The following is a 144,179-nucleotide window of genomic DNA, read 5'->3' on the forward strand; positions in this document are numbered from 1 at the left end:
TGTTTCCGCTTTTGGACTATTATGAATAAGCCTGCTATGAGCATTCTTATAAGAGTTTTTGTGGACATATGTTTTCACTTATCACTAGTAATATATAAGGGTTCTAATTTCTCCACATCCTTGCCAATACTTGTTATTATCTTGTCTTTTTTATTTTAAGTCATCGTCATGGGCATGAAGTCATATTACTTTGCTTTACATTTCCTAATGGCAAATGAAATTGAGCACCTTTTCAAGTGCTGATTAGACCTAATACATCTTCTTTGGAGAAATGTCTTTTCAGAGCCTTTTCCCATTTTTAATTGGATTATCTTTTTATTATTGAGCTGTAAAAGTTCTTTATATATTCTGGATATAACACCCTTATCAGATATATGCTCTGCAAATATTTCCTCTCATTCTGTAGGTTTTTCTCATACTTTTTGCAGAACAAAAGTTTTAAATTTTGATGAAATTCAATTTATAAACTTTTTCTCTTTTCTCTTAAAGTTTTGGTGTCATATCTAAGAAACCATTACCTAACACAAGGTGACAGAGATTTACTTTCTTCTATGGGTTATAATTTTACCCCTTACATTTATGTATTTGATCTATTTTGAATTAATTTTTGTGTGTGATACAAGGAAGGATCATAACTTAATTTTTTTTTGCATTTTTTATATGTAGCTTATCTAGCACCATTTGTTGAAGATCATTTTCCCCCCATTGAATTGTCAAAAATCAATTGATCATAAATGTAAGAGTTTATTTTTGGACTATAAATTCTATTTCAATGATATGCATTTCTATCTTTCTGCCAATACTATACTCTTTGTAGTAAATTTTGAAATCAGGAAGTGTGACTCCTCTAGTTTGGTTCTTTTTCAAGATTGTATTAGCTGTTCTGGGTCTATTGTATCTCTGTATGAATTTTAGTATCAACTTGTCAGTGTCTGTAAAGCAAACAAGCAAACAAAAAAAGCCATCTGGGATTTTTAGTAGTGGTTGCACAGTATCTGTAGATCAATTTGAGGAATACTGACATCTTAACAATATTGTCTTCTGATCCATGATTATGGGATATCTTTCTATTTATTTTGATTGTATTTAATTTTTTCCATGTTTTATACTTTTGAGTGTACAAATCTTGTACTCTTGTTAAATGTATTTATTACTATCTATTATTTTTGATGATATTTTTGATGATATTAGAATTGTTTTCTTAATTTCATTTTCAGATTGTTTCTGATGTATATAAGTATAATTGATTTTTATATATAGAACTGATACTTTATCCTGCAGCCTTGCTGAACTCATTTGCTAGTTCTAGTGTGTATTACTGGATTACTTAAGATTTACTATACACAAGATCATGTCATCTGCAAATAGAGATCATTTTACTTCTTCCTTCCTAATCTGAATGCCTGTTATTTGTCATGTCTAATTGCCCTGACTATAACCTCCAGTAAAATGTTGAATAGAAGTGGGAAGAGCAGACATCCTTGTCTTGTTTTACCATTAAGTATAATGTTGCTGTAGGATTTTTTTGGTAGATGTCCTTTATCATGTGAAGAAATTTACTTCTTTTCCTGGTTGTTGTGTTTTTATCATGTTTTATCATGTTTTGTCATGAAAGGATACTAATTTTGTCAAATTTTTCTGTGTCTATTGAGAGAATCATGTGATTTTTACCCTTCATCCAATTGATAGATTATATTACATTAATCAAATTTCATAAATTAAACTAACCTTGAATTCTTAGAATAAATCCCATATGTACATGATTTATAATTATTTCTATATGTTTATGGATTCAGGTTACTAGTATTTTTTTGAAGATTTTTGCCTCTGTATTCATAAAAGATATGGGTCTATAGTTATCTAGTGATGTCTTTGTCTGTTTTTGGTATCAGGGTAATCCTGGCCTCATAGAATGAATTGGAAAACATTCCATCCTTTTTTATTTGAAAGTTTGTGAAGGATAGTTATTAACTCTTTAAATGTTTGGTAGAATTCACCATTGAAGCCATTTGGGCCTAGGCTTTCCTTTGTGAAAAGTTTATTTATTTACTCAATGTTTATTTATTTTGAGAGAGGGAGAGAGACAGAGTGTGAGCAGGAGAGAGGCAGAGAGAGAGGGAGACACAGAATCCAAAGCAGGCTCCAGGCCCTGAGCTGTCAGTACAGAACCCGATGCAAATCTTGAACTCACAAGCCATTGAGATCATGACCTGAGCCAAAGTGGGACACTTAACTGACTGAGCCACCCAGGCACCCCTGTGGGAAGTTTTAAAATTACCAAGCTTTGGGGCGCCTGGGTGGCTCAGTCAGTTAAGTGTCTGACTTCGGTTCAGGTCATGATCTCACCGTTCATGGGTTTGAGCCCCGCGTCGGGCTCTGTGCTGACAGCTCAGAGCCTGGAGCCTGCTTTGGATTCTGTGCCTCCCTTTCTCTCTGCCCCTCCCCCGCTTGTGCTCTGTCTCTCTCTCTCTCTCTTTCTCTCAAAAATAAACATTAAAAAAATTTTTTAATTACTAAGCTTTTATTTATTGTTAGTCTATTCAGATTTTCTCTGTTGAGTTAGTTTCAGTGGTTTGGGTCTTTCTAGGAATTTTTCCATTTTATCTCTCTAATTCGTTGGCATGCAGTTTTTTAAGGTATCCTCTTATATTTCTTCCTATTTCTTCTGCATGTAGCTGTCCACTTTTCCCAACACCATTTGTTGAAGAGGCTGTCTTTTTCCCATTGGATATTCTTTCCTACTTAGTTAAAGATTAATTGCCCATATAATAATTTATTTCTGGGCTCTCTATTCTGCTGTGTTGATGTTGTGCCAGTACCATACTGTTTTGATTACTATAGCTTTGAGTTTTTTTAATGCTTGGAAAGTTGTAATACTTTAATCTATCAGCAAATGCCATCATTCCCAAAAACAAAAACCAGACTCTTTAATTATTAGTGTTAAAGCAGTTCATATTTAAAATCACATATTTACAGAATTCAGTCTTTTGTGACTGATCATTGTGTCATGTAGATGAGATATGCCCTTGATAATTTGCTACAGTACATAATGAAATACATTTTTCTATTAAAAAGAGATCATTTCAATCTTTTTGGTTCACATTGCCTTTTTAAATCAAGATATAGTTAGTATTGATAAAACAATGTTAACTTATTAACAAAAAAGTATTTTCATTGATTGAGTGAAGAAAACTATATGCACCATGATAGTCTGAAAACCTGGAGGGTCTACTTAAAGCACTCAAAGCCTATGAAGCTGAAGAACCTATATTGAAAAAAAAAAAATAGTCACACTTGGGATTTGTGTTTCTTTGGACAGCAGGTAGTTGAGTCTTTTTTTTTTTGTTGTTGCTCCATTTAAATATACACCAATATATTTTAGTATGTAATTTACATATGAACACAATGTAATAACTATTTTGTTAATGGAGATGATCACTGCAGCTTTGTAATATAACTTGAAGTCTGGAATTATGATACCACCAGTTTTGTTTTTCTTTTTCAAGATTTCTTTGGCTGTTCGGGATCTTGTGTGGTTACATACAAATTTTAGGATTGTTTATTCTACTTCTGTGAAAAATTCCGTTGGTATTTTGATAGAGATTGTATTATATGTGTAGATTGCTTTGGGTAATGGAGACATTTTAACAACATCTGTTCTTCCAACCCATGAGCATGAAATGTCTTTCCATTTCTTTGTGTCCTCTTGAATTTCTTTCATCAGTGATTTATAGTTTTCAGAGTACAAGTCTTTCACCTCTGGTTAGGTTTATTCCCAGGTATTTTATTATTTTTGGTACAATTGTAAATGGGATTATTTTCTTAATTTCACTTTCTGCTGCTTCATTATCAATGTGTAGGAATGCAACAGATTTCTGTACATTGATTTTTGTATCCTGCAGCTGAATTCATTTATTAGTTCTAGCAGATTTTTGGTGGAGTCTTTAGGATTTTCTGTATATAGTACCATGTCATCTGCAAATAATGAAAGTTTTACTTCTTCCTTACTGATTTAGATGCCTTTTATTTCTTTTTGTTGTCTAATTGTTGTGGCCAGGACATACAGTACTACATTGAGTAAAAGTGGTGAGAATGGACATCCATGTGTTGTTCCTGACCTTAGAGGAAAAACTCTCAGTTTTCCTGAGAGTTAATATATCATACTCAGTATAATATTAACTGTGGGCTTTTCATATAAGGACTTTATTATGTTGAGGTCCATTCCCTCTAAACCTACTTTGTTGGGGAGTTTTATCATGAATGGATGTTGTACTTTGTCAAATGCTTTTTCTGCATTTACTGAAATAATCATATGTTTTAATCCTTTCTCTTATTGACGTGCTGTATCACATTGACTGATTTCATATAAGCTTTTACATATTGTATTATGTTTTTTATTTATTTCAAAGGACTTTCTAATTTCCCTTGTGATTTCTTCTTTGACCTGTTAGTTATTTAGGAATATGTTGTTTAACTTACACATATTTGTGAATTTCCCAACTTTCCTTCTGTTACTGATTTCTAATTTTATTAGAAAATTTGCTTAGAAAACATGCTAGGTATGACCTAAATCTTTTTAAATTTACTGACACTTTCTTCGTGGCCTACTATATAATATATCCTGGGGAATGCACCATATGCACTTGAGAAGAAAGTGTATTCTGCTGTTGTTGGGGGGAGTGTTCTAGAGATACCGAGATCTAGTTGATTCATATTATTGTTCAAATCTTTTATGTCATTCTTGATTTTCTGCCTAATTCTTCTATCCATTATTGAAAGAAGGGTATTAAAGTCTCCAACTATAATTATTGAATTGTTTATTTCTCCCCTCCTCACATGGCCTTTCCAGAAGTCTCATCGTCTATATTCTAAGATTATATATATTTTTAATTTTGATGAATCCCAGTTAATCTATTTTTTTTTCTTTTATGCTTTCTGCTTTTCTGTATCTTATCTAAGACATCTTGCCCTTTACTCAGGATCACAAAACTTTTCTCCTCTTATTTCTTTTCATAAGTTTTACTGTCTTAGCCTCTATATTTAGATCTATCTGGGTTATTTCTAGTTAACTTTTTTTTATATGTGGAGTGAGGTAAGGGCCAAGGTTCTTTTTTTTTTTTTTTCCTTTTTATACATCCAATTGCTCCAGTATTATTTATTGGAAATATAATCCTTTCCCCATTGAATTACCCTAGTACATTTGTAAACAATTAATTGGACATATATACATGGGTCTACATCTGGACTATCTATTGTATTCCATTTATCTGTAAGTCTATCCTTATTCTAAAACCATTCCATCTTGACTAATGAAGCTTTTTTGTACATCCTAGAATTAGGAGCATAAATTCTACAGATTTATTCTCCTTTTTCAAAATGTTTTGGCTATTCTGTATCCTTTGATATTCCACATATATTTTAGAATCAGCTCATTAAATTATACAAAGGATGCCTATGTTATAAGAATACCATAAAATTCAAACTGAAATTACAGGAAGGAGGGATATAAAATCATTTACCTGGAATCAGTCCTTCACCCTTTTTGTAAGAGTCTGTGTAAAGACTAATACTGCAGAATCATAGAAGTATTGTAGTGTAGTGGTGGGGTGGAATCTGAAGCCCTTGTTTGGGACTCAGTTCTGCTACATTCATCATTTAAAATCCCTGAATCTTGGGGCATCTAGATGGCTCAGTCAGTTAAGTGTCCGACTCTCGATTTCGGCTAACATCATGATCTCACGGTTGTGAGATAGAGCCCCACATCAGGCTCCATGCTGGGCATGGAACTTGCTTAAGATTCTCTCTCTCCCTCCCTATCTGTGCCTCCCCAGCTTGTACACACACTCTGTGAAAGAAAGAAACAAAGAAAAAGAAAAAGAAATTTTTTTTAACAAAATCTCTGAGTCTTGATTTCTCCTGGACAGAATCAATAATTTTATCCATTCTTTTTTTTTTTTTTTTCTCTCTTTATGAAAGAGAGAGGAAGAAAGAGAATTCCAAGCAGGCTCCAGGCTGTCAGGGCAGAGCCCAATACTGGGCTCCTTCCCACAAACGAGATCATGATCTGAGCTGAATCAAGAGCAGGATGCCCAACCAACTGCCACCCAGGCACCCTCCATTCTTTTCTGATTATGCAAACTATACCAAAATTCAGTAGTTTAAGCAATAACCAATTTATACTACAGAGAGAAATACTTTGTAACTGGGGAAGACTTGTGAAAACATAAGAGATTATTACTACTGATATTTTTTTTAATCCAGGGCACCTGGGTGGCTTAATCAGTTAAGCATCCAACTTCAGCTCAGGTCATGATCTCATGGTTCGTGGGCTTGAGCCCTGCATAAGGCTCTGTGCTGACAGCTCAGAGCCTGGAGTCTGCTCCAAATATGTGTCTCCCTCTCTCTCTGCCTACCCGCCGCCCCCCCCCACCCCCCCGCCGTTTGCACTCTGTCTCTCTCTCTCTCTCAAAAATAAATAAAACATTAAAAAAAATTTTAATCCAGACGAATTTAATTTTTTCTAATTCTAGCCTATTAACTCGGAAAGGAGTAAAATAACATCTAACACAATGCAGTATGAAACGTTCTGAGCTAACATATTCCTAACCATTGTCTAACTAGCAATATCCCATGCACACTCACCAGAGAAAAAAGGGGGCATAAATCCCTCTGTCCCCTCTCTCCAGAAAAGACAAACTGTGACAGGTCAGTACCCCTGGGAGGAAGAATATAAAAAAAGAAGATGTCAACGCAAGATGACACAAAATAGAGACAAGGAGAAATGTAGCTCATTCATTCTTTTCCCCAAAATAACTGTGGCTGTCATGCTTCCCACACCTTGTCAAATACTCTTGTGTGGCTCACGGATGATCCAGGTTCTATCCTGTCCCTACAACTAACTTCTACATCACCTTGGACAAGTCAACTTCACCTCTTTAGGCTTCAATTTCCTTATTTTTTTCCAAGCTTAATTATGATTTGGCTAACTATATATTTAGGTATACAATGTGATGTTTTGAATTTTGTGTATATTGTGAACGTATTAATACGATTGATCTAATTAACATATCTGTCACTTCACGTAGTTTTCGTTTTGTGTGTGTGTGGTGAAAACATTTGAAATCTACTCTTTTAGCAAATGTCAAGTATACAGTACACTATTATTAACTATAGTCACCATGCTGTACATTAGGTCTTCAGAACTCACTCATCTTAGAACTGAAAGTTTGTACCCTTTGGTCAATATCTCCCATTTTCTCCCACCCCCACCCCAGCCTCTAATAACCACACTTCTACTCTGTTATTGTAAGTTCCATTTTTTTTTTAATTCCACATATAAGTGAGATCATGTGTATTTGTCTTCCTGTATCTAGCTTATTTCACTTAGCATAATGTCATCCAGGCTTATCCATCTAGTTGCAAATGGCAGGATTTTCTTCTTTTGTAAGGCGGAATGGTATTTCATAGGTACTATGGTATCTCATAGTAATAAACAAACACATAAGAAAAATTCTAAAGGATGAGTGGCTCAGTGAGTTAAGGGTCTGATTCTTGATTTCAGCTCGGGTCATGATCTCACAGCTTTGGGTGTTCAAGCCCTGCATCAGGCTCTGCACCAGCAGAGGGATTCTCTCTCTCCCTCTGTCTCTCTGCCCCTCCCCCCTCATGCTGTGTCTCTCTCAAAATAAATAATAAAAAAAGAAAATTTTAAAGGATGAGATTTTAAAATGAAAACAATATTTTAAATGTCTGATTAGCTGGATACCTCCTGTATCATTATCAGTATCTCAAGTCACAGTATAGACTTTGTCAATAAGGATAGTAAATGTCAGTCCATTTTTCAGATAGTATTCTTAACCTAAAAGTTTTGTGTGTCGGTTTTTGTTGCCGGGTTTTCTTTTTTCTCTCACTGGGAGAAAGAGGCATGTCTGCCTAGCCATTTACATGTTCATTTGTCCCTGCTATACAGTTTAGCTGAGAGTCAACAGATAACCTTTGTCTCTTACCCACCTGTGTTCTAAGATATAGCAGTTAGACATATGGAGATCAGAATGATAAGTAGTATGTACAGAAAAGAGTTAACATGGCAGGCCTAAGCTACTATCCTTGAAAAACTCCAACTTGCAAGGTTGCTCCTTCTCTGGCATCTAGAACTTAGATTTCAGGAGGGTTCCCACCCATTAACTGATAAATGTGCCTCACTGAACCCAACTGTGTAAATAATGTAGCTTATGCTGAACATCTGCTTTCCTTCTGGTAGTCTGGAATTTGAATATATGCTAGGTAAAGAATACTGTGTGACCAGCCCTCAAGAAAAACTCCAAGCATTGACTTCTAATGGACTTCCCTCATTGGCAACATTATATATGTATTGTCACAACTTGATGCTGGGAGCATTTAGAGTGTCCTGTGTGACTATACTGGAAGAGGACTTTTAGAAGCTTGTGCCTGGTTTCCTCCAGACTTCACCCAATGCACCTTTTCCCTTTGCTTTGCTAATTGTGCTGTCTATCCTCTCTCTGTAATAAATCAAACCCATGTCTCTGACTTATGCTGAGTCCTATGGGTCCTCCTAGAGAATAACTGAACGTGGTTGGTCTTGGGGACCTCATGACATGGCCTGCTAACAATTCTTGACATAAGCTTACCTCAAATTGCAGCCTTCCCTTTGTTGGGTTATTTGAAAAGAAAGAGCCTTTGTCAAACTTTCAATTTGTGTGTGAAAACAAAAATAACCCTCCCCCCCAAAATAAAATAAACCCACATACTGTATCTTAAGAACAATATTCAAAGAAGGCAATACAGGGCACCTGGGTGGCTCAGTTGGTTAAGCACCTGACTCTTTATCTTGGCTCAGGTCAAAGTTTGAGCCCCACATCAGGCTCTGCGCTGACAGTGCAGAGCCCGCTTGAGATTCTCTTTCCTTCTCTCTCTGCCCCTCCCTCACTTGCTTGGTCTTTCTCTCTCTCTCTCTCTCTCTCAGAATAAATAAATAAACTTAAAAAAATAGAAGGCAATACAAATCTGTGCCGCTAGCTGATGCAAGTTTTGTTTTTCCATGACTTTTGGGCTTACTCTGTATACACAGGATGAACTCAATAAATGCTTACAAACTGAATAACATACATTCTGCAAATGTAAAGTGAAAATGGAATCGTTTCATAAATTTTTCCAAATGTGTAACTAAAGCAGCTCTTAAATTCACATTAGGGAAAGTGTGTGTTTTTTAATTATGCTGCCAACTGTCCTTTAGATGAACCAGATGCACTTTGTCCAGACCTGCTCTGACACTGCCTAAAAGTAAACATCTCTCACTCTTTAATGTGGACTCAACTATAATGTTCCCTGTTATGAAATTAGTTTGACTTTAGACTCTTCTACTTTGGTATATATTGAAATAGTTCTTAAATTAATTGAATTATGCCACCCTAGTTGTAACCATGATGCTGAAATAAGAATGAGACAGTCCACATAAAATTAAACAGAACTCACAGGAATTGTGTTGAATTAAAAAAGAAAAAGCCAATACCAAAAGGTTACAGACTGTATAATTCCATTTATACAGCATTCTTGAAATAACAAAATTACAGAGATGAAGAAAAGATTAGTGGTTGCCAGAGCTGGTGTATGGGGGAAGGAGGTGGGTATAAAAAAATAAAATAAACAGAATATGATTATTAATCAGGAATGGAGAAAGATGAAATCCTATATGTCACTTATTTTTAAAATATTTATCATTACCCATTTGATCTTTTTCATTTCCAACCATATATAGTTTTCACCTTGGTGATGACCTTGCTGGGTGGAAAACATAATATCTTTAATACATGAGTTAAATCTAAGATGATGTTCAAATGGACTGCAGGTAACTGTTTATGTCAATAATAAATACAGTAGATTACTTTTAAAACCCATACTTTGGACTTTTTATTACAGATGCAATTGCTGGCTTACCATAAATCAATGTGCTTAAAGTGCCATATGATATCAAATGTTTAGCTTAACAGCATAAAATTGAGCCGAAACTGTAAAACATGTTTTATAGGTGCTATAAAGTCTTGAGGCTGGAGGTCCTGATTTTTGCATTACTCTGATCCATCAAGTCCACTGAAAATTCCAGATAGCCAATATACTTGGGAATTGCAAATTGGCTTTCAGAATTTTGCTCACTTTGGTTATTATGACCTCCAGAGACAGTATCTTCTGTTTCCTAACATGAAGAGAGGCGCACAGGCTAGCATAGGACCCACAGATTTAAAACCTTGAATCCTTTACAATGCTCTTCTGTTACTCCATCTTGCCGAATCTGGCCTCTCCCCCACCCCCACACCCCTCGGCCCCAGTCCCTTGTGGGCGCCTCTTTAGCATCTGAAAAAAGGCCAATTGATAGAGCTAGAAGGTATTCACTGTGTATCTTAAAATGTTTGTTTTCTGCCAGTAGTGGACGTGGACGCTCCTTCATTTAGCAAATGGAGTTACCGCTCCACTTCACAGCATTCTGTGGTTAAGCAACAGAGAAGAGGTGGGGTCGGTGAGGAAGTGAAGATGGAGAGATGTGAGGAACCTTTAAGATACAGAAGGAATCAGAGTTGGTGCTGAAAATGGGTGAGTAAGAGAGAGAAGTCAGATATGATGCCAGGTTCTTGGCGGATGGTGGTGCTGTTGCCTGAGAGAAGAGGAGAGAGAGAGGGAGCTGGGGCAGTGAGTAAGGGAGGATACGTTGCATTTGAGATGCTCGTAGGTAATCTGCTGGCAATTTCCAGTAGCAATTGGTTATATGGATCAAGACCAAAATACAAATTAAAGGAATCAACTGTAGTAAGCACCATTGATAGTGTTTTCTGTTGTTGCAAATGCAGTCCCCTCCATTATAAAACCGTGTATCTCACGGATCCCTCCAAAGAATTACCAGATTCAGCCCTCCATCTTTATTTATCCATCCAGCCATTAATTTCTAAGCTTAAACCATCTACTGCTCACCTTTTAGAACTGGGAAAGTCTGCTACTTTTCCTCTTTAATCTGTGGAATCCAGAACATGGATTCTAACTAATGCCTTAATATGTTGTCAGACATCAGCACTGACGAAATGAAAATAGTCAATAAAGAGGACTATCACAAGTTAGTAAAGGGGCAAAATGGAATAATAAAAAAACGTACTAATCCAAAAAAATGGAAGGAAAAAAATGTAATACAAAGCGGGTGGGTTAATTAGAAAACAATATAAGTCACTATAAACTCAACTAAGTCAATAATGAATATAAATTCTCTAAATCCAAGTTAAAAAGCTCAAACTGCAACACTGGATAAAAAAAGCAATAGACACTCTTTTTATTGAAGTAGAGTCGACACACAATGTTACATTAGTTTCAGTTGTACAACTTAGTGATTGGACACCTCTATACGTTATGCTATGCTCACTACAAGTATAGCTACTATCTGTCACCATAAAACATTATTACAGCACCACTGACTATATTCCCTATACTGGCCTTTCATCCCCATGACTTACTCATTCTGTAACTGGAAGCTTGTACTTCCCACTACCCTTCACCCATTTTGCCCACCCTTCTAAGTCCCTCCCTATGGCAGGCACCAGTTTGCTTTCCGTATTCATCGATCTGTTTCTGCTTTGTTTGTTCATTTGTCTTGTTTTCTGGATTCCACATATAACTGAAATTATATGGTATTTGTCTTTCTCTGTTTGACTTATTTCGCTTAGTGTGACACCCTCTAGGTCCATTTATGTTTTCACAAATGACAAGATCTCATTCTTTTTAATGGCTGCATAATATTATATATGTATATATACACTTCTTTATCCATCACTCCTCTTTATCCATTAATCTATCAGTGGACACTTAGGTTGCTTCCATATCTTAGCTATTGTAGATAATGCTGCAATGAACAGAGGGAGGCATATATCTTCTCCAATTAATGTTCTCTTTTTCTTTAGGTAAATATCCAGTAGTGGACTTACTGGATCTTATGATATTTCTATTTTTAATTTTGAGAAGGAACCCTCATACTGTTCTCCAGGTTACACTGCCACCAACAATGCACCAGAGTTCCTTTTTTTTTCCACATCCTTACCAACACTTGTTATATCTTCTCTTTTGGATTCTAACCATTCTGACAGGTGTAAGGTGATATCTCATAGTGGTTTTGATTTGCATTTCCTGATGATGAGTGGTGTTGAATATCTTTTCATGTGCCTGTTTGCCATCTGTGTATGTCTTCTTTGGAAAAATGTCTATTCAGGTGTTCTGCCCATTTTTAATTGGATTATTTGGGTTTGTTTGCTTCTTTGTTTTTTTGATGTTGAGTTGTATAAGTTCTTTATATATTTTGGATATTAACCCCTTATTGGATATCTCATTTACAAATATCTTCTCCCAATCAGTAGGTTGCCTTTTGCTTTGTTGATGGCTTTATTCTCTGGGCAAAAGCTTTTCAGTTTGATTTAGTCCCATTTGTTTATTTTAGCTTTTGTTTCCCTTGCCTGAGGAGATAAGCTAGAATAATGTTGCTAAAGCCAGTGTCAAAGAAATGACTATGTTTTCTTCTAGAAGTTGTATGGTTTCTGGCCTCATATGTAGGCCCTTAAACCATTTTATTTGCATTTTTTATGTTTATTTATTTTGAGAGAGAGAGACAGATTGTAAGTGGGGGAGGGGCAGAGAGAGAGGGAGACACAGAATCGGAAGCAGGTTCCAGGCTGTGAGCTGTCAGCACAGAGCCCGACGAGGGCCGGAACCCACATACTGCAAGATCATGACCTGAGCCTAAGTGGACGCTCAACCGACTGAGCCACCCAGGCACCTCTGTTTGCATTTGTTTTTAGATATGGTGTAAGAAAGTGGTCCAGCTTCATTGTTTTGCATGTAGCTGTCCAGTTTTCTCAACACCATTTATTGAAGAGATTGTCTTTCCCCCGTTGTGTATTCTTGTCTCCTTTGTTGTAGATTAATTGACCATGTAAGCGTGAGTTTATGACTGGACTATACATCATGTTCCACTGATCTGCTTGTCTCTTTTTATGGCAGTACCATACAGTTTTGATAACTAAAAATTTGTAGTATATCTTCAAATCTGGGATTATAATACCTCCAGTTTTGTTCTTCTTTCTCAAGATTGCTTCAGCTCTTTGAGGTCTTCTGTGGTGCCATACAAATTTTAGGATTGTTTTTTCTAGTTCTGCGAAAAATGCTGTTTGGTATTTTGATAGGGATTGCATCAAATCTGTACACTGCTTTGGGTCTACTTGCTCTTTTAAACCATGGCTTTTTTTTTTTTTTTTCCTGTGCCCCAGAGCAACCCGGGCTAGTATAGACTGCGGATCTAGGGGCTGCTGAGGTGACAGGCTGACTTTGGCACCTGGACCCTGTTCCCATGTGTACTGTTAAGGTGGAGAAGGAACACAAACTGGTGTTCGCCAGCCCCTCTGAGCCTGAAGAGAGTTCCAGCACCTCCCCTGCCATTTGGCAAGGTTCTAGGGCTGGTTCTTTTATACTGTAGTTACTCTTTTAAACTGCTCTTTTTTCCTGTGCTATAGGGCAGATGAACCTACTCAAGGTTCCTAGGTACTATCCCTCACCACTGCAGTTCATAGCATCAGGGGTGGGGGTTCCCTTCATTACTGTGTCTCCATCTCTCTTGCCATTGTCTATGTGGTCTCTCTACCTTTTGTTGTGCACAATCTATTCAGTCAGACCTCAGTTCTTTTTCAGGAGGAATTGCTTTAGAAATAGGTGTAGAATTGATGTGTCAGTGAGAGGTGAGTTCAGGGTCTTTATACATCCCTGTGTTGGACCCTCTCATTCAACTATAGACACATTTTTAAGTTTATTTATTTATTTATTTATTTATTTATTTATTTATTTTGAGAGCGACTAAAAGAGAGAATGGGCAGGGGAGGGGCGGAGAGAGAAGGGGACAGAGGATCCAAAGCCAGCTCTGTGCTGACAGCAGATAGCCCAATGCGGGGCTTGAACTCACAAACTGCAAGATCATGACCTGAGCCAAAATTGGATGCTTAACCAACTGAGCCACCCCTAGACACATTTTAAATACAATAACATAGAAATGTTGAAACTGAGATATTGGAAAAAGAGTCATCATGCAGACATTCACCCTAAGGAGCTAGTATAGCTATTCTAATATCAGACAAAGTAAACTGTGAGGCAAGAAGCCACACCCCAAAGAAAGAGGGACACTTTATAATGATCAGGGAGTGAATCCAGTAGAATATAACACAATCCCAAATCCTTGAACATCCAATAACTTAGCTTCAAAATACAAAAATTGAAAAATTGACAGATCTGAAATCCACTGAGGGAAATCACTGATTAAGTTCAAAACTGATCTGAGTGAATTACTACTAATTCTGAACTCTTTATCACAAAGCACATGACTTGCCTAAGCACCAGTCGGCCATGAAGTTGCCTCAGGGACAGTTGGATAGGGGCAGCAGCTGGACAGTGAGCTGTATCCATCCTGCTAGATCTCTTGCTTAGTGAGATCTCTAGAAAGCATCTCCAGCACTTCAGTTGAAACACTATGCAGCCCTTTGTAGCAATGTGGATGGAACTGGAGAGTGTGATGCTAAGTGAAATAAACCATACAGAGAAAGACAGATACCATATGTTTTCACTCTTATGTGGATCCTGAGAAACTTAACAGAAACCCATGGGGGAGGGGAAGAAAAAAAAAAGAGGCTAGAGTGGGAGAGAGCCAAAGCATAAGACACTCTTAAAAACTGAGAACAAACTGAGGGTTGATGGGGGGTGGGAGGAAGGGGAGGGTGGGTGATGGGTATTGAGGAGGGCACCTTTTGGGATGAGCACTGGGTGTTGTATGGAAACCAGTTTGACAATAAATTTCATATATTGAAAAAAATAAATAAAAAAAATAAAAAACATATACAGAGAGAAAAAAAATAAAAAAAGTAAAAACATCAAAAAAATAAATAATTTACATTCCTCAAAAAAATGAAATTTAAACACAAAATTTGTTCAAAGAGATCCTCTGAAATTTAACAAATGAAAGATTAGGTTATTTGAAGATGAAGGAAGAAAAAAAAAATAAAATAATAAAACACTATGCAAATATTACACCCTTACCAAGACTGTTACATTCCATCTGCAATTTTCTAAGTGAATTCTTTTCAATATCAGCAGATCACCAGGCCAGGTCCCAGCCTTAGGATTCTCCAGTCCTGGTCTTATTGCCAAAAGATAAACATAATGTGCAGTTGCATCTTGGTACCTGGCCCGTCAGGAGTCCTCATCAGAGACTCATAACAGTGAAGAGCTCCAGGATTATGGTCCAAAGGATCATAAATATGTAGAGGATTTTAAAATGTGGGTCTCTTCCCCAGTAAGGAGCACATTACTCAGTTCCCTGTGTCATCACTAATTTCTGCCCAAGAGCTGTTTTTCATGAGGATCCCTTGACTTCTCGATCCTGTCTGTGGTCATCCCACACATATGACCCTAATATACATTGCCCACTTGGGCAAACTCTCAAGTGATTGGTCATAATGTCTGCATCAAAACTTTTTTCCCCAGGAGGAGTAAATTACTCTGCTACATTTGCCTAACTTTAATCTTCAAAGATGGGGACGATTCTTTTGGGGTATCCCTTCTCCCACTGCCTCTCTGAGATGGGGCTTTGATCCTGGAGTTCACCTACTTCCTTTCACCCAAGGAAAAAAAGCCTCCTCCCCTTACTAATCTTTAGTCCCTGGGACCTCCCTTAGGTTCTAGCCACTCCCCTTTCCCCAGAATTCTTTGTATTTCTGCCATCTCTGTAGGATCCTGCATAATCTGCCTCTAGTGGTTCAGGGAGTAAGCTCAGCTTCTCTTGCTGAGGGTAGGTCTGGGAGGTGGGTGCAACAGTGGGCAGGCTATTAATAAACATGGCTAGATATTATCTTGAGATATTCATCTGTGGAGTTTTTTCCCCATTTCCTTGTACAGTGAGCAAGTGACCCCATGGAAGAGTAAAGTTCATAGAGAGGAACTGAGAAGAGCTGAGAATGGTTAATGCTGAGCTTTGTGACTCAGCATTACAAATGTGACTTCAGCATTCTCAAAATGCTGAAATAGCTTTTGAGAATCAAAAGGTGGGGCTTGGGTCATGAAGCACATAAAGAAACATGGAACAAGGAGAGAGGCTAGAGGAATTGTCAAACAACCACATCCCGGTGTCTCTAGAGGCACTAGTGTAGGTCTCCTGGATGGGTGAGGGGAGGGACAGGGAGGAGCACACAGGAAAGAGTAGGTCAGCACTCAAAACCTGGGGAGCATCTTGGAGCATTTCCCATTACCACCCCTTCCCCCAGGAGGCCCTCAGCTGGCTGCATATCCCTGGAGATGTTTGCTCTCATACTCCCCTGAATGGTCACCCTTTCCACTAAGTGTTTTGAGATTCTCATGAGCCCCATGTACACTAAAACCTTGGATTGCAAGTAACTTGTTCTGTGAGTGTTCTGCAAGATGAACAAGGATTTCTAACAAACTTTAACTTGATAAATGAGTGATGTCTTGCAATATGAGTAATACTTGATGCTGGATGTCACGTGATCACAACTGAGCCAATGTTTCTTGAAATTCACTTTGATATACAAGTGTTTTGAATTACAAGCATGTTTCTGAAATGAATTACACTCACAAACCAAGGTTTTACTGTATATGTTAGGAATACTCTCCGCTCTAAGCAACAAAAAAAAATGTGATCAACAGTACCTTAAACATCAGAGGTTTGTTTTTTCATGTAACAAAAAGGCTAGAGGTGGGCAGTTGCTTCATAAAAATTCAGATTCCCCAAGAACCAGTCCCTGAGAACAGGATTCAGTTAGTTCTGGAATGATCTCCAGGGATTTGTAATTCTAGAATCTTCCCAAGCAATCCTAATTTGCAACCAAATGTGGAAGCCACTGTTCCCTAGTTTACTGCACCTGCTATGCTCTCCCCTATTCTGAGTGTTCAGAGCCCTTTAGCTTCCCCAGGAACTAGCAGCACTATCAGTGATCACCTGATATTATTCATTCAAATGAATTCATTCAAAGTAATTGCTCACCTTTTAAATGGCAGACACCAGCTCTATGAGAGTTGTGAACTGGGCACTAGAAACATGAAGGTTTAATAACATTCTCAAAGTGGGTAGAATTTCCATAGAATCTATTTTAAGTACTTTTTTTTTCCATTGAGGAAGGATGGGGTAACCATCCAAGTAAACATGGTGCATTAAACACACTTTTTTGCCTCTATTTCCTCCCAAAACCTCATTACAATATAAAGATTTTGTTAAAGGCAACAAGAATGGAAAGAGAGATGTGAACACAGTGTTGGCAACTGGAAAAGAGATAGCCAATGATGAATGACTCAGAGACTGGGCATGGGGTGCAGAGAGGAGGCAGAAAGCTAACAGATCAGCCTCATAGAGCCCCTGAAAGGCATAGGATCAGAGGCACCAGGAACTGCTCAGGAAGTGGGGTCCCGGTTCAAAGCCTGTACTAAATGCAAGGAGATCCCTAGATCACTTCTTCACCCCACCAACCAGGCATCTCCCTCATCCAACAGAAAACATACTGGAGAAGGAGACTGAGGGCAAGGTGGCAAGCTGAATGAATGGTGACAATCACTAGTAACTCTTCCCCATTGCTTCTGAGAATCTTGGTGGCCCAGCTTGGACACCTGAGGCAGCAGCCTCAAAGTTTCCTTCTTAGGGAAACTGAGTTCCTCAAAGAAAAAACTTACAGGCAATGATTATTGGGAATCCTAATCAAATATAGAAATTCAGAGGAAACCAAGACAGCACAAAGAGCAGAATAAACTGTCAGGAAAATCACAGTATCTTCAGAGAGGTAATAAAAGATAATTGTATCAACAAAAAAAGAATAGACTGGCTTGTAGAAAAAATGTTTCTCAGTTTTAAAAAAATGTAAAAACAAGAAAATTTTTTTCAATAGAATCCAACCATGTTTTAAAAGAAACTACCTGAGAATGTACTCCACCAAAATGAGGGAATAAACCAGGAAAAAAGAAGACACAGGATCCAAGAATAAGGGATCCAACACAGGGAAGTTAGATAATACATCAGAACAGGCCAGTGGGCTCCAGAGGGATTATGATAAAAATTTAAAAATAACCAGATTATTTGACATATTTGAACTATTATGAGATTAATGGTTTTGACAAAGAGTTGGAAGAGCATTAGGGACAGGTATTAACCAAGACATAAGATTATTTTGAAATCCAGGGATTTCCTTTGTATAATAATGTTTTGTTATTAGTTGCTGCATGCCTTAACTGGGGAAGATACTTACAATAATCACAACAGTGTTAACTGAAGAGTGATTTAACCAAATATTATGATATATTTATATTGGAAAAAGGAGGAGAACAAGGGTGCTAAATCCTCATCTTTCATAGGAGGAAGTCAAGAGTTTATATCTAAATCTTAAAAATCAATAGGGAAGCATATTATTTAGACACATGGAAGAAAGATCCAGAAGAAACAGCTTAGCTAGTTGAAAGTGACACTTCCGTGTCTCTGATGAGAAGGGCCATGTGGGAAATGGTAGTCTGTCAGACCACAGGGGATTTTTCTGGTCAAAAAATCCCAGACTTTAGTGATTCTTTCTCTCTAGTTCACTGAGTTCAGCCAAAGTACTCCCTTGAGATTTGCCAAGTAGAAGCCCTAAGGAACACACAAACACACACAATGAACTTCATCTGAACTTTGTTCATCCTTTTTTTCTAAGCCAAAAGTGTCATAACAAATAGGGAAAGAGCCAGAGCCCACACAGATAGTTGGGGTGTTAGCACAGCAGGTCTATTCCCTGAGCCTCTCCCATCTGTGTTTCCCATCAACATGAAGAACTGTGAGTGGCTTCACTAGCCACCCACCATAGCGGGCACTCAGTACATGTTTGAATGAATGAAAGAAAGAATGAATGAACAAGAAAACTCATTATTTTTCATGCATTGTGAATGCCTAACAAACTAGGACCAACACTATTTTGCCTCTGTGCTTCTTTCTGATTCACTCAGATTTAATGGCCTGTTGTGTGCTTTGTTATATATGAAGTGGGCACCCCTAATGTGCAAAGAACACTCCTGCTTTCAAAGATATTACAATCTGTTTGGGAAGGCAAAATGTAAATAGATGAGTTTAAATAATTAGCCACAGACAGTGGGTGCAAGAGGAGATGTTACTATGGGATTTGAACTCATAACCTGAATGAGGGTCTGATGCAAGGAGGCATGAATTTCCCAATACTAGCTGAAAAGAGTTGTTTCCAAGTATTTTGCTCACACTGAAGATGGGAAATGGGAAGATGGGAAGAGAGTGTCACAAAAGTCAACAAAGTTGACAAAAGTCAACAAAGCACATTGGGGCGCCTGGGAGGCTCAGTCAGTTAAGTGAAGTGTCGACTCTTGATTTCGGCTCAGGTCATGATCTCATGGATCCTGAGTTTGAGCCTGCATAGGGCTCTGCACTGATGGTGCAGAGCCTGCTTCGGATTCTCTCTCTCTCTCTCTCTCTCTCTCTCTCTCACCCTTCAGTGCTCTCTCTTTCTCAAAATAAATACTAAAAAAAAGTCAACAAAGCACAGATTTGGCTGGCGCCCTACAATCATTCTCATATTTGCCTTAGTGCTTTCTCTTTAAAGCAGGAAAATAACAGTTCCTCTGGTGATGAAATCTCACCAGTCTTGCTGCCAGGAGGGCAATGATAGAGGTGTTGCTGTTTTCCAGCTCTGCTTACTCCATGGCTGCAGATGCCAATTGATTTCCCCCTTTGGGGTATTTCTTCCCAAAGAAACAATGGAACAATGATCAAACCATTATACATGAGTAACTAAGAGAACTTTCACTGCTTTGAGCTCATTTTGGTCTTTTCTAAATTCTGGAACTCTGCCTCAACTCCTGTGTCCTCCCATGGCACCACATCCACTGCCAGCCCCACCAGGTCCCACGAGAGTAGCCCCTTCCATGTCCTAGGAGGAATAACCTAATAAAGGAGAATTCTTTGTCTCACTCTGCACTTCAGATTTAGAGGCTTAGAACTTGAGGTTCAGACCTCAAAACATAAAGTCTTCATTTCCTTAGCTCTGGCTACTTTACTATTATTTACTTTTGCAGAAATATCCAGAGATACAGTACTCTTTAAGTTTTATAAATATTTCATTTTAACCAAATGCATACCCTTGGCATTTAAATGTCCCTGCCTTTGGGAAATAAGATCATTACAAGAGGAGCTGAACCTTTAAAAGGCCCTTGAACTCTATAGGATGGTTATTTCTGAGGATCTGGTTGCTTTTGTGTGTGTAGAGTGCTCATTTCTGTGTGCATCCACAACAGAGCCTGGCATAAAAAAGTCCCTGGATAATTATTTTTAGATGAATGATTCATCTGATTGCCATAAGCTTATCTTACCACAATATGAAAACATTGGAGAGTTCTATTTTGTGTTCTCTTCAAATATACTTGGCCGTCCTGCAAGCTTACATAGACTCTACCTATTTTGTTTGAGGCTGGGAACCAGCTTACGCTGATTAATCTAGTGCCTGTATGTCTCAAGTGTAAGGAAAAAAGCCTGTCTCCTGGCTCTTCCAAATAATCTCCTCTGTGAGGCCAGCACCAGGAGGATGGGGCTCCAGCTACCATTTTCTGTGAACTGCACAGGCTCGTTAGCATGGTTTGTGGTGTAGGAAAATCTCTGTGTGGGAGAAAGCAGCTGGATTTCTCCCCTTAGATTTCATTGGAAGAAGGTCAGCCACCACCATGCTCCATTTAAGGATTCTGCTCTGGAGGGTGAGCACCTACTATGTGTCAGTGAGAAACAAGACAGACACAATCTCTGCTTTTAAGGAACTTGTAGTCTCATGGAAGAGGCTAGAAGTTAGAGTCCTGTGGGGCACCCAGAGGGACACTTGGCCCAGACAAGCATGGACAGTGTCCTCTAAGAACTAAAACCTGGCCAAAGCAGGTGGGCCAGGAGAGAGCTCCAGCAGGGGAACAGCATGTGTTAAGGCTCATAGGTAAGAGATGCTGTCACGTATTGGGGCTAAGTCTGGAACAGAGAAAGCAAAAGGAGGAAAAAGAGATGAGAGAGGGTGAGAGACACATCACAGAGGGGGCACATCACAGAGGAAGCATGTTAGGAGGTTTGGGCTTCATGTTGAGAGAAATGGGAAGTCACTGAAGTATTTTAAGCAGGTTAGGAATATAATTACGTTTGCATTTTAGAAATATCAAACCGGGGCACCTGGGTGGCTCAGTCGGTTGAGCGTCCGACTTCGGCTCAGGTCACGATCTCACGGTCCGTGAGTTCGAGCCCCACGTCGGGCTCTGGGCTGATGGCTCAGAGCCTGGAGCCTGCTTCCGATTCTGTGTCTCCCTCTCTCTCTGCCCCTCCCCATTCATGCTTTGTCTCTCTTTGTCTCATAAATCAATAAACGTTAAAAAAAATTTTTTTTAGAAATATCAAACCAACAGAGCAGCTGTGGAGATGAAGAAAAACAGCAGAATTTAAGTCTTTTAGGAGACAGAATATATAGTTGTGAGGAGAATGGATATGGTGGATGAGAGGTCGGGGGATTCACGATGAAGCTACAGGCTCCTAGAATTAACAGCTGGATAAACAGACATGCCATTCCCTGAGCTAGAGCTCACAGAGGAAAAGCAGATTTGAAGAAGGTAGGAAGATGATAGATTCAGTTTGAACCTGTTGAATTTGAGTTACCTGTAGAACAGCCAAGAAGAGACAAATAAATGTCCATCAGATGGCTGTGTGTTTAGGTGTAGAGTTCATCAGAGAATCTGGGCTGAAGACATGGACTTGGACAGCATCAGCACAAAGAAGGTAACAAAAACCATGGAAGTAGATGTAAAAGGAGAAGAGAATTCAAGGACAAACCCCCGAGGAGCACCAAAATTTAAAAGCAAGATTAAAAAAGAGATGGGGAGAGCATAGGAGGCTCAGTCAGTTAAGCATCTGACTCTTGATTTTGGCTCAGGTCATGATCTCATGGTTCATTGGATGGAGCCCATTCAGGCTCTGTGCTGACAGCATGGAGCCTACTTGGGATTCTCTCTCTCTCTGCCCCTCCCCTGCTCACATTTTCTCTCTCTCTCAAAATAAATAAATAAGCAGAGAGAGAGAGTGAGAGAGAGAGGAATCTATAGCATAGATTAAGAGGAAACAGCCAGAGAGGTGGGGGAAAAAAACCAGGAGTCACAGAAACAAGGGAGCTAGACTTGTAGGTGTGGGTGGACAACATTGTCTAGTGATGCTGAGAGATTAAGCGACATAAGGGTGGAAAAGTATATGTTGGACTTAGCACCAAAGCAGTTGTTTTGAGTTGAATTGTGTCCCCAAAATTCATATGTTGAAGTCTTAATCCCTAGTACCTCAGAATGTGACTGTATTTGGAAATAGGATCTTTGAAGAGTTAATTAAGTTAAAATGAGGTCATATGGATGCACTTTATCTGATATGACTGCTGTCATTATAAAAAGAAGATATTAGGACATAGATAAACAGAGAAGGATGACCATGTGAAGACACAAGAAGGCAGCTATCTGCAAGCCAAAGAAAGAGGTCTCAGAAGAAACTGGCCCCACCAACACCTTGATCTCAGACTGCCAACCTCCAGAACAATGAGAAACTAAATTTCTGTTGTGTAAGCCACACAGTCTATGGTACTTTGTGGTGGCAGCTCTTGAAAATGAACACAGCAGTTGTGGTGACTTTGATGAGAGAAGCTGCTTTGAGAGCAGCGTCATGGGAGGTCAGGTGGCAGGGACTGAGGAGTGAGCAAGAATGAGGAAATGTCCAACAGTTATAGAAAATGATTTTAAAATTCTGGGGCACCACAGGGTGGCTCAGTTGGTTGAGCATCCAACTCTTGATTTTTGGCTCAGGTCGTGATCCCAGAGTCATGAGATTGAGCCCCATGTGGGGCTCCATGCTGAGCATGGAGCCTGCCTGAGATTCTTTCTCTCCCTCTGCCCCTCTCCCCCATTCACACACACTCTCTCTCTAAAATAAAAAAAAAATAAATTAAATAAATTAAAAAATTTTTAATGATTTTAAAATTCTGTCTGTGAAGGGAAAGAGAAAACATGGTGATACCTGGAGGAAGCTGTGAGTTAATGAAAGGGTGTTGTTGACTAGTTAGTTGCTGGACTAGTTAGTTGATTTAAAAGTAATACAGGGTGCCTGGGTGGCTCAGTCACTTGGGTGTCCGACTCTTGATTTTGGCTCAGGTCATGATCCCAGGGTCATGGGATCAGGTCCTGTGTCAGGCTCCATGCTGAGCATGGAGCTTGCTTGAGATTCTCACTCTGTCTCCCTCTGCCCCTCTCCCCAGCTTGCATGCATGCATGCACTCACTCTCTAAAATAAAAAATAATAAATAAAAAATTTTTAAGTGATACAACTAGTCATTAATAGCTTTCCGACTGAAGAATCAGAGCATATTTCAAGAAGGTCAGTTTAACATTCCAAGGATAGAGTTTAACCAAGCTAACACATCCATTCTGGTCAGGTCCCTAGAGCAGCACTCTCCAGTAAAGTAGGCACTGGCTGCATGTACTTATTAAAATATAAATTAATTATAGTTGAGTAAAATTTAAAATTCAGTTCCTCACTCACGCTTGCCTGCTTTCAGGTGCTCAACAGCCACAAATGGCTAGTGGCTACCATATTAGGCAGGACAGATTATAGAATATTTCCATCATCACAGGAAGGTCAATTCGACAATCCTGCCCCAGAGTTATTTAAGTTGTTGTCAAGTGAAGAGCTGCTACAAACCCCACAGTGTCACACGGTACAGTTTCAATGAATAGGGGAAGGTCAGCAAGAGAATGCATGTCATTCCCAAGTCACATGTCATTTGAGAAAGATGCTTTAGGCCAGACACAGCTGGACACAGCCTGGTTTATGCTCCAGAGAGAGAACCCCTATGGCCCTCCCTTTTGCCATGGACTTTGAGATTGAGAGCAGGTGGTAGAACCTGACTAAAGGTGTAACTGGAGGTTTTTATGGCCAGGAAGCCTAGTAGTGGAGATAAATTCCTACCAGCTGACTAGGGGTCCCTGTCCTGGGGGCCAGGAAGGAAGCTGAGTCATGAAGGTCCTGGGAGAGACTCCTGCACCCTGTGGCTTGTTGCCAGGAACCGAAAGGGACCCAAAAGGGTCATCCAAAGGACAATCCTACTTATGTCTCCTCAGTAAGTCTCCTTAAGTTAGACAAGGACTAGCCTCTCTGGAATTTCCACACACTAGAAAGGATGAAATGGTTTACTTTTCTTTAACCATTGTATTGGAAGCTTTTGTTATTGTCGTTAAAATTGATTTATTTGTTCCTTTTCATTTTTTAAGACATAGTCATGTCTGACTGTATTTTTTTCTTTTGTTATTGTATTGAAATATACATAACATAAACTTTACCATCTCAGTCATTTTTAAAATTTTTTAAGGCTTATTTTATTTTTGAGAGAGAGACAGACAGACAGAGCATGAGTGAGGGAGGGACAGAGAAAGAGGGAGACACAGAATCTGAAGCAGGCTCCAGGCTCTGAGCTGTCGGCACAGAGCCCGATGCAGGGCATGAACCCACAGACTGTGACATCATGACCTGAGCCGAAGTCGGACATTTAACCGACTGAACCACCCAGGCACCCCTACTATCTCAACCATTTTTAAGTGCACACACAGTTCAGTGGTGTTAAATACCTTCACACTGTGCAGCTGTCATCACCATCCATCCCCATAGCTATTGTCATCTTGTGAAACTGAAACTCTATACTCATTAATCAATAACTACCCATCTCTCCTTTCCCCAGGCCCTGCCAACCATCATTATACTTTCTGTCTTAATAATTTTGACACTCTACATACCTCATGGAAGTGAATCATACAATATTTGTCTTTTTGTGAATGGCTTGTTTCACTTAGCATATCATCGAGGTTCATCCATGTTGTAGCATGTTGCAGAATTTCCTTCCATTTTGAGACTGAATAATATTCCGCTGCATGTATATACCAAATTTTGCTTATCCAGTCATTTATTGGTGGGCACTTGGTTTGCTTCCATGTTTTAGCTATTGTGAATAATGCTTCTATAAACATGGGTGTATAAATATCCCTTTGATACTCTGCTTTCAATTATTTTAAGTATATACCCAAAATGGAATTGCTAGGCCATATGGTAATTTTATTTTTAACTTCTTGAGGAACATCTATATTGTTTTCCACAGCAGCTTATCATTTTACATTCCCACCAACAGGGGTTCCAATTTCTCCACATCCGTGCCATCTTTTCTTTTGTGTTTGTTTGTTTGTTTGTTTTTGTTTTTGTTTTTGTTTTTGTTTAGAGCAGCCATCCTAGTGAGTGTGGGGGGGCCTTACTGGCAGTTTTTTGAATACTCTAGTTGAAATATGTCCATCCAAAACTGCCCACAGAGCTGACCAAACCAAGGTCTGTAACCTCAGCTCACACTATCAGCATGGTTTGCTGCAGCCCATCATACTAAAGGGGCCTATTACAAACAAACAACATGCACAAACACACACAAACTTTAAAGAAGTTTTCATTTTTAAAAATGTGATTGTGGTTAAAAAGTCCTAACAGTATAGAAGTATGTAAAATGAAAAGTAAAATCTCTTCCCACTGCTCCTGACCTCCAGCTTTCTGCCTCCCAGAGAGAACCACAGTCAACAACTTCCTGTGTATCCTTATGGAAATTTTCTATTCATTCCCACACACACCTTGTTTTACACAAACTGGCATAACTGATCAGGATGACACTGCCGATCTCATAAGTTTTGTCTTTTGCAAACATATCCGTGTGTAGGGGTGTCTGAGTGGCTCAGTTGGTTAAGCGTCCGGCTTGATTTTGGCTCAGGTCATGATCTCCCAGTTGTCAGATTGGGCCGGGCATTGAGCTCTGAGTGGGGCTCTGTGCTGGGTGTGGAGCCTGCTTTAGATTCTCTTTCTCTCTCTCTCTCTCTCCTTCTCTCTCTCTCTCTCTCTCTCTCTCTCCTTCTCTCTCTCTCTCTCTCTCTCTCTCTCTCCCCCCCCCAAAAAAAATATATCTGTGTGTATGTATACCTACACACAATCCACTCCCATGTCATGGTATCCCCCCCAAATCACTCAAGGGCTCTCACCTAAGAAGAACTAGTGCAGTCACCTGTGGGTCATGTCTATATGAACCCACGTATGTATTTCACACAAATGAAATCTTACCTCTATATACTTTCTGTAACTTACTTTTTTCTTTAACCTTAAATATATCAGAGTGTGATAATTTATGTGCCAATTTGACTGAGCCATGGGGTACTCAGATATTTGGTCAGACATCATTCCTGGGTGTGACTGTCAAGGTGTTTCTGGGTGAGATTAACATGTGAATCAGTAGACTGAGTGAAGCATATTACCTTTCCCAGTACAAGTGGGCCTCATCCCATCCTTTGGACGTCTCTATAGAACAAAGGATGAAGTAAGGGAGAATTTGCTCGCTCCCTCTGGCTGTTTTCCAGCTGGAACATCGGTCCACTTGGGCACTTGAACTAGAACTACACTACCAGCTCACCTGGATCTCCAGTTTGCGGATGGCAGCTCTTTTAATGATTCTCCATAGAATTCATGACCTACTCTCGCTGTCCTGACTTCAAGCTGCTCAACATTTTCATCTGATTAGCTTTTTCTCCGAGAATGGGTCTTACCTCTACCAGTATCATCGCATTAGAAAGGACTCTCCTGGGCCCCCATAAAAGGCCCCTTGGGGACAGCAGAGCAGCCTATCAGTGACCCACTGGGGAAATGGAGCAGATGGCAAGTGGAAGGACATTCCAGACAGACTGCCTACGTGACATAAACGGCAGGTCAGAAGGAAAGACCCTAATGTGTTTCCTTCACCTTAAAGCTCCATATTCTATTGTTTGTCCTTCCCAACACATCAGAATTTGATCTTTTGTTTTTTCAAGAGAAAAATGCACAATTTTATTTACTTTTCAATAAGCTTAAATTCTTCGGGGGTACAACATGGCAAGGAATCTATGTGCAATGGCCTTAGCAGGAAGTCTGCTTCACAGTTTGGCAAAAACCATGCCACTGTTTCCATGGCATGAGTTGTCTTTCTCCAGATTCCTCCCGGTTTCCTGCCAGGAGTCACTGAGTTGTACTTTATGCTCATACACACATTTCTTGCCCAAATGGAATTCAGCTTCATGTCAGGCATAAACAAACAACTTCAGTTTTAAAAAGAGTTGTGTATTCTATCTGGTTCTGGAGACATTGCCAGCAAAAATAGCCCTGGACCACAGCCTCCCCGACATAGTTACTGCTTTAGAAGTCCTATTCCCGGCAACCTTCCATGGGTTCCAAGATGATGGACAGAGTAGATTTGATCTCTTTTGATAAGATAAGAATCTCTCTAATTGGAGAGGAACAAAGTACTTTTTCAATACCATTTGTCCCAAAATAAACTATGTTGATTGCTGAATAGAAGGTTGGTACAATATTATCTTGTTGTTACTATTTATTATTTTGTGATGAGAAATTAGCACTACAAAAAAAGTAATAGCTCCACTAATAATTACACCAGAGAAAAATAACTTCACTTCTCCCTGTTATGGTTTAAAAGAGCATATCAGTTTACATGGACATTGCCTCAAAATTCATAATTAATCCCCAAATGATGTAAGTAAAAGTTCTGTGGGTCAGTAAAGAGGAAAAGAGAAATTAATTTCATGAAGTATTAAGATTGCTTAAGGTAGGGCCCATAGCCATGCCCCCTCGGGCTTTGTAGGATCATTTTCTCAGGCAAAGTGGAGTTAGGGTTGGAGAGAATTCAAACAGGACAAAAAGCACATGGGGTACAGCAGGACATGGTAGTTATTATTTAGGAGGCCTCATGCCCCTTGAGTCAGTAATAACAATATTTAGCACTCCTGGGGTGCTGTTGAAACCTTGGACGCCCCTCAAAGCCCTACCATAGGCCCAGGGCACCGAGTTGCTGAGAAAGGTTATTGCTACAAGTATCATGTAACCCGATGTTCTTCTCGCTGATGAATAAATTGGGGAGAGGAAGAAACCAATCCTGAGTGCCACATGTTGCAGTAACACCCTCCTCACTGAGCTCCTGGGTGCCTTTTCCTATATGTTCCTAGCAGGGCAGCAAGACTGACTCTCTCCAGACACAGTCTGATTGTGTCACACCTCTGCTAAACACTCAGGCCTCCTGTCAATCTTAGAACAAAGACCAATCCTAATAGGGTGTTCAGGACTTGGTATAGACTCCTGCCCACTTCACCATCACCTTCTACTTTTCCTCCTGCACACTGGTCTTCTGTAAGCTCCTCAGGCATCCCCTGAGGGCACTTCTTGTCACAGAGTTCTGTACAGGCTGTTCCCTACTTTCCAGCCCCACCCACCCTTTGCCTTGGCTCATGGCTCACACTAGTACTTGAGATCAAAACTGAAAGGTCTGTTCCTTAATGAACTTCCTGCCCCAGATTAGTTTACCTCTCCCAGAACCAAGTATCTTTTCCTCAAGAATTTATCACATATTGCAATTATGCAGTCATGTGCGTGATTATTTGATTAACATCTTCCTCTTCCATTCAAATGTGATCTCCATGAGGGCAAAGCTCACGTATGTTTTGCTTACCATGTTTTTTCCTAATGCCTGGCACAGGTTCATCATAGACTCAATAACTGCTTGATGCCTTAATAAATGGTAGAGTGCTGTTCCATCCCTTATAAACGTAATATTTGGGTTCACTACCCACCATTGCAGCACAAGCTATAATCAACATACAGATTTTTATCTGTATTTTTATACTGTAAAGGTTGACTTATATACCTTGTTCTCTGGAATTTAATAGTATATTGATTACTTCAATTCATGCATCTCCATCCTTCAAAAAGAAAGAAAATGATCATAAGCTCATGGTACTAAAAGGGACTCAGTTATTTTCACTGGACATTTTTTTCCATTTTATTTATTTATTTATATATTTTTAAATTTTAATTTTTATTTAAATCCAAGTTAGTTAACATATAGTGGAATAATGATTTCAGCAGTAGAATTTAGTGATTCATCACTTACATATAACACCTCAGTGCCCATCCCAACAAGTCCCCTCCTTAATACCCACCACCCATTTAGCCCATCCCCCCACCCAATACCTCTCCAGCAACCCTCAGTTTGTTTTCTGTATTTAAGAGTCTCTTTGGGGCCCTTGGGTGGCTCAGTCAGTTGAGCATCTGATTTCAGCTCAGGTCATGGTCTTGTGGTTCGTGGGTTCGAGTCCTGTGTTGGGCTCTGTGCTGACAGCTCAGAGCTTGGAGTCTGTTTCAATTTCTGTGTGTGTGTGTGTGTGTGTGTGTGTGTGTGTGTGTGTCTATGCCCTATCCCACTGGTGCTCTGTCTCTCTCTCTCTCTCTCTCTCTCTCGAAAATAAATAACACATTAAAAAAAATTTCAAGAGTCTCTTATGGTTTGCCTCCCTTTCTGTTTTTATTATATGTTTCCTTCCTTTCCCCTCTGTTCATCTGTTTTGTTTCTTGAATTCTACATATGAGTGAAATCATATGATATCCATCTTTCTCTGACTTACTTATTTCACTTAGCATAATACCCTTTAGCTCCATCCACATTGTTGCAAATGGCAAGATTTCATTCTTTTTGATCACTGAGTAGTAGCATTCCATTGTATATGTATACCATATCTCTATCCATTCATCAGTCGGTGGACATTTGGGCTTTTTCCATAATTTGTCTATTGTTGATAGCACTGCTATAAACATCAAGGTATATGTGCCCCTTCGAATCAGCATTTTTTTATTCTTTGGATAAATACCTAGTAGCACAATTGCTGGGTGTTGGGGTAGTTCTATTTTTAATTTTTTGAAAAACCTCCAGGGGCGACTGGGTGGCTCAGTCGGTTAGGCGGCCGACTTCGGCTCAGGTCATGATCTCACGGTCTGTGAGGACGAGCCCCGTGTCGGGCTCTGTGCTGACAGCTCAGAGCCTGGAGCCTGTTTCGGATTCTGTGTCTCCCTCTCTCTGACCCTCCCCCGTTCATGCTCTGTCTCTCTCTGTCTCAAAAATAAATAAACGTTAAAAAAAATTAAAAAAAAAAAAAAAAAAGAAAAACCTCCATACTGTTTTCCAGAGTGGCTGCACCAGTTTGTATTCCCACCAACAGTGCAAGAGGGTTCCCCTTTCTCCACATCCTCACCAACATCTGTTGTTTCCTGAGTTGTTAATTTTAGCCATTCTGACAGGTGTGCCTGGACATTTTAAACATCAGGCAAATGTTGAGCAGTCTAGTCAACATAACTGAGCTTCCTAATTTTTTCTACCATTAGAGACCCTCTCACTGCCCCAGAAATCTAGTGAAATGACACTTGAATCTTTATTCAGTCTATTAGACAAAGAAATTTCTCCTTGCTTTTCATGTACTATCCCTTTGACTGATCGGGAAATGAAAATCAACCAGTGTACGTGCTCATTCTTCAGAGCTCTCTGTGCAGCCGATGGGTTCCAAGACCTCTTTCCTCTGAAATAAGCCACCTCAATTTCCAGTTTAATTCCTTTATCTAAAGTGGTTTTTCTTCTCAACTTCTGTGGAGCTGTCAAAGACAATGTTGTCTGAAAAGAATAGCAGGGATAAGCCAGCTCTGCCAAGTATTAGATACATTATAAGGCTGTGATACTGTTGTGACTGGTGCCAAGACTTCTGTTTCAGTGGCCAAGATCCACTGGGCACCAGAGAACTAACAATAATTGGAGACCCATGATGTAAATCCTGCACACTGCCTGGTCAAGGCAGTGATCCACTGTGGCTCCTAGGAAATAGTTCTTCACTTGACCCACTTGAGGCTGCCTCTAGGCCAAGGCCCCTGTTTAAGAAGCATGGTTGCCTGGTTTCCCATAACTTCTGAACCTCTCTCATCTTCTGGCCATTATCCCTTTTATCCTCTGAGCCAAAAGCTTCATCTCTTCTCTTCCCTCACAATATCTGTGGTTGGCCTATTGTTGGGAAGACTACTTATTGCCCAATCAGATCAGTGAGGAACCCCAATTGTTAGTGACTGACCTCACCACGTCAGTTCTCAAGGGCAGATGGTGCTCATTCTTCATCAAACCCAACAGTCTGATCTTCACTCCAAAGAGAGAAGAGAATGTTGCCTCTCAGCCCTGGAGAAAGTTATCTTCACATCCAGAATGGACTGAATAACTCTTTACCATCCGGAAAGAAAAAGACAATAAAATTTGAGTATTTGTTTAAAGAGAAAATGTATATCCTGCTTTTCAGACCATGATCCATTTAATACCCATAAATATCTCTAACACACCCACAAAAAAGGTGATCACATTCATTATCTTTAAGATTTCCCCACAGAAAGACACTCATTTTTTGTATTTCGCTTAATGCTCAATTTATTAAAACCTATAAGTTTAATAATCAAAACTTTGAAAATCAAATTTTCCTTTACATTCAAGCATTGGTTATTTACTTAAATTACCTTAAGTTATTTAAGCTACAATGACATTTTAGCATAACTAATTTCTGAACAGTTCAAACATAAACATGATGACCACAAAACACTTAAAACTATTCTAAAATATAACCCAACTTATTTCCTAAGAATTGTTGAGAGAGAGAGAGAGAGAGAGAGAGAGAGCACGTGCAAGCAGGGGAGGGGCAGAGAGAGAGGGAGAGAGAGAGAATTCCAAGCAGGTTCCACCCTCCCAGCACAGAGCCCAATGCGGGCTCCATCTCATGAACCATGAGATCATGACCTGAGCCCAAATCAACAGTTGGACTCTTAACTGAGTCATCCAAGCACCCCATCTCTTAAGTACTTTTTACACTTCTTATGCCTTCTCAGGTTTGTGCAAAATGCAGTATTACTTATTTAAATACGTTCCAAGGACCATTCAATATCCCAGGTCGAAAGAAAAGGTTGGCGTATCACTCAGTGTCCAGTTGAGAAAACCAAACCCACTTCGGGTATGTCAGACATAGGAAATTTAACACAGACATTGGCAGTAGCAGGACACCATCACCCTCCAGCTACCAGAAGAGCAAAAGGAAAGTGGTGTTACCAGGGTGCACAACCACTGCGTGTCCAGGGCTCCGGAGCACCCCTGCTGCCACCACCGCCTTGCAGGAAACCCGAAGACCCCCTCCCACCAACACACAGAGCCCATCCCGTCAGTACCAGAGCTGAACTCAGTGGTGCCCTTCACTCTCTCTCTTCACAGTCAGTAACAAGCATACATCCATACTCAGTGTTGGTAAGGAAATGTAGCCAGGTGAAGAAATAAAAGCCTGCATGTATTACTGTTCTCCTACTCATTACTATCAACACAAAATTAAACATGCATGATTGCATTCACTCTTTTACTATAACTTCCTTTTGTTCACTTTATATTAACCTTTTAAATATCTTTTTTAATACCTTTATCAAGATAGCTGAGGCTAGGAGAGCTTATGTAACGTGTCCAGGATGATATCAGTAAGCAGCAGATTTCAAACCTGATCTATTTCTAAATCTCATATTCTCTCCATTACACAGCACTTTGTGAAACAGAAGCTCTGGTTCTGGTCATTTATTAATTTACTCTATGAACCAGTCCTCCCTTACAGCTTAGGACTTGTCTTTCCTTCTCTATCCTCTGTCATGTGGTTATAAGGTGACTTAAGTATGTCCTGTCTGTTCTGGACATGCTGCTAAATGATCAAGGGAAGAAAAATTCCTGTAATTGCATCAAAGTGGGAAGTAATTATTTTAAACATTATTTTTATACCTTCAAGAACCATTCTCTCAAGGCGTCAAGTTACCTTACATTTCAAGGTCAAGGTCAGCATAAAGAGTAGAGTACAGCAAGAGAAATTATCTGAACAATGCAAGCCAGCACAGCTACAGTAAATGAGGATTCAAATCTTGCCAAGCTATAAATTTCAGAATAAAGGATCTGCTCTTTCTTCACAGAATTGGCATGAGGATCAAATAAGAGCCCACTTGAAGTATCTGTCATAGAGCAAATACTCAAAAATGTTGGGGATCATTAGTAATATTACTTCTGTCTGAACCAGCCAGTTCTATGGATCGCCTATAATGTATACAGTGTTTTGATGCAAACTGGGGGTTAGTATAAATCAACAATCCTGTTTGTCAAATAATAAAAATAATTATTTCGAAGATAAACTTTATTGATAAAAATGTTGATTAAAGTCACAAGGTGCTGTTTTGAGTTAGAGGAAGAAGATGGGCTGGCAGAGGGTGGGGTGAGCCAGCTCAGAGAGACAGGGTACATGTGATGTGCTTCAATGGAGAGATTCCACCCCCACACAACAGTCTGAGAAAACCAAATGAGTCAAATAGTCACTGAGTTCAGAAGTATGACAGGGTAAAGTAAATTAAATGTACACCCTTATTAAGTAGTAAGTCAAATGGTCTAAAGCATTTAAAATGAACTTGTCTTCATCAAGAACCCAAAGGGCTATCTTGTTTTTAGCACACAAAGACTTTACCTCACCCCAATCCTACTTCTTCCAAATATAGCACACTTTAATTACTGTGGTTTCTTCATTCAGAGGGATTATATTCCCAAACTGAGGTCTGCTGAAGTCTTCAGTGGCCTCCCATCTGTGGGGATGGCAGATCCAATAAATTGCAATCAGCCCAGTAGGATGTAGTAATTCCATAGTAAAGAAAATTGAACAGTCCCTGTTCCACATATTATAAAAACCTTAAAAAAAAAAAAACAGGAAGAAAATTCTCAAACTGCTGGTACACAGCCAATCTGTCTTAGTCAAAGCTGATCTCAGTTTCTGTAGACAGTGGCACAAATTGACAATAAATAATTCCTTTCGGTTCCTAATTCCTCAAGTACAGAATAAGTTAGCTAGGATAGCTCAGTGTGACCTAACTCGTAACTGCAGCCAATTGGATAGAACTTTTTAAAGATAATTTTAAAACATTATATATAATTGAAGTCTTTCTATGAAGCTTAAAAGCAGTGTTGCAAATAGGTGTTAGGTTAAATGCTAAAGTGAAAACCTAAATATATTGTGTTATAAGTATTACACCTACTATATAATTATATGTGTTATATAACTGGCACATCTATATCATCCAAGTGTTTATTGAGAGATTAGGCTCTCAGATTTATTAAATAAGTCTTTCTTCCTGCATCCTTTTTTAAAATGTTTATTTATTTACTTTGAGAGAGAGAGAGAGAGAGAGCAGGGGAGGGGCAGAGAGATAGAGAGAGAGGGAGAGAGAGAATCCCAAGCAGACTCCCTGCTGTCAGCACAGAGTCTGACTCAGGGCTTGAGCTCAGGAACTGTGAGTTCATGACCTGAGCCAAAATCAAGAGTCAGAAGCTTAATGGACTGAGCCACTCCAGAGCTCCAGAGGAGCATGAGACTCTTGATCTCATGGTTGTAAGTTCAAGCCCTACATTGGGTGTAGAGATTACTTAAAAATTTTCTTTTAAATCTTAAAAAAGAGAGAGAGAAACAGTTTTCTAAATATTTCATGAATTAAAGAATAAATCGCTTAAAAATGATAAAATATTTAGAAGTGGATGCCCCCAAATTCTATATCCCATATGGAATGAAACTAATGCAAAACTTAGAAGAAATTAGATATATTAGAAAAGAATAAACATTTAAAACTTTAATTTTTTAATGTTTATTTATTGTAGAGAGAGAGAGTTAGAGAGAGACAGAGCATGAGTGGGCAGGGGCAGAGAGAGAGGGAGACACAGAATTCAAAACAGGATCCATGCTGAGTTGTCAGCTCAGATCCCGATGCAGAGCTTGGCCTCACGAACTATGAGATCATGACCTGAGCCAAGGTCAGACGCTTAACTGAACTACCCCTAAAAACTTTAAAATATAAGCATTCAGTTCAAGAAACTATTGAAATAATAATAAAATAAAATACAACAGAACTAATAAATATAAGAGCACAAATGAATGAAATTAAAAAACAAAGATAACTAAGGGCACCTGGGTGACTCAGCTGGTTAAGCCTCTGACTCTTGATTTCAGCTCAGGTCATGATCTCACAGTTAATTGTGAGATTGAGCCCCGAGTTGGGCTCTGTGCTGGATATGGAGCCTGCTAAAGACTCTCTCTCTCCCTCTCTCTCTGCCTCTCTCTCTCACTCTCTGTCAAAAAAAAAAAAAAAAATTCAGTTAGAAATTAAAAAAAAAGCTAAATAGGTTTAATAAAATCAAAAGCTGACTCTACAATGTCTTGTAAAATGGATAAACTCACAAAACTGGTCAATTACAATGAGAAAAGGCATAGATCAACATACAATATGGAAAGTAAATATAAATATTGGCATAGGAAACTTTTTAATGTCATGAAAGAATACTATGAACAATATGACAATAATAATTAGATATACTAAACAATTTTCTAGGAAAATATAAAAAATCAAGGAGAATAAAAAACCTGAAAATATCTGTATGTTTAAAAACAAATTGAATCATGGGGTGCCTGGGTAGCACAGTCAGTTAAGTATCTGGCTTCAGCTCTGCCATGCTTATGCTCTCTCTCTCTCTCTCAAAAATAAATAAACATTCAAAATTTTTTAATAAATTGAAATAAAAATAAGTTGAATCAGTAATTTAAAAAAAAGTCAACCCCTGAAAAAAGCAACAATCCTTCAAATGGTACAGCTACTTTGGATGATAGTCTGGAGGTTCCTTACAAAGCTATAAACATAATCTTATCATATGATCCAGCATTCACGCTTCTTGGTATTTACCCAAAGGAGCTGAAAACTTAGCCACACAAAAATGTGTACATAAGTGTTTATAGCAACTTTATTTATTATTACCCAAACTTGGAAGCAATTACCAAAACTTGGTAGGCAAATGAATAAACCAACTGGTGCATCTAGACAATGAAATATTATTCAGTGTTATCAAGCCATCAGCTATATAAAGCCATGAAAAGACATGGAAAAAAGTTAAATGCATATTACTAATGAAAGAAGCCAATCTGAAAAGGCTGCATACTGTACGATTCCAACTATCTGACATTTGGAAAAGGCAAAACTAAGGAGACAGTAAAAATATCAGTGATTACCAGGGGCTAGGGATTGGAAGGGATGAACAGGCAGATCACAGAGGATTTTTAGAGCAATGAAAGTATTCTGTATAATATGATAATGGTGCATACATGTCATCATACATTTATCAAAACCCATAGAGAATGTACGACACCAAGAATGAACCCTAATATAAATTATGGACTTTGGGTGATAATGATGTGTCAGTGTAGGTTTATCACTTTATAATAAACTTACCACTCTGGGTTGTGGGATGTTGATAGTTGGGGAGGCTGGAGCTTTGATGGGAAAGAAAGGGAGTAGAAGGAACTTTCTGTTCTTTCTGCTCAATTTTGCCATGAACCTAACACTGCTGTTTAAAAACAAGGAAAGTCTACTTAGAAGAAAGCAACAATCTTTGATGGTTTCACAATTGTTTTACCAAACATTTGAAGAAAGATAACAAAAATTTTAATAAAATATTAGCAAACTTGGGTGTCTGGGTGGCTCAGTCAGTTAAGCATCTGACTCTTGATTTTGGCTCAGGTCATGATCTCACGGTACATGAGCTCAAACCCCGTGTTGTAACCTGAGCCGAAATCAAGAGTTGGATGCTTAACTGACTGAACCACTCAAGTGCCCTTGAAAATCCACTTATGACAGAGGTGGTATTACAATTTAGACTAAAAAAATGTTCTGGGGCAACTGACTGTAGATTTGGGAAGAAGATCACTTTCACACACATATTCAAAATTACGTATGATAAAGACTCACATGTGGAAAACAACATCTTAATATCTTTAGAAGAAAATAAGAGGTTATTTTTATGACATTGAAGTGGGAAAGAAATTTCCTAAATAAGATATAAAAGCAAAAGCCACCAAACAAAAATTTGATTACATTAAAATGTAAAACATATGTAGAACAAAAGTCAATACACATAAAATGAAAAAAAAAGACAATGCATAGACTGAGAGAAGATATTTTCAAGGCATGTAACTGACTACATCAAGAGCCCCATCCCACTCCCACTTTCTTGCTTCCATAGGGTTTATCAATGAAGAGCCCAACAGACTGGAGGCAGGCAGATGTTATGAAGTCAGAGCATCTATTCTCTCAGTATCCATGGGTGTTCCCATAACTGGCTATGACTTTCAACCAAAGTCCACAGCTCCTGAAGGAGCCCTCTCCACATAGCCTCACTGTCCCCAGGTTCCTTCTGTGTCCTATCAGCCTAGGGGTACAATGGCACCCATATTAGGAGTTTGGTTTCCCTAAGCCCTGCCCACACCTTTTTTACACTTGCTCCTAATTGCTCAATTTAAGTTTGCCATCTGCTCTCTTCTGGGACACTGACTGGTGTACGTGGTACAAATTCTGCTTTTAACCTATTAGGCATGTTACTTAACGTGTCTGACCCCAATTACTTCATCTATAAATGGTGCCGCCATGGGAATTAATTTAAATGATCTACATAAGCTCCTCAGTGCAGTATTCAGTATTATGACCAGTCAGTAAATTGTTACTATTATTATTGTGGTGGTGGTGGTTATATTGTTGTTTCTAATATTTCTTCATTGCTACTCAGTGATCTAAATGTCACCTAACCATAGCTGGGCAAAAACACCAAAGCTGAACCTAAACAGGATAGCTAAAACATAATTTGCTCTCAGGCTTAAAGAACTTCTCAGGGTTTTCCTAAGCTCACTGTCATACTAATCAATGTGAAACCTTCTTCATCATGTGGAATTACATAATGTTGTTGTCTTCTGTCTACCTATGGTGAATGGGACAGTCCAGTTCATCTCCTGCAACAAAAGAAGCCTTCATTATTTGCAAGATGAGGCCGCACCAATCATTCACATTCCACAGACACCTGCAGGTATGTCAGCCACAGCAGTCAATGATGCTCTTACACATGCAAGTCTCCATAAATAGCAGCCAACACAAACCAGGGGTGGAGGCTGGCCAGCACCCACCCCTACACCTGTGTGCAACTCTTCCAGTTGTAGACCTCATGGGTCAGTTCTGCCAGTCAGTCACCATGATGTGGGTCCTTACGTACCTAATGACATTCATGATCAGGAAGATTGTCTCCATTTCAATTCAATTTTATATACATATTTGAAAAATACTACAAGTTACAACATGAAATAAATGCTTTAATTGGTATGACATACTGAACTATTTAAGGAAAATTATGCAATGTGGTAAAACAACATAGTAAACACCTGTGTCATGGAAGGGGGTGGCAAATTTTAAGCTGTATGTATTTATAAATCACATATATCTGTCTCATTTTATTTTTAGGGGATATTTATTCTCCTCCCGTTACAGTTGCATAGTGTCTAAGATCTGTTAGAGTGTTAGACCATAGAATTTGTGAGGAATGAGGAAGGGGACCATTCTAGGGTGATAGATATGATCTGTATTCTGGTCAGAATGCTGGCTACATGGATCTATGCATTTTTCAAAACTCGTAGAACTGCACACTTACTATCTGGGCATTTCCCTATAGGTATTAACTCAATTTTAATTGTTTACAGGAACATGTAGAGGAATAAAAAAGTTAAAACACAAATTCTAAAAGGTTACACTGGAAGGTATATCCCATTGTACCAGTCTCTTTATGATGGAATACAATCTTGAAACACTAAGAAAATCAATCTCATCCCCCCAGAAGTTTGGTAAATAATGGAAGGTAAGAGGAGGTGAGTCAGAGACCTCAGAGTAGCAGTGGGAGTCAACTGAAGATTAGGCCTCTGCTGGGAGTGTAACGCCTACATAATTACAGGGTCAACGCCTCAATTATCTGTGCTCATTCAGAGTGGGGTTGACCCAATGACACCCTGGGCTTTCTGGAAAAGGCTTTGGCCCCTAAGGGATCCCAATTTTTTTATGAGCATGTGCGCAAAAGCCTCTAGGGTTACCCCTGAGGGCCCAAACACAATTAGATCTATTCTGAGGTGGCTGAATGGGAAAACTATGTTATTGACTGACAGACCCTCAAGGTTCTTCAACATTTTACTCAACAATTTGGATGAGGGCATAGAAGATGCATTTACCAAATGTTCAGAAGCCACACACAGGGGTGAGACCACCGGTAAGAGGGGCCAGAGGCTCATAATTCATATCCCCTAAACAGGAACAATGACGGGGCCCAAGCCAAAAACTTAAACTAGAATAAATTAAAAACAAACTACCATCAGGTGCAAAAGCCAATTGCCAAATCCAGGGTGGGAGTGGGGACACCTGACTTGGCAGAAAAGAAGCCCAATGGTTTTCACTGATCACACATGCAGTTGTGCATCAATGGTGTAGTACAGTTGGTTAAAAATTGAACACATTGACAGATAGGTCTGCTAAACTCAACACTGATGCTCTCCTTTTGTCACAGGTGCTACATCTTAAGAGTGACATTGACAAAGTGGAGTGTCTGCCAGAGAGGGGGATCAGGTGGAAGTAGATACCTGCTCTACCAGAAACATTTTAGGAAATTCATTATTTAAGCTGAAAAAGAGTAAAGAGGTACAGGTTAGGTGACCGACCATCTTGGTTTGCCTGGGACTGAGGGGAGTTTCCAGACACAGAACTTCCAGGTTTAAAACCTGTGCGGTCTCTCTCCCTGGCTTGCAGGTGGTCACCTTCTCACCGTGTCCTCACATGGTGGAGAGACCATGGTCTGTCCTCTGGTCTGTCTCTGGTCTGTCTTCTGCTAATAAGGACACTATCCCTTCATGGAGAATAGTGTTGCCCTCATAACCTCATCTAAACCTGATTATCTCTCAAAGGTTCCACCTCCAAATATCGTAACAGTGGAGGCTAGGGCTTCAACATATGAATTTAGAGGGTGAGGAACACAAACATTCAGTCCATAACAGAGAGATACCAAGCTATGGGTGCCAGAGCCATGAACCTCAATACCCACCTCCAGACACCGAAGGCAGAAGCCTAGGAACCAGAGTTAGAGGGGTCAAGAGTCATGATGAAGGGTGGAGTGGTCAGACAGACTCAGGCCAGAATCCCACCTTCACCACTTCCTGGCTGTGTGATTTGGGCTTATTATTAAATTAAATACCCTCTGAGCCTTAGGTCTGTCATGTGTAAAATGACCAATCTAAGACATGGCATTGTACCCGACCTAGAGTAAGTCCTCAGGAAAAGGTGGTTAACAATTGTCATCACCATAGTCGTCAGTATCAGGGAGCATGCTCACATACATCCCAATGACTTCTCTTCTTTCCAGGACTTCATGCTCCTTGAGGCAGGCAGAGCCCTCACAAGTACCAAAAACCTGACGGAAAGAGGCCCTGTCTGGTCAGGGGTTAGTTTTCTCACATAAGAGAGTCTGGAGTCCTGCAGCCACTTGGGGATACCACTAGAGAGGCAAGGTCCTTCTCTCTCCTGCTCCACCTCCCTCGGTGCATAGCTTCTGTGGTGGCAGAGTGGCTGCTGTATCTCCAAGCCTACCGTCTGCATTCCAGGAAGGAAAAAAGAAAGGGGTGAAGGGCAAAGGTCCATAACAACACCCCAGCTAAGCCAAACCTCTATTTAAAAAATTTTTTTTGATGTTTATTCACTTTTGAGACAGAGAGAAAGAGAGAGAGAGAGCACGAGTGGGGGAGGAGTAGAGAGAGAGGGAGACACAGAATCCAAAGCAAGCTCCAGGCTCTGAGCTGTCAACACAGAGCCCAATGCGAAGCTTGAACCCACAGACCGGGAGATCATGACCTGAGCCGAAGTCGGACACAACCTACTGAGCCACCCAGGTGCCCCTAAGCCAAACCCCTTTTGAAAGCCATCCTGGGGGCGCCTGGGTGGCTTGGTCGGTTAAGCGTCCGACTTCGGCTCAGGTCACGATCTCGCGGTCGGTGGGTTCGAGCCCCGCGTCGGGCTCTGTGCTGACAGCTCAGAGCCTGGAGCCTATTTCAGATTCTGTGTCTCCCTCTCTGTGACCCTCCCCCGTTCATGCTCTGTCTCTCTCTCTCTCAAAAATAAATAAACGTTAAAAAAAATTTTTTTTTAAAAGCCATCCTGGAAGCATTGTGTGGAAACCCCTTGGATGTCATTGGACAGGATCAGGTCACACAGCTACCCCAGCTGCAAGGGCCCTGGCGCAGTATTCAATGGATACATTGCAATCCTGAACAATACTGGGGTTTAGCTAGTAAGGAAGAAAAGGAGAATGGATATTGGGTAGGCAGAGAGCAGTGTCCCCCCCCCCCCCCATCTACCTCTTCTGCACTATACATTCGTCACCTCCCCACCTCACTTCTCAGGGAATGAAAAAAACCACTAGTCCTAATGGCACAGCCTGAGTATGCAGCCCTAAACAGGAGGGCACACGGACATCAAGAAGAGGGTGAGTGCAGGCTGTAGTGCTGTGTCTTGGAAAGGAGCTCTGTGACTCCCAAAGCAGAGGTGGTCACAGTTAACATTGAGCCCAGGAGATTTTCCTTTAAGAAAAGCAGCCCAGGGGCACCTGGGTGGCTCAGTCGGTTGAGCGTCCGACTTCGGCTCAGGTCACGATCTCGCGGTCTGTGAGTTCGAGCCCCGCGTCGTGCTCTGTGCTAACTGCTCAGAGCCTGGAGCCTGTTTCAGATTCTGTGTCTCCCTCTCTCTCTGACCCTCCCCTGTTCATGCTCTGTCTCTCTCTGTCTCAAAAATAAATAAACGTTAAAAAAAATTTAAAGAAAAAGAAAAAGAAAAGCAGCCCCGTTGGACATGGAAAAAGGATTGGGTAAGTCTTTTTTTTTTCTCAAGACTTTGGTGGAATTGGCATAACTATTAAAAAGAATGTTCTTTAACGCAGGACCCTGTGTTCTAAAAACAAAAACAAAATGATTGAAGAGTGGGCTAAGAGGAAGCAGCCTTGTGCAGAGTGGGTAATATATGGCTTGTGTCGCGATGAAGAAATACAAAACAGCTAGTCCTGGTTAGACGATTGACAGTTCTGACTGTCTTGCTCAGCCCATGTCAGCCCATGCCTGGAAGGTGCCAACGAGTGTACCTACACTAACCAGGTTGCCTCCGGGCATCCCCCACACAGGCACTCAGAGATGAGATGTATACGAAGGTAGTTCTCCATCATGTCAACTGCAACTTCCTGAACCAGTGGTGTTTGAAGTCTGATCCCTGGGGTGGTACCAGCAGCATCAGCATCCCCTGGGAACTGGTCAGAAGTGCAAAGCCTCAGGCCCATCCTGGACCTACTGGGATTCTGATGCATATACAGGTTTGAGAACCACTAGCCTAAGTCACTGTCCAATAGCAGGGATGTATTCAATAAGAGCAATCGTTCTATGGCTTTCTAACACATTTCACAAGAGACCCATTAAAGCCAATAAAAGAAGGGGCACCTGGGTGGCTCAGTCGGTTAAGCATCTGGCTTCAGCTCAGGTCATGATTTCACAGTTTGTGGGTTCCAGCCCTGCGTCAGGCTCTGTGCTGACAGCTCAGAGCCTGGAGCCTGTTTCAGGTTCTATGACTCCCTCTCTCTCTCTGCCCCTCCCCTGCTCATTCTTTCTCTCTCAAAAATAAATAAACATTAAAAAAAATTTTTTTAAGCCAGTAAAAAGTTAAATCAGGACTCTGAACTATGTAATAAATTCAGAGAGTTTAGGGTAAGAGATGAATCAGGGAAACCCTCCACAGACCTGTAATTAAATTTGTAGTTCTTAATGTTACTTTTTTTTATTATTCTAATCACAACATGTCTTTTTATCTGTCTTGAAAGTTATAGCAAAAAATGATTTATTTACAAAAATTGATCTCATTAGAGTTTTGGCCCCAAGTATAGGGATAAAATGCACTGAAAAGTTTTGCATATTCCCGTCATTGTTATAGCCTTACTTAGTGAGACAGGCCCCAGTTTTAATATCATATCTATTATGGGCTGAATTGTGTCCCCACCAAATTCATGTTGAAGTCCTAACCCCGAGTACTTCTGACTATATTTGGAGATAGGACCTTTAAATAGGTAATTCAGGTAAAATGAAGTCATTAGGGCAGGCCTTAATCCACTATGACTGGTGTCCCTATAAAAAGAGGAGATTAAGACAGACACACACAGTGGGAAGACCACGGGAAGAGACAGCAAAAGTGGCTATCTGCAAACCAAGGAGAGAGGCCTCACATGAAATCAACTCTGCCAGGACATTAATTTCAGACTTCTAGCCTCCAGAGTTGTGAGAAAATTAATTTCTGCTGTTCAGTCCACCCAGTCTGTGGTGCTTTGTTATGGCAGCCCTAGCAGACTGAGATGACATACAAAAAGACTTATGAGTAAGTAGGGCCTTGCCTAATAATTACTGTTGTGGCAGACCTTTGTGCTGTTCCAAATATTTCCAGCTTGCCACTTCCTGGGAAACGTAATGATATTGTACCTTCCCACCCCCTGAAGAACTTAGGCATGGCCACATGACATGCTTTGGCCAATAAAATGTGACAGGAATTTTAAGAGCCTGAGCACGATTCCCCCTGCTCCTTTTCCCCTCCACCACAGCACGGAGCACCTGCTCCCTGGAACAAGTGATACAGGCCAGCCCCCAGCCAACCTGTGATGGAGTGGTAGTGAGAGCAACACAATATACCTTTGCTGTTTTAAGTCCTGAGACTGACGCATTGTTCACTATTGCAGCATACCCTAGCCCATCCTGACTGCCACATTGCTTTACTCACAGTCTAAAACATGAGCCATCTCATTTATCAAATTTCAAACATTTGATTGTCTCATTTAATTCAGAAAATAGGCATAAAAATTAAACTATCAGTCTTTTTTTGTTTGGATTTTTTAAAACCCCAAAAAAGCTGAAAAATAAATAAAATGTAAAGTAAATAAAAAGGAACTACTGAAGTATAAAATAATAATAAAATAAAATAGGTAATAAGTCCATGTATGATACCTGCATGCTGGGGAGAGAGGACAGGGCTTCTTGTAGAGGGTGGGAAGATGTCACTGAGATTAGTCCAAAGGAAGGACAATCCAGCAAGCCTCTCTGCAATGGGGAGGCACAGCTAAAGGAGAGTATAATCACAGTGTTCCATACTGGTTCTTCCTTCTGATTATCATCTAATTTACCCCCAAACCAGCATCTTATACAGAAGAGGCTGAGGCCAGTTAGGGTGGCTGAGCTGGGCTAGAAGTCTTTCCTCCTGCCTCTCGGACCAGAACCCTCTGCACTCTTCTGTACTTTAAGTCCTTTAAGAATCAAAAGGTAGAGGGGTGCCTGGGTGGCTCTGTTGGTGGAGCATCCCTTGATTTCAGCTCAGGTCATGATCTCCTGGTTCATGAGATAGAGCCCCACATCAGGCTCTGCACTGACAGCATGGAGCCTGTTTGGGATTCTCTCTCTCTCTCTCTCTCTCTCTCTCTCTGCCCCTCCCCTGCTCATGCTCTCTCTCTCTCTCTCAAAATAATAGCCCATAGTCCATAATAGTGTCTGCTTATCCTAAAGTCTGATCATTTCTGTTATTTACCAGTGAAAACCATTTTTGAACTAGTTATTTATTTCCAAAAAAATAATGTTCATATAATCTAACTCACTTTGTGCACTGTGGATTCTTTTATTTGTAATTTTTAAAAATTTTCTTTTAATGTTTATTTATTTTGAGAGAGAGAGAGAGAGAAAGCTTGTGAGGGAGAGACTGTGGGAGAGCAGGGGAGGGGCATAGAGAGAGAACCCCGAGCAGGCTCCACACTGCCAGCACAGAGCCCTACTCAGGGCTCAACTCACAAATATGAGATCATGACCTGAGCAGAAATCAAGAGTTGGACCCTTAACTGACTGAGCCACCCAGGAACCCCTGTGTACTGTGCATTCTTCTCAGCCTAGGCATGTGGAAACTTCTGGGGGAACCTCTAAGAACAAAATGTCTCTTTCTGGGCTTCAGGGTCTTCTGCCTTTTTCCTTTACCTCAGGTAGCCGCTGGCACCATCCCAGTCAGCTTCACTGCTGTCCTGAGCTTGGCCTTCCCTACAATTCATTCAGGCCGCCACCCCTTCTGCCTGGAACAGTCCCCCAACTTGATGTTCTCACAACTTGCTGACTCTTCTAAACCCACCACAAATGCAGCTTTTCTGGAAGAACTTCCCAACTTGAAGCTACCCCTACTGCGTCATTACATTGCAAGGAACTTGCCTGACGTCTGCTTATATATAAGTTGTCTAGGCGATTGTGTCATCTATTTATCAGTCAGGTGATTTACTGTATCAGTATTCTGTTCTTACTATTAGACACATGCCCTGTCATGTACTCTGTGGAAAGAATGGTGAGAAGGGAAAAAAATACAATGTGGGTTTTCTAACACATTGTCCTGTTATCTAGGCTGCTATACGTGGGCAGATGCAGTCCTCTGCGGTATGCGGAATTGGTTTTAGTTGGCCCTGATAACATACTCTATGAAGTTTAGTGGTGAGCACTAGCGTCATAAACAGAGTTTCAAAAATCGATCACTCCAGAGAGTTCATGGTATACAAATATGAACAATTACTAGGGATTTTTCTTTGAAAAACATGAAATCCTAAGTAGTACCGCCAGGGGAAAAAAAAACTTTAAAATTCTTTATTTCACTCTGTAATGAATATAGCATCTTCTCAAGAAAGAATAAACTTTACAATTTCAAGCTTTACTTAAATATCTTTTGCTTGGAAAATTAAAACAGTCCCAACTTGTCATTTATTTTACATCACAGTTTATAAATCAAGTAGAACGTTAATTCATTCTTGGAATGGCAAATATCCTGTCCTAAGTGATTGATGGAAGGATCAATGATGGAAAATGCCAAGCAAAGTTCATTAGAAAATGTATAATTGATCTATAAAGATGTTGCATTCCTAACTAGCATTACATGCAAAAATGAGGACTTATTTGGAAAATTGCAAAATCCAACACCTTGGGTACTGACCACGTTCGTGTCATTACATTTTTAAAAACATCTGTTGGCAATTTTGTGTCAAGATGGGCTTGTCAAATCTTTTCGAAAGAAGAAATTTTTCTCAAAGCCACACCATCTAAATTACTTTCAGTTTTAACTGTGAACATATGGTGGATTTTAAAAGAATTGTTTCACACGGTAAGTGGAACAGAGAACGGCCTAACAGTTCTATTAATCTGCTCAAATGCTGCAGTGACGCCGAATCAAGAGTGGTCAGGCAAATAGGTTGTCCCCACTCACTGTGTACCTTAGCTAACAACCAGTGTTGCAATCACCAAATAATTTGAATATAGGAAGCTTGATGCTTTTTATTTTCTTTAGATGCCACCAGTTTCTGGCCATCCCAAATGCTCCTCATACAACATCCTAAGGCCCAAGCTGTTGAGTTCCTCCTGAGGGCCTGAAGTCTAGCCAGGCTCACTGAGATATGAGAAATGCCCACACATCAGAACCAAGAAGGGGCGCCTCGGTGGCTCAGTTGGTTAAGCGTCCGACTTCGGCTCAGGTCATGATCTCACGGTCTGTGGGTTCGAGCCCCGCGTCAGGCTCTGTGCTGACAGCCCAGAGCCTGGAGCCTGTTTCGGATTCTGTGTCTGTCTCCCCCTCTGCCCCTCCCCTGTTCACACTCTGTCTCTCTCTGTCTCAAAAATAAATAAACGTTAAAAAAAAATAAAATTAAAAAAAAAAAAGAACCAAGAAAAACTAGAATAAAAGGAAGCTTTCATTAGTGGTAACAGAGACAACCCACTACTCCCCTTTAAAAAAATTATCCTTGAATTTCACACTGAAGATTGAGTGGCTCCTTCAGTATTCTTCTCTCAAAACAAAATAATCCCAACTCCTCTGACCACAAAGTCATATTTTCCCATCATTCTTTAGGCTTTTTGTTTTGTTTTATGTAATCCAAACCCCTCCACCTTGAGTCTCTGGTTGTGGAATGTACAAAATAGTGCTTGGAGAAACAATGGGCCACACCTGAGTGTGGACCCCTTTCCTGACCCTTGCTGGTAATGAGACCTTGGGCAAATCATGTAACCTCTCTCTGGCTTCCAGTTTAGTCCTCTAAACTGTGGAGATTGAAGGAGGTAATTCTGTTACAGAAAGCATGTAGCATCATATCTGAAACACAACTCCCCAAAATACTATTTTCCCTCTTTCCCCAAATCAACCCTGTAGTGAAGTCAGTTGTCTATAACTGTGCTGTCTAGTATGGTAATCAGCCACAAGTGGCTATATATATTTAAATCAATTAAAATTACATAAAATTAAAAATTCATTCTTCACTTGCACTAACCACATTTCAAACACGTGGTAACTACACGTAACTAATGGCTCCCATATTAGACAATGCAAATAGAGAAACATTTTCACTCTAAAGTTATTTTGGATAGTGCTGGTTACCTTACGCACTTGGATTTGGAGGTTTCCAAACATAGCAATTTCAGTCTCTAACTAAACTATGTCATGTGAAATCTTTCCTTGGTGACAGTAATAAATGCAACTACTCTATTTTATATCACATCTCTTTTATTTTTTTTTTTAGTTTTTAAAGTTTATTTATTTATTTTGAGAGAGAGAGAGAGAGAGAGAGAGAGAGAGAGAGGGAGCAAGCAAGGGAGGGGCAAAGTGAGAGGGAGGGAGAGAATCCCAAGCAGGTTCCACACCTGTCAGTGCAGAGCCCAGTGCAGGCCTTGAACTCACAAACTGTGAGATCAGGACCTGAGCTGAAATCAAGAGTCAGACACTCAACCAACTAAGCCACACAGGCACCACCTTTTTATTTTTTTTATTTTATTTTTTCTCCAGCTAAGACAGCAGAAGAGTGGATTTATTGTACGTGGGTCACATTCAACCACAAATTAAAACAGAATTAGTCCCAAAGGTCACAGGTCCAAAGCAAAGGACCAGAAGGGACTGTTTTGGTATGAGCAAGGCAAGTCTCTCAAAGGTGGTGGTTGCAATTAGATGGCAATGGATGTTCTAGATCCACCGAATCAAGTTCTAGAAAGTAGGCGTGTAGTCCAACAATTGGTACCAGTGTCCCTGGCGTCTGGCTTTCCTTATTTCTGCTCCTGTGGCTCCATGGGTGTACAAGCTAGCGGTTTACTCAGACTTCTACCTCATCTTTCTTCTTTTACACTTCAGCCTGTGCATTCACTTCTTCCTCCACTTGGCTCTCATGGTGCAGAGGTTTCCAAGAAGATGGCGCTAAGGCTGAGAAAGCGCCAGAGGCCCCTCACATCTTTAATAGAAAGAACCTTATCTCCAGTTCTGCATCTCAAAGAATTCATTCTTACTAGTTCAAGCTAGAAAGGCTCCCTCCTTAATCTCAGATTCAGACACCTATCACAGCCATCCCAACCCAGACCTGCATTCTAGAGCCGTTGGCACTGCGGGTGCCCTCTGCCTGGCTACTGAGGATCTGGTGGGGTGTAGGTGTGATGCTTCAAGCCCTGGGTCTTGTTCCCATCTCTGGAAACTTGCTGCAGCTGGTGTGAGCATCAGGTAGCTTATGGGCCCATGCTGAGGACAATGAATTTCTCCCTGAGTCCTAGGTATCTTCAAGGGAGAGATCAGAAAGCCAAATGTTGTATGCAAACAGCTCACTGTCGAGCAGGGCTTCTTTTCTTTCCTTGCCAGCAAAGTGCTTTCCTCCAGGGGTTTTAGGACAATTACTACATTACAGGCCTGGGGACATAGCATGGGAAATGTAAAGATCTATAGGACTTAACTGAAACAAAAACTAACGTCACCTTAGAGCATGCAGGATGCAGATCCAGGGAACCAGGTGACCCACACTTTCTTCACAAGTGTCCCTGGTTCCAAGGCTCAGAGAAAAGGATCATCTCAGTCACACCTGAGCTTTGGTTAAACAGCTTTCAGTAGTCAAGGATTGATTATCCATATACTCCTCCCAATCCCACCTCCCTTCACTTTCACCTGCTGAAGAGAACAGAAAAGGGATATAGAATCACATTTTCTGGCTTGCTAATAGCTCTAATAATAGGTTAAGAAGGCTAAAGAGTACAATCACCCACTTAGCCATTACTGTGTGCCTAGCACCGTTGGAAGCGCTTTATGTATGTACAGATATTAGCAGATGCAAACCATTAGGAGGCACCAAAAAAGTGCAGAGCAGTTGAGTCACGCCTCAGCTCACACTAGTGAAGCTGGGGGTCTGGCTCCAAGTCCAAGCTCCCCACTGTTGTGCTACCAGCAAGAGATGATGGCAAAGAACCAAAGACTTGCAGTTAAAGTAAACCCCTCCCACCCCCAGCTCCCTCTTGCAGAGGCAACCACTGTTAGCAGTTTCCAATTGTCCTTCTAGACGTTCTGCACAAATGTCCAGAAAGGAGTTGTGGTGTTACATTCCGTGGCCTCACTCATGTATGAATAGGAAATGTTTTCATCATTTTCCTAATAATTGATATCATCTGTGCTTTCTAATCATTGATTTCATCTGTGTGGGGATGCTTGCAACTGGTGATATCAGGGGTGAGGGACGGGGAGAAAACTAAGTTGTCAATAAAGAGTACTCAGTTCTTTACAAAACAGTCCATCCATCCCAGTGCTTCTGGATGGGACTTTTTGCCATGGTCCAGGTTCAAGTCTCTAGCGGATTCCTTCTCTTCCTGCAGGGTCTTTTCCCCCTCCCACTCCTCCTGATCTGCTCTTCTTAGAGAAGAGCCTGAGAGACTGGAGCTGACCGTTTTCCAGCCTGGGAGCTGTCACTCCTTAAGGACCAGCCTGGCCTTAACCAGCTTAACCTTCACCAGCTGGCTCAGCCCAAAGTTGGTGGGATCTGCCAATAGGGTCTTCTCAAGGTAGGGAGTAGCTGAAGTAGTCCCAGACTGTCCTCCAGTGCTGGCACAAGCAGACCCCTTACACACACACACACACACACACACACACACACACACACACACACACACGGCAGCCTTATAACTTTGGTTCCTGCTAGTAGTATCCGCCTTAGCAGAAAAATTAGGAATTCTTCAACTGTTACAACAAAATCATGCTCAAGTTGGCTTAAATAATACATTTGGTTTATTGGTTCTTAAAACTCTAAAGTCTAGAGCTAGGGCAGGCTTCAGGTGGGTCTTGAGTCAGCAGGACTTCATTTCACCTTGAAATCATCTCCAAGGACTTGATTTCTTTCCATGCCTCATTCCTGCCTCCCCCCCCCCCCCCAGTTGTCTTCACCCTGATGCCTACTTTCCTGAGGGTGGCAAGATGGCACCAGCACCTTCTGGGGCTACAGGTTTCCTCTCGAAGGCGCAGCAAGGGGACAGCTCGCTCTCTAGAGGAGCAGCTTCCCTCCAAGACCTCACCAACAATTCATGACTCACTCACCCAAATAGGGGCCTGAGTCTTCACCTGAACCACCCCCACCCCCGCAATGACCAGGGGGTGAAGGTCCTGCTGACCACTTACAGCCTCCTCTCCAGCCCCAGCTTTCTGAAGACCTGTCCCAGTTCCAATGTCACTGTGCCACAGGGACCCCCATCAATGCTGGCTGCGTTTCTCCCACTTCTCTCCACGGTCCCCAATTTCACTGTGTGCGAAACCGAAGTTCCAAGCCTTGGAGAACTGAAGCAGGTTCTCTCTAAAATCCGAAGGGTTTCGAAATCGCAGCAACTGCAGAGGAGAGAAGCCGGCTCACGGACTGGGCTGGGGGCGCGGCGCAGGGTGGCGGCGGGCAAGTTGTGCTCCGTCGGGGAAGGAGTCTCCATTGCCCCCCTCATCCCCTGCCAGCGCAGCCGGGGCTGGACATCCCCGGCCCCGCGTCGCGGAGGCGCCGCCGCGTCCCGGCATCGAGCCGGGAAGCTGGGGCCCGGGCGGAGTGGGAGTGGGGCGGGGCGGAGGGGCCCAGGGGCTGGAAGCAGCGCCGAGAGGGCGCGGCCGGGCACGGACCCGGGCTCCGGGCAGCGGGCCGCCCCGAGGGCGGAGGGGAGTGGCCCGCCGCGGCCTTATTTCCTCGAGCGCCGGCGCAGCTCACTTGGAGCCTGTCCGTCGAACGCCGCGCCCGCCCGCGTCCATGCCGCCCCGCCTGCAACCGCCGCCCGCCTCTGGGACCGGGCGCCCGCGCGCCGCGGTTCTGCCGCTCGCGCTGCTGCTGTCGCTCGCCCTGCAAGGGGTGGCGGCGGCACCCGCGGGGGCCGGGGAGCCCGAGGACTCCCTTCGGCGCCGGGACCCGGAGCTCCCGCGCGGACTCCTGGAGCAGGCGGCGCGCGCGGCGCTGCACTTCGTCAACTTCCGCGCGGGCTCGCCCAGCACCCTGCGCGTGCTGGCCGACGTGCTGGAGGGCCGCGCCAGGGTGAGTGCGGGCGCCACGCGGCGGCGCACCGTGGGGGCTGTGACACTTGTGTGCGCTCCTGCCCGCCCAGCGGCGGATCCGAGAGTGGGTCTGTGAGGAGTATGGCGTTGGGGGAGATCGGCGGCCGCGAAGTGTTCAGGCCGTGGAGCGGTCCGTGGTTGTGCGCAGTTCGCAGAAAGCTGGGTGGCCCTTTCGGCATTTATGAGACCATAGATTTTTTTTTACAGGGCAGCTCCCATTCCTGGGAAAGAGGTGCATGGGGAAACTGAAGAACAGGCCCCAAAGGCAAGGCTGGATCTTGTCTGGGAGTACCCAGAGGTGGTTGTGAAGGGGGTGGTCGCTGCGCGGCCCACCATGGCCCCAGCAGAAGTCCTGGGCGGGATTTCCAAAAACTATGTCAGTTCCCCTGCGGACTGTGGACGGAGTGCCTTTTAATTGCAGGCGACCCTGCAAGGGCTTCAGGATAATGTGGTTGGAATTTACGCGTTGGCCTGGGCAGAAACCTTGGTAATACTGGCGTCTGCTTTAAGGGGAGTGGACCAGAGCTGTTTTCCCTGTGAATGCAATGAATGAGAATTTGGCAGCTCGTTATTTGGTTGCTAATTTCCAGGCTCTGGCTATAGGAACCATGAGATCATGACCTGAGCTGAAACCAAGAGCATGACCCTTAACGACTTAACCGACTGAGCCACCCGGGAGTTCCTATAAGTTCTGAAGAGTGGCAGTAGGATTTTTGTTCTAGATTGCTCTAGACTTGGTGTCAGATACAGAGGTGGAGAGGACATTTTGGAAACTCAGCCTTGGTTCGTCAAAGACTTAATCTTGTACCTGAGGTTGTTAAATTTATTGACCGCTGAAATAAAATTTTTCCTAGAAAAAGGCAACCTACTCTCCTCACCTGTTTTGACAATCCTTACTGGCTCAGGGAGAAAGTTGTTCAGTTTTACTAGTCCAACAGAGAAGTGCAGAAACAGAGCTTGAGAACTTTCTATCCAAGTAGCCACCTCCCAGAGCCCAAAAAGAGTGTCCCTGAAGATTTGCTCCCTGGTTTTCATTGAAGAGGGTTCCTTACAGAAAACCAAGCTCGGTTTTCAAATTCAGGAATTATTTTCTTCCTTCCAAAACCATAAAAGCTAAATAATAACACTTTGCTTTTTTATGCATTTAGTCATCCCCTTGAAAGAAAGATTAAATACTTGGCATCTTTCACAAAATAATCAAACTAAGCTCTCAAAACACAAGTGAGTTAAGTAAAAATTCCTCTTCTCTTCCACAAAGAACTCAGTGTTTTTCATCCGTAATAGTATAACGTTCCTGAATTTTAAGGAGATTCTCCTTTTGACGAAAACAAGCAAACAAAAAACCGGTGGGGGAGTAAATCAACACATTAGAGGCAGATATGCATGAGATGGGGGAGGAAGAGTTAATAAGTAGGGGAATCCAGGGCATTGACCCTAAGAAAGGATAACTTCCTATTGTTATTTGGTTTACCTTTACATTTCTTCTGAAAATGGTTATACATGTTTAAAAAATTTTTTTTTAATCTTTATTTTTGAAAGAGAGAAAGAATGCAAGTGGGGGAGGAACAGAGAGAGAGGGAGACACAGAATCAACCCAAAGGAGGCTCCAGGCTCTGAGTTGTCAGCACAGAGCCTAATGCAGGGCTCGAACTCACGAACCACCAGTTCATGACCTGAGCCTATCTGATGCTTAACCGACTGAGCCACCCAGGAGCCCCATAAGTGTTTTTAAATCAAGGAGCCAGGAAAGCGAGCTCAGAGACTTTCAGGGCCAAGAATTTCCAGAGGCTAAAGTGTTTTCAGTTTTTCCCAGCAATTTGGTGAAATTTTCCCTCCATTCCTCTGCCACCTCGAAACATCACCACTAAGTGAAGACAGACCCCCACCCCCCCCCTTCAAGGGTGATCAAGGCAGCCAGGGGCAAAGTGTGTCTTAAATTTGTGGCAGTGGCCTGCCAGAATCCTGCGGGGTAGCAGAAGCAGAGCAGGGGGCGGCTTGAGTGTGTGTGCTGTTTCTACTGGGGAGCTGCCATGGGCTGCCTTTCCAGAATGTGGGTGACCAGTTGGTGTGGTGTTGTAGGGAACCCGTATTCTAGCCCCTGTTTTACCTCCAGTGAGCCACACAACCTAGAGAAGAAAGATCATGTCTTCTCTGGTTATACCCTCATTTGGAGTGGAAATAATCCATGTTCTGCCGACCATGCTAGGCAATTTTTAAGAGTTCTTTCTATAAGATGATACAAGTACCAGTGGTCAAGTATAAAAATGTGAGTTACCATTATACTGTCTGAGGGTGATCCATTTATCTATGAGTTATTTGTTGAGCACTTACTATGTGCCAGACACTGGGCTACACATTATGGCCCCAATTCAGATTGGGCTGGGATCATCGGGGAAACCCTCTTTGAGATTCACTCAGTTTTGAAGCAGTGTCTCAGCTACCTGAATAAGGAGCACAGACACCACCTGCATGGAACTTTCAGCATAGTGGCTTAAGGAATTTCTGCTTTAATTACAAGAACAGTCATAGTATGGACAAGAAGTAAAAAATAGTAGATCCCCAAAACAGGTCTGCATTCTTGATTCAATCAGTGCATTTCCAGAGTGAGTGCTCACTTGCTACACAATGTCCCTCATCCATGACTGAGCCCAGGGTGAGCAGGTGGCTGGGTATGTGTGAGAAGTGTAGCCAGTAGGGAGCCCTCTCCACCCATGAGGTCCCTGCACCCCTTTGTAAGATGAGAAGCAGGGACCAAGTCAGGAGTTTTCAAAATAATGGCCCCCATAGTGGGTTAAGAAATCAGTTTAGTAGGTTGTAGATGTTTTAACAAAATTGTTTAGAATACAAACTACTGGGGTGTGTTGCAAAAGTAAGAGTAAATAGTATCTAAGATGTGTTTCAAATATACATGTATGAACTAGGTGATTATGGAGAATGAGATTCTTGATTTTGGTTTCAGCTAAGAAGATTTTGAAAGCCAGTAAACCAAATGATTTTTAAGATCTCTTCTAGCCTGGAAATTTCCTGGATTCTAAGTGATTTCTTAGTTCTGCAAAAATCCCTCATTTTAGAAACACTGTTGCCCTCTCGTGGTGAAATGCAGTGATAGCTGTGGTAGGAAATGTAGCCAAGTTTTGAAACGAAATCAATGCTAGCTGCTGAAAGAGCCATTCTGTTTTGTTTACTAATTGTAGGGAGAGACCACACACCACAGCTTGTGTTCCCTCACTGCCCTACCTGGTGGCATCTCTTTTCTGGCTTTACACTACCCTCCACCACCAAGGGAACTTCCGTTTTTCTGATACCATGTAGCACAGCCTCATTACCCACAGTGCAGAGTGGTGGGAGAGTTTGGGGTTGATAACCAGGATATCCTGGATCAGCCCCACTCCTGACTCCTCCCTCCCCTTAAGAGGTTGCCCCTTACAGTGAGACAAGTCTCAGCAAGTACTGAGACCACTTCCCCTAGCAGTTGATGAGAGGCCAGCCAGCCCTTCCCTGACATTTAAAGATCTTTGTGTGCACATACTTCATGAGAAAGGCACCCATTCAGGAATCAGCCATTGTTTGAGGATTGGTCACTTAGGGTGAATGCCCTCTTACATTTCTTGGTTCATTTGTTTGGGGGAGGGAGGTTAGGCCCATATGTTTCTATTTAAATTAAAATTTGGGCCCATATGTTAGGCCCAAATGTTTCTATTTAAATTAAAATCAATAAATATAAATGAATCACCTATTTTTTGGTACAGGGCAAGGGCCTTTTAACTGTCACCCCTTGCAGTTTCTGTAGCAAGAAAACTCAGCCGTTATGGATCATCCATGTCTTTCATTTTGGTTTACTTACAGTGCAGGGGAGCACTTGCAAAGGATACAACGCATAATCCTCTACTTTTACCCTTTTTTCTTCTTTCTTGCTCAGTCTTGACTCACCCACACCCAATTCAACAGCAAGAGTTTTAGAGACTTCATCAATTCCTTCTACAAATTTACCTTGGATTTTGTGGACATGACACTTCTATTTCACACCCACACTTCACCAGTTTACCTGACAGTTAATTTGCAATTAGATAATAGGCACACCTGGCAGGAGCAAGTTTGGGAGCAAAACAATGGACTTTCTGTAAGTCTCGGGCCACCAGTGGGACAGACAGGCTAGGCTACTGTGGGTACCCACCCACAGAGCCTGTCTGCTGAGCCACAGGCATTTAGGAGAGCACTTGCTCTACTAAGAAAAGCCTTCCTTTATCACTTTCCAATCTATACTTTCACTTAAGGAAGTCTCCTAACTGCTTTTACAGCCATCACGAAAGAACCCGAGTGGGATTTGCAAGATGAGCATAGTGTTCCTCAGTGCCCTCACCCTGCTCTGGGAAATGAAACATAATGATCCTGAGACCACAAAACAGAGATACACTCTCAACTTCTTTCCCAGGCATCCCTTGTGCTGAAAAGGCACAGGTGCACCCAAGGTCTCCACCTATCCTCTCATTACAGCACCCATCTGGTCTGCAGGCTCTGACTGCAGAGTCTGGGTTTAGCATGGGATGGGAAAGGCCATCTGGCCCAGATGATAAACTTAGGCCTTGGCCTCTTTGGCACTTAGCCCCACTCACCCAAGCCAACTGCACCCAGATGAGCTAGTAAGTAGGAATGCTTTTGACCAGCTTGTAATGAATTGTTTTTGAACCATAAACATTTTTTTACCATCCCACAACACTTTCCACTTGTCTTGCCACATGTGGTGTCATAGCCAGGGATGTGTGTGATCACAGATTATGAGCAGCGGCCCCATTTAAAGATCACTGGTGGTGGGTCATGAACCTAACCACCAGGAGTCTGGCTTGGTTGCACATCCTTCCTTGAACAGCCGAGGCTGTTCTGCTGGAGATAGAATATAAATTCTCAACACTAAAATGACTGATTAATGAGGCACAGAATGTTAAATACACACACACACACACACACACACACACACGCACACACACACAATGTCCCAAATCCAACCTGACCTTTGATCTCAGTGTATGGACAATGAGTCACCCCAGAGATTTATCCTCTCACATGCACCCTTGGCATTTAGTTGCCTTTGCAGTGGTGCCTCAATTGAAGGAGTTTTTACAGAGCTGGTCCCACAGGAGTGGTTGAGAACAGTAGCCATAGCAAGTCTGCAATCTAAGTGACTTCTTTTGGTTATTCAGGATGTTTCTAACCAGTAAAGTCAAGTTATCAAGGGGTCTTGTAACTGTGTGCAAGGGGTATGTAAAACCACGATGGTCACAAAAGGACCTGCCCATGCAGAACACATAAAGAATCACTAATATTAGTGGGTGGCTCAGTCAGTTAAGCGTCAGACTTTGGCCCAGGTCTTGATCTCCCAGTTCATGCGTTTGAGCCCCGCGTCAGGCTCTGTGCTCACAGCTCAGAGCCTGGAGCCTGCTTCGGATTCTGTGTCTCCCTCTCTTTCGGCCCCTTCCCTGCTCACTCGCTCGCTCTCTCTCTCAAAAATAAACATTAAAAAAAATCTTAAAAAGAATCCCTAACATCTATAACTAGTTTCATTGCTGTAACAACCACAAACTTTGTAGGTTAAAAAACTCCACACGTTTATTTTCTTACAATTCTGGGGGTCAGAAGTCCAAGTGAGTCTCCCTGGGCTAGATCAAGGTATTGGAAGGGCTGCATTCCTTCTGGAGACTCTAGGGGAGAATCTGTGTCCTTGCCTTGTCCAGTTTCTTGGCTCATGCTCCTATCTTCCAAGCCAGCAGCAAAGCATCTCCTGAATACAACACTACCATCTGCTTCTTTTCATTTTCTTAATGTTTATTTTTGATAGAGAGAGAGAGACAGAACGTGAGCAGAGGAGGGTCAGAGAGAGAGGAAGACACAGGTGCCTCATTCCTGTCTGCTTCTAATAACTCTTGCAAATATTCCACCTGGATAATCCAGGATGTCTGCCCGTCTTAAGATCCTTAACTGGAGGATCCTCAAGCCTCAGGTTGGTGAAGTCCCTTTGCTATGTTAAGTAGTATATTTACAGGTTCCAGGAATTAGGAGGTGGGCATCTTTGGGGGCCATTATTCGGCCTACCTCACCCTGTTTCTGGGGTAGCTGTGGGCTCATGCAAGTACTTACCACACTTCTGGACATGGGACTGTCCCCAAGAAATGGCAGCTCTTGCTCACACCTCTTGTCTGGCTGATCTCTGCAGCCTTGGTGATCTCCTCGCCTCCAAACCTGTCTGCCCTTTACACACAGTCTTGGTACTTGACCGTAGGCAGCTTTGTTCTCGCTCCTCAACAGGAGTATGTCTGTTTCTATAATATGGAAGACAACCTCTGTTTCCTCCATTCTTCTGACAGAGGGTCCTTTAAGAGACAAATTATTATGTATTTGTTCAATGAAATTAAAGGTAACTGGAAGGGTGATGGGACCACTGGCCCTCTGGAACACAAGCTAGGCCAGGCCCTGACCTACTCCAGCCCTTCTAGAGGAATGAGGGGGACCCAACACTTAGTATCCCTCTTACAACCACCTTTTCTAATTAGCCACACCCTGAGCTAGAGGGGAAACCAAGGGTAACACTGTCTCTGGCCATTTCCACTTTAACTTCTTTAGTAGGGTCAAGAACTTGTAACCAGAGTTGGCTAAACAGCATTCTGTGTCTTTCTGTCCACTGCTACTTAACCTAATAAAGCAAAGTGTCCACGTGCAAAGGTCTCCTTGGACCCCATGGGATGGGGCGTGATCTGAAGGTCACTGACTTTTGCTCCATAGACTATTTGCTTTATCTGACATTGCCTAAGAGACAGAAAATGCAATAATTCCAGAGTATAATGTAATACACTGAAGCTCTTTCTGTCCAGAACATAAGAACACAGCAATTTTTATCCACAAGTGATTTGTTTGCTTGTCTCCAACTAAGCCTGACTCATAAAACTAACCTTACAAAATGAAGAAGTTTGCTTTTACTGAAATGGCATGGCATTTATATTTTCTTACCAAATGTGAAGGATGGAGGGGACATTTAGAAGTGGAGTCTTTCAGGCCAGCAAGGCCCAGTGTGTGTGGGAGGGGATATTAGAATCACCTGGGAACTGGTTGACAGCTAGAGGCATCCCCACCACCCACTCCCTTGACCTGAAAGCATGACACTTAAAGTTGTCACCACTGCCTCTAAAGCAACATGAAGGGACTGTGGTTAACAACCAACTGCAAAGAGAGGAAAAACAAGGACAGCGTTTCTCCAAAGCACAGGGTTTTGTTTTCTAAGGATTAGCTTTTGGCAGAATCGTGTCTTTAAAAACCCCCAGAGTCCCAGCATTTTCATGGCCTCCCCATGGCAGGTGACAGCAAAGCTTCTTGGGGACGCCATCCCTGCTCTTTACTTGGCTCCAAGTTTTGAGTGAGTTTAAAGGCAGTCTTAGGTTTCTAAAATGGAATAAATAAATATTCTCTATCCCTCATTAAGTTCCTCAGGTTTATTTCTAATATCCACATCAATATTTCAGTGACTTGACTTTAAACAAACAAACATGGGGTAGTATCTAATATAAAGATAGTCCAGATACACGCTGGAAGAAAAATATTTGATCCATTGACATGAAAACAAACCTTTGTGTTTTATATTAAGCAGCTTTTTTACTGAAAATAAGCCATGACTTCGTAGAGTATTAGAATGGATAGTTTTAACTTCTTGATGCGTATGTAAATGTCTTTACGTGTCAAAGTAGCTCTCCATGTAATAGGAGGCAGGGAATGAACTTTCTTCAACGTTTTGTTAATTGGAACTATTTCTGTCCAGAGTGCCTTCTTAGAATGCTCCTGCTTGCAATAGAGCACATCCTGTGTTGTCATAGAGCTTACCGATTACACTCCCTGAAACAGGGGCTAGACCCACCATCTTCACTTTTTTTTTTTTTTCCCTAGAGTATTTTTTAAAATTTATTTATTTAAATCCAAGTTAGTTAACATATAGTATACTGATGGTTTCAGGAGTAGAATTTAGTGATTTATTACTTACATATAACACCCATTACTCATCCCAACAAGTGTCCTCCTTAATGCCCATCACCCATTTAACCCATCCCCACTCCCCACCTTCTAGCAGCCCTGTTTGTTCTCTATATTTAAGAGTCTCTTATAGTTTTCCTCCTTCTCTGTTTTTATCTTATTTTTCCTTCCCTTCCCCTATGTTCATCTCTTGTGTTTCTTAAGTTTCATTTGTGTGAAATCATATATTTGTCTTCCTCTGACTGCTTTTGCTTACCATAATGCCCTATATAGTTCCATCCACATTGTTGCAAATGGCAAGATTTCATTCTTTTTGATGGCTGAGTAATATTCCAAGTAATATTCCATTCTGTGTGTGTGTGTGTGTGTGTGTATGTGTGTGTGTATATATATATATATATATACACACACACATACACACACATACCACATCTTGTTTATTCATTCGTCAGTTGATGGACATTTGGGCTCTTTCCATAACTTTGCTATTGTTGATAGTGCTGCTATAAACATGGGGGGGGTCATGTATCCCTTCAAATCAGCACTTTTGTATCCTTATCCTTTGGATAAGGCCCCATGACCTAATTGCCAGAAGCACTACATCAACCAAACCTTGAGTTCACATTCCTCCGTTGCATTTGGTCCTCATGATAGCCTCTGGCCCTCAGAATTGTCCTGTTCTCAGTTCCCCATTCGGCTGTATTCTAGTGACTGTCACATGGAGAGGTACTTGTCACTTCTACCCCTCCCTCAGGGCCCCAGTGATTTCACTCTGCGCCTAGAGAGAAGGCCTGAAATGGTCATCCCCAGAGCAGCAGCAGCAGAATCCCCTGGAACTCATTAATGTGCAGATTCTCAGGGCCCATCCCACGTTTGCTGAATCAGAATTCTGGAGGTGAGGCCCAGCATGCTGTGCTTTAGCAGGCCTTCTAAGAGTCTCTGTTGCAGCTTGTTTTAGAGCCATCAATCCAGAACAAAGTCTCCATAAGAGGCCTTCTCTAAGCTGGCCCCAATCTACCCTCTTAACCTTGACTCCAAGTATATCCCTCAATGAACTTGCCAATTTCCCAACCTGGCTGCTCACCTCCATGCCAGGGCTCACACTCCCTTCCTTGTACTGGGTGCCTGCTCCCTTTCTCTCGGTCTCTCTCCTCCCTGGAGAATTCCCCACCTGCACTGGCTCGTGCACCCCTTTATACCTTACCTGCCACAGTGTATCCAGGGCTGCTTGCAAAATCTCAGATCATCTTCACTTCCATGCTGTTGTGGGTTGTGGTGTCCTCAAAAAAAATATATATTGAAGTCCTAAGCCGCCTACCTGTGATCATGACCCTCCCTGGAAATAGAGGCTCTGCAGATGCAGTCAGGTTAAGATGAGGCCATGCCGGATTAGCGTGGGCTCTACATCTGATGATTGATGTCCATAGAGGATGACCACATGAAGACACAGAGAGGAAAATGTCATTTAAAGACAGAGCAGAGACTGAAATGTTGCCGCTGCAGCCAAGGGATGTTGGGGGTTGACGGCTACCACCAGAAGCCAGCTGGGGAGAGGCATGGAGGGATTCCACCCAGTGTCTCCAAGGGAGCATGGCCCTGACAACAGTTTGATTTGGGACTTCTAGCTTTCAGAACTGTGAGAGGATCAGTTTCTGTTAAGGTACCCAATTTGTGGTTCTTTGTTACAGCAGCCCTGGAAAACTGATACACATGCCGGGTCTGGCTGTCTCCCTTCCAGGCTTGGTGGTCTTGTCTGTGGGAACCAGTCAGTCTCCCTCCTCCTGCCCCCTCCCCTCCCCCCACCCCATGCACACATTACAGAGCTTTCTTTCCACCCTCTCTTGGAGGATGCTGGTTCTGTTAGTACAACCTCCGAGCCATATAAGGGAAAAGCAGCAATCAGGAGCCAGGCTTTATTACTTACTAGCTCTGTGACTTTGGGTGGTTGACTCCATTTCTTCATCTTTAAAACGGGCAACGGTAGTATCTACCCCAAAGGGCTCTTGTGATGTGATCATACAAGGCACTGTGTAGAACCACAAGAAGCATGTAGTGAAGGCTCATTGTATATATTATAGCTTTATCATTGTCCTTTCCTGGTGGCTTAGCAGGGTGCTTCACATGCGAGTACTTGATACTGATTGGGTAAGGATTCGAGGGGCATTTCTCTTACCCTGCCCCCAAAAGCCTAGTGTGCTGAGTTCAGTCATCCTTTGTATACTTTCCTTTGTACGCTTTCTCAAACAGGACTTTAAAAGCAGCCTGTTTCCCTCCCTACTGAAAGGGAAGCCCAAAATCAAGTGCTAATCATTCCCCTAAAGAGCCCTTGTGAGGCTCAGCATATGGAAAGTGCACATGGGAGGTGGCTGCCTTTCCTTGTGGCCAGAGGGGACAAAACCAAGAAACCTAGAAAATACACACACACACACACACACACACACACACACACACCAGATTAGATATAATCCATGTCATTAGTCGTCCCTGATTATAAAGCATTTTGTTCCAGGCTATAGCCCATAAATCCTCCTTTATACATAATTAAAAAGAAATCTGTAGCAAAGAGCTGCTAATTCATTCAGGTTATACAGTCCCATGGTCGTTTGCTTTGTTTGCTGACTTTTCATGAAAGAAAGAATATTCCAGAAAATATTAGAACAGTGTGTTGTACCTCTTGCTGTGCTTTAAGAAACAGAGATAAAACTTCCTAATGTGTCTCCTATTTGGACACATGGGCAATGTGGGGACGTAAGGGTATGAGCACTGTGACCTGCTATTCCAGGAACACTTCTTCCCTCAGAAAAGCCAGAACTGTTGTCCCAGTTTTAGGTTGGGCTCTTTCAAAAAATGTCTATTTAGCCTTTTCCTTTTTTTTTTTTTAATAGCTGTGAATGAATGGATTAGCTTTGCACCATGTGGCTGTAGCAACCCTCGTGCCAGCTGCAGAGGGAGGACCACCCAACCTGAAGAGGTTGGCTCCATGCCGGGAACAGAACTTCTAAATTTGAAACCACGTATAGTGAGTTTACCACACTCCTCAAATCTAATCCCACTAACTGTGAAAAACAAAGACCTAAGTTTCAGATATGGGGTGAGGATATCCATACTGTGTTACTTTGGACTTAACATTTTTATTTATTTTTTAATGTTTTTATTTATTTTTGAGAGAATGAGAGAGACAGAACATGAGTGGGAGAGGTGCAGAGAGAGAGAGAGGGAGACACAGAACCCAAAGCAGGCTCCAGGCTCTGAGCTGTCAGCACAGAGACCGACACGGGGCTTGAACTCAGGAACCGCAAGATCATGACCTGAGCCAAAGTTGGAGGCTCAACCGACTGAGCCACCCAGGTGCCCCTCGACTTAACATTTTTAATTTTTATTTTTTTTAATGTTTGTTTATTTTTGAGACAGAGGGAGACAGAGCGTGAGTGGGGGAGGGGCAGGAGAGAGGGAGACACAGAAACTGAAGCAGGCTCCAGGCTCTGAGCTGTCAGCACAGAGCCTGACGTGGGGCTCGAACCCACGAACCGTGAGATCATGACCTGAGCCAAAGTTGGATGCTCAACCGACGGAGCTACCCAGGCACCCCTGGACTTAACATTTTTAAATGACTTTCAGTCTTTTTAAAAGCCATTTCATGTGCTCTTGGTCCCAGGTACAAAGCTGAGGGAGGATCATGCCTCAGATCAGGGTCTGTTTTTGTCTTTGGTCTGTGGAGGCTCCCCTCTGGAATTTATTCTTCTATCTCCATTCCCATTCACCCCACCCTCCCACGGGCATCCACTCAAAAAAGTCTGGTTGTATATTCATCTGTTTGTAAGTATTCTTATAAAAGATACTGTTGGTTTGGGTGCAAATTTTTATTTAAAATTTATTTGCAAATGGTATCCTGCCATACATGTTTTTGTTTCTGTTTTCACTCACAGCATTTAGAATCTACGTACATTGCTGTATGGGCTAGTGTGCTTCCTGTCCCCGCCCCCCCATCCGGCTGAACATCACTCTGTGGCGGGCACTCCCATTTTACCTGCCCACCCCCCAGGGATAGACACCAGGTCGCCTCCCAACTCCTACCCCTTGAAGCAGTGCCTCGAGGAGCCTCCTCCTGAGTCCCCTGGAACCAGTATCACCGTTTCTCTGGGATGCATACCCAGAAGTGGGGTATTAGCTTGTAGAGTATATGGAAGCTTCATCTGGCCAAGTGAGCCAGACTGCCTCCTAGCCAGGCTGCGCCGGGCTACTCTGCCACCAGCCGAATGGCAAGCCCCCAAACCTGGCCAGCAGCTAGCCTGACCCACTTTCTAACTTATTGTCAGTCTAATAGTTGTACAGTGATACCTCATTGATTCTTTAATTTGCATTTCTGATTACTCATGAGTTTGAACCAGCCTTCAGAGCTGTTAGCATAGTTAAGACATGTGAAGTGCTTAGAACAGTACTCAGCACAGACCTAACAGGGTGTCTGTTGTTGTTCTGTAAATACAAGCATCATTTAAATGACGGTTTAATAATGTTGTCCTATTATGAAGCTTATATTCTAGTGGTTATTTCTGGCCTTGAATTCATTCATGGTGTACCTTCTAGTGTAGCACTCCTTTCTGTCCACTGTCCACTTCTCTCCATGTCTACTGTCCCCACCTTGTTTCATCCACCCCCTCCGCCAGCCTTCGGCAGTCACTCTGGACACCTCCGCACTCCAGCACCAACTCTCCACACCACAACTAGAGGGATCTTTTAAAAATCTCTCCTTTCTGTCCGTGGTTTCCCATTTCTCTTATGATGAAGTCCTCAGCATAGCCTGCCAGGAAGGGCGGCCCCTCCTGGTCCCAGCTCCGGTCTCTCTGCCCTCTGGCCCCACTCGCCGTCCCTCAGGGCCTTCCTCCTCACTGTTCCTTCCATGTGGAATGATTTGCCTGCACCGCCCCCCACCCCACCAAGTCCCTTCCTTCTCAATCTTCACAGTTGAGCTTAGATTTCATTTCCCTGATTCTTAGACGGGAGCGGCCCTCCAGTTCTCCTGTCACAGCTCTTCCGTCCTCTGTAATCAAATCACCAGCTCTACAGTGATCCACTTGAAGTCCTTCTCCCCTACTGATTGCCCTGAGGGCATGGGCTACCACTGTTCTGCCCCTGTGTTCCAGCACCCAGCACAGTACTATGAATCCTGCACTGGGTGTTGAACAACCAAGGCCAGGTTACCACAGAACAGTTTTAATCAAAGACAGCCAGAGTAGGGACGCCTGGCTGGCTCAGTCAGAGCATGCGACTTTTGATCTTGGGGTTGTGAGTTCGAGCCCCATGTTTGGTGTAGAGATTACTTTAAAACATAAGACATTTAAAAAAATTTTTTTAATATTTTTATTTCTGAGAGAGAGAGCGAGAGAGAGAGAGAGAGAGAGAGAGAGAAAGAGAAAGCCAGCAGAGGAGGGGCAGAGAGAGAGGGAGACACAGAATGTGAAACAGGCTCCAGGCTCTGAGCTGTCAGCACAGAGCCTGACATGGGGGTCAAACCCATGAGCCATGAGATCATGACCTGAGTCAAAGTTGGGTGCTTAACCAACTGAGCCACCCAGGTGCCCCTAAAACATAAGATATTTTAAAAAATAAAAGGGTACCTGGGTGGCTCAGTCATTAAGCATCTGACTTTAGCTCAGGTCATGATCTCATGGTTCATGAGTTTGAGTCCTGCTGCAGGTAACGCAGAAGCCCCACTTTGGGTAAGCACCAATTCTCTCTCTCTCTCTCTCTCTCTCTCTCTCTCTCTCTCTGCCCCTCACTCACTTGTGCCCTCTCTCTCAAAAAAATAAATACAGCCAGAGTGAAACACAGTCCTGCAGCAGCCAGGCCAGAGGAGCATGAGACACTGTCCCAGATAGAGAAGGCACTGGCTCCTGTTGCTGGTGCCCATAGGCCTTATCTCACGAGGACCGGCAAAGCTACCTCAGAGGAGCTCGTGACTCATCAAGGGAGGAGGGAGAGGCCTTTTTGGGAGATAAAAGCGCTGCGTCTTGATAAATGATAAAGTCCAACCCAAAATATAAAAATCTTATTTTGGACAAAACGTAGATGCTTTTAAGAGTGCCTCATTAAAACAAACTAAGGAAATCAAATCAGCAAGGAAAATAACTCTTCAAATGGACAGGCTCCATTCTGACTCAGCTCGCAGCCTTTGTTAATCAAGTTGTTTCTTTCCCTACAAAGAGTATGTACCTCACTTTGCCCCCATGTGTTTTCCAAAAAAAAATTGTTTTCAAATACTATCTTGGGTAGTTTATTTAAAATCTGCACAGTTGTGTCAAGGATAAGAAAGACCTTTGTGAATCCTTGTGTATGGTGAATAAGCATGCCCTAATGTATTATTGATCTGAAGGTTGGTGGTCCTCAGGATTCTTCTCTATGTACACGTATGTCTCCCCTGGGGGTTTACATCCAATTCCCTGGCTTCACCCACTCTACCTCCACTGAATCTACCTCTGTAACATTCAGCTGCCCTCGGACTCCTCTCCCATGTTCCTGGGGACCAAAGGTTGTACCTGTCAACTCTGCCTCCTCCTGCTTTTCTCATGAATTGTCTCACTGCCCATCCCACCCATCCCCCCACTAGCAGCCTGAGGGGGTCCCTGACTCCTGTGCAGGAGGGCTGCACTCAGGGGGCCTCTATGCAGATGAAAGGTCCCCCATGTAGCTGGGGAGAGGGCCCCAGGGCTGGTGCAACAAATGATTCAAGGCATAGAACCTGCTGGCAAGCAGAGGTGCTGCCTTCTGTGAGGAATGGTTCTTTGTGGGTGCCGGTGTGGTGTGGGAGTCACAGGCAGCAAGCCCACAGTTCCTGTGTTTCTTTAACTTGGGCAGCAAAGACCCCAAACTTCTGGAGTTTTGGAGACAGGGAGCTCCAGGCAGGAGTAAACCAAAGTAAAAGCAACCTTGAGACCGTGTTGATATTCTTCCGTAGCCTGGAACGTGGCCAGACTCTCATTTCTAGCACAGATTTTTTTCTCTCCTTCACGTCTATAGATTTTACTAACGATAAGTGAACATACACTAAACTTTTACCCTGACCCAGGCACTAAGCCCTTTTAATACCCTATCTTAGGCTTCCCAACACCCTAACTACTGTAGTTATGTTTACTGGGACACCCCCAAGTTCAGGATGAAGTTCCAAATTCTCTTCATTTAAAAAAAATAAAAAAGATGTGAGGGATGCCTGGGTGGCTCAATCAGCTAGGCATCCGACTCTTGGATTTTGACTCAGGTCATGACCTCACGATTCATGGGTTGGAGCCCTGCATCAGGCTCTGTGCTGATAGCACAGAGCCTGCTTGGGATTCTCTCTCTCTCCTTCTCTCTCTGCCCCTCCTCTGCTTGCATGCTCTCTGTCTCTCTCTCTCTCAAAAAAAAAAAAAAAAAAAAAAAAAAAAGACTTTCCATGACCTTATGCCAACCTCCCCACACAGCCTTTTTTCTAGCTTCATTGCCTCCCCTGGAATGGCAGCCCCTATATTCTGTTCCCACACCCTTGCCTGGCCAGTACCTCTTCCTCAAAGAACTGGTTCAGGCCCTACTCTCAGGCATAGAAAGCCTTCCGCACTTAGCACCCTGCACCTGTGCAGCCGTCAGCCACACTGATGAGCACTCTATGTCTCTCTTGACTTGCCTGTTCCCACACAAGAAGTAGGTCTCTGGTAAGGCTGGACTGGATGTTGTATTTCTTTGTATCCCATTCCCCACTCCACCCCCACCCTGTGATTGGCATGGTCTGCAGCAAACAGTGAAAGAGAGTGAAGATAAATTTGTGTGTATGAATTCTGTAAACTGAAATCAATATTTCAACTTACACCAGAACTTTTTCAAGGTTGAAAATTAGCTCTAAAGAACTGCCCCTGTGTAGTGCTCTTGGGGCTCCCTCCACCCCAGGAACATCTATACCTTCACATGTTTAAATATTCTTTACACAAACAGTTGCCAGAGAATCCTATCCCTCCATTCTCCAGCTTTCTAGAATTTTTTAAGGATCTGAACTAGGAGTGGATGATATCTGCCTATTTAAAATCACAGTCCTGTTTGGTTGTTGTGTTCCTGGGCTAAGATTCAAAGGAAATCAATGTTTCCAAAGTCTACCTTAAGACTATATGAAATAACTTCAGCTCCATGCAGCAGAAATGTCCTCTAGAAAATATTCCTTGTACTGAATGATCATTTTTCTCTGAAAAAAAAAAAAAAGGTTAATGGCAAATAGCATAAAGCTCTTCTAAACCGTTTACATTGCCTCAGTGATATGGCTTTGTATACTCTAAAAATAGGCATTGGAAGTGATTACCAAGTCTAAAAGGCTAAACAGGCATTCCCAAAGTTTAGAAGTGTGCCTGCTGGTGAAAGCTGCTGGGGGAAGGAGAGGCCATACAGCTGAGGACTTCTTCAGCGTCAGGGTCGGTACTCCATCCTGTCCCAGACTTCCTGCCTCGCTGGCAGGTCCTGTCTGCCTGCTGGGTCTGGGGGCGGCTGCTTCCCTGCTGTCCCTTCCAGCTCAGCTGAGGCCCCCTTCAGGGCAGCTCCTCAGCCGCCTTAGAGAAAGTAGCCACTCCTGCCCCACCTCTCTGTCTTCACTTTTCGCCATCAGAAAACCCCTTATTTATTACCGGGTACACCCTTGTTCCTGGCTCCCCTGTTGACCACCCCTGCCGCCCCCGCCTGCCTCACAGCTGCAGCCCTGCGCCCAGGGAAGGCCGTGGAGAGGTGCTCACCCCCAACCCGCATGCACGCGTCTGTTTCTCATCTAGCTGCTCTCACAAAGTCACCTGGCTGCCTCAGTACAACCGTTTCCCTTTCTCAACCCCCCTTTGTAGGTGTCAAACTACCAACCAGAGTGTCATGATGAGACCAAAATTTGAGATATTCTCTCCTTCTAAAACGTCATTGATTTTATTCCAGTATAAATGCTATAGCTGCCATTTGCATGCCATGGTATCCCAAGAGAGTGATTCTTGGATAGGAAGATGTTAACAGAACTTCTAACAGGCTAAGATTCGGTTTCTATGTTTCAGGTTAATCCAAAGAAGGAATGTCAGGTTGACCTGGTGTTTACCACAGATCGCTATAACCCAGAGGTAAGCTGCCATAATTGGTGAAGTATCCAATTAGCAACTCCTATGGATTTATTTTTTTAAAGGGGGAAAATCTGGGGGTGCCTGGGTGGCTCAGTCGGTTGAGCATCTGACTTTGGCTCAGGCCATGATCTCACAGCTCCTGAGTTCGAGCCCCACGTCGGGCTCTGTGCTGACAACTCAGAGCCTGGAGCCGGCTTTGGATTCCGTATCTCCCTCTCTCTCTGCCCCTCCCCCAGCTCACTCTGTCCCTCTCTCAAAAATAAATGTTAAAATTTTTTTAAAAAACAAAAGGTGAAAATCTGAATATATAGTGACCCTGGAAGTTTGCATTTGTTTTGTTCTGCTTCGTTTTCTATTCTCCAGAACTAGAGAATGGAGCTGGGCAGGAACTCAGTATTTAAGGCCTTCGACGTCATGGCCTTATGCAGGGCTACTTTTAAAACAGCCCACAGAGCCACCATCACCTCCTTCCTTTGCCCCTGGGAGGAAATTTCACAGTCCCCTTGGTGTCTCTTCTAGCACCTCTGAATGCTTAGAATGACTCACTCTCAAATGTCAACCTGCCTTCCTCCTGTCAGCTGGTGACATTTCTTGTTAGCGGGCCGATTTAGCACGAGGCCAACCCAGGAGCTTCCATACAGAAGTCTTCTGTAAAACACAGAGCGGTACCAACGTATGCCACAGGCATTATTAGTCCCTACAATCCTGACCGAGCAGGCCAGGTTTGCCAAGTTTCCTTTACCCGTCCATTCTTGGGAAGGGAGTAAACAGAAGACTCACACAGAAATTAGAGCCAGATGAACTTCCATGTGCTGGGCCAAACTGGGCGTCAGCAGCTGGAACATGGGTGGAGAGAAGACCAGCCCAGATGCTCTCTGTGTGGTGCTGAGTCAGAGCAGGCGGCATCACATTCAAGTGTCTCAGGGGGGCAGAGCTTCCTTCCTGGGGGGTGAGGGCAGGACCCCCACCTTGCAACCCAGACTGAGTCTTCTGGAGGAATGCTTACCAGTCTATAGAAACAAGTTGTAACAAAATAACAATGTATTCTGACTTTGCTACTTCACCTAAGAATTAAGCATTTTCTTAAAGTTTAAAGAAGACCCTTTTGATTCTAGCGTTGCAAACTGCAAGTGTTAGATTAAAGCTAAAGGGAAAACATTTCCTAGATCATTTTGACCGGCAATAGGTTTCTGTAAAGAGCATAGCTAGCTAATTGAAATGTTCCATTTCAGAGGATGAGAGTGCTTTGCTTTGATTCTGTGGAGCTGTTTTGAGGGGACAAAAAGGAAAGTAAAAAGAAAACAAAACTGGTTCCTTTTCTCTTCCCTGGAAACGGCTTAGACATCAAAGGAGATTGTGTGCCAGCCCTCTCTTCTTCTGCCTTCCATAAGCCTCTTCCAGATGCCCCCTTCACCTTTTTTCTATGTTGTGCCGATAATTCAGATTTTAATGTACCACCAAAGCTCCTTCTCATTCAAACTAGCACTCAGGGGATTCAGGGTGGGGGAGAGGGGAATCAACCACTGGAAAGCATACCTCAGTTTTTTTGAGTTAGCACTGTGCTAGAAATGGGCTTATTAAGTAGATCCAATTTTGATTGAAATTTGTTTGTGCTTTTCTGTTTCTTTTTTGGTTGAAACCAAAAAATAGTTTTGGTTGGCGTTTCTTTTTTGGTTGTTACCATCCAGGTTAAACGACCATCCAGTGTAAACAGCTGTAAAAGTACAAAGATGTGAACTGCTCAACCAAGCACTCTGTAACAGGAGTTCTTAACTAGGGTCTGGGTGGGGCCATGACTAGTGGCCACAAACTTCCTCAAATTCTAGGCCCAGTGTTGATGCTCTGAGCATACATGCAATTTTCTGGGAATAGGTTCCTGGCTTTTTTGTTGTTGGGGTAAGGAATCTGTGACCTGTAAGGATGGAGAAGGACTGTCTGACAGTTGAGTCCTACATTTGATGTTTACTTACAGCACCCACTTGTCCAGATTCAGATGTCTCTGGATTGGAAACCAAGTGGGGATGATCCCAGAATACTCAGATGTCTGCATTTAAATGTGAATGCAAAAAACATCCCTTGAATTAGTCCCATTTGGGTGGCATCTGCCTACATTCCTTTCAGATGAGATCCTGGAGTAGAGAGATGGAATTAGTATAGAGGCAGGGCTCTGGCATCAGACAGGAGCTCAATTCCTGGCTTACCGTTTACTAGCTGTGAGACATGGAGTAAATTCCTCTTTAGATTCAGTGTCTCGCTCTGTAAAATTGGAATAGGAAGACCAACTTCATAAAGCAGTATGAGGCTGTTGTCATGTTTGTTAATGGGGACAGCGTCATCTTTTAGTTTGAGTTAGCAAGCTTGAGGTCCAGCTAAGCATTTTGTTGGTCCACGGTAGAGGATAAAGTACCCACTATCCTTGAGGTTTGAACCAAGCAGTACTCAATAGATAACAATGATATTTCTTTGGAGTAAGCCCAGCATGATTATATAAGGGGGTTGTCAGAAATCACCTTAAGAGCAAATAGTGAAGGACTGTTGTATTCAGTTGTGAGCACACAAATCACTTTCTACAAAGCCAAGACTCCTGCATCTATTAATGCCAATGCATCCTGCCACATATAGGGAATTTCTCAGTCTTTTATGTATCTGTGTATTGGAGTGGGTGGGGAGGGATCAGTAGCCATTGTGTTTAATTCCAAAATCTTTATTTTAGGAAGGTGAGGAACGTTTGGGGAAATGTTCCGCTCGAGTGTTTTTCAGGAATCAGAAACCCAGACCGGCCATTAATGTGACTTGTACACGACTCATTGAGAAGAACAAAAGACAACAGGAGGATTACCTGCTTTACAAGCACATGAAGCAACTCAAAACCCCCTTGGATGTAGTCAGCATACCTGGTATGAATCAGTGTCTGGAATTTCTATATTAAGGAATGTATATAATTGCTAAATCTTAAAAAGAATGATTATTTATGGGGCGCCTGGGTGGCTCAGTCAGTTGGGCATCCAGCTTCGGCTCAGGTCATGATCTCACAGTCTGTGAGTTCGAGCCCCGCGTCGGGCTCTGTGCTGACAGCTCGGAGCCTGGAGCCTGCTTCGGATTCTGTGTCTCCCTCTCTCTCTGCCCCTCCCCTGCTCATGCTCTGTCTCTCTCTGTCTCAAAAATAAATAAAAACATAAAAAAAATTAAAAAAAAAAGAATGATCATTTAAATTTTTATCCCCATAGTGGCACTTGAACTCATCTTAGAAAGTGGTAGACCTTGCTACTGACACAAAATGCAGAGGTATCCTTTTCCTATTCTTTATCTCCAGGAAGCTATAGTAACGCCCTCAAGAGCTATCAGTACCCCTTTAATCTCCCCACTTCCCATCCTAGACAAGGGTCAGGGCAAGAGCTGAATCTTCAAAGAAAAGGTAGAGGTCTTTGTAATAATAGGATATGCACGTAGGGGTGCAGTTTTCCAAGTTGAGCCCAGAGCCTGAGGCAACGTTTCTAAAGATTTCTGGTAGCGGCTTTGGAAATTTTAAGTGATTAGACACCATTCCAGACCCCCACTGTGCCCATCACAGACTTCCACACCAGAGCTAGGAGAGCCAGCCTGTCTCAGGGCCTTGCTCGGAGGCTGCAGTGGAATCAAGTTTATCTCCTTTTAGGTCAAGAGCTAATGGGCAGTGGTGCCGTCTTTAATAAGAAATGAGCCCTGCCCTCTGAAGTGACTCAGCTGAAGCGCAGCGCAGCTCGTTTGTTCTGGCGCTCAGGAGAGCATGTGGGCGGCCGTTGAGACTGCACTTACTGGAAAATCCAATTTTCCAAACCACAAAAGTCATCTCTGGACTTGTGCTTGGGTATTGAGCTCAACATATGACTGCTCCAGCACCGCGCCCCCCCCCCCCCCCCATCCCACACTCTCTCGCAGCTCACTCGTTTGCCCAGCAACTACAACAGACCCGTGTCAACGTGGAAGGAACGGAGGTCTTCACTCTTGAGTGCGTCCGTGCTCTGTCCATTTGTGGAGACCAAGTGTTCTTAAAAACCTGCAGGCAGGGGTGCCTGGGTGGCTCAGTTGGTTGAGTGTCCGGCTTTAGTGCAGGTCATGATCTCACAGTCCGTGGGTTCGAGCCCCGCATCCGGGTCTGTGCTGACAGCTCAGAGCCTGGAGCCTGCTTTAAATTCTGTGTCTCCTTCTCTCTCTGCCCCTCCCCTGCTCATGCTCTATCTCTGTCTCTCAAAAATGAATAAACATTAAAAAAAAAAAAAAAAAAAAAAACAAAAAACCTGTAGGCAGAATACTGCTCCTTACCTTTCTAAAATTCAGAAGCTTTAGGATGTTTCTCGTAGTAATTCTCTGACAACTCCACTTGAATTCTGTTCCAAAGAATTATGAGGAACAATTCAAATCTTATATTGTGGTAGAATTTGTATGTATTTAGTAGTGTCTGAAATAAATGGGCTAATGACTAATGCTTAAAATCTACAGTTATTTAGGGATTTTTTTTCTCTTTTAGCATTGGCTGGGGAAATAAGATTTTATATATCTTCCTTAGAACACAAATTTTAGAAGTGGTATAGGACCTTTTCTTTGAATATTTGCTACAGGATCCCTAGTTTTTGGACACTTTTTATTTTTTGGAAATATTTATTTTTGTGAGGGAGAGAAAGTGCACTCGCAGGCACACATGCGCAGCTAGGGGAGGGGCAGAGAGAGAGGGACAGAGGCTCTAAAGCAGCAGCAAGCCTGACTCGGGGCTGAAACTCACAAACCATGAGATCATGACCTGAGCCAAAGTCGGATGCCTAACCAACTGAGCCACCCAGGCACCCCTGGACACTTTATGAAAGTGCAGATTAACTGCATTATGTTCAGTTAATAAGTCCTATGTGCCCACAAGAATCATTCTGTAACAATGTAACTTAATGTGGCTTGAAGCTCCAAAAACTTTTTTAATAGAGGGCACCTTTTTATTAACAGAATTTACAAGTTCTGTTAGCATATTTAAAATTATTTTTAATGTTTACTTTTGAGAGACAGAGAGACAGAGCATGAGCAGGGGGAGGGGCAGAGAGAGAGGGAGACACAGAATCTGAAGCAGGCTCCAGGCTCTGAGCTGTCCGCACAGAGCCTGACATGGGGCTTGAACCTATGAACTGCGAGATCATGACCTGAAGTCAAACACTCAACCGACTGAGCCACCCAGGCGCCCCTCTGTTGTCATTTTAAATTCAGCGGAAGCATATGATGGCACTATTTATAGCTTGTCTGTAAAACTATTAAAATGGAAAAGGCTCGGTTTTAGACAAAAGTCAGTCAAAACTGTGGCAATCTCCTCGGATTCACCAGTTCAAATCCCAGCAGCTTCTATTCAGCATTTACTCCTCCAGGACGTTGGGGTTTTGTAGTCCAGCTTGCTCTACAGTTGCTAGGTGAGGCTATCTGAATCCATTTCAGGATATCCTTGCTCCAAACTATTTTTCCCCAAAAAAGGTATTTGTGGGTTTTTTTTTTTTTTTTTTATGAGTACAGTTTTCACTTTTTCTGATGAATTTACGAACTTCCTATACATGAGCCCAAGTACTCTACAAAGGAAAAGACTGAAGACCTGGGAACAACCAGCCAGAGTCCTGTCACCTGAGTGATTCTATAGTAGCACTGCCAGCATTTATACTTTCAATTGTCCACGCTGTTCACAGTGTTTGGGGTAACCGGCTTGCTTTCTAGTAACGGGTTTTGTTGAACTCACAATGGCACTGGAAGATGAATCACGTGATGGGGAGCTGGATGAAGGAAGCTTTCACTGTCTACCCCCCCACCCCTACCTACACAACAGGAATCCAGGGCTCAGCTCAAATCTCATCCCTGTGAAGTTTGCCCCAAATCTCTCCAGCCCAAAGGTCCCTCTCCCTTCCGTGTGCTCTATCAGATCTTTGATCCTCCTTCTCTTGCGGAAGGTATCAGCTGTGTTTCTGCACTGTTGACAAGTAGAGGGTAGAGACCCATCTTCGTGTCCCTCCCATCACCCCTGCAGTCTGTGAATGATCTTTGAATTGATTACCATTACAAACCAGCCAAGTTCCACAGTACAGAGAAGAATTTACGCTAATGATTATTTTACCAAGAAGGATTAGTTTCCTAGTAAGTTTGTTCTTATTCCTTACATATTATACTATTATCGGGCTTATATTTAAGCTAAGGATATCTCCACCATTTTTCATGAAATGTTGGTCCATGAACAGTTATCTCATAAATTAATCACTTACTAAAATTTGAGTTCCTAAAAGTCACAAAAAGTAATGTGTTAATGTACTAACCCCACCTCAAGCAGTGTAGTTAAGTAGGTTTTTATAAGTGTTTGCTGAAATAAAAAGATTGCAATTCCAAAAACAATACCACAGAAAAAACCCTCTTGATTTCTGCATGTGTTCAAAATCACTGACAGAAATACTACCAATTCATTGATTAGCTTTAAAGCCAATGATCAGATAAAGATATTTGGAGATTGGCAAAGACCATCGCATTGACTGTAGACCCAGACAGAAGGTAATGTAGCAAAAATAATTGATAGACTTTTCCATCTAATTTAAAGATGCTTCTCAACTAACAAGACTTCAACTTTGAGTATCATTATAGCTCTTACTTTGCATTAATATCATACATTTGTACTAGTATACTATACTAGTGTACTAATATAGTACATTAATATAGTACAGCAAATAAGATTTTTATAGTAGCTTTACTCAGTAGGACAAATTGAAGCACATAAATCTTCATATGATGTAGAAACAGGTAAGAACAAGTCATGTGTCCAGCTCAAGGCCTTGCTGTAAGAGATGACGGATGTGACTTAAGGTTACGCCCCTATTTCAGTACTGAAACATTTGAAAGTTTGTCCCCAAAATGTCATAACACAAGTGTGTTTTCGTTTTCTTTCTCTCAGATAGCCATGGACATATTGATCCCTCTCTGAGACCCATTTGGGATTTGGCTTTTCTTGGTGGCTCTTATGTGATGTGGGAAAAGACAACCCAGTTTTTACATTACTACATGGCACAGCTCAGCAGCGTTAACCAATGGGTAAGAAAAAAACTGAAAGTCATTTTTATGTCACAAGAGATACAACCAATGCAGTTTTCTAAAACTAAATTAATGTGAACTTCTAATTTTATGCCAACAGTTTCATTCATTCAATAAATATTTCTGTGCCTGCAATGGGCCAGGTATAGTTTTAGAGACCGTGGACATAGCAGTGAAGAAAAAACACAGTGTAGCTGCCCTCACTGAAACTCTAGTGAGAGAAGACAAAGATGGTGAACTAATAAATAATTAATATGTATCAAAAGGTGGTAGTAATTGCTATATAAAAAAAGTAAGGGAGAAGGGAATGCAAGGTGTTGTTAGAATTACTACTTATATTGTCTAAAATAAGGCCCCTCTAATTTGAGCAGGGTGGCAGTGGGGCAGAGGCCTGGGAGAAGTGAGTGAGCCAAGCCTCCACAAGGGAAGATTTTTTTCAGGCAGAGGGAACTGAAGCATCAATGTGGCTGATGGGTTGGAGAAATAGCAGTGAGGTTACTGTGGCTGGAACAGAGTCAGCAAGGGGAGGGTACTGGGAAATGAAATCAAATGGAGAGGACCAGCTCCTGTAAGGCTTCGCAGGCCAGTGGAAGGACCTTGTATTTTACTCTTCAGAGGTTTTTAGCCCAGGAGTGATATGATCTGACTTACAATACCATCATTGTGGCTGCTATGTTGACACCAGACCACACAGAGACAAGAGTGGAGTTAGGGAGACCAGCAAAGTATTGCAAAAATCTAGGCAAGGTCTGGGGGTGCCTTGGACCAGGTGGTAGCCATGGAGGTGGTGAAAAGTGTTTGGATTCTTTATATATTTTGAAGTTAGACCAACCCTATTTGTTGATGTGGGTATATCTGAGAATGAGAAAAGTCACGGAGAAAAAAGTCACGGAGAATGAGAAAAGTCTTACAACTTTGGCCTGAGTAACTGGAAGGACAGAGTCTTCATTTACTGACTGGGGAAGACTGCAGGAGGAACAGATCTGGGAAGAAATTAGCTTGATTTGGGGCATTCTAAATTCTACTAAACTACCACATGTGTAGTATCTAAAGCCACAAAAGTGGATGACATCACAGAGAATGTGTAGATAGAGAAAAGAAGGTCTGTATTGAGAGAGTCCTGCTACACTTGTAACTTTAGAGGTTGAAGATACAAGAAAAGAAGGTGTTTTAAGGATGAGGCTTGGCTGTATCCAGTGCTGCTGGAGAATTGTATGTGAAGAGGCCTGAGACTGACCATTTGATTTAGGCTGTCAGAAGTCATTGGAGAGCTTGTCAAGAGCTATCTCACTGGCACATTGCAGGCAAAAGCCTGAGCGGAATATGTTGGGAGAGACTGGGAAAAGAGAAATAGACATTCCATCTCTGTCAAGGAATTTAGCTGTAAAGGGGAGTATAAGAAAGCAAGGGGCGGAGGAGCCAAGATGACAGAACAGCATGGAAGTTTTTTTGTGTGTCTCACATCCATGAAATACAGCCAGATCAACACTAAACCATCCTTCACACGAGGATCAACAGAAAACAAGGGGCTATAGCTACAGGATGGGTGAGCATAGGGTTGAAAGAGAGTTTGTTTTCTGTTGTATTTTTAGGCTGGGAGATTTAACAGCATATTTATGTCGTGCTGAGAAAAATCCAGTCGAGAGGGGCAAAGTAGGACTTACAGGAAAGCAAAGGAAGAATTGTTGGAGTTCCTATCTTTGAGTAGGCAAGAGAATAGGATCAATCTAGGAGCTGCTTTTAGACAGGAATGTGAGGAATTCACCTGAAGGGAGGGCAGACAAGCAATGGCATAGTTGCTGATAGGGGGCTGGATATCCTGGCGGGAGCCCCTGGAAATTCTCACTGCTTCTGTGCTCTCAGCGAAAGAGACAAAGTCATCAGGTCGGAGAAGGATAAGAGCGGAGGTGTTGGAAGTGTGGGGGATGCATGGACCTGGCATTGTGCGCCACTGCAGGCCCCTTGAAGATCTGGGCTCGTGAATTTCAAGGAGGACCAGTCATGCCGAGATGTCTGGGTGTGGGCATGGAGTAGGCCAGAGGTGGATGTAGCCCAATATGGGGTTCCTGTCAGGCAAGTGTGATGTAGACAGAGAGAGGGGCATTTGCACAGTAAACAAAGTCAACTACTCCAAGAGAGGCAAGCTCAGATAACCTTAAGTACAAATTTCTAAAATCCATTTTCTTCATGGATGCATGAAGCCATAGATTCACCTATGGATGGATCATCAGTGAATATCTTCTGAGCACAAAGATTTGCCCATCATCGAATAAGCATTTTTAAAAAAAAATTTTTTATTTCAGTATAGTTGATACTCAATATTATATTAGTTTCAGATGCACAACATAGTGATTGGACAATTCTACACATTAGCTAATGCTTACCACAAAAACTGTTGTTAGCACATCTATAACCATTCAACGTTATTTACAGTATTATTGACTGTACCCCATGTGCTGTACTTTTCATCTCCACAATTTATTTATTTTATGACGAGAAGTTTATACCTCTTAATCCCCTTCACCTAATTCACCCATTTGCCCATTCCCCACCTCTGAAAACCACCAGTTCTCTGGATTTCTGAGTCTGTTTTCTTTGTTTTGTTTTTCTACATTCAAATATAAGTGTATGTGTCTTTCTCTGCCTTACTTATTTTATTTACTTTTATTTACTATAGTACCCTTCAGGTCCATCCATGTTGTTGCAAATGGCAAGATCTTCTTCTTTTTTATAGCTCAGTAATATTCCATTCCATTCCATACCACACCACATCTTTCTTATATATTCATCTATTGATGGACACTTAGATTGCTTCCATATGTTAGTTAATTGCTGCAGTGAACAAAAGGTGTGTATATCTTCTCCTCTTAGTATTTTCATTTTCTTTGGGTAAATACCAAATAGTAGACTTATTGGATTATGTGGTATTTCTATTTTGAATTTTTTGAAGAGCCTCCATACTGTTTTCCATAGTGGTTGCACCAATTCACATTCACACCAGCAGTGTGTGAGGGTTCTCTTTTCTCCACCTCCTCGCCGACACTTGTTTATTTCCTGTCTTTATTTTAGCCATTTTGACAGGTATAAGGTGATATTTCATTGTTGTTTCGATTTGCATTTCCCTGATAATGAGTGATGTTGAGTATCTTTTCATGTGTCTGTTTGCCACCTATATATTTTCTTTGGAGAAATGTCCATTCAGGCCTCTGCCCAATTTTAATCAGATTGAATTTTTTTGTGTGTTGAGTTGAAAGAGTCCTTTATATATTTTGGATATTTATTCCTTATCTGAGAAATCACTTTTAAATATCTTCTCCCATTCAGTAGGTTGCCTTTTTGTCTTGTTGATGTTTTTCTTTGCTGTGTAAAATCTTTTTATATTGGCGTAGTCCCAAAAGTTTATTTTTGCTTTTGTTTCCCTTGCCTCAGGAGATCTATTCATAAATATGTTGCTAAAAGCAGTGTCTAAAACATATTGCCTGTGCTTTCTTTTAGGAGTTTTATGGTTTCGGGTGTCACATTTAGGTCTTCAGTCCATTTTGAGTTTATTTTTGTGTGTGGTGTAAGAAAGTGGTCCAGTTTCCTTCTTGTATGTAGCTGTCCAGCTTTCATTTGTTGAAGGAACTGCCTTTCCTCATTGTAAAGTTTTGACTTTTCATAGATTAATTGACCATTTAGGTGTGGGTTTATTTCTGGGTTCTCTGTTCTGTTCCAATGATCTATGTGCCTATTTCTGTGCAAGTACCATGCTGTTTTGATTACTGTGGCTTTATAGTTTATCTTGAAACCTGGAATTGTGATACTTCTAGTTTTGTTTTTCTTTGTCAAAATTGCTTTGGCTATTTGTGGTTCCATACAAATTTAGGGTTGTTTGTTCTAGTTTTGTGAAAAATACTATTGGTATTTTGACAGAGATTACATTAAATCTGTAGATTGCTTTGGGCAGTATGAACATTTTAACAATATTAATTCTTCCAGTTCCTAAACATGATATACCTTTCCATTTGTTTGTGTTGTCTTCAGTTTCTTTCATCAGTATCTTAAAGATTTCAGAGTTTAAGTATTTCACCTCCTTGGTGAAATCTATTCCTAGGTATTTTATTCTTTTTGGCATAATTGTCAGTGGGATTGTTTTCTTAACTTCTCATTCTGCTACTTCATTATAAGTGTATAGAAATGCAGCAGATTTCTGTAATTAGTTTTGTATCCTGCAAGTTTACTGAATTCACTTACTTTGATCATTTTTTGGTAAAATCTTAATGGTTTTCTACATACAGTATCATGTCATCTGCTAATAGTGAAAGTTTTACTTCTTCCTTATCAATTTGGATGATTTTATTTCCTGTCTAATTGACGCAAGTAGGACTTCAGTACTATGTTGAATAAAAGTGGTAAGAGTGGACATCCTTTTCTACTTCTTGATCTTAAAGACAATCTTTCAGTTTTTTACCATTGAGTATGATGTTAGCTGTGGGCTTTTCATATGTTGAGGGATGTTTCCTACTTTGTTGAGAGTTTTTAATCATGAATGGATGTTATATTTTGTCAGATGTTTTTCCTACATCTATAGAGATGATCATATGGTTTTTATCCTTTCCCTTGTATCATGTTGATGTGATGTATCATGTTGCTTGATTTGCGAATTTCGAACCACTGTTGCATACCTGGAATGAATCACACTCGATTGTTGAATGATCTTTTTAATGTATTGTTGATATCAGTTTGCTAATAATGTTAAGTATTTTTGCATCTATATTCACTAGAAATATTGGCCTGTTAGTTTTCTTTGTAGTGTCTTTATGTGGTTTTGGTATCAGGGTAATGCCAGCCTGGTTCTGACTTTTGTTGGGAGTTTTTATTATTACTGATTGAATTTTATTACTAGTAATTGGTCTGTTCAGATTTTCTATTTCTTCCTGGTTCAGTTTTGGAGAATTGTATTTCTAGAAATTTATCCATTTCTTCTAGGTTGTCTAATTTTTGGCACACACTTTTTCATAATATTCTCTTCTAATCCTTTGTATTTTTGTAGTGTCATTAGTTATTCTGCTTCATTTCTGATTTTATTTGAGATCAATATTTTTTTTATTGATGATTCTGGCTAAAGAGTTATAAATTTTGCTTATTTTTTCAAAGAAGCAGCCCTTGGCTTCATTGATCTTTTCTGGTTTTTGTTTTTTTGTGTTTTTTTAGTCTCTATGTCATTTCTTTCTGCTCTAATATTTCTTTCTTTCTTCTATTAGCTTTGGCTTTGTTTGTTCTTCTTTTTTTAGTTCCTGTAGGTATAAGCTTGTTGTTTGAGATTTGTATTTCTTTTTATCATTGGTTCCTTTAAAAAGCTATTTTCCATATGAAGTTCCTCTTTTTTTTTTCATCATTGGTTTTGATGTCTGTTATTTTATTATCAGTATTAAATTGATTAATAAAATTTAACAAAACTTTTTAAAGAATATGTGACATTCCTTTTGTACATTTTGTTAGTTCCTTTATGCCATTCGATAACACTAAACAAACTTGACTTTATTAACCCCCAAAATAAATCCCTTCTTTCAGGAAAAGTTATTCAAGAGATACCAATTGGGGGTACCTGCGTGACTTAGTCAGTTAAGCATCCATCTCTTGATTTTGGCTCAGGTCATGATCTCACGGTTTGTGAGTTCAAGCCCCGCATCAAGCTCTGTGCTGTCAGCTGCTTGGGATTCTCTCTTTCTTCTCTCTCTCTCTCTTCCTCCCCCACCTCTCTCTGTGTCTCTCTCTGTCTCTCTCTCTCTCAAAATAAATAAATAAACGTAAATTCAATTGGTATCTCTCTTTTTTTTTTTTTAATCTCAGATGTTTGTTTATGCAGGCATTCTTTGTAGTCCGCTTACTTTGAAATATCTTTGTGTGTTTTAAATAATAATTCCAGTATAGCTGGGGCATCTGGGTGGCTCAGTTGGTTAAGTGTCCAACTTTGGCTCAGGTCATGATCTCATAGTCTATGAGTTCAAGCCCTGCATAGGGCTGTGTGCTGACAGCTCAGAGCCTGGAGCCTGCTTCGGGTTCTGTGTCTCCATCTCTCTCTGCCCCTCCCCCACTCATGCTCTCTCTCTCTCTCTCAAAAATACACATTAAAAAAATAAATAATAAATAAATTATAATTCCAGTATAGTTAACAGTATTATATTAGTTTCAGGTGTACAATATAGTGATTCAACATTTCTGTACGTTACCTCATCATGATAAGTACATGCTTGAATCCCCATCACCTATTTCACCCATCCTCCCACCCTCCTCCCCTCTGGTAATCATCTGTTTGTTTTCTATAGTTAAGAGTCTTTTTATTTTTGGTCTCTTTTGTTCTTTACTCATTTGTTTTCTTAAACTATACAAATGAGTGAAATCATATGATATTTGTCTTTCTCTGACTGACTTATTTCACTTAGCATTATACCCTCTAGCTCCATCCATGTTGTTGCAAATGGCAAGATTTCATTGCTATTATTCAACTATATGTATATATACCACATTTTTTTATCCATTTATCTATCAGTGGACACTTGGGCTGCTTCCATAGTTTGGCTATTGTAAATAATGTTGCAGTAAACATAGGAGTGTATATATCTTTTCAAATTAGTGTTTTTATATTTTTGGGTAAATACCCAGTAGTGGAATTACCAGATCATATAGTATTTCTATTTTTAATTTTTTTAAGGAACCTCCATACTGTTTTCCACAGTGGCTGACCTGTATGTCTTTCTTTCTCTCTGTCTTTTTTTTTTTTTTTTTTTTTTTTAGAGAGAGAGCATGAGCAGGGGAGAGGGGCAGGAGAGAGAGAGAGAGAGAGAAAGAGAGAGAGCGAGCCAGCAGGCAGGCTCTGCGCTCAGTGCAGAACCTGAAACAGGGCTCCATCCCATGACCCTGGGACCATGAACTGAGCCAAAATCAAGAGTTGGATGCTCCACTGACTGAGCCACCCAGGCACACACCCTGTGTGTCTTTTCTATAGAAATGTCTGCTCATGTTTTCTGCCCATTTTTAATTGGATTATTCAGTTTTTTTTGTGTGTGTTGAGTGGTATCAGTCCTTTTTATTTTTGGATACTAGCCCTTTATCCGACATGTCATTGGCAAATATCTTCTCCCATTCCATAGGTTGCCTTTTAGTTTTGTTGATTGTTTCCTTCATTGTGCAGAAGCTTTTTATTTTGATGTAGTCCCAATAGTTTATTTTTGCTTTTTTTTTTTTAAATTAAAAACATTTAGAAGAGAGACAAGCTTGACGCGGGGCTCAAACTCACAGACCGTGAGATCATGACCTGATCCTGTTGGATGTTCAACTGACTGAGCCACCCAGGCACCTCTATTTTTGTTTTTGTTTCCCTTGCCTCAGGAGTCATATCTAGACAAATACTGCTATGGCCAATATCAAAGAATTTACTGCCTGTGTTCTCTTCTAAGATTTTTATGTTTTCAGGTCTCACATTTAGGTCTTTAATCTGTTTTTAGTTTACTTTTGTGTATAGTGTGAGAAAGTGGTCCTGATTCTTTCTTAAATATAGCTGTCCAGTTTTCTTACCACATTTGTTGAAGAAACTGACTTTTTCCCATTGTATATTCTTGCCTCCTTTGTTGAAGGTTAATTGACCATATAATTATGGGTTTATTTCTGGGCTTTCTATTCTGTTCCATTGTCTGTTTTTGTGCCAGTACCATACTGCTTTGATGACTACAGCTTTGTAATATATCTTGATACCTGGGATTGTGATACCTCCAGTTTTGTTCTTCTTTTTCAAGATTGCTTTGGCTATTCAGGGTCTTTTGTTGTTGTTTTTCCATACAAATTTTAGGATTATTTGTTCTAGTTTTATGAAAAAAGCTGTTGGTATTTTGATAGGGATTGCCATAAATGTATAGATAGCTTTGGGTGGTATAGAAATTTTCACAATATTGTTCCTTCCAATTCATGAGCACGGACTGTCTTTACTTTTTTATCTGTAGTCTTCGATTTCATTAATCAATTCTTTATAGTTTTCAGAGAATAGGAACTTTACCTCCTTGATTAAGTTTATTCTTAGGTATTTTATACTTTTTGGTGCAATTGTAAATGGAATTGTTTTCTTAATTTCTCTTTCTGCTGTTTCGTTATTAGTGTATAAAAATGTAACAGATTTCTGTGCATTGATTTTTGTACCCTACAATCTTACTGAATTCATTTATCAATTCTAGTAGGGTTTTTTGGTGGAGTCTTGAGGATTTTCTATATGTAGTATCATGTCATTTATAAATAGTGAAAGTTTGGAGTGGCTGGGTGGCTCAGTCAGTTGAGCATCTAACTCTTGATTTCAGCTCAGGTCATGATCCCAGGTTTGTGGGATCAAACCCCATGGTGGGCTTTGTGCTGAGCATGGAGTTTAACATTCTCTATTTCTCTCCCTCTGCCTTTCTCCTCAACTCATGCTCTTTCTCTAAAATTAAAAAAAAAAAAACAAAAAAAAACAAAAAAAAACAACTACAAATAGTGAAAGTTTTACTTCTTCCTTACCAGTTTGGATGCCTTTTATTTCTTTTTCTTGTCTGGCTGCTGTGTACACCCTCCAGTACTGTGTTGAATAAAAGTGGGAAGAGTGGACATCCTTGTCTTATTCCTGATCTTCGGGGAAAAGCTCTGTATTTAATCACTGAGTATGATGTTTGCTGTGGGTTTTTCATACATGGCCTTTATTGTCTTGAGGTATGTTCCCTCTAAGCCTATTTTAGTGAGGCTTTTTATCATGAATGTATGTTGTGCTTTGTCAAATGCTTTTTCTGCATCTATTGAAATGATCATATGGTTTTTATCCTTTCTCTTTTGATGGGATGAATCACCGTAATTGATTTGCAAATATTGAACTACCCTTGCAACCCGGGAATAAATCCCACTTGATTGTGATGGATGCTTTTTTAAATGTATTGTTGGATTCAGTTCCATAATTTTTGTTGAGGATATTTGCATCTTTGTTCATCAGAGATATTCACCTGTAGTTCTTTCTTTTTAGTGTCTTTATCTGGTGTTGGTATTGGGGTAATGCTCATTAAATGAATTTGTAAGCTTTCTTTCTTGGTAATATTTTGTTGAGGGTGTTTGTGTCTATGTTCATCAGAGATACTGGCCTCTAGTTTTTTCTTTGTAGCATCTTTATCTGGTTTTGGTATCAAGGTAATGCTCATAAAATGAATTTGGAAGCTTTCTTTCCTCTCCTGTTTTTTGAAATAGCTTTGAGAAGAATATGTATAAACTCTTTTTTTAAATGTTTAGTAGAATTCACCTGTGAAGGCTTCTGGTCCTAGACTTATGTTTGTTGGAAGTTTTTTGATTACTGATTCAATGTTATTGCTAGTGATCAGTTTGTTCAAATTTTCTATTTTCTTCCTGATTCAGTTTTGGGAAGTTACGTGTTTCTAGGAATTTATCTATTTCTTTTAGGTTGACCAGTTTGTTGGCATATAATGTTTCATAATATAATCTTTTATATTTCTGTGGTGTCAGTTGTTATTCCTCCTCTTTTAATTCTCATTCTTTTTGAGTCTTCTTTCTCACTCTTTATTTTAATGAGTCTGACTAAAGATTTATCAATTTTGTTGATTTTTTTCAAAGAACCAGCTCCTGGTTTCATTGATGTATTGTTTTTTGTAGTGTCTATTTTGTTTATTTCTGCTCTAATCTTTATTATTTCCTTCCTTATACTGGCTTGAGTTTTGTTTTTTTCCTCACTCCTTTAGGTGTAAGGTTAGGTTGTTTGAGATTTTTATTGCGTCTTGAGGTAGGCCTGTATAGCTATCAACTTCTCCCTTAGAACAGCTTTTGCTGCATCCCAAAGATATTGGACTGTTGTATTTTTATTTGTCTTCGTGTATTTTTTATTTCCTCTTTGATTTCTTGGTTGATCCATTCATTGTTTAGTAGCATATTTAACCTTCATGTGTATGTGGTCTTTCCAGATTTTTTCTTCTGGTTGCTTTCTAGTTTCATAGCATTGTGGTAAGAAAAGATGCATGGTATGACTTTGATCTTTTTGAATTTGTTGAGACTGATTTTGTAGCCTAAAATGTGATCTATTTTGGATAATGTTTCATGTGTACATGAAAAGAATGCGTATTCTGCTGTTTTGGGATGGAATACTCTGAATGTATATGTTAGATCCATCTGGTCCAATGTTTCATTCAAAGCCACTGTTTCTTTGTTGATTATCTGTTTGGATGGTCTATCCATTTATGTAAGTTAGGTGTTAAAGTACCTTACTCTTACTGCATTACTAGCAGTTACTTATTTTATGTTTGTTATTAGCTGGTTTATATATGTTTGGTGCATAAATATTTACAATTTTTATAACTTCCTATTGGATTGTTCCCTTTATGATTGATTGCATACTGTCCTTCTTTGTCTCGTTAAAGTCTTTGTTTTCAAAAGTATTTTGTCTGATATAAGTATTGCTATCCTTTATTTTTCTCTCAATATGCATGATAAATGCTTTTTCTATATCTTCACCTTCAGTCTACATGTGTCTAGGACTGAAATGAGTCCCTTGTGGGCAGCATAGAGATGGGTCTTGCTTTTTTATTCATTCCATCACCCTTTGTCTTTTTTTTTTTTCTTTAGGTTTATTTATTTATTTTGAGAGAGAAAGAGAACAGGGGAGGGACAGAGAGAGAGAGGGAGAGAGAATCCCAAGCAGGCTCCGCACCAGCAGCATATTTTTTGTTGAGAGGTTTCTCTGAGGCCGCCACAGGCACACTGATGGATGGGACCAGTAGTCAGACCCGGTGTCTTCAGTCTGCTTCTCTGTCACAGCTGCAGGCATACCCAACATGGCAAGACTTGATCCATGGGCAGCTAGCAAAGAGGACTAGCTGCAGGAACTGTAGGCTTTCCAGTGTGTGGGGTTGTTTCCCCACCTCTCCAAGGGCAGGAGTCACTTTGGAGTGGTGGTACCCGTCCCAGCTGAGAGTTGCTTGCAGGGTGTGGTAGGGCAGGATCTGCTTTGGAGGGACACCTGCTGCTGCTGGTGAGTTGCTTGGGGCAGGACCTATCATGTTAGCAAGATAGATGGAGAGTATTAGCACTGGCTCCTGCAAGTGTCCTACTATCTAGCCTGGGGGAGGGGAAGAGAAATGGCAGTACCAGCACTTTTGTTCCTGGAAAAATCTCCTGAAGATCCCTATTCCTCCAGGGCATGTTCTTAGATTAGTAAATACATGTTTTTCATGTAGCCCCAGGTACTTTTCAAACTGAAGATTATATATTGTGTTTCAGGCCAACCATATTACTGTATTTCTACCTTTATGTCTTAATATTTGTGAGTTTCTACCTTTATATCTGTTAATGTTTGTTGAATGTATTTAGGTGCTCCTATATTGGTTGCATAGGTATTTATAATTGTTACCTCGTCTTGTAGGATTTGTCCCTTTATCTTTATGTAGTATCCTTCTTTGTCTCTTGCTATATAGTCTTTGTTTTAAAGTGTATTTTTGTCTGATGAAAGTATTGCTACCATGGCTTTTTTGTTGCTTCCATTTGCATGGAAGGAATATCTTTTTTTTTTTGATCATCCCTGAATGATGGGAGTATTTTTTCCAGTATGCTTGTGTCTTTAGGTCTGAAGTGAGTCTCTTGTAGGTAGCACAGAGATGGGTTTTTTTTTAATCTGGATTTAAAAATACCTTTTTATTGGGGCAATTAGGCCATTTACATCTAAAGTTATTAATTGGTATGTTCTTAGTGCAGTTTTGTTCATTGTTATGGTTGTTTTGTATTTCTTCTCTATTCCTCTTGTTCTCTTTCTTTGTGATGACTTTTAAAAAAAATTTTTTTTAATGTTTATTTTTTGAGAGAGATAGGATGTGAGCAGGGGAGGGGCAGAGAGGGAGACACAGAATCTGAAGCAGGCTCCAGGCTCTGAGCTGTCAGCATAGAGCCCAAGGCGGGGCTGGAACCCATGGACCCTGAGTTCATGACCTGAGCTGAAATCGGATGCTTAACTGACTGAGCCACCCAGGTGCCCCTGTGATGACTTTCTTTAGTGTTATGCTTGGATTCCTTTCTCTTTTTTTTTTGCTATCTAGTACAGGTTTTTCACATATGTTTACTATGTGATTCATATATAATCTAAATATATAGTAGTCTCTATTAATTGATGGTCTTGACGAAGTTTTGAGGTGATAGGGGCAATCCGGAGCTGACTGCCAAGAAAGAATTCTTGAAGACGTCTTTGGTGCAAAACAGTGATTTTATTAAAGGACAGAGACAGGACCTCTGGGCAGGAAGAGCTGTACTGTGAGGGACAATCTGTTTTATGGAGTCCGGATCAAGAGGGAGTTTCCCAAGAGACTTTCACTTGCTAAAGATTTACTGGAGGTCTAGCTATTGTTAAGCTAAAGTTGTTTTCCCCTCCAGCAAGACATTAACATTAAGACAGTAGGGAGTTCCTGGACTTTAAGCTATGATGATACTGCCTTTTTCTTGTAAACTGGTAGAGACTGTTAGCAGTTTGACTTTTTTTTTTTTTTTTTTTTTTTTTTTTTTTTTTTTTTTTGTCCTTTCCCATTTTTGGGTAGCTGGGAGTGTCCAAGGAATATCACACATATACCATCTGTGGGGGTGGGGTGTGTGCTAAGCTTATGCTTTGTTCTCAGCCTACCTCCTGCTCCCTCATCAGTCACTCAAGTTCACACACATTCTAAAAGCACTATAGTCTTATTCCCCCATTTTATGTATATATTGCCATAATTTACATCTTTTTATTTTACGAGTCCCTAAACTAATTTTTTTGATATAATTGATTTTATTACTTTTGTCTTTTAACCTTTGTACTAGTGTTACCTGTGATTGGTCTACAAACTTTATTGTAAGTTTCCTTTTGCTCATGAATATTTTCCTTTCACGTTTTTCTTCTACTTAGTACCTTTTTTTTTTTTTTTTCTCCATTTAAGGAAGTCCCTTTAACATTTCTTATAAGGTCAGCTTAGCAGTGGTAAACTCCTTTAACTTTTGTTTGGGAAACTGTTTATTTCTCCTTTTATTCTGAATGATGACCTTGTCAGATATAGTATTCTTGGTTGTAGGTTTTTTTTCCCAGGATTTTGAATGACCCACTTCTGGCCTGCACATTTTCCGCTGAAGTATCAGCTGATAACTATGGGATTTCCTTTGGACATAACTAGTCCCTTTTCTCCTGCTGCTTTTAAGATTCTCTTTATCTTTAATCTTTGACATTTTAATTATTTGTTTTGGTGTACCTCCTTGTGTTCATCTTGTTTGGGTCTTTCTGTACTTCCTGGAACTGGATGTCTGTTTTCTTCCCCAGATCAGCCAAATTTTCACCTGTTTTTTCTTCCCATAAGTTTTCTGCCCCTTTCTTTCTTCTTTTTCTGGAATCCCTATAATGCTAATGTTAGTATCCTTGATGTTGTCTCAGAGATCCCTTAATCTGTCCTGATTTTATTTTCATTCTTTTTTTTTCTTTTGCTGTTTTGCTTGGTTGCTTATCATTTCCGTGTCTTCCAGATCACTGACCCATTCTTCTGCATCTGCCAATCTGATGTTGATTCTCCCCAGTGTGTTTTTCACTTCAGTTATTGTATTCTTCAACTATGATTAGTTCTATTTTTATATTTTCTATTTGTTGAAGATCTCACTAAGTTCATCCACTCTTCTCTACAGTCTGGAGAGAACTGTCTTTGAACTCTTTATCTGTGGATTTTTTTTTTTTTCCTGTGGCTCAGGGCAGATGAATTTGTTCCCAGTCCATCAGTATTATCCCTTCTCACTGCACTTTGCAGCCTTGGGGCTGGGGTTCCCAAGGTTACCGTGTCTCCTGCCATTTTCTCTGTGGTCCCTTTATCTTTTGTTGTATATAAGTTGTTCAGTCACCTCTCAAGCTCCTTAAGAGGAATTGTTCTCTATATGGGTGTTGACTCCGTGTATCCATGGAGGAGGTGAGTTCAGTGTCTTCCCACATTGCCATACTGGACCCTCACACAAGGTCAAGTAAGCATTATTAACGATGGTAAGTTTGGTGTGTTGTTCAAGGGCCACTTGTAAAACAAACAATGAGAAATACAGTTTATTTATTATTAAAATTGGGTCACTATATAACAAAATCCTGGCGCCAGGCAGATGGTTGTTAATGGCAGACATGAGGCCATGAGGCACCTCATCTGTTTATCTTAGCTAGCCTAGGGGATAAGACAGAGCATGCTACCTCAGGGTCAGCAAGGCACCTTTCTTTTGCTAATTAGCTCTGCTCTGGGCAGCTTCACCCTTCAGCAGTCTATAGCCCTATTTACCTGTTTACCTAATTTGGTTCTTCCTTCCTGTGAAAGCAGCTTTCTGCTATAGTACTAAATTGGGGAGGGGGGTATCTGCCCTGAATACCTAATCTTATTTACCTCATATACCTTTGTATTGGGGCCTTTGCCCCCCCACCCCATACTTATTTACCTAATGTTGTTTACCCAAACTTGGGTGTGAGCATCCTATGGCTTTGTAATTCTTTATGCCTTATTAACCCATCAATGCAGGCTCAGGGAATTCCTAAGCTTATTCCTCACAATGGTTATATATACAAGATACTTTTACCTTAACTGGAAGTTTAGGGGAAACTTTTTGGTTTACAGTGTAGAAAATTATGCCAAGATAATTTAGAACAAATTGTAATGAATGTGAGACAAAAACACAATAATACAGCAATATAGACACAACAGAGGGAAAAAATGAATTTTTTCCAAACACTGTTTTATTGAAGTGATTTATTTACTTATTCAAGTATAGTTGACGTACAGTGTTCGTTAGTTTCAGGTAAACAATATAATGATTCAACAGGGCTATACGTTACTGCTTGTCACTATAAGAATAGTAACCATTTGTCAAAATACAGAATTTAATATTGACTATATTGACTATGCTGTACTTTCCATCTCTGTGACTTATTTATTTTACAACTGGAAGTTTGTACCTCTTAATGGTCTTCACCTATTTCCCTACTGCCCCCACCTCCCTCTCCTCTAGCAATGAGCAGTGTGTGTTCTCTGTATTTATGTATCTGTTTCATTATTTTTTACATTCCGTATATAAGTGAAATCATATGGTGTATGTGTCCTTCTCTGCCTGACTGAATTCATTTACAATAGTACTCTCTAGATTTATCCGTGTTATTACAAATGGCAATTTCATTCTTTTTTATGGCTGAGTAAAGTTCCCTGTTCTATTATCCATTCATCTATAGATGGATACGTAGGTTGTATCCATATCTTTGCTACTATAAATAATGCTGTAATTAACATAGGGGTGCATTTATCTATTCAAATTAATGTTTTCATATTGTTTGGGTAAATATCTAGGAGTGGAATTATTGGATCGTATGGTATTTCTATTTTAAATTTTTGAGGAACTTCCATACTGTTTTCACAGTGGTTGCACTAACTTACATTCCCACCAACAGTGCGTGATGGTTGCCTTTTCTCCACATCCTCACCAACATTTTGATACTAGCCATTCTGACAGGTGTGAGGTGGTATCTATCATTGTGGTTTTGATTTGAATTTCCCTGTTGATCAGTGATGTAGAGCATCTTTTCATGTGTCCATTGGCCATCTGTAGGTCTATTTGTGAAATGTCTATTCATGTCCTCTACCCGGTTTTAAAAAATGTTTGGGGGAGGGGGGGTGCTATCAGCACAGAACCCAACATGGGGCTTGAAGTCACAAACTGTGAGATCATGACCTGAGCTGAAATGAAAAGTCCAGCACTTAACAGACTGAGCCACCCAGATGCCCCTCTTCTGCCCATTTTTTTTCATTGGAATGTTGGAGGTGTTTGTTTTGTTTTGTATTTTGTGGGGTTTTTTGGTGTTGAGTTGAATGAGTCCCCTTATTGGATAAATCATGTAGAAATATTCTCCCATTCAGTAGGTTGCCTTTTTGTTTTGTTAATTGTTATGTTTTCTTTTAGGAGTTTTATGGTTTCGGGTCTCACATTTTTGGGTCTTTAATCCATTTTGAATATATTTTTGTTTATGGTGTAGAAAAGCTCAAGTTTCATTCTTTTGCATGTAGCTATCTCATTTTCCCAGCTTCATTTTTTGAAAAGACTGTCTTTTTCCCATTGTATATTCTTGCTTTCTTTGTTGTAGATTAACTGACCATATAAGTGTGGGTTTATTTCTGGGCATTTTATCATGTTCCATTGATGTATGTGTCTATATTTGTGCTAATACCATACTGTTCTGAATATTGTGCTGTGTAGCATATCTTGAAATCTGGAATTGAGATATTTAAATCTTTGTTCTTTTTCAAGATTGCTTTGGCTATTTGGGGTACTTTGTGGTTTCAAATAAAATTTAAGGTTATTCTAGTTCTGTGAAAAATACTGTTGGTATTTTGATAGGGATTGCATTGAATTTGTAGATTGCTTTGGGTATTAGGGACATTTTAATGATACTCATGCTTCCAATTCATGAAGATATATATCTTTCCATTTGTTACATCTTCAATTTCTTTCATCAATGTCTTGTAGATTTCAGAGTATATCTGAAATCTTGTTTAAATCAATTCCTTATTTAAATCAATTCCTATGTACTTTATTCTTTTGGTGCAATCATCAGTGGAATTATTTTCTTAATTTTGCTTTCTACTAATTCCTTATTAGTGTAGACAAATGCAACAGATTTCTGTATATTAATTTTGTATCCTACAAATTTACTTAAGTTATTTCTAAGTTCTAATAGTTTTTTGGTGGAGTCTGTAAGGTCTTTTTATATAGAGTATCAGGTTATCTTAAAATATCAAAAGTTTTACTTCTTCCTTACCAAGCTGGATGCTTTCTATTTCTTTTTCTTGCCTGATTGCTGCAGCTAGGACTTCATGTGACTTTATGCTGAATAAAAGTGGTGAGACTGCACATCCTTCTCTTCTTCCTGATCTATTGAGTATGATGTTAGCTGTGGGTTTTTCACATGTGACCTTTATTATGTTGAGGTATGTTCTCTCTAAGCCTACTTTGTTGAGGTTTTTTATCATGACCAGATGTTGAATTTGCCAGATATCTTCTCTGCATCTGTTGGAGTGATAATATATGGTTTTTATCCTTCCTCTTGTTAACGAGTTAACATTGATTTAAAAATACTGAACCACCCTTGCATCTCTGGAATAGATCCCACTTGACTGTGATAAATGATCCTTTTTTAAAAAATTTATTTATTGTTTCATTTACATCCAAGTTCATTAGCATATGGTGCAACAATGATTTCAGGAGTAGATTCCTTAATGCTCCTTACCCATTTAGCCAATCCCCCTCCCACCACCCCTCTAGTAACCTTCTGTTCTCCATATTTAAGAGTCTCTAATGTTTTGTCCTCCTCCCTGTTTTTATATTATTTTTGCTTCCCTTCCCTTATGTTCATCTGTTTTGTCTCTTACAGTCCTCATATGAGTGAAGTCATATGATATTTGTCTTTCTCTAATTTTGCTTAGCATAATAACCTCCAGTTCCATCCATGTAGTTGCAAATGGAAAGATTTCATTCTTTTTGATTGCTGAGTAATATTCCATTGTATATATACACCACATTTTCTTTATCCGTTCATCTATCAATCGACATTTGGGCTATTTCTGTACTCTGATAGAGCTGCTATAAACATGTGCCCCATTCAAAACAGCACACCAGTATCCTTTAGATAAATACCTAGTAGTATGATTGTTGGGTCATAGAGTAGTTCTATTTTTATTTTTTTGAGAACCTCCATACTGCTTTCCAGAGTGGCTGCACCAATTTGCATTCCCACCAGCAGCGCAAAAGAGATCCTCTCTCTCTGCATCCTCACAAACATCTGTTGTTTCCTGAGTTAATGTTGCCATTCTGCCTGGTGTGAGGTGGTATCTCATTGTCGTTTTGATTTGTATTTCCCTGATGATGATTAATGTTGAGGATTTTTTTCATGTGTCTGTTGGCCATCTGGATGTCTTCTTTGGAGAATTGTCTGCTCACATCTTTTGCACTTTTCTTCACTGGATAATTTGTTTTTTTGTGTGTTGAGTTTGTCAAGTTCTTTATAGATTTTGGATACTAACCCTTTGTTTGCAAATGTCTTCTCCCATTCTGTCAGTTGCTAACTTTTAGTTTTGCTGATTGTTTCCCTTGCTGGGCAGAAGCTTTTTATTTTGATGAGATCTCAATAGTTAATTTTTACTTTTGTTTCCCTTGCCTCTGGAGACACGTTGATTAAGAAGTTGCTGTGGCTGAGGTCAAAGGTTTTTGCCTGATTTCTCCTAGAGGATTTTCATGGCTTCCTGTCTTACATTTAGGTCTTTCATCCATTTTGAGTTTATTTTTGTGTATGGTGTTAAGAAAGTGGTCCAGTTTTCCCAGCATCACTTGCTGAAGAGACTGTCTTTATTCCATTGGATATTGTTTACTGCTTTGTCAAAGATTAGTTAGCCATATGTTTGTGGGTCCATTTCTGGGTTCTCTATTCTGTTCCATTGATCTGAGTGTCTGTTTTTGTGCCAGTATCTTATGTCTTCATGATTACAGCTTTGTAATATGTCTTCAAGTCTGGGAATGTGATGCCTCCAGGTTTGGTTTTCTTTTTCAAGATTGCTTTGGCTATTCGTGGTCTTTTCTGGTTCCATACAAATTTTAGGATTGGGGCACCTGGGTGGCTCAGTTGGTTAAGTGTCCGACTTTGGCTCAGGTCATGATCTCACAGTTCATGAGTTCAAGCCCTGCATCGGGCTCTGTGCTGACAGCTTAGAACCTGGAGCCTGCTTTGAATTCTGTGTCTCCCTCTTTCTCTCTCTGCTCCTACCCCACTCATGCTCTGTCTCTCTTTCTCCTTCAAAAATAAATAAAAACATTAATTTTTTTAATTTAGGATTGTTTGTTCTAGCTCTGTGAAGAATGCTGGTGTTATTTTGATAGGGATTGCATTGAATATGTAGATTACTTTGGGTAGTATCTACATTTTAACAGTGTTTGTTCTTCCAATCCAGGAACATGGAATATTTTTCCATTTTTTTTGTGTTTTCTTCAGTTTCTTTCATAAGCTTTCTATAGTTTTCAGTATACAGATTTTTCACCTCTCTGGGTAGATTTATTCCTAGGTATTTTATGGTTTTTGGTGCAGTTGTAAATGGAATCGATTCCTTGATTTCTCTTTCTGTTGCTTCATTATTAGTGTATAGAAATGCAACAGATTTCTGTGCATTGATTTTATATCTTGCAACTTTACTGAATTCATGGATCAGTTCTAACAGTTTTTGGAGGAATCTTTTGGATTTTCCATGTAGAGTATCATGTCATTTGCAAAGAGTGAAAGTTTGACCTCCTTCAGGCTGATTTGGATGCCTTTTATTCCTTTGTGTTGTCTGATTGCTGAGGCTACGACTTCCAACACTATGTTGAATAACAGTTGTAAGAGTGGACACCCCTGTTGTGCTCCTGACCTTAGGGGGAAAGCTCTCAGTTTTTCCCCACTGAGGATGACACTAGCAGTGGATCTTTCATATGTGGCTTGAATGATCTCAAGGTATGACCCTTCTATCCCTACTTTCTTGAGGGTTTTTATCAAGAAAAGATGCTGTATTTTGTCAAATGCTTTCTCTGCATCTATTGAGAGGATCATGTGGTTCTTGTCCTTTCTTTTATTGATGTGATGTATCACATTGATTGTTTTGAGGAAATTGAACCATCCCTGCATCCCAGGTATAAATCCCACTTGGTCATGGTAAACAATTCTTTTAATGTATTGTTGGATTGGTTGACTAGTATCTTGTTGAGGATTTTTTGCATCCATGTGGATCAGGGAAATTGGTCTATAGTTCTCCTTTCTAGTGAGGTCTTTGGTTTCGGAATCAAGGTAATGCTGGCTTCATAGAAAGAGTTTGGAAGTTTTCCTTCCATGTCTATATTTTGGAACAGCTTCAAGAGAATAGGTATTAACTCTTCTTTAAATGTTTGATAGAATTATGCTGTAAAGCCATCCAGCCCTGGACTCGTTTTTTGGGAGATTTTTGATTACTAATTCAATTTCTTTACTGGTTATGTGTCTGTTCAAATTTTCTGTTTCTTCCTATTTCAGTTTTGGTAGTGTATATGTTTCTAGGAATTTGTCCATTTCTTCCAGATTGCCCATTTTATTGGCCTGTAATTGCTCACAATATTCTTATTATTGTTTGTATTTCTGCGGTGTTGGTTGTGATCTCTACTCTTTCATTCTTGATTTTATTTGTTTGGGTCCTTTTCTTTTTCTTTTTGATCAAACTGGCTAGGGGTTTACCAATTTTGTTAATTCTTTCAAAGAACCAGCTCCTAGTTTCACTGATGTGTTCTACTGTTTTTTGTTTTTTGTTTTTTTTGGTTTCAATAGCAGTGATTTCTGCTCTAATCTTTATTATTTCCTGTCTTCTGCTGGTTTGGGGTTTTATTTGCTATTCTTTTTCCAGCTCTTTGAGGTGTAAGGTTCGGTTGTGTATCTGAGACCTTCCTTCTTTAGGAAGGCCTGGATTGCTATATACTTCTCTTATGACTGCCTTTGCTGCGTGCCAGAGGTTTTGGGCTGTGGTGTTATCATTTTCATTGGCTTCCATGTACTTTTTAATTTCCTCTTTAATTTCTTGGTTAGCCCATTCATTCTTTAGTAGGATGTTCTTTAGTCTCGAAGTATTTATCTTTCCAAATTTTTTCTTGTGGTTGATTTCAAGTTTCATAGCGTTGTGGTCTGAAAATATGCATGGTATATATAATCTTGATCTTTTTGTACTTGTTGAAGGCTGATTTGTGTCCCAGTATGTGATCTATTCTGGAGAACGTTCCATGTGCACTGGAGAAAAATGTGTATTCTGATGCTTTAGGATGAAATGTTTTGAATGTATCTGTTAAGTCCATCTGGTCCAGTATGTCATTCAAATCCATTGTTTCCTTGCTGATTTTCTGTTTAGATGATCTGTCCATTGCTGTAAGTGGGGTGTTGAAGTCCCTTACTATTATGGTATTATTATCAATGAGTTTCTTTATGTTTGTGATTAATTGATTTATATATTTGGGTGCCTCCATGTTTGGAGCATACATGTTTCCAACTGTTAGGTCTTTTTGGTGAATAGACCCCTTAATTATGATATAATGACATTCTTTATCCCTTGTTAGTGTCTTTATATTAAAATCTGGATCATCTGATATTAAGGATGGCTACTCCAGCTTTCTTTTGGCGACCATTAGCATGATAGATGGTTCTCCATCCCCTTACTTTCAATCTGAAGGTATCTTCAGGTCTAAAGTAGGTCTCTTGTAAACAGCATATAGGTGGGTCTTGTTTTCTTATCCATTCTGTTACCCTATGTCTTTTGATTGGAGCATTTAGTCCATTGATGTTTAGAGTAAGTACTGAAAGATATGAATTTATTGCCATTATGTTGCTTGTAGAGTTGGAGTTTATGGTGTATCCTCTGGTCCTTTCCAGTCTTTGTTGCTTTTGGTCTTTTTTTTTTTTTTTTTTTTTTTTTCCATCTTTTCTCCTCTCAGAGAGTCTCCCTTAAAATTTCTTGCAGTGCTGGTTTAGTGGTCACAAACTCCTTTAATTTTTGTTTGTCTGGGAAGCTCTTTATCTCTCCTTCTGTTTTGACTGACAGCCTTGCTGGATAAGAATTCTTGGCAGCATATTTTTCCAATTCAGCATATTGAATATATCCTGTCACTCCTTTCTGGCCTGCCAAGTTTCTGTGGATAAGTCTGCTGCGAACCTGATCTGTCTTCCCTTGTAGGTTAAGGACTGTTTTTCCCTTGCTGCTTTCATGATTCTTTCCTTGCCTGAGTATTTTGTGAATTTGACTATGGTATGCCTTGTTGATGGTTGATTTTTGTTAAATCTAATGGGATTCCTCTGTGCTTTCTGGATTTTGATGTCTGTGTCTCCCCAGGTTAGGAACATTTTCTGCTATGATTTGCTCACATAAATATTTTCTACCCCTTTTTCTCTCTCTTCATCTTCTGGGACCCCTATGATTCTGATGTTATTCCTTTTTAATGAGTCACTGAGTTCTCTAATTTTTATTTCATGCTCTTTTGCCTTAGTCTCCTTCTTTCTTTCTGCTTCATTATTCTCCATAAGTTTGTCCTCTGTATTGCTGATACACTGCTCTGCCTCATCCATCCTTGCCGCTGTGGCATCCATTAGAGATTGCGGCTCAGTTATAGCATTTTTTATTTCATCCTGACTAGCTTTTATGTCTTTTATCTCCACAAAAATGGATTCTAATCTATTTTCAACCCCAGCTAGTATTCTTTTTATCATGAGTCTACATTCTGGTTCAGACATCTTGCTTGTATCTGTGTTAAGTCCCTGGGTGTCATTTCTTCCTGTTCTTTCTTATGGATGAATTCCTTTGTTTCATCATTTTGGAGGAAGAAAAGGAATTAATAAAGTAAAAAAATTAAAAATTAAAAACAACAGAAAGAAATCAAATGAAGGATGCTAGATCCTAGGTGTGTTTTGGTCTGGTTGTTGAAAGAAGCTTGATAGATTAGAGATAAAGGGAAAGATGAGAAAAGAAAAGAAAAAAGGAAAACATTTGAAAAATTTTAAAAATGACTACAATAAAATATAATAAAATGAAATGAAAGCAAAGTAGAATTTAAAAATTTACAAAAGTAAAACATATAGTAGAAAAAAATTAAAGAAAAATCTTTTTAATAAAAATGGAAAATAAAAATATATATTTTTTTCTTTCTGTATTCAAGAATAAGAAAAAATGTTGAATAAAAGGACCAGCAAACAATGAAATACAATTGAAATTACAGCAGGTTTCCCGTAGAAGTCAAGCTATGAAGCACTTTATAGCCCATAAACTAAGCAGGCAGAGAGACTTGTGTTTGTCAAGAGTGCTGTTGGCCAAGTTGGATGGGGTTTAGTGTAATGACTCCATTATCCACTAGATGGCACTGCTCAGCTTACTGGGGTGGATTGCTGTGGCAGTGTAGGCGTGTATGCGCATGTGTGGGAGGAGTGAAAATGGCGTCACCCAGCTACCCAGCCTCTAGTATTGGAACTCTGTGCTCTCCACAACTGGCAATCGGGCATCCCTCCTTTGTCTCCAGCTTCCATCCACTCCCCACTTCTATACTGTCTGTGACCAAGCAGTCAGCCTGCCACACAGCACCTCTCTCCTGAGTTTTATCTCAAATGGGCTGTTTCCCAAACCCTCACTTCCAAGGGACTGCGGCTTTGACCCACTCAGACCTTTGGGGGACGGTCTCACTGAGCAATGGCCAGGTGCTGGCCCACCCCCAGGAACACTGACGAGACTGCACTGCTGCCAATGCCCAGAGACTGCGGCTGGGTGCCAGTCTGCCCCAGAAAAAGTTAGTGTGGTCTTGTAGCAGCAGCGTTTCAGGGTTTATGGAAAATCACAACACATGTCTGGCACCAGGCTTTCCCGTTAACATCCTTCTTCTAGCACCAATGAATATGGTGGTTCTCTGGGGTCCGCTGGGACGTTTGCCTCTGGAGTAGCCACACAGCCTTTACCAAATGTCCTCCCAGCAGGGGAACTGCCTCTCCCCTGTGTGGCCCGAAGACCCCTTGGACCTCACTCTCTGGTGGGAAGGGCGAATCCCCAGGAGCAGAGCACCACCGGGTATCAAGCTGTGGAGTTTCAGACTCTGTGCTCCCCCTGTTTGTAGAGTCTTAATGGAATTTAGACCCTCTCCTTTCTTTTTTTTTGTTCAGTCCCTGCAGCTATTTCCACTTTTCCACTTTCTGTCCAGCTGCTTTTGGGTGTGTGTGGGCAGAGCTTTTCCCATTCTCTCCCCATCTCCGTCCTCTCTCCACAAGCAAAAACAGCTCCCTGCCCTCTGTGGCTTCTCTCTCCCCTAGTTCACCTCTCCATGCTGTGTACCTGCCAAGTTCTGTGGTTCAGGTTGGGCAGATTGTTGTGTTAATCCTCAAATCAGTTTTCTAGGTGTGCAAGATGGTTAGTGTTGATCGGGCTGCATTTCAGGGACGACAGACATAAAAAAAAACTTCCATGCTGTTCCTTCATCTTGGCCCCTCCCCCTGAATGATCCTTGTAATGTATTGTTGAATTCAGTTTGCTGATATTTTGTTATTTTTCTATCTATATTCATCAGGAATATTGACCTATAGTTTTCTTTTCTTGTAGTGTCTGGTTTTGGCATCAGGATAATTCTAGACTCAGATTAACTTGCCAGTTGTCCCTCCCCTTCTATTTTTTATAATAGTTTGAGGAGAATTCGTATTAATTCTTCAAGTGTTTGGTAGAATTCACCTATGAAGGCTTCTGGTCCTGGACTTTTGCTTGTGGGGTGATTTTTTTTTTTTTTAACTGATTCAATTTTGTTACTAGTTATCAGTCTCTTCTGACTTCTATTTCTTCCTGATTCAGTTTTGGAAGATTGTATTTTTCTAGGAATTTACGCATTTTTTTAGGTTGTTCAATTTGTTGGCATTTAATTTTTCTTAGTATTTTTTTATAAACTTTTGTATTTATGTGGTGTCACTTATTCTTTCATTTCTAATTTATTTGAGTCTTCTCTACTTGTTAATGAGCTTGGCTAAAGGTTTATGAATTTTGTTTATCTTTCCAAAGAACCAGGTCTTGGCTTCATTGATCTTTTCTATTTTTTTTTTTCTTATTTCCGTCTAGTCTTTATTTCCTTCTAATGACTTTGAGCTTTGTTCTGTGTACACAGAATATTACATCCAAAAACATAATTTGGATGTACACAAATCGTTTTCTAGTATAGACCACATTTTAGGCCACAAAACAAATCTCAACAATTTAAATCCATCTGGTCTAATATGTTGATCAAAACCTGTTTCCTTATTGATTTTCTGTCTGGATGATACATTTAGTGACGTAAGTGGGGTGTGAAAGTTCCCTACTATTATTGTGTTTTCCCTTTATGTCTGCTAATATTTGCTTCATGTATTTACATGCTCCTATATTCGTTGCATAGATGTTTACTAATGTTATATGCTCTTGTGGAATTGATTATGTAATGTCCTTCTTTGTCTCTTGCTACAGTCTTCGTTTTAAAGTCTATTTTGTCTAAGTATTGCTACCCTGGCTTTTTTGTTGCTTCCATTTGCATTTAATATTATTTTTCATCTCTTCACTTTCAGTCTGCTTGTGTGTTTAGGTCTGAAGTGAGTCTCTTGTACGTGGAGTATAGATGGGTCTTGCTTTTTTATCCACTTAGTCACTCTCTATCTTTTGACTGGAGCCTTTAGAACATTTATATTTAAAGTAATTATTGATGGACATGTACTTATTGCTATTTTGTTTATTGTTTTCTGGTTGTTTTTGTAGTTCTCTGTGTTCCTGCTCTTGCTCTCTTCCCCTGTGGTTTAATGGTTTTCTTTAGTATTATGCTTGAATTGCTTTCTCTTTCATTCTGTGTATCTATTACAAGTTTCTGATTTGTGGTTACCGTGGTATTAATGTTTATTTTATATATATATATATATATATATATATATATATATATATATATATATAAACACATACATATGTATAATATATATATTATACATACATTATATATAGCTGTATTAAGTTGATGGTCACTTAAGTTTTTGTGGTTTTTGTCTTATAGTTAGGATATATTCCTCTATCTCCTCATTTTGTCTAAGTCTTTTGGGGCTTGAACGTAGTGGCCTTGTATAGAAGCAGTCCTGTGATATCCTGTAGCACAATCCCCCCAATCCATCTTCAAAATCACATGCTCCAGGGATGTCCTCCTGTGTGGGCTGTGTGCACACCTGTTTTTTGCCAAGATGTGATTGCTGTAGGCATGCCAGTGATCCGGGCTGGCCCTCAGCCCAGCTGGTGCAGTGACCTGTTTTGCCTATTGTGGGCACACTGGGCAAGGTTTGCTCTTCATGCTGTTGAGAGTCCTGTCTATAGTGGCTGTGGGATCACTAGTGGGCAGGGCTGGCCCTCAGCATGGCTGTATGCAATTAACCATTGCACAAGCTATAGGCACACAAAGTGCGAGGGGGCTTTCTCCCTGCACAGATGAGAGGCCCAGCCCCAGGAAGTGTGGGTATGCTGGTTTGTAGGGTTATCTCTGTCTCCCCTCCCCAGGGTAGGAATCACTTTGAGGGGGCACTGGTCCTCACCAGCATTGCCTGCTGGGTGGGTCTACAAAGGAACTCCAGGTTGGGCACATGGTCCTGGCGAAGTAGATGGAAAGGATCAGAACTGGCTCCCACAAGCATCTGAATGTCTAGGCTGAGGAGGACAAGAAAATGACACCCACCACTTTTGTTCCTGGAGAAATCTTCTGTAGATCCCTGTCCCTTTGGCCTATGTCCTAAAATCAGTCACTAAATCCCCTTCACATAGATGCCAGGTGCTTTGCAAAGTGCTCCTTTTGTGCTATGTCTTGGCCTTATTATTTAGCATCTTGGCTCTTGAAGGGCAGAGACTTTATTTCCTGTGGCCCCTCCATCTTTCCCAGAGTTAAGCCCCACTTATTTCATAGGTAAATGTTATGGAGACTCTTTCCAGGGTGGATGCCCAGGGCCAGGGGTGCCTGGTGTGGGGTCTGATCCTTTCACTCTTCTGTGCTTGTGATATCCCTGTCATTTGTGCTTAGTCATGTCAGGTCTGCTTCCCAACTGTGTCTCCACCTCTGCTCGTCTTTCTTTTTGTTTATTTTTAAACATTTTTTAATAAATGTTTATTTATTCATCTTTGAGAAAGACAGCACAAGCAGGGGAGGGGTCAAGAGAGAGGGAAACACAGAATCCGAAGCAGGCTCCAGGCTCTGCACTGACAGCAGCAAGCTCGACGTGGGGCTCGAAATCACGAACTGTGAGATCATGACCTGAGCCAAAATCAGATGCTTAACTGACTGAGCCTCCCAGGCGCCCCTCTGCTGGCCTTTTTGATGTGGCCTCCTCTCTACAACCAGCTGTGGAAGCTCTATTCTGCAGGCTTCAGGTTGTTTTCAGAGTGAGCTGTAACACATGTGGTTGTTGCTTGGATGTGTCCATGACATTAGGGAGCTCAGGGTCCTCCCACTCTGGCATCTTCCCTGCTCCTTAGGATCTTTTAATGTCAGTGCTTTCTTTTCATTTGCCATTGTACATAACACACTACCAAACTAACAACCACCGGGACACAGTATGGCCAGATACAGCAGCTCCATTTCTGTCTTGTAGCTGGCCTTTGATGTCTATCATGTGTCCATTAATATCACTCACCCAAATTGGGACCGACGTAATTGTAGAGTTAAGAAAACAAAAATGCAGGGGGCGCCTGGGTGGCTCAGTCGGTTGGGCATCCGTCTTCGGCTCAGGTCACGATCTCACAGTTTGTGAGTTCGAGCCCCACGTCGGGCTCTGTGCTGACAGTTTAGAGCCTGGAGCCTGTTTCAGATTCTGTGTCTCCCTCTCTCTCTGCTCCTCCGCCGCTCATGCTCTGTCTCTGTCTCTCCTTCAAAAATAAATTAAAAACATTAAAAAAAATTTTTTTTAAATGCAGAGGGAGAACCATCACTTAGGAAATTTAGCTTTTTTTTTTTTTTTTTTTTTAACCCTGTGGGATTTTGGTTTTAGACAACTAATAATTGAGTAATGTTACTGGCTTGCTGTGCCACCCAAGGCAGATGACTTCAACTCTTAGGACCTATTAAGTGAGGATTAACAAATTTACTGAAGTCTTTGAAATTAACAAAAATCTAAATCACTGAATCACTTGGTAAATTTGATTTCAAAGTTGATACACATTTAGATATGTCATTTGCAAATATCTTTTCCCATTCCATCGGTTATCTTTTAGTTTTATTGATTGTTTCCTTTGCTGTGCAGAAGCCCTTTATCCTGATGAGGTCCCAATAGTTCATTTTTGCTTTTCATTCCCTTGCCTTTGGAGGTGTGTCGAGCAAGAAATTGCTGTGGGTGAGGTCAAAGAGGTTGTTGCCTGCTTTCTCCTCTAGAGTTTTGATGGTTTCCTGTCTCATAGGTCTTTCATCCATTTTGAGGTTGGTATGGTGTAAGAAAGTGGTCTAGTTTCATTCTTCTGCATGTTGCTGTCCAGTTCTCCCAGCACCATGTGCTGAAGACACTTTCTTTTCTCCACTGGATACTCTTTCCTATTTTGTCAGTTTCCTTAAAGAAAAGTATGCACGTATCCACATAGATGTTCGGATTTTGCTATTTGGTAGCCACTAAGGATTCTCATGATCTCTCAGGAAAAGAAGCAATGCACAAAAGAAGCAACGCAGCAACAAGCAAAACAAGAAACAGTGTTTAAAAAGTCACTGAGATCAGATCTATATACTGTTCTAGCAGACGAGCTACAGGAAGGTGGTGGGGCTGATAAAGCCAAGACAACACAGAGGCAGGAAGTGACTGCAGGTGCCCTGTGGCTTAGCAAAGTATAGAGATTATAGTTTTTCAAAAGCTTTTTAAAGGGTGGGAATTATTACCTTTACACTCAGGGTTAAAGTCTCCTTTTAATGCAACAGTGTAAGGAAGTGCAGGCTTACAAACTCACAGTTCCAAATGAACAAGGCCTGAAAGAAGAGGGGGTAATGACTAAAATACAGATACGAAGTAAGACCCATCTGACTGGCACAGTTACTACTTTGGAAATGAAGAGCGGGTGTTATTCCTAATGCCATAAGGACCGTGCCAAGGGCAAGGGAGGTATTTGGTGGCTAGGAAAACAAAACAAAACAGATGAGGACTTTCCCTACACGCTTAACCTTTAAGTATGAATTGAGAAAAGGAAAAGTGAGCATTGTTCTAACTCTTATCTGTCCATACACTATCCACCGTCCAATCACTATCAGCACCCCAAACTATTTCGCGCACTAGCAGTCAGCCCAAGGCCTTCCCCTACCTAGAGGCTCCCGCTAGCCAAGGGTGCATTATAGAAACCTTGTTATCTACCTTATTTATTCGACTAAGAAGTCTACTTTGGATAGCATATACTAATAATATAAGCCTACTGACTCAACTAAAACCACACTGGTTGTGGTGGAGATCACGAGTAAGGAAGAGGGAACAAACAAAACACTTCCAGTCGGCCTCTAGGAAGAAGAAAGTGCTGAATTACTGGAAAATGTGACAGGAAATCATCAATTTGGATTATAAGGCTTTGGGCATTTGTGATAATTTGAATAGAAGCCAAGGAGATTATATCTGAATAACATTAAAAATAACTACTCGGCAGAGCTTGACTTGGTGGGGGCAGCCCAACCCGGGAATACTTTGCCAGGCTGGGATGTGCAGTGTCCCGTTCTCTGGTTTTTTTAATAAGCCCTGCTTTTGGGCTTGAGGTAAGAGTGCTTCCTCCTGGAGGAGGCAGAATCTATAAAACCAAAACTGTAAAGGTTTAATAATGTTATTGAGGAAGGTCTTAATTAAATGGTACAGGGTTTAAAAGCATTATAATAATCCAAGCTTTTATATTAAAAAATATGTAACACTGTGTATTTAGCAATAGAGTTTATAAAATTAAGTTGGAAACCCATCGTTTCAGGATTTGCCTAAACTCTAGACATCGCTAGAATTTTCTTCAGGATTACTATTTTCCAAAACAGAATAAAAAGGTATTGGCTTGAGAAAATACTTCAAGTTTATAAGTAAAACCAATTTTTAAACTATACAAATACCTGGTAAATAGTCTGCCTGCCTACCTATAAATATCCAGCATACAGGTTTTAGAAGCAGTGCTTAAGGAATGTGGGTTGCTGGAGGGGAAAAGGGGGTGGGGTGGGATGAATGGGTGATGGGCATTCAGAAGGGGACCTGTTGGGATGAGCACTGGGTGTTTTATGTATGTGATGAGTCACTCAACTCTACTCCTGAAACCATTATTACACTATATGTTAACTAACCTGAATTTAAATTAAAAGGAAAATTGTAAATCAGGGTTCAAATCCCCATTTTTCATTTACCAGCTGTAACCTCAAGTTACTTCCCCTGTAAAGCCAGGCTCGCAGTACATATTCTTACAAGACAGAGAATTACATGACGAATGTATAAAGTTTTTAGCACAGAACTTGGTCCATGGTGGCATTTTAGAATGCCACCTGCCCTGCCCCTTGTCCAGGTGTCTGGCATATTGGTGTTGACCTACAAATGCAGGTGCATCTACAGTATTTAGACTCCAAAGGCTGTCCAAAGATTCTCCCTACTCCCACAGGACTTAGCCATACATATTAGAACAAGTGATAGTAAGATAGTCAACTAGATTTGCATCTAACTTGGTGACAAAACAGTAAGGAACCCTGGCTTTCATATTTGCCTGCAGGCTACTACTAAAGGAGCTGAGGCTAGGATTGAAGAGGCAGCAGGAGATTCAAGGCACTCGTTCAAACAAGAATTTATAATGATAGAAGCCCTCCAAACTCTGAACTAATATAAATCTATCCCGTTTATTACACTAATTCTCTTTTTCTTTCTCTAGAAAACAAATGACGATGCAATTGATTTTGATTATACCGTTCTACTCCATGAATTCTCAACACAGGTAAAACACAGAATTGTATGTAGGTTAGAAGGTAGAGGAGGGAAACAGTAAAGTATCATACAAACTGAGAAGGCACTTGGAGACCAAAAAACAGCAGGCAGCTGCACCCAGTTTACACGGAGTTTTAGTCAGGGTGACTTACTGACGGGAGGATCGGCAGGTGATGACCGAGGCGCTGCGCAGCTGTTCTCTGCAAAGTCTGAACTGTTAGTGCACAGATTTTATAGAGCAAGGGGATGTGCAGAGGTCACTGTGGTGAGGTCAGCGGTCTAATATTTTCACAGACCTCGTGGTACCATCAGGGTTGGGGGCATGGGCACTAGGCAAGCTCTGCTAGTTACCAAAACATTAGGGGAGATCAAGACAAGCCTTCCTGCACTTGGGGCAGGGCATATTACCTCCAAGGGGCCTGGAACATGTTCCTGAGGGAGGTCAGTGCACAGACATGAGCAAGACGGAGGGTCAAAGACGGAGTCAGTATTGTCAGCACTCCTCTGATACAGAAATGCTTTTGCCAGAAATTTTTGCAGATCGTAGTACTTTAGAACTCTTATTTTCCAGGAAATCATTCCTTGTCGTATTCACTTGGTCTGGTACCCTGGCAAACCACTTAAAGTGAAGTACCACTGTCAAGAGCTACAGACACCAGAAGAAGCCTCTGGAACTGAAGAAGGTTCAGCTGTGGCACCAACAGAGCTCAATAATTTCTGAAAAGAAAAAAGGTCTGCTTATACCAAATTCTAAACAAAATGACTCTATTAAATAGTGTAAATCATTATTCTGGCAAAATAGGAAAGGTATAAAGTATTCTAATATTTTTTAGAAAGCCTGCAATTATAATACTTAACAATTAAAAGATGCTGGGGTTTTTGTTTTTCGATTGGTTTGGTTTATTTTGTTAATTCTGGGAACACAGGCATACTGAACTCTGCTCAGCGCTAAACAGTTTACTCCACAAGTTTCTTAGGGTTTCAGCCCTAAAATGTAAAAGAACAATCAATTGGTATATACTGTAATTGGATCAGTAAGTATTTAGCAAAACAAAAATTGATGGTCTTACCTTTAAAGCTGTATTTCTCATTACTTTGAACATAGCAAAGCCAACTATTTTCTGTTGCTAAATTCCTTCTACTTAGTATATAAAAAATATAATATAGTTCAATGAAAGCAAATTGCAGGGAAAATAATACCAGTTTAGAACAAACTTTAATTTTTTTTTATCATTTCAAGCAAGTATTTTTTTTGATATCTACTTTTCTATATAAAATGTGTTCAGTGTGTGTTTATAGAGATTTGTATCCATAAGCAAAATTTGTGCTAAACTGAATTAAATGAACTCTTAATATTGCTTAATTCAAATTTTATAAATAAAGTGTTTCATGGATAAAGCGGAGTGTCTGCAAATGTATTAAATGGAATGGTGATGTAACTGAAATTCTATCAAATATGTACAATTTTCATCTATAATGACAATTTGCACCCCAGTGTTGGCCTAAATTAATTTATAAAAGTAAATATAATATGTACCGTAATCAAATTCAGTGGAGTACCTCCCAAGGCAGGAAGAAGTGATCCAGGAAACGTAGCCATCATTTGCCTCTCAAAATTCCTATCCTTTGTAGGGGGAGAATTTAAATTTTTTTATACCCATCAAGGTTCTTCCAGCTGGTCTAAGAATTAAAGGAGAAGATAAACAGGAGGAAAATAAAACAGTTTTACTACATGTGCAGAGAGGCTCAATAATGCACTTGAGACCTAAAGAAATGAAGGCAGTCAATTTTTATCCTTTAAAGACAGAGTATAAATCTAGAAGGACTTGACAGGACAAAGAAAACTTTGGGAGTTTCAATTGCTAAGGAATTCTTTTTTTTTTTTTTTTTTTTAACTGTTAGAGTGTGAGCAGGGGAGGGGCAGAGAGAGAGAGACACACAGAATCTGAAGCAGGCTCCAGGCTCCGAGTGGTCAACACAGAGCCAGATGCAGGGCTTGAACTCACGAACCGTGAGATCATGACCTAAGCTGAAGTAGGACACTTAACCGACTGAGTCACCCAGGCACCCCAATTAATAAGGAATTCTAAACAATTTGGGTTCAGGTAGTCAGTAACAAGTAACAAACGTTTTCTGTACAGACTTCTTTGCTCTAAATTTCCTATCTCTGATAAGGATGTCTCTTTACCTTGTGATATAGGAAGGGTATTTATTTCCTTTTCACATGGGGGAATTTATTTCCTGCTTTCAGGAAGACAGAAGGGGATCCCAGTGTCTCTCCTGGATGGTCTTAAGTAATTTTTACTTAAAATAATATACCACAGTAGGACATTTTGGGGCGGCCTGTCCTTGGCTCCTACAGTTCCTTCCACCAAAGCTTCCCTGGAAGTTTCACACATTACAAGTTGAGCTGGTAGACTATTCCTTCTTGTTGAATCAGTGTCTTAATACTGACAATAGGTCAACCAACTTAAACTCATTTCAGAACACAGGTGTCTTCTCAACGTTAAGCCTATGGTTCAAATACTCATGTAATAAGAGGCACTTTTATGGAAATAAAAGAAAAACAATGGTTAACGATTGAACCAAATTGTGAACCCATTTCTGAGTTCTGAGGGTAGCTAGTCAAGAGGATTTCTAGATGCAGGCTTAAAGCATCTTCAGATAGATGCTTTTAGGGCAGGTCTGGCAATGTGACAGATTTTCTTTGTAGTTTGCATGTTTCTGGTGATGGTTTTGTGTGGCCCATAGAACAACAGGCATGAAGATTATATATGAGCTGTTATGGTGATCTGCTATTCAGTTGGCAGGGCTTCAAGAAAAAGAAGTTTTAATTCTCAAATGATTCCAAGTCAAAAGGATGGGAAAAAAACAGAAGACATTCATTTGCTCATTTGAAGGGCAGTAGCCAGGCACTAGAGGAAACTAAAAGGAATCAGGATCTAGTCCAGTTTATAATGAACTGTATTCGAATCTAATTTACACAAAGGTGTGTTAGTGAAATAAAATTCTTCCCTCTATATTCACCCTTATTTTTACCAGAGTAAGGCTAATTTATTTGCAGAATAAATATAGTTTCAATAAACTTGGCTTGATTATTTACAGAAGTACAGCAAGAATAGTGATGGATCATACAGACTCTTTTAAATCTGCTTTGCTTAAACTTTTTGTAAGGAATCTCTGACTGAACTTTTTTTTTTTTTTTTTTAAATTTTTAATGTTTTTATTTATTTTTGAGACAGAGAGAGAGAGCATGAACGGGGAAGGGGCAGAGAGAGAGGGAGACACAGAATCTGAAGCAGGCTCCAGGCTCTGAGCTGTCAGCACAGAGCCCGACGCGGGGCTCGAACTCACAGACTGTGAGATCGTGACCTGAGCCGAAGTCGGACGCTCAACCAACTGAGCCACCCAGGCGCCCCCTTTTTTTTTTTTTTTTTTTTTTTTTTTTTTAAATTTCTGACTGAACTTTTAACAGCCTTTGAAGGCCCAGAGGCCAAGCCAAATATTTGCCATCAGACCTCGCCTGTAATACCTATCGTCTGGGGTTAAGTCCTCTCTTCTTGAGGTCCCCAAAGAATCCTGAGGTTCTTGCACCTGCAACGAAGTGACCTTCTTTTTTTTCAACTTTTATTTTTTTTATTTTTTTTTATTTTTGGGACAGAGAGAGACAGAGCATGAACGGGGGAGGGGCAGAGAGAGAGGGAGACACAGAATCGGAAACAGGCTCCAGGCTCCGAGCCATCAGCCCAGAGCCTGACGCGGGGCTCGAACTCATGGACCGCGAGATCGTGACCTGGCTGAAGTCGGACGCTTAACCGACTGCGCCACCCAGGCGCCCCACGAAGTGACCTTCTTTACTTAGACTGCTTGGGAAACCTGTATCCAGCTTTTTCTAAGGAGCTTTATTCCATACAGTCAACCTTAAAGCTGTTCTGGTCATGTCTGAGTCTATGCATGTCTCCCTCAAATATGACATTTCAGTGAAAACCTTGGTAATATAACCAATGTTTCCAATTGTGTCCTGTTACAAGGAGAACAGATTTTTACTGAACTTATGGAAATAAAAATTATGAAAATGTAAGAATACGCACTGAGAGTTTAGGAACTCTGGAACAATCAGGTAGGGGGAAAAAAAGATAAAATATACCTTTGTGAACAAATTGAAACATTTATCAAATTGCTGTAAGTCATAGTGTAAGAGAAAAACTTCCCTTAAATTTGAAAAAAAAAAAAACCCAAAACATTAAAAAAATCACTAATGGTTCTAATAAAAATGTCATAGAAATTATAATCATCCTCTTCAGTTCATTCAGGCTTATGTTATTATTTCTTCTGCTGCTTGAATCCAATTTTTCCACTAGTTCCAGAAATTCTTACCCAGTTCAGTTTTATAATCTTAAGGTCATCAGAAACCTGTACTCAGAATTGTTTCCACAAGTCTCACTGAAGATGAAACCCATCTGCAGGAAGCTTTTGTAAAAGCATCTAAGTAAAAGTAGAATTGTTTGTATATGAGAGAATATTTAAAAATGGCCATGATGAGGGGCACCTGGGTGGCTCAGTCTGGTAAGTGTCTGACTTCAGCTCAGGTCATGATCTCATGGTTTGTGAGTTTGAGCCCCACATCAGGCTCTGTGCTGTCAGTGCAGATCCTGCTTTGGATCCACTGTCTCCCTCCCTCTCCACCTCTCCCCTTCTCATTCTCTCTCAAAAAATAAAAACATTTAAAAAAATGTTGAAAAAAAATGGCCATGGTAAAATATCTGATTAGAATGAATTGTAATGCATTTGACGAATAAATTTGGTTATTGCTGTGACAACTAACACATCAAGATAATAACATACTAGCACATATAAGATTTCATTCAACTTTTAAAACATTTTAATAACATATCTACACAAATATAATCTAAGAAGGTTTAGTATCACTTCTTTGACAATTCTTCCAATGTAACTGAACATGATAAATAAGCCCAATTAGCTTAATACCTACTTTTTTATATGGAGAACAGATCTTCTGAAATGTTCCGTGGGCCCTCTGGAATATTTCAGTTAGATTGTGGTCAAAAGAGGGGCACCTACCTGGTTCAGTCGGTTAAGTGTCAGACAGGCTCAGGTCATGATCTCACAGTTCGTGGGTTCGAGCCACAGCTCAGAGCCTGAAGCCTGCTTCATATTCTCTCTCCCTCTCTCTGCCCCTCCCCTTGCTCATGCTCATGCTCTCTCAAAACTAAATAAATGTTAAGGAAAAAAAAAAAAAAAAGGTTGTGGTCAAAAGACTTCATTTTAGACTTTAATCCTGGCAAGTTTCTCAAAAAATAGCAGAAGGTTTGAACATTTGATTAAATAGGCTCACAGATCATTCTGAAACCATACTTGTCTGTTTAACCAAAGTGATAAAAGATTTCAAAGGCAAGTGCAGAAGGTTATATAGTTGTGAGTAAAGCTTAGCTCTTTTAATAGTAAGACGAGACTTGGGTTTTTTGATAATCAAAGACCCAACAGAGACAAAACATAGAATCTTTGTTTTTCTAGGCAGATTACATTAAAAGTAAAGGAAAACTTTGTATACAAATTTTATAAAAAGCAAATCAGGAACTTAAGAAAAGGTTTTCCTTTTAAAATTTTTTTTATTTTTAATGTTTATTTTTGAGAGAGAGAGAGTGCAAGGAGGGGGAGGGTTAGAGAGAAAGGGAGACACAGAAGCTGAAGCAGGCTCCAGGCTCAGAGCTGTCAGCACAGAGACTGACACCAGGCTCAAACTCATGAACCACAAGACCATGACCTGAGGCAACCTTACTGAGCCACCCATGTGCCCCTGTTTTCAACAGAGAAAAACCAAATTCTAATTTTGCAACAGTGTACTTTTGATAAAACACATCCTTAAGGAAATTTATTTTAATCTTAGCCAGTACTGGACACAAATAAAATTCCTTTCCAGAGCTTCTTTTGCTATAAACCTTTCACAACATTTAAAAAAATAATTTTATTTATTTATGAGAGAGAGCCAGAGAACATGAGCAAGCAAGGGAGGCGCATAGAGAGAATCCTAAGCACGTTCGGAGCTGCCAGCGCAGAGCCAGACGCGGGCTCTATCTCACCAACTGCGAGATCAGGACCTGAGCAGAAATCAAGAGTTGGACGCTTAACCGACGGAGCCACCTAGGCACCCTGAGATATACTGGCTTCCTATCACAGGTGCCAGAGTCTCAGCATAACAGCCTTTTTAGCAGTTTTTATTTCAAAAATGCCTCTTTTCCCTTTTTAAAATTCTATCTCCGGTGAAATAAAAGCAAAAATAAACTATTGGGACTACATCAAAATAAAAAGATTCTGCACAGCAAAGGAAATAAGCAACAAGACTAAAAGACAAACTGTTGAATGGGAAAAGATATTTGCAAATGACACACCGGATAAAGGGTTAGTATCCAAAATATATAAAGAACTGATACAACTCAACACCCCAAAAACAAATAATCCAATTAAAACCAGGCAGAAGACATGAACAGACATTTCTCCAAAAAGACATCCAGATGGCCAGCAGATACATGAAAAGATGCTCAACATCACTCATCATCAGGGAAATACAAATCAAAACTACAATGAGATATCACCTCACACCTGTCAGAATGGCTAAAATAAAAAACACAAGAAACAACAAGTGTTGGAGAGAATGTGGAGAAAAAAAAACCCTTGTGCACCGTTAGTGGGAATGCAAACCGGTATACCCACTTTGGAAAACACTATGGTGTTTCTCCAGAAAGTTAAAAATAGAACTACTCTATGATCCAGTAATTGCACTGCTGGGTATTTACCCCATAAATATAAAAACACTAATTCAAAAGAGTACACACACCCCTATGTTTATAGCAGCATTATTTACAATAGCCAACACTTGGAAGATGAATGGATAAAGAAGAGGTAGTACACACACGTAGCAATATCATTTAGTAATAAAGGATGAATTCTTGCCATTTGCAATGACATGGGTGGAGCTAGAGGGTATCATGCTAAGAGAAATCAGAGAAAGACAAATACCATATGACTTCACTCATATGGAATTCAGGAAATAAACAGATGGCAAAGAAGAAAAAAAAGAGACAAACCAAGAAACAGACACTTAACTATAGAGAACTGAGAACAATAATGGTTACCAGAGGGAAGGTGGGTTGGCAGATGGGTGAAATAGGTGAAGGGGATCAGAGTTCACTTACCATGATGAGCACTGAGTAATGTGTAGAATTGTTGAGTCACTATATTGTACACCTGAAACTGATATAATACTATATTCTAACTATACTAGAATTAAAATTCAAACCTAAAAAAAAAAACCCAGGGTGGGCCTGAATGGTTTCTAGAGTTCCATTTCTGGTTTTGTAGCAATGTGTAAGACAAAGACTGTTGTTTCCAAGTCCCTCAAAGAAATGAATTATAGCCTAAATATCTATGGGTTGACCTGCCTTTTCCTTTTTAAAAGTTTTTATTTTCTTATTTATTTGGAGATAAAGTAGGGGAGGGGCAGAGAGAGAGAGGGAGACGGAGAATCCCAAGCAGGCTGTGTGCTGTCAGAGGGGGGTTGGGATCCCATGAACCGTGAGATCATGACCTGAACCAAAATCAAGAGTCAGATGCTTAACTGACTGAGCCACCCAGGCACCCTGATCTGCCTTTTTAATTAAAGTTTTAGTTTTTCATAGCAGGAAGATTTTCAACTAAAAAGGGAATCAAAAGATTTATTATGCCTTTGTAAAATCTGTATCAAGCATTTTAACAAAAGCCTTTTTTCTGAGTATAGAATTTAACCTTGGCTTCTATTAGTGCCTGAAAATTGGTCTTCCCCAATTCATTTGTAGGAGGGCCATGAGAAATTTTGGTCTTCTGTTTCCTCTCTGAAGGGAGGGTTTCTCCAGGGGACTGCCTGGACTAATAACCATAGTATAATCATGGGGTGGTAGAACTCACCTTAGAAGCCAGTCAAGGTCTCTGTGAGTGGGGTTGTAAATAACCATTAATCTAATTCTTCTCTAAATTTGGTAGGATCTTCTGAAAGTGGGGGAAAAAAGGCTTTTTAATTCACAGGATCTGCTGCTGTTCAGGAGACATGCAGTTTTTATAATGGCGGGGTCTAGGATACATCTGTGAAGGTCACTGCGCAGAAATGCCTAAAGCTGAAAGAGCCTGATTGCAGCAAAGCGAGCCCTATGGCCTGTCCCAGGTGATTCTGCTGAATTCCCTTTCTAGCTTTCAGCGTTTGCACGACTAGCCTGAGTAGCCTACTTTAAAACTAGAGATTAGACCAGAGTGTTCTCTGTAAATCTTCTAGGGAAAGTTAACACAGGCAGATGGGGCTGGATTTTAAAAAAGCGAATTTATGTTGGATGTAGACACTAATGTCCTTTTTTTTTTTTTGAGAGAGGTTGGGGGGGGGGGGAGAGAGAGAGAGAGAGAGAGAGAGAGAATGCACAAGTAAGGTGGGAGGTGGTGCAGAGAGAGAGGCCCAGAATCCAAAGCATGCTCCAGGCTCTGAGCTGTCAGCACTGAGCCCGATGCGGGGCTTGAACTGGTAAACTGGGGGCTCATGACCTGAGCTGAAGTTGGACGCTCAACCGAGTCACCCAGGCGCCCCTGGACATTAATGTCTTAAGTCTAATTTTTTTTTCATTTCATCCAGGGAGTCCCTCAGGTTAGTCATTACACTAATCAGATAATCAAGAACTCTCCATAAATAATTTTTTTCTTTCAAATTTAGCCAATTCAAAGGATCTCTCTTCTGGACACTGACAAGTAGGATCTTATTAATTTCAGTAGCAACTCAAAACAATAAGACCTTTTATGGCTTAATCAAAGGTGCAAGATGTGTCCCTAGACAGGGCATAGATGACGCAACCCCTGTCATACAAAAGTTTACTCCCCCAAATTATCTAATTAAGCAAAGGACTTTGTTGCACAGGCAGTAAGGATGCTGTAGTGAAAATGGTGTTGCCGGTCTCCGACAAAAATGAATAGATCTGCTAATCTGTGACACCAGGCAGGAACAACTACAATGGAATTTTCCAACACTAACAAGCAATGAAGGACGAGACAACAAAGGCTCAGGACCTTATGGACCAGGACGTTTTATGAGAAACTCCCCTTGAGAACTGGCACAGCCAAAGTTCTTGTAAAAAGTACAAAGTGCTGCTTGTAACTGCACATATCAGAACCCAGGTCTATTTGGCCACCAAGGTGCCCCCAGTAAGTACCATCCAGGCGGCGAAGACCAGAGAGGATATTCTTACTGACCACAAAGTCAAGCTCTTAGGACATATGACAGAATAAAAGGGAAAATCTCGTCTGGTCTTTCTAAGCTTTAGCTTAGTGTTGGGTCTCTCAGAGCCAAATACCCAGGAGGGATGTGCCGTGCGGTTGTGGATTGTGTAGTGTTTGGCAGATGACTTACTGTCAATCTAACCTGTTCTGTGACCAACTTTCCTAACATAGGGGAGTCCCTGAGTTCGGTGGTGAGCACTCTAGCAGCTTTTAAGTGCTCAACCCATGCCCACCCATTTTGAAGCTTTGGCTTCCAAGATTTCCTCTGGCAACAGCCATTCCCTCATGTGCACATTAACCCACAGCAAAGTCTATCTAAACAGACAGCAGTCTGATAAGAACCATTATTTCATCATTCTGTGAGGTTGGCTCAAACAGCAGGCTTCTAGAACCTATGCCTGCTTTCTGCCCTATGATTGTTTTCATAACAAATGACACAAAAGACACAAAAGAGACAAAGGAAAACCAAGACCATCTCTGGGAGGAAACGGATCACTAAAACCGAGAGTACTCACCCACATTTTTACCAAGACTTGCTAAGCCCAATGACTTAGTTCCACATTATTTTTTCCTGCTAATCTAAAGGAAAAAAAAAAAGATTCTCATTACTCTCACTCCACTAGATTCTGCAGATTCTGGGAGGCTAACATGGTAAAAAATCTTACCTTCTGCTGGTTGATCAGATGTCCCAATATTTCAAAACTGCAATCTTCAGAGCAATTCTCCAGTGGAAGTTGATCCTGCCAAATATGCCAACTGTAGGGGAGGATTTTAAATTTTATTCTATCCATCAAGTTTCTTCCAGCTAGTCTAAGAATTTAATTGGTATGAGACAGATTAACAAGAGGGGGGGAAAAAAAGGTTTTTTTACATGTGCAGAGAGGCCCAATAATGCAACTGAGACCTAAAAAAATGGGCAGTTTTGGGTTTTTTTGTTTTTGTTTTTTTTTTTAGTTTATAAACAAACAATCTGTGAGGAATTAACGGGATAAAGAAAACTTTGGGAGCTTCAATTAGTAAAGAATTCTAAACTGAATTTGGGCTGGGGTAGTAAATTAGTAACAAGTAACAAGGGTTATTTGTATAGCTTTCTTGGCTTTGGCTCTAAATTTCCTATCTCTGGTGATAGGCTGTGTCTTTACCTTGTGTTATAGAGAGGGTGCCTTTTTGCATGATTTATTTCCTGCTTTCAGGGGCATAGACGGTATGGTCCAAGTGTCCTTGTGCATAGTCTGTCTCTTAAGCAACTTTTATTCAAAATAATCAGTATACCAAAGCGGGACATTGTGGGGCGGCCTGCCCTTGGCCATTTAATGGAATGCTTATATCGGTCTCAAAACTTGTTAGCCAGGTTCCTTGGCCAGTAACTGAGTAGGAGGCATCAGCTTTAAAATATACCAAAATATTACTTTTAAGTCTACACTGTTAGAAAATTAGAAGAGTTTATACTGAAGCAAAAAAATTTTATAGACATGGACTATCACAAAATAAAAACTAGGATGATACAGTCACTTTTTAGATCTAGTTTATATATTTTTACTTTTTAGATCTAGTTTAATCTATTTAAACCCCAATCCTTTGTATTCACCTTCCCAAAATCTGCCTGATTTATTTAAAGTTTTTTGGTTTTTTTTTTTAACGTTTATTTATTTTTGGGACAGAGAGAGAGCATGAACGGGGGAGGGGCAGAGAGAGAGGGAGACACAGAATCGGAAGCAGGCTCCAGGCTCTGAGCCATCAGCCCAGAGCCCGACGCGGGGCTCGAACTCACGGAACGTGAGATCGTGACCTGAGCTGAAGTCGGACGCTTAACCGACTGAGCCACCCAGGCGCCCCAAAATCTGCCTGATTTAAAGAACCATTAAGTATTCTGAAGCACCAGAAACAATCATTTAAATGAAACACCAGATCTCCCACCTATATAATAATGCAAAGAAAAGACCTTTTCTAAAATATCAGTCTACAACGATTAAAACATGACAAGACCAAGTCAAAACCAAAACCTCTACCTGAAGTTCTCTAAGTAATCTTCAAAAAAGGTCTGGAGAGCATTATAGTAATAGCATATTCAATGTCCTGTGATCTTTAATCAACTTTTTAGTATCACATTAAGGGCCAGAAAGGGCTTTCAGCTTTCTAGTCTCACTTATCTCAAAGTCCTCTTCCTCATAAAAGCATTTTTTAAATTAGTGAGATTAAGCTCACAAATGACCATTATTCAATCAGATATTAACCCTTTTACAGATTTCAGTATAACAGATTATGAAGAGGAATTCTACACATACAGACAACACACAAACACAATTGTCTAAATTTATAAAACATCCAAAATTTAAACCAACTAAATATTCCTAATATCACTATTAGAACATCTTAAATTGCTGACCAAATTTTACTAGTATTGATTTTGTCAGCTAACTGTAGAGAAAAATCACTTCATCTGCGTTGATATAAAATGAAAAACTCTTAAAATCCCTAAGTCTTGTTTTCATTAAGAGCCTAAATTCTTCCAGGGCACCAGGATGGTACAAGTTGGTTAAGGGTCCGACTCTTGATCTCAGCTCAGGTCATGGTCTCACGGTTCGTTAGTTCAAGCCCCGTATCAGGCTCTGCACTGATGTTGCAAAGCCTGCTTGGGATTCTGTCTCTACTTCTCTGACCCTCCCCCACTTGTGCTCTTTCTCAAAATAAATAAACTTAAATTAAAAAAAAAAAGTCTAAATTCTTCCAAGTCACTGAGCCAATAACAGGTATATACAACATCACATTTATTTTCCTTATCTCTAGAACTTTCAAAATTTTAAGACACACAAAATAATACCAGGATTTTGTCTGCATTCCATTGACTTCTACTTTCTTTTTTCTTACCTGGATTATGAATTGTTAGAAATGAAACACATTCTGAAAGTCTGTTGGAAGTTTCTATATTTGCTCCTGAATGACAGTTCTTCATGACATAAGAGTTTATTCTACAGTTTCCCTCAGGTTAGAAAATTTTATGACCTGTTCTGTGACCTTTCCTAGCTTTCAAAGTCATACTATCACCTAACTTGCTTCCTGGCACTTATTTGAATGGATAAATGAATGAATGAATGCTCACAATAAATTGTAAATACAACAGACTATTTCAAGGATGCACTCCAGTGTTAGTTATTTGAAGACACTTTAAAAGCAACAATTAATGCTCTCATTCAACAATTTATAGTGTTAGCAATGCAAATAGGTGTCTTCTATAAAGGGATATACTTCTGCATGTCACAATTTACTACTACCTCGTGGATGTCTGGTTCCATTTGCATCAATTTAAAAACTCACCCGGATTTTAAAAATATTAAAGATGAAAAAGTCTAACACTTCAGAATTGATAAAATTTTAGTGATTTAAAACTAAACAAGTGAGCAAGGAGGAAAGAAATGGCGGAAAATTGACCATATTTCTTTAAAGGTAAAGTTATCAAACTGAGAACCTATATCCCAAACTCTAACATCATACAAAAGAACATTAGTAATACAACACATCTAAACAAATCTTCCATTTCATGTCTTGGAGGTGCAAGATATACTGGTCTTTAAACTTTCCTGTATATTCGAATGAAGTGGAAAACTTTTAATGATTTTTTTAACTTTTAATGTTTATTTTTGAGAGACAGAGAAAGAGAGAGAGAGAGAGAGAGAGAGTGAGTTGGGTGCTGAGCTGTCAGCACAGAGCATGACACGGGGCTCGAACCCTTGAGCCATGAGATCATGACTTGAGCCGAAGTTGGAGGCTTAACTGACTGACCCACCCATGCGCCTCTCAAGTGGAAAACTTTAGATCTTGAATCCAAAGGATCCAAGTATCTAGGGGCTGGAAATGGGAGTTTCTTCTTAAACTCCCCATGTGACTTTTAAAGTGCAGTCAGAATTAGTAGGTTGGGAATCACTGCAATACTGACTGCCTAGAGCTGTTACTTGTCTCCAACACAAGTGATACGGTCTTTCTAGCAGCGCCCTCTTCGGATCCTCTGTCCCCTTCTCTCTCTGCCCCTCCCGGCTTGCACTCTCTCTCAAAAAAACAAATAAAACATTAAAAAAATATTAGCCAACAATTATCCTTCATTAGAGTAATAGATAAAAACGCTCATTTATGAATATTCTCTTTTTTTTTTTTTTTTTTTGGCTACAGACTTTGGTTCGGATGCGGTCTCTTCCAATTTTAACCAAACTAATTAGCAAGAGATGGCAAGAGATGCAGGTTCTGTTCCTACATCTGTCTCTACGTGATCCCACTCTTGTTACTCCCATCAGCCAGCCTGTGTTTTTGCCTATGAAATGCTGGTGTTAGATTAAATATCTAGGTTCTTTTCTGATGGTCTGTCTTTATAAGCAGAATGTTTACCAAGTTAAAAACACATCAAAATTTATCCATCACAGTTCCGATATTCCTAACTATTGGCAATAGCCAGAGAAACTGAGCTAAATTCTAGGAAGGTATTTCCTCATCAGGAACAATTTTCAAAGTCATCATTAATGGTACAAGAGGCTGATGAAATGCCAAAGCAACAGTATTATTCAGGCTTGATGCTACTATACAGCAACACACATATTCATAGGGAAAATGAACTTGGTTTGATGAATACAGCTATTTATCAACTTGAAAATTTAACAAGCTGTGTGGTTTTAGATGAATTACTTACCTTCTCTGTGTTTTTGCTCCCTCTATTACAAAACAGACACAGTAATAGTACTAACTTTCATAGGGTTGTGAAAACTATATTAGATAGTGCATTTAAAGCATTTAGCAGATGCCTTGAAAACATTCTCAATACTTGAAAAAATCTTTTTCTAGAAACCTTAAGTTATAAAGCCAAACCTATAAGTCAAGAATAAAAAGGAATTTAACATAATTATTTTATCTCTATCATCCACTAAGGGAAAGGACCAGGATATGTCTGTCACATCAGGTGATTTGGGGATGAAGTAATTCTAAACAACATGGTAGAACTGTCTGGGAAAGTCCCACCTATTCTAGAAACAAAAACTTAACATTTGTTCTTTCACCATGTCAGTGAATACAATATATGATAAATTCCAACAGACCCCAATTCAACTAGCATTTACCAAGTGAATGAAACTGACAAGGCAGCAACTATGTAAATTATATTTTATTATTCAGAGTTTCGGAGAGATTAAAATAGGTAAGAATAAAATATGCAAGCATCTGCTTTTCATTTCAAAGGTCCACAAGAAACTGACATAAAAACAGGCAGTTACAAATGTGCAGAAGCCACAAGTTGAAGCAATCACCTATATATAAAACAGCTAGAAATTTACTAGCCATTTTAATATCCCCATGAAGAATCTGAGAAATGTTCTCTATTAAGAACATATGAAATCCACTCTTAAACAAAAAAAGTTTGTTCAAGTGTGCGTTGGTGGTACAGTGGTGAGCACAGCTGCCTTCCACAAAAAAGCCTGCTCATTAAAAGAGGACACCCCAAGAAGTGTCATGATACATGCAATTCACTTTCAAATTATTGTTCAGAGCAAAACAATAATTTAAAAAAAATTAAATACAAAGGTATGAGATATAAACAGATAAAGCAAATATGACAAAATAATTACTTGATGAACAAACTGTTAACAAGGTTGTTCATTATTATAAGGTCTAGAGGATTGTACAGGCCTGTTCTTTGTACTGTTTTAGCTCTTCTAGATGCTGAAAATTCTTAGGACAAAAAATTCAGAAAGGAAGTTGACATACCGTTCTAAGTTTAGAAGTATAACTGAAATCAGTCTCTTCCCTTAAATATTAAATATATTTCAGTAATAATCATATTTTATTTGAGGTGTTTCAATGAACTATAAAACCAATCAACAGAGTTGAGATATACATAGAATTGTCTTTGAATATAATAGAAGTTCCTGAATATAATAGGAAGGGCTTCTAAAATTTGTTTCAGCGTGAGTTCTTTCCACTGGAATCCATTAAAGTATCTAAATCTTGCAGATTCAGTTACAGCTAGTAAGCTTAAAGTGAGGGAAGTTAGTTCTTGGCTTTTCCTTTTTTTACAGGAAGTTGACCTGTAGCTTCTAAATACTTATTGATGAGGTCTTCTTGTGTGGCCGGTGAACATGGCTGATATCTGCAGTACTCCATTGTGTATTCTCCCTTTCCCTAAGAAATTAAAACAACAACAAAAGAGATTTTGTTTGTTTGTTGTGGTACAACTACCAAGGAAAAGTCATGCAAAGACAAGATTTCACATATTTGAGTGCTGTGTAGGGTGGTTTCTTAAAGAACACTAAAGTAAAGTTTAAACACCTGCTTACCTCTGTGCATGACCTAAGTTCAGTGGAATAACCAAACATATCATTTAGAGGGACCTGAAAACAAACACAGTAGATATTTTAGTATTGTTTATTGAAAAATATTTTAGAAAAGATTTGTAATTCCTTTAGACTTAGGTTTCTACTAACCACTCTTGATTTAAAAGAATTAAAAGACGGAGAAATCTATTTTTGTTTTACTGCAAGTAAAAGCCTTATTTAAAAATAATTTCATTTGGGGCGCCTGGGTGGCGCAGTCGGTTAAGCGTCCGACTTCACCCAGGTCATGATCTCGCGGTCCGTGAGTTCGAGCCCCGCGTCAGGCTCTGGGCTGATGGCTCGGAGCCTGGAGCCTGTTTCCGATTCTGTGTCTCCCTCTCTCTCTGCCCCTCCCCCGTTCATGCTCTGTCTCTCTCTGTCCCAAAAATAAAAAATAAAAAAAAAAAATAAAAAAAAAATAAAAAAAAAATAAAAAAAAATAAAAAATAATAATTTCATTTGAGGGGTGCCTGGGTGGCTCAGTCAGTTAAGCATATAACTCTTGATTTTGGCTCAGGTCATGATCTCATGGTTTATGGGTCATAGTCCCATGTAGGGCTCTGCACTGACAGCGTGGAGCCTGCTAGGGATTCTCTCTCTCCCTCTCTCCCTGCCCCTCCCCAGCTCAGGCGTACTCCCTCTCTTTCTCTCTCCCTCCCTGTCTCAAAATAAATAACACACACACACACACACACACACACACACACACTCATTTGACAGTCACAACTAGAAACCAAATCTTTCTGTTTCACAGGGTGGACACTACTGACGGCCTTCTCTCCTCAGAACCTCCACACTCTGGCTGTAGCTCAAGCACTGAGAAGTGTTTCTCCCATGAAAACGTCAATACAGCTTCCCTCTGGACACCTCAATATGCTGATAGTAGTGTGTTCTAGGCGGCCTTATGTAATGTGATATATGCAGGCAATGGACTTCAATATGATCCCAGTAAATCAGGGAGAAAATGATAAAACAGCTATACAAATAAAGCTTATAATGAGAAAGACACATAACTATGTAAGAAAACGACATATTCATAAAGGCACACATAAATCTTATTTTTAGCTTAGCAACTTAAGAGTTGGTCTAATAGCAAATTATAAAAATTGCCACACATATCTAAGCCACAAATACAACACTCAAGTAACCAGGATAATGTGTCAATTTGCTCTACACTGTCCAAAAACAAACTTTCATTTCCTTCTGTGGTTACTAAAAGCAAGATTGTCAGTGACCAATAGTACTTACCTCTGCATACAGCGTGAAATAGTCCTCAATCCCATCTTGTCCTGTGATTACCCCATGGCGCTTGTTAATTCCCGCAATCACTGGTCCCTGAAATTCATTTGGGGCTATGACTTCCACAGACATAATAGGTTCAAGAATACATAATGTTGCATTTGCCAAAGCTGGATTAAAAAAAAATTTACAAATTAGTTTATTAATCTTTAGACAAATGGTAACTCTTTTCTACTAGATATACAAAAAGGAAATAGAGGGTGTCCTCCAAAGGTATACACATGAGTGACAAGGTTAAAATATTTGACCTGGACTTTTTTCTAGTAGCAGTAATAGTCCCTCCCCTAAACAGAAATTCCAATAAGATAATACATAATTATAGTACTAATATTTCTATTACTTTATTTTCATCCTTAAACATTACTAAGCTGCAGAGAATAATATAAAAGAGGTCTTCACGCAACATTCAATCAAGTCCTTTACCATCTAAACTATCCAGTTGAGGGTTACTTATTTTCTCCCTCTGAATACTTTCAGGAATAAAGACAACCAACTGTTAAGTCTTTGACCAGATAAACTGATTCTTTATGGTTGGTCCCTAGAAGATGATTATTTTTATCATCAAATAACTTTTATCATATATTTGGAGAAAATTATCAAGTCACACCTGAGATCTGTCTTTCCTTTTCTAAACAATTCCAACATGTTGAGAATCAGAAGACCAGGGTTCTAATTTCTGCCCTGTCCCTAATAAGTTATATGCCCCTAATAAGTTATAGGCCCCTCATAAGTTTCTGCCCTGCCCCTAATAAGAAACCAGGCCTCAAGTTTCTTCACCTGCAAAATAAAGACCCTGGATGCTAAGAGACATTGAAGCATTAAAATGTGTATGTCCAATGTGTGTGTCCAGGCTGCTTTTTTATCCCCTTTAATATGTAACCAGAATACTTCTTACTGTGACAAATGCTGACTGAGGTTTAACTGTAACAATGTGAAGAGAACAGAATAAAATTTCAAACATTCATATTTAAATTTAATGTTATGATAGTATGGAGTATTACTTCAGCCTTAGACTGGATGAATTATCTCTAAATAAAAACTGTAAGCAAAACACAGAAAAGATGTCAAAATATTTTAAGATAATCATAGTTTTCCCAGCATTAATTTGTTTATAATTAATTAGCAATCATTCTTGTATATTAATTAAAGCACTTCTCCTAAAGACACTCTTAGCTTAAGTGCAATAACTATAAGGAAGGCAATTTAATATACTTGGATCTCTTTGAAATATTTTCTAATTCAAATCAAAGCTCAGACCTATCTTTGACTAATTAGTCCTAATTAGTGAATTTTGTTCTAAAAAAGAGAAATAACTGAACTTTGCAGACTCCTAAGCTCCATCATCTAAGCCCTGGAGAACCCTATAAAGACATCTAAAACAGCAGACTAACAATTCTATGCAGTAGAAACAGCTCTATTTCTCATGACGTCTTGGGTTCTCACAACAGCAGAGCTTCCTTGGCTCTAAATAAATGCAATTAATGCAGAAAAAGGCACCCAGGAAGATGTGTGCAGACAAGATTTAGTACACACTATCTAGTATTTTCCATAGGTGAGTAACATGAAAGAGCTAGATTGTGAAAGGGTCAGTTTTAAAGGGAAGGAAGGGCTACGTACACAGTGCCCATACTTAGTTGTTGAGGATGTCCCATCCAGTTCTCAGTTTCATATTCTCACATCCTGCTTTTCTCCTTTTACACCCTTCTTCCTCCCTCAATTCACCGGCTGACTCACTTCCAAAGAATCTTGTCCTTACTCACGCCTTCTTCTAACCCCCTGTGACAACACCCCAGAGATAATTCACCCTGCTAGATTCAATAGTCACATGGCAGCCAACTCCTAAAAGCATTTTTTTCTTCAAGCAGATCCACGTATGTGGTCTACGGCTTTTTACGATAACAAGTAAAGATACCAGTATCAGCGTGGGAACTTTTAAGCCTGAAGTGGTGGGCGGGGGGGGATATTATTTTTATTTCAGCCCACCAGGAATAACACCAGGATATTATTTTTTATTTCAGCCCGCCAGGAATAACACTGATAACACCAGGCCAGATTCTGAAGAAGCCATATGAGGCGGTAGTCAAAGGCTAGGACTTTTGTCTGGGGTTTAACTCTCAGCTCCGCCACTATTATGTAACCTTGAGCCATTCAATTAACTGCTCTGAGTCCCAGGTTTTCTCAACTGTAAGGTCATTGTGAACATTAAGATATGCTCAGCATAATACATACCACATAAGTGATCGATACATGTTATTGTGACCACTTGAGGCAAGAAGCTGGGGAATGGGTGGCATGTCACAGTACTAAGTCAAAGGTAACGTGAAGGAAAGAGTGATTAGCATTCACTGCCCAAGTCTGCATGTTCAAGTGTTTTCAAATACATTCTTATATTTAATTTTACATTCTTTCGTTTAATACTGTGGAATTACTATCTCCAAGCAGCCTGGGGGAAGTTCCAATGACTTGCACATCTCCACACAGTAAATGTGGAGCAGAGCTGGGATTTAAACTCAAAGCCCATCACATAATGGGGCAGGAGATCAAAGAAAGGGGACTGTCAAGTTAAATGAGCTAACCCTTTTTTCCAGGCTTTTCTCTTGTAGATTGCCACAAGTGTGATGTTTCTGGGGAGACCAAGCATAGTTCTTTTTGTAAAACCTGGCCACAGAAAATGATGGCAATGGTCACACCTGTGGCCAAGCAGAACCTCCAATTTTATATTTCAGTTTTAGTTACGTCACTGATTAATCTCCGGGACGAAGTTTAAACTGTGACTCAACACAGTTCCAATTTTCATTTTTTTTAATGAAAACATACCTGAGAATTTGAATTATTTTTCTTCCAATTTTGATAACAGAGAATAGCTCATAAGCCTCAGCTACCCTGATATGGGGTTCATTTATTAACGTTTTTACCCCCAAACTCTCATATGGCATTCAACAGAGGAATGTGAATGAAAAGTTGATTTTCTTACTGAACTAAGAACTTCCTTTTACCCCTACACTTTTGTCTTTTAGTCATGGGTGATTAAGTAACAGATGGGGAAACAGCAAAGTAATTAATTTTCATGCCAGTATCCTGCTTATTTACACATTTACCTGGCAAAAAACAAAATTCCCAATTACCATCTAGTGCACACCCACCAGGCAGTTAATCACACTTAAATAATTAAAAAAGCAAATGGCACATATTCAACTGTTTAGTTAATATTCACATACAGACTGTTTTCATGGATATGTATGTGTATATAATGGGCATATATATCTACATTTAATTATATTTCATACAGGAGCAATTAAAAAAGATGATAAGGCTAGTTGTTAACTGACAACCATACCAATTATCTGGCTTTGGGTAAATTCTATCTTCAGGAAAGCTACCAATTTCCAGTCAAGAACCAGCATAGAACAATTGATGATTTCTAACTTAACTGTAGTTGTAGAATGTATCACAATATATATGTATATCAAATCATCATGTGTACACTTAAAATATCTTACAATTTTGTCAGTTATACTGCAACAAAGCTGAAAAAAGTACATAAAGTGATTATAACTAATTTGTCTATCTTAATATATATTAAAGTGATAAACATCCTAGAGGGGAAGAGATAGGTGTTTTAATGTGAATCATGCCTAACAAAATCTTATTTTCTTTGTGACTTAATTTCCCATTTTCCTATCAACACAATCTTTACATTATGACAAGATTTCCAAACCACAGATTTTGACTGCATTTTTTAATAAAGAAAATGAAGGATTTTCTCTCCTATTCACAAGTGAAAAACTAAAACACAAATTATGAATGGCTTCCACTGGTTTAAGTAATATAAGGAATTAGAGCCTGGTCAAGAAATGAGCGACCTTCTCCAACCACTGCCCCACACCTGATCATAGATGCAAATGGAAGAACAACATGAAATCGAAGTCCAAAATTCATACAGAATCAATAAAACTGTGATTTATAGAATGCTTAAAAAATGTGCTATGATTTATCTGATTTTCCACTGTCCATTTTGATACTCTTTGATAAAAATATTTCTGAGATGTTTTGTGAATCATAATATAATTGCCCTGTGTTAAGACACTTATGGACATTATTAATAATGACTACAGAAGAGATGACAAAGAGAATAAACTTTCTGGGTTCAAGATACAAGTTTCAAGTTCCTTTGTTGAATAACCCCGATGTGAAATTGCTGTGTTACTTGCTTTTCTCTTTTAAAAGCAATGGGTCAGGGGCGCTTGGGTGGCTCAGTCAGTTGAATGTCTGACTTTGGCTTAGGTCATGATCTCATGGTTTGTGAGTTCGAGCCCCGTGTCAGGCTCTATGCTGAGTGCTCAGAGCCTGGAGCCTGCTTCCAATTCTGAATCTCCCTCTCTCTCTACCCCTCACCCGCTTGCACTCTCTCTCTCAACAATAAACAAACATGGAAAAAAAAAAAACAATGGATCAGATATATTTGCCATTGTTTAGGTTTCTGGTTCAACAGGGTTTTAATACACCTTTATTCTGTGCGAGAAAGGGTCACAATGTTAGCAGTTTTGCACAAGGTCTGCACTGTAAATAAAGTTTACCGAGTTCTTTCAAAATACTTTGCCATCCTCAAAATACCTAAAAGCCTACAATATCATACATAAGAAAATTACTTATAAATTATGGAATTCCTGACATCTAAATAAGTCACTAAAAATAGCATGACTGTAATGTTTCTATAAAATATTTCTTAGAATTCCGATCATTTCTATTTTCCCTATTAAAAACAGAACTTACAGATTATCTATAAATTTTAAGCAGACAAAAATTACTAGATAATTTATGAGAACAAGGTAGGCTTTTAATTTTGTAAGAAAGAGAACACAGCAACCTGTCCTCACTTCAGTTCTATAAATATATGCCCAGAACCTGCCATGTTCCCTGGTGGGTTGCCTAGTGCTCTGGGGGGACAAGACTGAAACAGAAGGCAGGGCTGCCCTCTGAGGCTCTGATGGTCTATCAGGGAAAACAGACACAGTGTTGGAACAAGTGCCAGGACTCAGAATACCTTGTTTGAGAGCACCTTCTCCTGCGCGGATGAAAGAGATTTCATTGGAATCAACCATGTGATGTGCCCCATCTTGCAGAACAAACCGGAGCCCAGAGAGCTTGTGACCAGAAAGGGGGCCTTTCTCACAGGCATCCAAAAACCCCTGTTAATGAATGAACACAACCTCTGGAGTGAATGGATTTCACTTGCAGATGAATTACCAAGAATACCCAAACATTTTACTGTTTAGAAGTTAAGCATTTTTATGAATACTACATTTCATCCCTCAAGAAAAAAAGAAAAGTTTTAAAAAGTTCAACACCTTAACTATTTAAGTTTTATCACTGTGGCATCTAGATGAACAATACCTTGGAAAAGCATATCATTTAAAGGTGTGAGCTGTTTTAAAAATGATGCTAAGAGTGCTAACCCTTACCATCTTCAGGAATTGCATACCTGTCATAACCCATTATACAGACAGTCTGCTCTTAATCTTAAAAGGAGGAAACAGAGGAAAGGCAAGTAAGAGTACCTCCATCAAAACTGGCATTGGCTCAACAGCTATGACCTGAGCTCCGACCATACACCCATCCCTGTTGCGCCTCATTGGCAGATCATACATTATAGCTTTAGCATTATACACGTCAGTAAGAACCAGAATTCAAAAGTAATTTTATTTTTCCTAATGCAGTTCTTTTTTTAAAATAAACAGCCTCGGGGCGCCTGGGTGGCGCAGTCGGTTAAGCGTCCGACTTCAGCCAGGTCACGATCTCACGGTCCGTGAGTTCGAGCCCCACGTCGGGCTCTGGGCTGATGGCTCGGAGCCTGGAGCCTGTTTCCGATTCTGTGTCTCCCTCTCTCTCTGTCCCTCCCCCGTTCATGCTCTGTCTCTCTCTGTCCCAAAAATAAAAATAAACGTTGAAAAAAAAAAAAATTAAAAAAAAAAAAAAAAAAAAAAAATAAATAAAATAAACAGCCTCACTGAGGTATGACTGATAAATAATAAACTAAACATATTTTAAAGGTATAATTTGATAAGCTTGCAATTCTTTTTCAGTCATTTCACTTAAATATTTGTAGAGCTCCCCCAATTCAAGTTAGTTTTTCTTGGCAAACAATCACATGGCTGCACATGCAATACAAGGTATTTATGACACTGCAAGACTGTACACTCTGTATATTGAAAAAAATATATGCTCTCCTTCACCTACATTTATCTTGGAGAATAGAGGACAACTTAAAAGTATGAGAATGACAAAATATTGTCTTGAAATTAAGTATAATGAATGAAATACACTGATCCCCCCAAAAAATGCTTCCTCCACTAAAGCCAAAATTAAAATCTATTAGTAAATATTTCTAAGTTAAAAGGGTAAATGAAAACCTAAAAATCTCAATCTATGAGAACAGACAGTTGCTGAAGGTTTACAACAGTCTTATAGCCTGTGACCTGATAAGCCAACAAAGCACTAACCCCTTGTATGTGCAAAGCACTTGGCAATTTACAAAGAGATGTCATAGAGTATTATCTGGTCCTCAAGTTTGTGAGGGATTGAGATTTAAGTATTTTATTTACTCTCAGTTGAAGAAACTGCCTCTGAACACCATGATTTACCAAAGATGACATTAATAAGTAGCAGAGATGACAGGAGAACCGAGATGTTGGGAATCTTAATTATTGATTACAATTAATGAGGTAGGTTCAATTTATCAAAAGAAATATAATAACTATGATTAAGAAACAATGACTTCCCCCACATTGTCATAGCATATATTTATAGCTCTTGAACTTAATGAATTGAAGATTCTAAATCAGATGGAAAGCTTAACAATCAGATAAAGAAGCAGGACTGTAACTAAAATGAACTATGGGAGACAATGTGATAGAAATATGATTTGAGGGGTGCCTGGCTGGCTCAGTCGGAATAGAATGCAACTCTTGATCTCGGGGTTGTGAGTTCAAGCCCCACGCTGGGTGCAGAGATTACACAAATAAAACTTTTAAAAAATATATGATTTCATACCTTTATTAATAAGCTTGTTGAAAAAAATGTAAGAAAGTTATTTTTGTTTTTACCTTTTCTACTGCAGGCACAAACTGCTTTGGAATGTTTGCCCCGAATGTTTCATCTGAAAATTCCAACTTAGTGTAGTTCTCTGGGTCCAGAGGCTCCAGTACACCTATCACTTTTCCAAACTGGCCTGCACCACCAGATTGTTTTTTATGTGTAAATTCAAACCTGAAAGTGATTTGGGAGGAAAAAAAATTTAAGACAGCATTATGTAATTACCAAAACGAAATAACTCCTACTGGTTTAAATGAAAAACCACATTTCACCATTTTTACTTCTTCTTCTTTTTTTTTTTTTTTACGTTTTTATTTATTTTTGGGACAGAGAGAGACAGAGCATGAACAGGGGAGGGGCAGAGAGAGAGGGAGACACAGAATCAGAAGCAGGCTCCAGGCTCTGAGCCATCAGCCCAGAGCCCGACGCGGGGCTCGAACTCACGGACCGTGAGATCGTGACCTGAGCTGAAGTCGGACGCTTAACCGACTGAGCCACCAAGGCGCCCCTTTACTTCTTCCTTTGAACATAATGACCTTGCCATAAAACTTCATTACAAAATTTATTTAAAAAGTCATTCTTTCCTGGGGTGCCTGGGCGGCTCAGTCGGTTGGGTGTCCGACTTCACCTCAGGTCATGATCTCACGGTTTATGAGTTTGAGCCCCTCGTTGGGCTCTGTGCTGACAGCTCGGAGCCTGAAGCCTGCTTTGGATGCTGTGTCTCACTTTCTCTCTGCCCTTCCTCCACTCACACTGTGTCTCTCTGTCTCTCTCAAAAATAAAATAAATTCGAAGAAAAGTTCTCTCTTTCCTGTTTTTACTTGGAGTAAGTATGGCGGCATACAACACCAAAGTAATTCATGGGTTTAATTATGCCAATTCTTTACTTCATAAGTAGGAAAGTAAAAGTATTAAAAGTCCATCTAAGGTTCTTGTTCTTGTAACCTACATTCCAAAGAACTCACCCTCTTCTTTTGGAATGCCTCCCTTCCCTGGGACACAGTGTTTTCTTCTTAAATCTCCACAACTGAAAACAGTCACTTGAAAATAGGAGCTCTGCAGTTAATTTAATCAGATGGTTTCTATTTGTGTTTACTACTTGGAAGTTATAGAGTGATAGAACACCAGAGAAGAGAGTTGCAGATGGATAAACACCCAAAAAGAATAATGGCAAAATAATGACCAACATTAAGTAAGTCATTTAAAGAGACACATATATAGACAGCTCAGTGTTTACTTCAAACCACTAATGATGACGTAAAAAGAATATGCACTTTATATGCATATTAAACATTTGTAAACATAGACTATTTCACTGAAAAAAAAAAAATGTCATGAGTATCTACTGTCTGCAGGGCATTTCTTCCTTTAAAATGAAACCTTCCTAGGGGCGCCTGGGTGGCTCAGTCGGTTGGGCAGTCGACTTCGGCTCAGGTCATGATCTCAAGGTTCATGGGTTTGAGCTCCCCATCAGGCTCTGTGCTGGTGGCTGGGAGCCTGGAGCCTGCTTTGGATTCTCGTGTGTGTCTCTCTCTCTGCCCCTCCCCTGCTCGCTCTCTCTCAAAAAAAATGAATAGACACTAAAAAAAATTTTTTTTTTAATGAAACCTTCCTCAAGACCCTAAGATGAAGGAGGCCAGCCGCTATCAAAATTATCTCAGATAACTGCAGGTAAATGGACATTAACGAGTGTATTACATACAGATCTGTGAGTGGTTTGGAAGAAGTAAATGTTAATTTTGGTAGGAGATGCCAGCTTGGAATACACAGATTTCATTAAAAGCCTAAGTGTGAATGTGCCTGATAAACTGCCTTTATATAATATTCCAGCTGCCAAGACTTTCAGGATGGGCTGTGAAAAACAAAATGCTGAAAGGTTAATTTTCCTGGGAGGGAAAAAACCATTTTTCAGAACTAAGAGAACAGAAGCAGAAGAGAAACAGCTGCCAAAGCACCACAGAATTACTGAAGGGATTCCAAAACCATGGTCCACTGACAAATTCTTGGGTATGCACAAGTTCTCTCAGACATTTAAAATTTTGTTTTCAACTTGACATAATAATATAACATCTGTACAAATATATTCTCGACCTGTGCTATCTATAGGTTAATCACTAACCAGGGATGCTTACATTTAAATTAAAATTTTTTAAAAATTAAAAATCCAGTTCCTCAGTTGTACTAGTCACATTTTAAGTGGTCAACAGTCAAAGGTGGGAAGTGGCTACTGTCCAGGGCAGCACAGACAGAACATTTCCATCACTGCATGAAGTTCTGAAAGGGCGGGCCTACGCTGGCCGACTCCATCTTGTTCTGTGTTCTCCACCTTGAGTGACTATGTCCCCGACATGACCCCTTTTCCCGGAAATTCACAGAAACCTCAGACTGCGCCTCCTCCCCTTGAGTAACCTCCCGCTCACCCGTTCAAACTTTCTGATCAAAACACGCCCAGCGACCTGCGTAACAGGACTCCGACCCTTCCCCAGCCAATCGGCTGAGGCCACAGCCATTACCTCACCAACTGCCCCTAGACCCCTATAAAACCTTTGTGCTTTTGAAACTCGCTCTCTCTCCCTGGTATCTCACCGCTGCGTCGGTGCAGGTAGGGGATTGAGCTCGAGCTAGCTCGAATAAAGGTTCTTTTGCTTTTGCATCGGACTCGGCTCCCTAGTGGTCTTTGGGGATCACGAATTCTGGGCATAACATTTGGGGGCTCGTCCGGGATCCCCAAGACCCCTGAGGGACCCCCGACCCGGAGAGCCTGACTGGCCACGGTTAGTGTCTGTCTGTTTGTTCTGTCTTTTCTGTGTGAGCTCACTTCTGGAATTCTGGTAGTGCCCGACGCGGTCTAAGTGGACGCACTGGAGGACCACGGGCCGGAAGTTTCGGAAGACGTTCCGATTCTCCCTTCTGGAGGGACGTGGAATCCCCTCAAAGGTCTGAGACGAGGCGGGTCGCTCCCGCTGGTCGGCGTGAGGCCGTCGTCTTTGGAGGGACGTGGAATCCCCTCATCGGTTTTGGAGGGACGTGGAATCCCCTCATCGGTTTTGGAGGGACGTGGAATCCCCTCATCGGTTTTGGAGGGACGTGGAATCCCCTCATCGGTTTTGGAGGGACGTGGAATCCCCTCAAATGTCTAAGCTAGCTTTCAGTTTTGCTTCCATGGAGTTGGAAGATTTTCTAGGGGCCCTCTGTTTGTCTGTTTTTGTGTTTCTCTGTTTTGTTCTGTGGACTTACTGGACGGACGTTATGGGACAGACTCAGACTACTCCTCTAAGTATTATGATTGATCACTTTAAGGATGTGAGGGGAAGAGCTAACAACCTCAGTGTGGAAGTCCGAAAGGGTCGGTGGCAGTTTTTTTGTTCTAGCGAGTGGCCAACTTTCAATGTCGGATGGCCACCAGAGGGGACCTTCGACCTCCCTACCATCCACCGAGTCAGGAGTATCATCTCTCAGCCTAAGACGGGCCATCTTGATCAGCTCCCTTACATTATCACTTGGCAGGACCTTGTGGAAGACCCACCCTCTTGGCTTAAACCCTTCCTAGCCCCGCTCCCTCCGGAGCCAAAACCCATTCTTGCTTTGCAGGGGACAAAGAAGAAGAAAAGTCTTATCCAGCCTTCAGCACCCCTCTACCCTGTCTTACAGGGGGGTACTGAAGAAGAATTAATTTTTCCTCCCTCGTATAACCCCTCTAGGATGCTGGAAGAACACCATCCTCCCCCTCCGGGGGAGGCAGACGCTGTTCCGAGAGCGGGAGGCGGAAACGCTCCAGTGGGAAGCCCGCCCTTCACCAGACAAAGGGCTCAGAGGGAGCAATCCGCCTCCGCCGCCGACTCCACTATTCTGCCCCTGCGAGCCACCGGACCCCCAGACGCGGAGGGGAACCAGCCCCATCACTATTGGCCTTTCGCCACTAGTGACCTCTACAATTGGAAAGCTCAGAATCCTAAGTTTTCCGAGAAACCGGCAGGGCTTATTGATTTATTAGACTCTGTTCTTTTTACCCATCAGCCCACGTGGGACGATTGCCAGCAGCTTTTGCAGGTCCTGTTCACGACTGAAGAAAGAGAAAGAATCGTCAACGAGGCCCGAAAACTAGTTCCGGGCACAGACGGGAATCCCACCACCAACCAGGCTCAGATAGATGCCTCCTTCCCCTTAACTCGGCCCCAGTGGGATTTCAACACGGCAGAAGGTAAGGAGAGGCTCCGGGTCTACCGCCAGACTCTAATGGGGGGTCTCCGAATGGCTGCTAGAAAGCCAACCAATTTGGCCAAGGTAGGAAATGTACAACAGGGAAAAGATGAATCTCCGGCTGCCTTTTTAGAACGGATCATGGAGGCATTCCGTACCTATACCCCCATGGGTCCAGAGGCTCCGGAAAGCAAGGCAGCTGTTATCATGGCCTTTGTAAACCAATCGGCCATAGACATTAGGAGAAAATTACAGAAAATAGATAGACTAGGAGAAAAAAGTCTGCAGGACTTACTGGTGGTAGCCGAAAAGGTATATAATAACCGGGAGCTTCCTGAGGACAAGCAGGCTCGCGCCATGGCGGCTGCCAGCAGTAAGCAGACTCGAGACCTGGCGAGAATACTACTAGCTACCACTGCTGACTCCCCTGAGGAACGAGACCGCCGTCTCTGGCAGCTGGCAGACGACGCAAGAAAAGGTAAAAGAACCACCAAGGGGGGGAAGCAGAGGCTGCAGAAGGATCAGTGCGCATACTGCAAGGAGATAGGGCATTGGGCCCGAGATTGTCTGAAAAGGGCCGGCGGGAAAGGAAGCAAGACTGATCGAGTAAAAGTCCTAGAGCTAGATGAACTAAGTGATTAGGGGAGTCGGGGTTCGGACCCTCTCCCCGAACCCAGGGTAACTCTTAAAGTGGAGGGGACCCCTGTTGACTTCCTTGTCGACACCGGAGCACAACATTCGGTCCTCCGCACCCCACAAGGAAAACTAGCCAGCAAGAAGTCCTGGGTACAAGGGGCAACTGGTATGAGCCAGTATTCATGGACTACCCGAAGAACAGTAGATTTGGGAACGGGCCGGGTATCCCACTCCTTTATGGTAATACCAGAATGCCCCTACCCGCTGTTAGGACGGGACTTACTGACCAAGATTGGAGCTCAGATAACTTTCAGACAAGGGGGGCCTCAGGTCACCGATGGCAAGGGCCACCCCATCCAGGTCCTGACCATGAAACTGGAGGATGAATACCTCCTCCACCAGGAGGCGCTCCCGAGAGAGGATAATATAGACAGATGGCTACAAGAATTCCCCTCGGTTTGGGCAGAGACTGGGGGGGGGATGGGACTAGCCGCTCATAGGACCCCAGTCCTGGTAGAGCTCAAGCCAGGAGAGAGTCCGGTAAGGATCAAACAATACCCCATGTCACAGGAGGCCCGGAAGGGGATCCAGCCACACATCCGGAGACTACGAAGCCTAGGGGTACTAGTTCCTTGCCAGTCTGCCTGGAACACCCCCTTACTGCCGGTCAAAAAGCCTCACACAAATGACTACCGACCGGTACAAGACCTCCGGGAAGTAAATAAGAGGGTCGCGGACATACACCCAACTGTTCCCAACCCATATACTCTCTTGAGCTCCTTGGCGCCCTCCAGGGTCTGGTATACTGTACTAGATTTAAAGGACGCCTTCTTCAGTCTGCCGCTGGCACCCCAGAGCCAACCCCTGTTCGCCTTCGAGTGGCATGATCCGGAGGAGGGCTACAGTGGGCAACTCACTTGGACACGGCTACCTCAGGGATTCAAAAATTCACCCACCATCTTCGACGAGGCACTACACGAGGACCTGGGTGAGTACAGAAGGGAGCACCCTGGCCTCACCCTCCTACAGTACGTAGATGACATCCTGATTGCTGCTGACACGGCCAAAGACTGTGAGCGAGGGACCCAGGACCTGCTGGCTACCCTGGGGGCTTTAGGGTACCGGGCATCCGCGAAGAAGGCTCAGATATGCAGGGAGAGGGTAAGTTACCTGGGATATATCCTGGAGGGCGGACAGCGGCGGTTATCAGATGCCAGAAAAGAAACTGTCCTAAAGATCCCTACTCCCACCTCCCGAAGAGAAGTGAGGGAATTCCTAGGATCAGCCGGCTACTGCCGCCTCTGGGTTCCAGGTTTTGCTGAGATCGCCAGGCCCCTATATGAAGCTACCAAAGAGGGGAAAACATTTAAATGGACTGAAAAAGAAGAAATTGCCTTTAATCAGTTAAAAAAGGCCCTCCTAAGTGCCCCAGCCCTGGGCCTACCAGACATTATGAAACCCTTCCACCTCTTTGTAGACGAACATAAGGGAATAGCAAAAGGGGTTCTAACTCAAGCCTTAGGCCCCTGGAACCGCCCAGTGGCTTACCTGTCTAAGAAACTAGACCCAGTGGCTGCCGGCTGGCCGCCATGCCTAAGAATTATTGCGGCGACAGCACTCCTAGTCAAGGATGCAGACAAACTGACCCTAGGACAGGAGATCTGGATCACAACCCCACACGCCATTGAAGGGGTCCTGAAACAGCCTCCTGATAGATGGATGAGCAATACACGTGTGACTCATTACCAGAGCCTCCTACTCAACCCTCCACGAGTGCGGTTCCACCCCAGTGCAGCCCTCAATCCTGCAACCCTGCTGCCCGACCCTGACCTAGGTGCTCCACTACATGACTGTGCGGGAATCCTGGAACAAGTACATGGATTCCGGATGGACCTGACCGACCAGCCCCTCCCCGATGCCGAGGCTACTTGGTTCACTGATGGCAGCAGCTTTGTGCGAGATGGACACAGGTATGCGGGTGCAGCGGTGGTCACCGAAATGGACACCGTATGGGCGGAGGCTCTACCCTCCGGAACGTCAGCCCAGCGAGCGGAGCTCATAGCCCTCACCAAGGCGCTGATGCTGGGAGCTGGAAAACGGCTTAACATCTACACAGACAGCCGTTATGCATTTGCCACAGCTCATATTCATGGGGCAATTTATCAGGAGAGGGGGTTACTGACGGCAGAAGGACGGACTATAAAAAATAAGCAGGAGATACTTAACCTGCTTACGGCCTTATGGCTTCCTGCCAAGCTAGCCATTATCCACTGCCAAGGGCACCAAAAAGCTGATAACCCAGTAGCTAGAGGTAATCGAAAGGCTGACCAGGCAGCCAAGGCAGTAGCCCTTACTCCAGTCCCCACCATGACCATACAACTACCAGACCCGGGAGACCCAGTTTTACCAGACCAGCCCAAATACTCCCAGGAGGAGTTACAGCGGATCAAGAAACTCCCCATGGCCCAGGAGATAAAGGGATGGTGGTATACACCTAACAAGGAGCTCGTGCTGCCAGACCGGCTCGGAGTCTCAATATTAGAGCACATGCATCGGTCTACTCACATGGGGGCCCGAAAATTAAAAGACTTAATCCGACATGCCGGAATCAAGATTCACCAACAGGACACCAAAATAGAGCAAGTTGTATCTGCCTGCAAGACCTGCCAACTCACCAACGCGAAAGCCACATCAAATAAAAAAGGAACCAGGCTCAGAGGCACCAGACCGGGAGCCCAATGGGAAGTCGACTTCACTGAAGTCAAACCAGGAAAGTATGGTTATAAATATCTTTTAGTATTTACAGACACCTTCTCTGGCTGGGTGGAGGCATACCCAACCAAGCATGAAACGGCTCAGACGGTGGCTAAGAAGCTACTAGAAGACATCTTACCCAGGTATGGTTTTCCTGCCATGGTAGGATCAGACAATGGACCAGCTTTTATCTCTCAGGTAACACAGGCAGTAGCCAAGGCGGTGGGGGCAAACTGGAAATTACATTGTGCTTATAGGCCCCAGAGCTCAGGACAGGTAGAAAGAATGAATAGAACCCTAAAAGAGACCCTTACCAAATTAACCATGGAGACTGGCGGGGACTGGGTGACTCTCCTACCGTACGCCCTTTACCGGGTTAGAAACACTCCTTACACTCTGGGTTTTACTCCCTACGAGATCATGTTTGGCAGGCCACCCCCTGTTATTCCCAGCCTTCGAGCTGAACTTCTTGCAGAGTTTAAAGATCAAGAACTTTTTCTTTCCTTGAGAGGGCTCCAGAGGGCGCACGAGGATATTTGGCCGCGCCTCCGTGCCATCTACGAGGCTGGCCCGACCCCGACACCTCATCAGTACAAGCCGGGAGACTGGGTCTATGTCAAGAGGCACCACCGAGAGACTCTCGAGCCGCGCTGGAAGGGACCCTACATTGTAGTGCTGACAACCCCCACCGCTCTCAAAGTAGACGGCATCGCGACCTGGGTCCATCACACCTACGTTCAGCCAGCGGACCCCTCCTCGATCCAGAAGGACTTCGTCACGCGATGGGCCATCAGTCGGGACCAACACAACCCGCTCAAGCTCAAGCTCAAGCTACAGCACATTCGACCCACCTAATATTGGTAACTCTGTTAACTCTGCTTGTCATTGCTCATGCTACCGGGAGTCCCCACACCCCCCAAAACATCACCTGGCAGATCATAGATACCAGCTCAGGGACAATACTTAATTAGACCTCCCAGAGCCACCCCAGGGACACATGCTTCCCAGAACTTGGCGTAAACTTCTAAACTCTGTTCCCCTTGTCACCATAAATGCAGCCGGACCCATGATTGGGTCCGTAAGTTACATGACAAGGGGGGAATGAAAGGGCGGGCCTACGCTGGCCGACTCCATCTTGTTCTGTGTTCTCCACCTTGAGTGACTATGTCCCCGACATGACCCCTTTTCCCGGAAATTCACAGAAACCTCAGACTGCGCCTCCTCCCCTTGAGTAACCTCCCGCTCACCCGTTCAAACTTTCTGATCAAAACACGCCCAGCGACCTGCGTAACAGGACTCCGACCCTTCCCCAGCCAATCGGCTGAGGCCACAGCCATTACCTCACCAACTGCCCCTAGACCCCTATAAAACCTTTGTGCTTTTGAAACTCGCTCTCTCTCCCTGGTATCTCACCGCTGCGTCGGTGCAGGTAGGGGATTGAGCTCGAGCTAGCTCGAATAAAGGTTCTTTTGCTTTTGCATCGGACTCGGCTCCCTAGTGGTCTTTGGGGATCACGAATTCTGGGCATAACAGTTCTATTGGACGGCACTGCTCTGAAGGACCAGTTCACAAACAAGTAATATATGCAGTTGCAGGGACCGTGTCTGAATCGTAACTAAGCAGATGCCAAATAATGGAACATGTAGGTACCAGGCTGTGCTAAGCAGTTTTTATGGACTGTTTTATTGACTCTTCACCACAAACTATGACGTGTGTACAATTTCTATCACCATTTTACAGATGAAAAGCCTGTGGTCAGAGAAGCTAAACAACTTGCCCAACATGATACGGCTATTAAGCAGCAGAGCCAGGATTTGCACCAAAACCGATACTCTTAATCAAACATTTTCCTAGAAGGCTAACAAGAATATAAACTTATGTAACCTGCAAATGATGCATTCACTTCAAAAGGTATTAGAGGCTGGTACACTAAGACAGACTTTATAATAGCTCAAAAAAGAAGTGAGAGAACTAAGACATCACTTGGTAGGCAGCTAATAGGCCTGCTGAAGGTAAAAGAACCCATACCTGCCATCAGACCACTAGCATGCTGTGAAAGGCAATTTAGTTTTGGCAAAACATCATCTCTCACGATAAAATTAATGTTAGTTAGAACTGTGTTGGTTTTATCTCTATTTTGTAGATTTATTTTGATTTTATTGTTGTACTAAGGTTGCAAGCCATAGACATTTTTACTTAGTTTTATGTTCATGTAGTTATATAAAATTATAATAATTTACCTGATCCCGGAGGGCCACAATGATTGTTACTTTAAAGGTAGCCCATACATTATTCAAATCTGAGGATAACAGACTTTTGACTAACCATTCATAAAGCTTTAGTAAATAAGATTTGAAGGACTCAAGTATAGGAATGAGAGTCTCTTAATGCAGTTTATTTAACATCCAGGTAAATAAATGTTTTATTTAAATGATTTTAGTAATGTTAAAACATTTTAAAGTGATAATTTAAAGTTAAGTTTTAAAGTGATAATTATACTTACAAAAGAACATAAATTAGCATGTGTGCTGTTAGTTAATGTCTAATATGTTACAACCTACATAATTAGCTTTGACCTGCAAAGATAGTAACCATACTCATGAAGCTTCAAATGGTGACTTTATCTAGGAAACTCACATATTGTATTTCTCACAACTCTAACAGGTAATAGCCAGGAGATGTTAACTAGCAATTGTGAAACTAAAAATGTTATCAGCAACAAGCTCTTTCAGTATCATCAGAATGTACTCAGCCTTTCTTTCCTGGACATTATCATAGAAACACATGATTCAAACAATTCACACACACACACACACCCCACCCCCACACACATAATGAAAACCTAAGATGTTGACTGATAGATGAATGACTCACCTCCTCACCCCGCAAAAAGGAAAACAACCTTCAATTTTTTTGAGAAAAAGCCTTAAGAGGAGAAACTAACCCTTCATCCCCTACTTACTTGACAGCTATTGGCTAATATAACTAGAAAAGACAGAAATGCCTCACTCCTTACGTTTTTAAAAATATATACTTACTCCAAATAAGGACTTTATTAGTAAATTAAAGAGGGTATTTGAGGAAGACAATACATTACAAATACATTTTTAAACTTATTTTTAAAAGTGCCACAACATATATGATTACCCAAAAAATCTTCAAAAATCTATTTTGAGGAAAAAAGCAAAGAATCTTTATTTCCAAGCCAACAAGCTAAAGTGAAGGTTTGGCCATACAGATAAAAAGGAACCTTAACTTCTTGATCTAGAGCAAATCCAAACAACATCCAGGCCCTTGAAAACTAAAACAAGAAGGTAATTAAGAAAACTGGAGAATGAAAATGCACTGTCTACTGAAAGTTTGTGCTTGCTTAAGCAGCTTTAAAAACTCTTGCCTTTGTTAGAAATTACTTCAGTGCAGTGCTTTAAGTTAAGTATGTTTTAATTCTTAAAAAAAAAATTTTTTTTTTTGAGAGAGCAAGCAAGCGAACAGGGGAGGGGCAGAGAGGGAGAGACAGAATCCAAAGCAGGCTCTGCACTGTTAGCACAGAGCCCTATGAGGGCTCAAATTCACAAATGGTGAGGTGAGATCATGACCTGACCAGAAACCAGGAGTCTGACTTAACCGACTGAGCCACCCAGGCGCCCCTATGCTTTAATTCTTAAAGTAAAATTTTCAAAGTGATTAATAAAGTAAGAAGCATGGTTTATAGCAAAACCTCATTTTTCTAAGGTTAGTAAGGGAGAGAGGGGTGCGGGTGTATTTTTTTTTTCTCCTGATCCCCATTAATACTATGGTTTGCAGTTTCTCATACCCTGATTGGGCAGCATTGGTGCAAACCCCACAGAAAGGGGGGATTAAACAGAGCCGGCTCTTGGACTCTCAGAATGGGAAGAAGAAAGTAGTAATGAACTCACTACCTAGAGCTCCTTTGCACTTTGTCCCTTTGCACACAAGGAAGGTGTGCTCCAGGCTGTGAAGCAACCATACTTCTTCCATGGAGAGGAAAACGGAATCCCCAGAGGCGCTCCATAAAGGAAAAGGATAGAAAAGCCCTCCTGGAACTTCAGTAAAGGTCAATGAAAGGAAGACGTCCCTGCCAACCTAACCCACCTCCCCACACCTCCACCCCCTCCAGCCGGAAAGGAGGCCAGGACCCTCGCCCTGGCCGGAACCAGCGAGTAAACGTGGGCAGCAAAAGGGCGGTGCCGCAGGAGCCAGCGCCCCGCGGCAGCTTCCCGAATCGGAAGGAGGGAAGGAGGAAAGGGGGGGGCTTGGGGGGGGCGGTAGGAGCTGGCGAGCCTGCCCACACCCAGCCCGAACCAGGCGTGCCGACTCTTCCACCTCAGCTACCCGGCAGGAGCCTGGACCAGCGAAGCCCCGGTTCTGTGCACCGGTTGGGTCCCGTCCCTTAAGCTAGAGCCTCAGAGCCTCGGTGCATTCACCCACCCGCCGCTCACCAAGAATGGAAATCCCCCCGACCCACTTCCCGGCCTCCAGGGCGGCCTCGGTGGCGGAGAATTGCATCAACTACCAGCAGGGGACCCCCCACAAGGTGTTTATGGTGCAGACTATCAAACAAGCCAGCATGGAGGTGAGTCCAGCAGACGGCAGCGGGCGGGGGCCCGCACCTACTCGCTTTCCCTCCACTCCGGAGGGTCTCAGCCTCTTTCTTCGTGCGACTTCCCTTCCACTTCACCCTTGCCCGTTTGGGGACTGGGCAAGTCTAGGGAAGTTAACAGTTCTGGAGATAGTTGCCACTCCAGGGCAGTGAGGGCGGTTTGTTTTTTTCTTGGCAAGGCAGAGGCCGTTTTTTAATAGGCACTATTACAAAGAAATGGGAAAATGTTCTAAATGTGGGGCGGCATTTTACCCTTTACAGAGTGAAACCTGTAGGAACCATTCAAAAGAACCTTAAAACTGCTACTGTGTTTCTAATCTACTACGCTAATCTGAACAAAAACTCGTCTTCCAAACGATTCTTCTTTGCCTAAAATTTAAGAACAATCCTTACCAGACCCTTTGACCGAAATGAAGGGGAAGCAAAAGCAAGAGAAACCGACAACCAAAGTCAGAGAAAAGCATTCTGGGCTGAAGCGTTTCTTTAATTACCCAAACACCACTGCCACTGACTGCTGTAAAAGATGTGCTCCCTCTGGCAAAGGGTTACATTAAATGCTTACGGCCAAAGTTACCACTAACCAGCCTTGTTTCCATTTTACTAAAAGCTTAGTTATCTGATATAAAATACAACTAATAGGCTATAAGAGCTGACAGGGAGTAGATGTTACTTCAAAACTGCACCAGATAATGAGGTATAAACTCTTAATTGTATCTTTGATTCAAAAGTGAAATACCTAAACATTTGTCTTACTTGCTAAAGTTTCATTTTGTAGGTCCACTAATGTGTAAGTAAAAATAATACTTAACATCTCTAGCCACTTTGCAGTAATCTGCCCCAAAATGGATTTCACCTTCATTGAACACGATTTGGAAGGTACACAGGGCTTTCTGAAAACCTTTTCTTTGGTATATCCTGTTTTTCGTCTTAGAATCAAAAGATGTTTCACAATTTCTTTTGTAGAGAATTTAGGATCACAGATCCAGAGGCTGAAGTCCTCTGATGATTAAAAGTGAATTATAACCTGTATGTATGTATATATATATATATATATATATATATATATATATATATATATATATATATATATGTTTTTAATCCCCTCTCTGTTCTCATCCAAAATAAACCTGATAGAGGACTTCCTGAATCTGAAGTTCTATACATGGTGACATGCCTTTTTCAAGGTCTAAGGCTTTGATCATTTACCCCCGCCAGTCAGCCCTCTGCCCCCAACCAAATGAGAGTGTATTCTTCCAACAATACAAAGAACTGAGTTACTGTTGTAATAACTCATCACGTTTTCTTAATAGGATATTCCAGGAAGAGGACATAAGTATTGCCTTAAATTTTCTGTGGAAGAAATTATCCAAAAAGTAAGTGAAATGTCCTTTATTATTAAATAAAATTTGATTCTAGAAATATTTTAGATCACCTTTGCTGATAAAATCGTATTAAGTTGTTGTGAAATCCCTGCCTTGAAAAAAATAATGACTATGCATAGGTCAGATTTTATTCTTTTTAAAATATATTGAGATACATGAGGTAATTCTATTGAGCTAGTTAGCAAAGACTCTACACATTTCAGTTCAAATAAATTCCCTTAAAAAATGTTATATACTCATAGGACAGTCTGAACTTATGCCTAATATGAACAAGTGAAGTAATTTACTCTCCAGTCATTATCACTTTCTTATATGTCTGCCTTTCTCATTCTGTTTTGGATTTATTTGAAAGATATTTATGAGCAATAAAATGACCAAATGATACCACCATGTCAGATAAGAATCTTTCAGTAATGGGGCAAGGAAATTTTAAAAAAATACATTCCTGCCAAATAATCAGTGAG

At 41.0% G+C, this 144,179-nt stretch overlaps 3 protein-coding genes across 4 annotated transcripts in view; 2 read left to right on the forward strand and 1 right to left on the reverse strand.

Moving 5' to 3' along the window:
- The first annotated feature begins 42,176 nt into the window (after nt 1–42,176).
- On the forward strand, nt 42,177–107,473 carry RARRES1 (retinoic acid receptor responder 1). Its single transcript, XM_081790150.1, has 9 exons — nt 42,177–42,347; nt 45,033–45,310; nt 49,729–49,872; nt 50,648–51,365; nt 68,437–68,499; nt 71,213–71,396; nt 75,434–75,570; nt 106,023–106,085; nt 106,647–107,473. Exons 1-9 carry the CDS (start codon nt 42,177–42,179, stop codon nt 106,794–106,796), a joined length of 1,908 nt encoding a protein of 635 aa, XP_081646276.1. The 3' UTR covers nt 106,797–107,473.
- Nucleotides 107,474–120,512: 13,039 nt separating this feature from the next.
- The window catches only part of GFM1 (G elongation factor mitochondrial 1), a 53,260-nt gene continuing 29,593 nt past the window's right edge, over nt 120,513–144,179 (reverse strand). Inside the window, exons 14-18 of the mRNA XM_060639081.3 lie at nt 130,134–130,296; nt 128,075–128,219; nt 122,980–123,140; nt 121,696–121,749; nt 120,513–121,540 (exon numbers count right to left, since the gene is read on the reverse strand). Of these exons, the coding sequence (XP_060495064.1) occupies nt 121,409–121,540; nt 121,696–121,749; nt 122,980–123,140; nt 128,075–128,219; nt 130,134–130,296 (655 nt within the window). The 3' untranslated portion in view covers nt 120,513–121,408. The remainder of the gene's footprint in view (nt 121,541–121,695; nt 121,750–122,979; nt 123,141–128,074; nt 128,220–130,133; nt 130,297–144,179) is intronic.
- LXN (latexin) overlaps nt 141,659–144,179 on the forward strand; it is a 6,373-nt gene continuing 3,852 nt past the window's right edge. Inside the window, exons 1-3 of one of the 2 annotated variants that reach the window (XM_060639083.3) lie at nt 141,659–141,899; nt 142,062–142,306; nt 143,644–143,706. In XM_060639083.3, coding sequence (XP_060495066.1) covers nt 142,178–142,306; nt 143,644–143,706 — 192 coding nt within the window. In that variant the 5' untranslated portion in view covers nt 141,659–141,899; nt 142,062–142,177. Of the gene's footprint in view, nt 141,900–141,990; nt 142,307–143,643; nt 143,707–144,179 lie in introns of those variants that run through there. The other variant, XM_081790115.1, reaches the window with a different exon arrangement.

This window comes from Panthera onca, chromosome C2 (assembly GCF_046562875.1).
Source record: "Panthera onca isolate mPanOnc1 chromosome C2, mPanOnc1 haplotype 2, whole genome shotgun sequence".
Lineage (NCBI taxonomy): Eukaryota > Metazoa > Chordata > Mammalia > Carnivora > Felidae > Panthera > Panthera onca.

Excerpts from the sequence above, each read along its gene's own strand:
- RARRES1 (XM_081790150.1), top strand. The coding sequence starts at position 42,177 with ATGTATACGAAGGTAGTTCTCCATCATGTCAACTGCAACTTCCTGAAC. Across the intron at positions 51,366-68,436 it reads TGCTGGAGGGCCGCGCCAGG|GTTAATCCAAAGAAGGAATG; the intron begins GTGAGTGCGGGC and ends TCTATGTTTCAG. Across the intron at positions 71,397-75,433 it reads GGATGTAGTCAGCATACCTG|ATAGCCATGGACATATTGAT; the intron begins GTATGAATCAGT and ends TCTTTCTCTCAG.